The following is a 144,179-nucleotide window of genomic DNA, read 5'->3' as shown; positions in this document are numbered from 1 at the left end:
CATATAACCATGCAGCTGCAAAAGTGAGGGACAGTTCAGGAAGCCTTATCGAATTTGCTGTCTCAGTTTCCCTTCATGGGCTTTACAACTGCCAAGAAAAATATTAGGTTGATTAACAACAGAATGGGGAAAGGCAGAGGAGACAATCAAGAGACTGGTTTTAGCTGGGTGAAAATCTCTAAACGGTTATTAAAGGCTAGTGTGAATCAAGCAAATATTGATAGGAGTGAAACAGAGAGGAAACAGAAAGGCAAGAGTCACAGGACTTGTCCCAGGAGAGTGGAAATCTTTAGATGAATTTGAAGAACTGGGAGGAATAAAATGGACATCAATGAGGTCAGAACCAAGGTATTCATACAGCACTACCAAAGGTTGGAAAGGCAAAAGGGTCCCCCTGCTGGTCCACCAAGATTAAAGGGCTCCAGACAAGTCAACTAGGTGTATCCCAATTTGGAAAAAGTTTGAAAGCCTGAAGGCAGAGATTACAAGGAGAAACCTGACCGACAATCGCTTGTGTTTGTGGCAATGGTTAGGAAGATTAAACAAGTTGAAGACTGACAAAAGGGCCAGAGTCCCTTGGCTTGACTCCTCACTGGGGACCCAAAGCCTTTTGCACAAGGGTGAGTAAGATGGTCAGTGGGTGGAAAAGAGAAGTCTCCAGGAGTCCTTGATGATCAGGATTATTTTAGGCTGGTTACTGTTAAAAACTGCAGATGAGAAGGAGGCTCTGAGGAGTGGAATTTGCTTGCCCTTTGATTAGAGACATTTGCATTTGTGAAGGAAGTCTCCATCTGCAGGGGCTGTCTCCCTCTCTGCACCAGGAGGAAGGGGGGATGACCTTATCTCTAGAAACTCTTAATGGAGACGGCAAGGACTTAAGTCTTGTTTCTTGTGCTTGTCTGGTGACCTCATGTAGCTGACTCCCCCCACCACCAACATCCTCCTTTGTCTTTAGCTGAAGATAATATTTAAGGTGGTGGCTTCTGCCATGTACTCAATCCGGTTTGATTCTTATCTAAAAGTTATAGGACCACCCAATAACCAGACCCTACCGACACTGATACCATTTTAACAACTCTTTTTACATATTCTTTCCTTTGTCTTGTAAAGAGATAACTCACATACCTATGCCTTAAATTTAGCCCTACCCTCAAATCATGTTTTCTGCAACTGATCCTCCTGCCAGTGGGTCCTGTCCCCACGCAGCAGCAACTATTACTGCCCATGGGTCCTGGCCCCGTGCAGCAGCAGCTCTGACTGCCCATGGGTCCTGTCCCCATGCTATTCTCTAAATAAAGGAGCACTACTGCCAGACGGTGAGAGTCCAAGAAATCTTTCTTTCGACTCCTTGGCTCACCAACCCTGCATCACTTGATATAGTTGCCTCACGCACTGTGGTACCAAAACCCATTGGCGATGCCCTGACATGGGCTCCAATTAGACTGAGAGAACATAAAAATGTAAGAGTCAACCAGGCTATGAAAGTTGAAATGTTTAAAGAGGCTTTATATACAGAAACCGTGTCTTGTTTCCTTGGATGTCTTATAGGAATGGCTATTATGTCTGGCTGGGGAACACTTCCCCTACCTAGTATTGTGAAACCAAAACCTGTTGATGATGGCCTAAAGGAGGCTACAGTCGGGAATGTAAGGATGAATGGAAGTCAGGTAAAAGTTTGTAAGAGAAATGGTATGTTTGAAGAGGCTTTATGTGAAGTGGCTGCATCTCTTTTACCTGACCTTATTGTGGGGCTGGACATTGTATCTGACTGGGGAACGTTTCTCCCACCTAGTATTGTAAAACAGAAGGCATATGAAGCTGCCCTGCAAGCAATGCTCATTGGACAGAATGCAACGGGACTCAGTGAGATTGTCAGAGCCCACAGAGTGTGGAGGAGAGGCTGGAGTGCCGGTAAGGAAAAAATCTCTCTAACATATGGCACCACAGGCCGTGCCCTGCCCAACTCCAGGGGCTGCCATTGACCATTTGTACAAGACCCCCGATTCTCATCGCCTGGGAACCAGAGCAGGGGCAGGGGGTGACTAGAGGCCTGCCACCAGCAGCCCCACTGAAGGGCAGAGCAGCTCGTGGCAGCTAGGACTCCAGTATAGAAGTCGAGGTCTATTCATTGGTGCCCTAAAACCTCCTCCCTCAGTAGAGTCTCTGCTCCCTGTGTTGGTCCGCCTCTGTCACACTGAGCTTCTGAAGAAGGTTCCGTTGATAAATGTCAGCCTGGCTTGCCTGAATTCAGGGAAACAATTACCTAAAGAGAAAGGCGCATTCCACAACTAGACCATGAGAGCTGAGGCCCCCTGGTGGCTTGAAGTGGTAGTGACAACAGCCCTTCCAGATGGGAGTTAGAGAAACCTGATCAAGGCCCAATGAGGAAGGTGAAGTCCCAGAGCCAGGAAGCTGGGACAGACAAGGATTCTTTTCTCTCAGGGTTGTTCTATTAAAAATAGGCCTTATGAACACCTCCATATTATTCCTATTCATCTCAAGGAAACTGAGATTCAGAGGCTGTGACACTAGACCTTCAGATTTGTAGTTCAATGCCCTTTTTAGTACACTATGCTACAGGTCACTGGGAGAAAAACCTCAGAGTAGTGGCGTGACATCAGCATCATGGTGAAATGAGCCGTTACCTCTGTCTCTCCCTTCTAAGTAACAACCAGTCAGACACCCGGTGACCAAAAAAGGACTCCCCCCACAGCTCATCAGAATGCCTCAGTAATCCATGCATCTATACATCTGAACGTGGGTAGACTGGACCTCCAGGAGGCATTGGGATAGGGGAGCAGCCTCCTCCCTCTCCCCCAGTGGTGGTGATCCAAAATGTGGATCCTCACACTGTTGGGCATGCCAGTGACCACAGGCTACAAGGGCAAACATCGAACACCTGGCTTATCCCCCGCATCTCCTCAGCACTGGTGGGTGGCACACACATCCTGAGGCTCCAGGACACAGAGCTGAGCTGGCAACGTGACATCCTCCACTCCCCTGGCAGTGGTGCTGGTCTCTTCAGCAGTAGAGACAGCAAACAAGATGCAGATTTCACTGTCAGGACCGGGGGGCCCTGATCTGAGGTCTCCAAAAAGCACAGCAGCAGGCACCAGTGACCAGAGATAGCAAGGCCAGCAACAACACTTGAAGTTTAGCCCCTACTCCTCCCCCAGGAGTGGCAGGTGGCTCCTGTGGCCTGAGGCTGCAGGAACCACGGCAGGACCTGACACACCACCCACAGTGGTGGCAACACCAACAATGGCTCTGTCAGAAGCAGGAGCTGCATACTAGAACCCGAGCCACCAACAGCAACAGTGACACCTGTGAACCCAGCTATCCTAGGAGCGGTGCTGCTGGGACTCCTGGATAATCCAGGCACAGCAGCAGAGCTGGCACATGGGGTTGTGGCACTTGAGGCCGTGAAGAGGCCGTGGAGGGCAAGTGGGGGAACACGACACCCAGGCAACGCTAGAAGCAGCAGAAGTACTCAAAGCCTGGTGACCTTGGTGGCAACACCTAAGACTGCAGTGACATCAAGAGCAACAAGACACCAGCAACCTCAGAGGCGCAAGGGGCACAAGGAGGGTACCGATGATGCCTCTAGCAGAGACAGTGGAGGTTGGAAACTTCAGGCCCCCAAATACAACCAGAAGCAGCTCAGAACTAAAGTAACCAAGGTTGTACCCAAATAAGAACGGTGCTTACTACCACCAATGTGCAAGCAGAGGATCAATTCCTCAGACACCATGAAGAGTTACAGTAACACAGCAGAACAGAAGGAGAATGATAGCTTTCCAGAAACCCACCTCAAAGTCACAGAAGATAACAATCTGACTGACAGAGAATTAAAAAGAGCTGTGATAAAAAACTCAATGAGATACAAGAAAACTCACAAAGACAGTTCCAAGAGCATAGGAATAAAATTAGCGGACACAGGGAATACTTCACCAAAGAGATTGAAGCTCTAGAGAAAAAACAAACAAAAGTTCTGGATATGAAGAACACAAGGAATGAGATAAAAATGATGTCGAATGCATAAAAATAGAGAGGTCCTTATGACGGAGAGGATCAGTGAACTCAAAACTAGAAACGTAGAAATGGTCCAGGTGGAAGCAGAGAGAGAACTAAGATTTTGAAAAAATGAAACAATTCTTCAAGAAATATCTCACTCAATTAGGAAAAGTAACATAAGGATTATAGGTTTGGCTGAAGGAGAAGAGAGGGAGAAAGGAGCAGAGAGTTTACTCAAAGAAATAGTAGCTGAGAATTTCCCAAACCTGGGGAAGTAACTGGATATACAAGGACATGAAGCTAACACAACTCCGAAGTACATCAAGGCAAAAAGAGCTTTTCCAAGGCACATAATATTAAAACTGTCAAAAGTCAATGACAAAGAAAAAATTTGAGAGGCAGCAAGTGAGAAGAAAATAACCTCCAGAGGAACCCTCATCAGGCTTTCAGTGGATTTCTCAGCAGAAACCTTACAGGCTAGGAGGGAGTGGAATGACTGATTCAAAATACTGAAAGACAAAAACTATTGCCCAAGAATACTCTATACAGCAAGATTATCCTTCAGGTATGCCAGAGAAATAAAAGCTTCCACAGACAAACATAACCTGAGGGAGCTCACTGCCACTAGACCCGCCTTACAAGAAATGATGAAGTGATCCTTCCTACCTGAGACGAAAAGGCAAAGCTTAACAAATCTTTGAGCAAGGAGTTAAATAGACAGACAAAATCAGAAGACTGCAGCTCTGTATCAGAATAAGGTAGCAAACAAGTCTAAAACAAAGGATAAAGGGAAAGAAAACATGAAAAATAACCATAACCACTTCAATTTGGTCACAAAATCACAACACAAAAAAGAAAAATTTGTGACCATGACAACATAGAAGGAGAAGAGGTAAGGGATGGAACCTGCATAGGCTAATGGACGTAAGAGGCTATCCGAAATTGGACTATCTCATCTATGAGATCTTTGCTATAAGCTTCATTGTAACTACAAAACGAAAAATCAGAGTAGAGTCCCAAATCATAAATAAAGTGAAAACCGGGAAAACCACCCAAGGGAAATGAAAGAAATACAAAGGAAAGAAACAATGGAAATATAAAGTAACTGGAAAACAAAAGATAAAATGGCAACATTCAGCTCTCATATTTCAATAATCCTTCTAAATGTAAATGGATTGAATTCACCAATCAAAAGAAACAGAGGGGCTGTCTGGATTAAAAACAAGACCCAACAATATGATGCCTTCGGGAAACATAGCTCTAAAGACAAACATAAGCTCAGAGTGAAGGGATGGAATAAGATACTCCAAGCAAATGGCAAACGAAAGAAAGCTGGTGTAGCCATACTCACCTCAGACAAAGCAGACTTCAAGCAAAGAAAGATCCTGAGAGACAAAGATGGCTATTATATAAGGAAAAAAGGGAAATTCCACCAAGAAGACGTAACACTTATGAATATATATGCACCTAACACAGGAGCACCAAAATATATAAATCAAACCTTAACAGACCTAAAAGGAGAAAGTGACAGCAACACAATAGTAGGAGGGAATCTGAACACCACACTTATGTCAACAGAAAGAGAATTCAGACAGAAAGTCAACAAGGAAACATTGGCCTTAAATAAAACACTAGACGAGATGGGCTTCCCAGATGTTTATAGAACATTCCATCTAAGAACAGCAGAATACATCTTCTTCTCAAGTGCATATGGAACCTTCTCAAACTTAGACAATATGTTGGCAAACAAAGAAGCAAGCCTCAATAAATTTAAAAACGTTGAAATATTATCAAGCATCTTTTCAACCTACAGTGCTATGAAACTAGAAATCAACTACCATAAAAGCTGGGAAAGTATCAAATATGTGGAGAGTAAACAACGTGCCACTGAATAACTGTTGGATCGGCGGAGAAATCAAAAGATACCTAGAGACAAACGTAATCAAAAACACAACATACCAAAACATATGGGATCCAGCAAAAGCAGTACTAAGAGGGAAATTTATAGCAATAGAGGCCTACCTCAACAAACAAGAGAAATCGCAAATAAGTAAGCCTACCCTATACCTAAAAGAACTATAAAAAGAAGAAGAAACAAAGCCTGGATTCAGAAGAAGGAAGGAAATAATAAAAAGCAGAGTAGAAATAAATGAAACAGAGACTAGAAAAACAATAGAAAGGATCCATGAAACTAAGAACTGGTTCTTTGAGAAGATAAACAAAATTGACAAACCCCTGCCCAGACTCACAAAAAAGAAAAGAGAGAAGTCTCAACTAAATAAAAATAGAAATTAAGGAGGAGAAATTACAACAGATACCACAGAAATTCAAAGGATTATAAGAGAATACTATGAACAGCTATATGCCAACAAACTGGATAACCTGGAGGAAATAGATAAAGTCTTAGAATGATACAACCTCCCAATACATAAGCAAGAAGAAAAAGAGAATCTGAATAGAGGAATCACAAGCAAAGAGATTGAAATAGTAGTCAAAAACCTCCCCAAAAAGCAAAAGTCCAGAAGCAGATGACTTCTCTCGTGATTCCTACCAAACATTCAAAGAAGATTATTTCCTATCCCTCTCAAACTCTTCTGAGAAATTCAAGAGGACAGGATGCTTCCTAAATCATTTTATGAGGCCAACATTACCCTGATACCAAAACCAGACAAGGACAACAGAAAAACGGAAAATTATAGGCCAATATTGCTGATGAACATAGATGCAAAAGTCCTCAACCAAATGTTAGCAAATCAAATACAACAATACTTTAAAGGATCATACACCACCCTCAAGTGGGATTTATTCCAGGATGTCGGGGATGGTTCAACATTCACAAATCAATCAGTGTGATATACAACATGAACAAAGCGAATAATAAAAATGACATGATCATCTCAATAGATGTAGAGGAAGCATTTGACAATATCCAACATGCATTGATGATAAAATTTCTAAACAAAATGGGTATAGAAGGAAAGTACCTCAACATAACGAAGGCCATACGTGAAAAACCCACAGCGAACATCACACTCAACAGAGAAAATCTGAAAGCCATTTTCCGAGAACAGAAACAAGACAAGGATGACCACTCTTGCCACTCATATTCAACATAGTACTGGAAGTTTTGACAGAGCAATTAGGGGAGAAAAAGAAATAAAAGGAAACCAAATTGGAAAAGAAAAAGGGAGACTCTCACTATTTGCAGATGACATGATTCTGTATATAGAAAACGCTAAAGAATTCACAAAAAAAAGTCTTAGAAATAATCAACAACTATGGCAAAGTTGCAGGGTACAAAACCAACTTACCAAAATCAGTTGCATTTCTACACTGATCACGAACTAACAGAAAGAGCACTCAAGAATACAATCCCATTTCCAACAACAACAAATAGAATAAAATCTCTAGGAATAAATTTAACCAAGGAGGTAAAAGACTGATATAATGAAAACAATAAGACATTATTGAAAGAAATCAATGATGACATAAAGAACTGGAAAGATCGTCCATGCACATGGGTTGGAAGAAAAAACACGGTTAAAGTGTCCATACTATCTAAAGTAATCGACAGGGTCTGTGCAATCCCAAGAAGAATCCCAATGACATGCTCCATGGAAATAGAACAAAGAATCCTAAAATTTATATGAGGCAAGAAAATTCCCAGAAAGAAATCCCAAGAGAGCAAAGCTGGAGGCATCACCATTCCTGACCTCAAAATATACTACAAAGCTACAGGAATCAAAACATCATGGTACTGGTACAAACACAGAGGCACACATCAGTGGAGCAGAATGGAAAGTCCAAAAATAGAACCACACATCTGCGAATAGCTAATCTTTGATAATGGAGCTAAGTACATACAATGGAGAAAGGAAAGTCTCTCGAATAAATGGGGTTGGGACAACTGGACAGCAACAGGCAAAACAATGAGACTAGACCATTCTCTTTTGCCATACACAAAAATTAACTCAAAATGGATTAATGACTTGAAGGTAAGATGTGAAGCCATAAAACTCCAGGAAGGAAACATAGGCAGTCCACTCTTGGACGTTCGTCTTAGAAGGATCATTTGGAATACCATGTCCACTCGGGCAAGGGAAACAAAAGAAAAAATAAACTAAGGGGACTTCATCAAACTAAAGAGCTTCTGCAAGGCCAAGGAAACCATGAACAAAACAAAAAGACTACCCACCAACTGGGAGAACATATTTGCACCTCATCTACCCGACAAGGAGTTAATTTCCAAAATATTTAAAGAACTCACACAACTCAGCAACCAAAAAACAACCCGCTCAATAAATGGGCAGAGGATCTGAGCAAACATTTTTCCAAAGAAGATATACAGATGGCCAACAGGCACATGAAAAGATGTTCAGCTTCACTAATCATTAGGGAAATGCAAATCAAAACTACACTGAGATATCACCTCACGCCCACCAGAATGGCTATAATTCCCAAGACAAGAAACAAGTGTTGGAGATGGTGTGGCGAAAAGGGAACCTTCATACGCTGCTGGTGGGAACTCAAACAGGTGCAGCCACTATGCAAAACAGCATGGAGATTCTCTTAAATAAATTAAAAATAGAAATTCCATATGATCCAGCTATTCCACGACTGGCTATTTATCCAAAGAATATGAAATCAACAATTCAAAAAGATTTATGCGCCCACATGTTCATTGCAGCATTATACACAATAGCCTAGATGTGGAAGCAACCCAAGTGCCCATCAATAGTGGAATGGATAAAGAAAATGTGGTGCATATATACAGTGGAATACTACTCAGCCATAAACAAGAGGAAATCTTGCCGTTTGTGACAAGGTGGATGGGTCTTGAGGGTTTATGCTAACCGAAATAAGTCAGACAGAGAAAGACAAATAGCTATGATTTCTCTCATAGGTGGATGATAAACAAACAAGCACATAGATAAGGAGAACAGATTAGTGGTTACCAGAAGAAAAGGGGTTGGGGGAGGGCAAAAGGGGGAAAGGGGCACCTATGTATGGTGATGGACAATATGTAGACGATCAGTGGTGAACACGATGTAATCTATACAGAAACTGAAATAGAACAACGTACACCTGAAAAATAAACAAAGTTAAAAGCCAATATGACCTCCAAAATAAAATAACCTTTAAAAAGTCCTAGAGTTCATGGAGCATTTTCCCTGCTCCTGCCCTTCCCTGGTAAGAGAGGAAGATATTGCTAGAAGATGCTACGGGTGTTAAAAGACAGGTTTCAGCAGGCTTTGGGGAGAGAGCCGTGACCTACACAAATTGTGAGAGTCCAGCAAAAGCGAAGAGAAGCCATGTAAAACCAGAATGAAAAATGCAGAAATCTCTCCCTTTGTGACACTTGGTTAGAATTGTTGGTGACAGACTGCAGAGCACAAATGCTTTCTGATTGGCTTGGGGTTGGCAAGATAAGAAGGCTTTCCTGCTCTCCCAAGAACTTTTCTTGAGAAATAGTTTTCTGTGGGGGGTTGGACAGGTCCTTATGGCTACATAAGAATGTTTGATCCTCAACCTATCAATGAATGCAGGATTTTGAGCAAAACACTTGAAATTCTTCTTAGAAGACTTTATAGACAGTTGTTTTCAGGTCAGATTGGTGTCAGGAAGTGTCAGAGGTTGAGGGGACCACGGAATCTCTGCTACAACTTTCTACCTGGAGCAGGGTTTCCCCTAGTACGTTTCTGACAAGGAGCGGAATGAACAGCTCTAGCAACAAGTCAAGAGCTCACTCCCTCAAAAGATAGCCCATTGCGTGTTTAGTTCTATGACATATAAACCCGTGCGGGAATTGTATGCCAGCCAAGCATAGACAGCCCGGTGAGTAAATGTACATGGTCGAGCCTGAAGCTTGTAATAAGGCACTCTGGGAACCAAACATTGTTCACTGTATGTGTGTTTCCTTAGACACAGAGTGAAAGTTGAGCGGGGGAGATGAGTAGAAAGGAGAATTTCTACGAAGATTCACTTTTATTCTGCTTTCCTTTAGAAAGTCAGATAAAAGCACATTTCTCTATTCTTAGAGCTCAGCTGCCTTTCATTCGTGTATTAGTCAGGGATATTCAGAGAAACAGAATCAATAGAAGATCAATCTATCATCTATCTATCTATCTATCTATCTATCTATCTATCTATCTATCATCTGTCTATCTATCTATCATCTGTCTATCTGTCATAGGGATTGGCTCTCATGATTTTGGGTGCTGAGAAGTCCCATGATCTGCTGTCTAAAACCTGGAGGACTGGGAAAGCCAGTGGTGTAATTCAATCGGAGACAAAAGACCTGAGAATCAGGGGGCTGATGGTGTGAGTCTGAGTCTCAGGCTGAAAGCTGGAGAACCAGGAACACCAGTGTCTGAAGGTGGGAGAAGGTGGATGATTCAGCTGAAGCAGAGAGAGAGAATTCACCCTTCCTCCACATTTTGTTCTGTTCAGGCTCTCAATGGATTGGATGGATGATGCCCCCCTGCATTGGTGAGGGCGATCTTCTTTACCCAGTCTGTTGATTCAAATGCTAATATTTTCCAGAGACACCCTCACAGACACACCCAGAAATAATGTCCTACCAGCTACCTGGGTACCCCTTAGCCCAGTCGTGTTGACACATAAAATTAACCATCGCACTTCCTGTGGAGAATATTCACCCCTTTCATAGCCCATGAGGTGAGGGACACATACTTACAGGATGATGGTCTTCCATGTGTGACAAGGACAATTTGGAACAGCTCCTAGGTGTTGGGTTGCCCTAACAAATAGATTTGTTAACAACTGTATTCTATTGCTTAGGAATGAGACGAACAACCTCCTTATAAAATAGTCTTTCATGGTAAGTTGGAGAAAACGGCATTCTACAAGCCAGAGTCTAGAGGCCCATCCGCTTGTCTCAATCTACTCTGCTCCCGCCCAAAGTCAACACTTCCCTTCTCGAACCTGGACTGTTAACATAGCCTTCTTTCTCTCTGGTTTTCTGCACTTTCACCACGATATGTGTAAGAGTGGGTTTCTTTTTATTTATCCTGCCTAGAATTCACTGGGCTTTCAGAATCTGGGGATTACAACTTTCATCTGTTCTGGAAAATTTGGGGCTGTCATCTTCTTCCCCATTTCTCTCCTGTCCTTCTGGGATTTAAATTAAACATAAATGAGACCGTCTCACTCTGCTCATTGTGTCTCTTATCCTATCTTTTCCTTTTTTTCATATAATTAGCTTCTCCAGGCAGAATTCTAAATGATTTCCTCTGATCTATCTTCCAACTCAATAACTCTCTCCTAAATTTATTTTTCCTCATTGCACTTATGATCATCTAATGGTTGTGTTTAGCCTTCTCTCAAACACATCCAGTAAACTCTCAGTTGTTACATTTTTAGTCCTAGATGTCCTATTTGATTAGTTTTCAAACTGGCTATGTCACTTTTTATGATTTTCTGTTCCCTAAAAGTATTTTTAAGCTTATCTTTTATTTTTTGAACTGTAGTAAACCATAGTGATTACAGTCTGTGTCTCAATTCTGATATCTGAAATCTTTGTGGATTTGTTTTCATTGTCTCTTTTTCCTCTGGTTGTCCCTTTCCATGTATTCTTTCCCTGTGTGCCTACTTGTCTTTGACGATGTGCTGATATATACTTGAAAAAGTATTTGCAACACTAATTTCAGGCCCAGGAAGACAGAACCTGCCTGCGGAGAGTATTTTCACTTGCTTCTGACAAATGCCTGGGGACACTACCTGTCCAAGGCCACTTTAATCCAAGGTCAGGGCTTGAAGGTCCTTACGTCATCCCGGTGATGGCTATCTAGTCTGCCAGTGCGGGCAAGGGCTTGCTGCTTCTGCTTCACCATTATCCGGAAGAGGGAGCCACTTAGTTTCAGCTTAGAGTGGCTGGGGAGCTTGTCAGATCTACCCATTTCGGACGTGGGCTCCAACTTTTTTCCCCTTTGCCCATGAGGCCACCCAAACCACAGCTCAGTTTCACCACTCTTTCTTCTGGATTCAGCAAACGCCCTCAGGCCAAAGTGGCTTTAAGTGCAAGGCTTTCCCATCTGGGTTCTTGTCTTCTGGATTTTAGTCTCATCGTTCCTTAGCTCTTAGTGAAGATCATTCCTTTCTATATTTCATCCAGTATGTTTTGGTTTTCCTCACTGGGATGCTTTGTCTAAATGACTTAGCCTGTCGTTGCCAGAAGCAGAGGTGTGCAGCACTCTCCGACCTGCTCTCCTTGGCCCCCGTCTCTCTTCCTTGCAGTCCTTCCTTCACAAAGTAACTGAAAGTTCCTTCCTGATTGCGTCATTCCTCGGCACAAATCCTCCAAAAGCATGCTGTTGAACGGAAGATAGAAATGAAACTCCCTCGTTAGGACCATCCGACCTAAATCTCTCCATCTTGCTTCACTCATTCACCGGTCAGGTATTCACTGTGGGCTGAGTGTGTGGCCCTCACTAGGCCAGGTGCCACCTATTCTTTGGCCTCTTCCCTCTTCACCTCCTTGTTACCTCCCAATTCACCTTACACTCCAGCCAAACTGGAATCCTCACTGTCATGTGGCAGAGCTGGGTCGGAACACAGATGGGCTAACTCCCAGGTCAGTGCACTTTCCTCTATACCATGACCCCGTATTCAGGTTGAAGTCCATTCCCTCTGGATAGTGATGCATTTTCTAGTAAATTAACTAGACAAAAGCTCAACAAGTACAGATTAGACTGACTTTTTCATATTTCTTGTTGCCCTTTGGCTATTTGTCCCGTGAGTCTAGGATGTAAGCTCTGGAGGCGAATTCATTACGGCAGTCAAGGTTTTAGCAATCTCCATAGTCACAAGGATGGCTAGGAAAAAGACTTCAGACTTGCTTTCCCTGACCAACGTGGGACCCACGGTCTGTGGAACTTGATTCCAGGTGCTGGGAATGACCTGCTGCCAAGCAAATCTACTGCCACCTGCTGGCGGTTGCCTGAAATACCAGTCAAAGCCGACTTGAGGGGAAAAAACACAGGATTCTGGAAGTAGGCCAACCTGGAAAGAGGATTCTAGTTTTGGCCTCTGCCACTATGTAACCTTGGACCAATCCATCTTCCTTCTCTAGGCTTCGGTCTCCCCACTCGTACGATTCGGATGCTTGCACAAAATGATCTGAAATGGCCTTTTCAGTTTTGACAAGCAAGGGTTGTCTCTACAAGGATGCCTGCGTGACCAGGGACAAGGAGAGACCTCTACTAAGAGCAGTAGGGGTGGGCTCCACTCACCCACTCGTGTAGGTGTTGGTTAGCAATGTATGGACCCTCCCACGTTTTTTCCTTTCTAATCTTGCACCCATGTCGGAAGAAAGCATTTACTGCAAAAGTAGGAAAACAGAGGGGGGAAACGAGAGGAGAAAAAAGCTGTGAGGGTGCTCTGCCGGTTAAGAGAAGGCAGGGGAGTATGGGACACGTTTTTCAGAAGTGTCACTCTAAAATGGTAAAAAAAAAAAAAAAAAAAAGTTGGGGGCAGATTAAGGTGGAGTAAAGAGTTAAACCTTGAGCTGTGCAAAACAGCCACTCAGGGAGTTCCACGCATCTGAAGCTTTGCAATATTCTGGGCCCCCTCATTCCACCAAATGCTGGAGAAAACGGGAGGGGGAGGACGTTTCTCCTTGAATATTCTAGTTAACCAAGAGGGAACTGGAAATCCAGTTTGAGTCCACCACCGTTAAATGGCTTGCTCTGGCAGGTCCAGTGCTGGTGAACACGACCGAGTTCTGTTTGTTGATTGCCCATCTGGCTTATGTGCTCTGAAGAGGCCTCTTTCCGAACCCGCTTCATCACAGACCTGAGATGGGAAGGACGGAGGGTAGGGAGGGGAGGCATTTCCTCATTCTCTGAGCTCCTTCTGTCCCACGGGGCGATGTTGAGGGTAGTGAGAATAGACGCCCTCTAGTCAAAGTGCCAGGCTTTTCCACATGATTGGGCCCGAATGATGGAGCATTAAAGTGGCCTGTTCTCCAGGGGCCCAGTCCCTTGAAGATGCGACACTTTGAACTTTGCCATCTTTCCCCCTTCTATGGTGTCAGCCAAGAACCCTCACTTCAACTTGGCATCCCCTAGCTGTTGGGCGCCGGGACTCCTGGAGCCTAATTTCTGTCCTGATGAAGGGTCACTCCTGCTGCGGCCAGAGCCCTGAGAACAATTGGCTATTGGCTGTCCGACTCCACCCCACGGAGAGGCGAGGCACTCGGGTTCATCGAAGGCTCAAGGCTCTGGGAATGACCAGCAGCCGAGTATCTCCTGATGCCACAAAGGTGTGCAGCCCTTTCAGAGCGGAGATTCGGCCCGGGCGCTCAAATCACTGCACTCCCGTCCACAGGGAGCAAACTCTTGGGCATGCGCTGTTCCAAGAGAAAAATCGCATTTTGCCCTTTTTGCAGACGGGAGGCGCAGGGTGGGGTACCCCAAGCCGCCGACCCCCGGCCCAGCCCTCCAGCAGCCAGGGAGCCGGAGCTGGCCTGGGAATGACTAGAGACCCGACAGACCAGAGGGCTGGGTGGTGCGCAGTCTGCGGGACGAGGCAGGACCGCGCGTCTTTTTGTGCGTCTCCTGCCACCGGCCGGATTGGCTAGGCTCCCGCCGCCACCGGGTTGGGCGGAGCCAGTCGCGCGCCCGGCTCAGCGCCCATCCAGGGGCGGCCGGAAGCGCCTGCGGACCAAGCGTGCTTGGAAGCGGCTGGGTTCCTCTTGCGGGCGCTGCGTGGAGTGGAGCTGCTGGGCCGCTTGCTCTTCTCGCCGCTCCCGGGCTCCGGGCTCCTGACCGATCCCCGCCCTCTCCGCTCCCCTTGTCGTCGATGCCCTCCCCTTAGAGGCGACTCTTTGCCAAAGAGCTGGCGCCCCCTCCCTAGCTCCCTCTGGACTCTCGCTACCTGGCTCACTCCTTCCTCCGCCTTCTCCCTGGTCCGCGGCCACCTCCCCTGTTCTCCGTCCGTCGGAACTACGGTATCAGGCCATGCTGTGAGCCGCTGTGTGCCTGCTACTCGTCAGGACCTGGCTCTTGGAGCTCAGCGACCCCAATCCCGCCTCGAAATTCCACTTCAACCTCCAAGGGCACCTGTTCCCATGTTCCTGACGTCGTTCTGGATCTCTTTATTGGTAAGCGGGGTGGCCAGACTGCCATGAGCGGCGGGGAGGGTGGGGGCGAGTGGGCGACGTCTTGGAAGTAGTCAGCTGGAGGAGACGTGGACCTGGGCTTCTAAGCCCCTGCCCACGTGCCCTGCCTACCGGCTGGCTCCTACAAAGATTGGTGGTGGGAATGGGGGCGACCAGTTGAGATGGAGCCCATATGTTACTGTGGCGCCTGATAGCGTCCCGTGTGTGCTCAAATTGCTGGGGTTGGGGATGCCACCACCCCAGGGTCCACGCAGCCATCCCCAGGGACTAAGGTCCCAAGCAGTTCTCAGCCACGAGCCCTGGCCCCTGTGTTTGTGTGTGTTGGTGGAGGGGGTGTCATAGGGTGAGGGCTGAAATTAATATTTTGTCCTGCCTTGACATCTGGTAAAATCGGGAGGGCCTCGAGCGGCCTAATGGCAAGTTCCTGGCCCAGTCTGCTCCCGCAGATAGAGTCCCCTAGGCAAACAAGCCTCCCTATCACGTTGACCAGATGTATTCCTGCTTGTAATCCCTGAGTAGTGGTTCTCCATCAGCCAGCAGAGGTATTCAGACAAACCAATCGCATCCTCCCTCAGGAACCAGGAGAACCTCACCCTCTTAATACTACAAAGCCTGCCTCCCACAGACCCTTCTGGTTCCCTCTGTTCCACAATGCAACCCCCACGTGTCCTGTGTGGCATGCGACGTCCTCCTCTCCTGGGCTGTGAGCGTATGTGACTAGTAAACTGCTGCTCATCTTCTCCGTCCAGTGTTGGGTTGCTGTGCTCAGCCATCCCTATAACTCTAGGGCGGGACTCCCTCCCTCACGAGCGGGGTGAAGAGCAGGTGATTAAAACAATCGCCGTCACACACGGTGGCCCAACTGCTCCTTGGCTAACTGGTTCCCCGATACAGTGGAGGCTGCCTGGGACAGGGCCGCCAATTGCTAGTGGGCTTGTGCTTTGGCCTGGCTGACACTGTGTTGTCTCTGTAGGGTGTTGTCATCTCTTCCTACCCTAAAACGCTCTGGTCCCCAAGACAAGAGTTGTGGTTAATTGATGGCTTCCCAGTGTGACGTGCCGCCGAGTGTGGCCCGTGTGTGGCAGGTAGTCTCAGAAGTTCCTGCTGGTTAAAGTGGTGAAACACAGCACCCTAACCAGTCAGCGCTTGAGTCGTTCTTTCTGGAGGTTGGGCTAGTGACTTGTCATGCAGTGACCAGTGCCTCTCACCTGGTGACCACGACTGGTTTCTTGGGGCAGCCATATGGAGATTCTGGTTGTGCACCCCTGGGATGGCCCAGAGATGACCCTTTATTCGGTTTACTGAAAGGAAGGAGACCACTCCCACAGGCAGAATTAAGCATGGCACCCTGGTTGCCTTAATAGTCAGTGTTGTTTGGGTCAGGGTGGTGACTTTGCACCTCTCCTGTGCTGCTGCTACCCTTGCTGCTGTCCTGCACACTCTGCTGACACCCAAAGTTATTGAAGTGCACATCCATGGTGGCCTGTGGCCCAGGAGCTGATAGGAAAAGGGGATGAAGCGTTTGGTATTGAACTGCTCTCCCAATGTGAAACCCCTTTCCGGTGCGCCTTGGCTTTGGTTATCACTGCTTCTTACCAGCACGCCAAAGGGCTAATCTTGTGATCATGAGGCTTAATGCCCCTACCCAGACCGTACACAAAATGACCCTACTGGATATGAATGCCCACCGTAGAGGAGGAGGCAGCTGCCCAAGAGATGTTCAGAGGCCCAGTGGCCCCTTTCCCCATAACCACGTAGGAGGGCTGGACCACTCATGATGGGGTGGAGACAAAGCCCAAAGCTGTGAGTTTGCACAGCTAGAAATCTAAAATATTCTGAAGGAACGTGTACAGACAGAAAAGACCAAAAAAAAAAAAAAAAAAAAAGAAATCCTTTGTGGTGGTGGACATGGCAGGGCCGTAGCAGAAGATGGTTTCAGTCCATTGGCTTCTGGGCTGGGGGCCCAGCGATCTTCTGCGGAGCTACTTTGCTGCTTATGTCTCTGTTACAACCAAAATCTGATCATCGTAGTTACAGGGCAAAACACCCATGGCACCCCTGTGACAATGATGACATTAATCCAAACCCAACTTAAGCCCAGAGTCTTTAAACCCTCTAAAGCAGCCATCGCCATAGGGGAGGCCCCTAACCCTAATGATATTGATTTGAGGCTCTCTGGAGGAGGAAATGTATAAATATGAACAGAGCTAGAGAGGACCCTCCTACCCGACAAAGTATATCCAGTGACAAACAAGCAAAGTGAATCCAAGAGAGAGAAAGAAAGCCACAAGCTTGAATATAAGGGGAGGAAACAATTTAAATTGAAGCAAAAGGCCACAGTTTAATCCAATTGGAAATCCAGAATGTACTAAAAGAATTTATACCCTGATGAGAACTCTGTGCTCGGCAGAGGGGTATTTTCTCACTGTGTCCTGACCTGGTCTTTCCTTTGTACAGCTGTGGAGAGAGAGAGCTCTCTGGTGTCTCTTCCTCTCCTAATAAGGACACCAGTCCTATTGGATTAGGGCCCTACCCTTATGACCTCATTTAACCTTGATTACCTCCTTCAAGGCCATATTTCCACTACAGTCACACAGAGGGCTAGGGCCTCAACATATGAATTTTGGCGGGACACAATTCAGTCCATTACGCCTTGGTTTATATTTTGAGTCTCTGTGAGGCAATTGACTGGCAGGGTTCTTTACCTCAAAGGAAGCAACACTTAGGCAGTGGCCCCAGAGTTTATAGACATATACAGCTGGGGCCATTTGTGGGCCAGGGCGTTCAGTGCTAAGATGACTGCCTGAAGTTTGGCCAATTTGCTGACCCTTTGGTCCAGCCCTTTATCCTGGACATCCTGGTTAAGGGGTGGAACGCAGTAATATGTGTGATGGTGACAATACAGTCTGTAGTGTACAGACTCCCGGCGTTGTTCACTCAAGTGGATTCCAAGGCGCTCCCCAGGTGGCCAAGAGGTCCGGGAGAGGGGTGGCCTCTTCCTCCACCATGGCATCTGGCAGGGGACTAAGGACAAGTGAGGCCATGCCCCCCTGCGAGGGAGATAAGCTAGAGGGCTCATATTGGGCTCCATCCTGTCTCAAGGAGGCCCCAGTCACCATGCTGTGGTTGTGGGGTGCTGGTTCCATGACCCAAGGCATACTGGGCATCTGGGTACAGACGTCACAGGCTCAGGGGCTGTGAGAGCCTCTCTCTTTGAGGATAGCCCAGTATGTGGCCGGCACTTGGCACTCTAGTGGTGTGTAGTACATGGCCGAGGAGGGCAGTTTCTTGCATCAGAAGCCCATGGGCAACTTCCAGCCATCCTGGGTGGTCCAAAGACTCTAGGGGACATGAGAGGAGGTTACTAAAGCCTCTAAGACAAAGGACATTCTGGAGACACTAAGGAGAGTGCCCACTGATGTAGATTTGGACAGATTCGAGAGTCTTCTGGGAGAGGGTTTTATCCTTTTGTTGTGTAAATTCCTTTAGTAACTTCTGGATTTCCAATTGGATTAAATTGTAAATTGAAACAGAAACACACATAAAACAAGTTTATGTGTTGATGGGTTGATGAAAATGTTGTTGTGACCAGAGGCTCCCAGGAACCTAGCCCTGTATTTCCCCTAGGAGCAGTGGTTTAGCAGTCGCTAATTCAGTGCTCGTGGTGACTTTATAGAACATGACTACCACAAATCACAAGGATCGACTGTATATGTGTTTAGTCTGCTAGGGCTGCCATCACAAAATACCACAGACTGGGTGGCTTCAATGACAGACATTTATTTTCTCAAAGTTCTAAAGGCAAGAAGTTCAAGATGAAGAGGCCAGCAGATGCTGTGAGTGAATGTGACTAATATCCGGCTGTCACCTCATCTGTGCAGTGTGAGGTGGTTTGTGTTTGGCCATCCTCATAACCCTCGGGCAAGAATCCCTTCCTCACCAACAGGTGAATAGGAGGTGATCAGAACAGGCGTCCAGGGTGATGGGCAAGACACAAAGCACAGACATGAGAGACAGCTGTTTGAAGCCAGGTGTTAGGCCATTCCCAGTGTGTGTGTGTGGAGGTGTTGGGGGACCCTTTTTGATGCCACCAATAGAAATTGTCGACTCAGCTTCATTGGACCCCAGACAGTACAATGTATGGCTGTGTATTCCTGTGGCCTGGGGCGGGTGTACTTTTGTTCTCACTCATGCAAAACATTTGAAGATACAGGTTTTATTTCTATGTTTGATTTTAAATTTGTTTGCACCTGTAAATATCTGAAGAGATGTTAAGCAGTCGGCCACATGCCTGCAGATCACACAGCAGTATGTATGTGCAGTGGCCACAGATCCCGAGCACCGGACCCTGGGTAACGTGTGGTTGGAAACAGGTGGGAATGCGTTGCTTTAGTTGAGGGATCATTCATGCATACACTGTGGCATACTGCAAAATGAAATTTTTCTGATAAAGGTTATCTGGAGTAAGTTTTTAAATGGCCAACCAGAAATGAACATGGACGCGTCCAGGGGGAAAAAAAGGGTGGTTGGACCAGGTTCCAGGCAGACAGCTCTGCAGTGTCCACAGCCCCATGTATCAGACTGTGCTAGTGAACACACACACACCACATACACACACGCGCACACATGCAGGGACCGACGCTCCTTGGTCAGTGTGTGTCAGATCCTAAGGGTCACAGTGATGCCCAGGGCCTGTTCTCATTCGCAAGCCGCTTTTAGGGGAAACGGCCCTGCTGGAGGTCTCAGGTGTCTTGGGTGAGAGCATCAGAGGCCTTTAGAAAGGCCAGCCTTCTACTATGCTGGGCACTTACATGTACTCACCCAAGGTTCCTCCAGGCTGGAAGCACATGATTAGTGAGAGAAATGCCAGCTCCCAGAAGGAGTGCCTTTGAGAAGACAGCCCTGAGGCCCAAGAATCTGAAATGGCTTTGTGGGGTGAGCGTCCAAAGGTTCTCCCTGTGTGTCATATGCCATCTGCCCGGCGTTAAAAACGGAGGTGTACAAGAGCAAGGTTGACATGGATGTGACAACAAAATGCCCATTCCCAGCCCAGGTGGGGGAAATGTGACTTTGAGTTGGAGGACGGAGCATGGTTAGCTCAGCTCAGGAGGGCACTGAGGGTGGGAAATTCCTTTTCCTGGGGCACTCAGGGACCCGTGGAAGGACCCCCACTGACGTGGAGAGCTGTGTCCATGCTGATTGCGAAGTGGGGCTCTTTAGGGGTTGAAGTAATGCCTTTTTCTGAGGGCTGTCACCTGCCTGCTGCTTCCCCCGTCCACTGCCCAGAATGCCTGCCTCCACCCCCTCATCCTGCCTGGTACCACCGACCGACCCAGTCTTTGTGCCTCTGGATCGAAGCTGGGGAGGGGGAAGGAGGAGTCTGCCCGTCTGCTGTGCTTCTGGCTGACTCGCTGTGGGGCAAGAGGGGGCGGGGGAGACAGTGTGTCCACATATGACTATACATGTCTGCACGTGTGCAGGGGAAGAGAAGGCCCTGAAAACTTGACAGCTGGGGTAGTCTCTGCTGTTTGTTCTCGGAGAAACCATGTGGCATTTACCGACGACCAGTGACTTCTCTGTTTTAGCAAAAACTGTGCGAATGAAACTGTGGTGCAGAAGGTCTTGGACAGGGTGCTCATGGGCTGTGATGTCCACCTGAGTCCAATATTTGGCAGTAAGCCGCTTCCAGACATTTGCTGTCTTTGCTGAGTAGAACTGAGACATGGCAAGCCAGCCCCACCAAGGAAGCTTACGAGAGGTGCACCCCCAGGCTCGACACCTGCCTGTCCAGCTCCCACCTTCCTGGCCTGCAGAGACCTGCACCGGGGCACTCCAGGGCTCCCGAGCCCCGGCCTTTCGCTCTGACCCTAGAATTTCTGCCGCCACCCTGGCTTCATACGCAAGAGGCCTTCTGCTCTCTCCACGCTCCCTTGTGAAGGTACCACACCTGAAGCGCGCTCCCTGGTGTGGCTGGAGGAGCACTACGCACAGAACTGGGAGTGCAGGCCCAGGGCACGGTGCTTCTCAAGGTAGCATTTTCTGCTCCGTCTGTCGTGCTGTCTGGGGAGGGCCCTTGAGCACACGTTCTTGGCACCCTGGGCGCTCTCCGGATTCAGTTGGTTCAAAACTGAGCACGTGCTTGCCCCTCATCCCCCAAGCCTTCGCCTCCAGCCACGTTTTATTGGCTCCGCCTCCAGAAACATCCCCACTCTGTTCCTATCTCTCCATTGATCATCAGCACCCAGATCTGGCCTTGGGCATCTTGCTACTGAATTCCTGCAACAGCTTCCCAACCTCTGGTCTCCCCGATGCCACCGTTGGTCCCTCCAGCCCATTCAACACACTGCAGTCAGCGTGATCTTTATAAATCAAGGCTGATTACCTCAGCAACTTTGGTGGCTTTATTTAACTGTCAAACAAAATCCAAACTCTTTGGTCTAACGCTCAAATCTGTAGAGATGAGAAATAGCAAGGAAACTGGAGTAAGAACGACCAGGGAGACAATGAGTCCGTTGCTTTCTCTATTTCCTCGTTGCCTTCCCCTCGGAAAGGGCAACTAGCCTGGGCCACGCAGCTTTCAGGGACCTGACAGCTACTGCTATGCCGCAGAATAGGAATGGTGTTCTCTGGCCCAGGAGACACCCAGGAAACCTCAACCAATGACAGACAAAAGAAAGGGTACATTGTAATAGAGGTTCTACAGGAGGTTGAACTAGATACCAACTCTCAAGGGCCAATGAGTGCTAATAGTTCACATTTGTGCAAGTGAATGCAGGTCTTCTGAATAGCCAGTGCCTCCACCCTAAAGACCACACAGCTGTGAGGATTTGGCCCTTGGGGTAGACCAGGTGGGGGCACTGTGTTTGGCCTGGGAGCCACCTTGAAAACCAAGGCCATTGCCCTGGGCCCTGAGCTTTGGAGGTGAGCCACTTGACTGTTGCTTTCACTTGGCTCCCTTGCTCCCTCCAGAGTGTGAGGGGATAAGGTGTAGGGCACAGGTTCCAAGGTGAGTGTGTACCCGGGGACTGGGAAGCGGGGGTGGAGAGGGCAGAAGGCAAGCTCTTTCGATAACCTTACCCTCCAGGGACATCAGTGCCTCTTCCATCTGGGTCCCCTGGGCAGGAGACCAAGACTCATGAGGGAGAGAGGGCTGGTGTCTGGGAACTCAGGTGTTCAAGCACAGCCAGCTCCCCCTTGCAGGATACCAACATTTGGATCAATTGGGCCAAACACCAGTAGGTATCGAGGGAGTAGCTACCTCATTTCCTCCTTTCCTTTTTCTCGTGGATCTCAGCCAAGGCTAACCAACACTCATTTAAGCACACAAAGCACATTCTCTCACCGTTTTAAGCAAGATAGCCATCTCAGCAGGTATCCGGGGCCAGGGGGAGGGGGCAGGGGCAAAGGCCAAGCTCTGGGGGCTGTGAGGTGTGGATAGTCCACATTATCTCAGAGGCACTTTGCCCCGTCTCTCAAGCAGACTCTGATCTCTTTACACCTGATGCCTAAGGTGCAAGGGGGTGGGTTACATTAAGCTTTTTGGGCGTGCAGACCTGGGGCATAGGAGAGAAGGTGGGTCCCTGGATTGATTTGGCCAAACAGTAGATGGAGGGAGCAGTGCAAGAACAACTCCGGACCTTCTTCAGACAGAAGACGGCCCAGCAGTCAGGGGCTCTCAGTCTGGGGCTGTCCAGTGTGGATGTGGGGAGGGGGGCGCCAGTAGATGGGCAGCAGGGATGGGGGAAGCAGAGAACAAAGCCGAACACTGCGGCACGAGGTGACTGTCCTAGGAGGCAGCCTCCCTGCCTGGTCAGCAAGTGTGGCCCGCTCTAGAGAGGAAGCTCAGCCCAGGAGAGCAGGAGAAGAGGAAGGTGAGCACCTGCCAGTGGCCTGTAACACACTGAGGCAAGGTTGAAGGTGCTGGGGGTTGTTCTGCTCAGAGAAAAGAGGACCTGGGTAGAGGTTTACAACGTGCTTCTGGAAGAGGGTGAGACTCCAGGAATCAGGAGCGAGCGTACTAGATTACATTTTTGAGTTGCATTTAACCAAAGGAGGAAAGATGTAGCAGGAGAATGAGACCTGACACTGGAGAGAGACGAGGAGAGAAGCCGGGACAGAGAGGAACAGGGACGAGGGCAACAAAGAACAGTGAAGACAGGAAGGAAAGCGCTGCCCAGAGATAAGTCGTAGCTGACGTATCAGCAGCACTTCAAATGCGTTCGAACCATCGCCTGCTCCACAGGCAGGTTGAGCCCAAAGCCATCCCCAGGTCTGTCAGGTCACCCACGGCAAGCAGGATCCAGGCAGTGGCACCTACCCCATGAGAGTCACCTGCCCCCACACCTATTCCTCTTTGCGAGCAGGGCCTCGGGGAGATGGGCCAAGGGCTTCAGAGTTCAGGGACCCCGTGGATCTCCCTGAGAGGCCTCCCACCAGACTCAGAATCAAGTCTCTCTGTGTCTGAGCCGGAGTAGAGTTTCAGGGCTTTACTCGTCCTTCCTCCTCCCCCACAAGTGCACAAGCAGCAGCCTAGTGACTTGTGTCCTGTTCAGGTTCAAAGGGGAGCTTTATTATTTCTGTGGGAAGGAAGGGGCAGTGAGAAGAGGAGGAGAGGGAGGAGGCAGCGACACCTAGCAAAGCTGCTGCCCCCTGGGTAAGAGAACCGGGAGCCACAGTGTTGTGAAAAGCAGCTCCCTGAGGCTTCACCCAGCCCAGCACCTGGCATGCCATAGGTACCCCATATCGTGGAGTGAAGGAATGGATGAGACATTTTTATCATTCTTTCTTTCAGCACTGGACCTGTGATAGATACTAGGGAGGGAGAGATGTTGGAGCAGTGAGGTTTCAAAGAGGGAGGGAGGGAAGTGGTTACCCCGACCACTTTTCTGGCCTTCCTGAGCTCATCAGGGAGGACACTGATGGGAACTGGGGCTGCGGCCATCCCTCCAAAGAGGGGATCTACGCACCTTATCTGGAGGCTTCTTGTCTTGGTTCTGGCTACGGTAACAAATACCGTAGACTGGGTGGCGACGACAGACATTTATTTCCTATATTTCTGGTTGCTGGGAAGTCCACAGTCAAGGTGCCGGCCAATTCATTTCCTGGTGAGAGCTCTCTTCCTGACTTGCAGACAGCTGCCTTCTTGCTGTGTGCTCCAATGCTGAAGAGAGAGTTCTGGCTTCTCTTCCCCTTCCTATAAGGGCTCTATTCCCCTCATCGGCAGCCCACCCTCATGACCTCATCCAAGCCTAATTACCTCCCAAAGGCCCCACCTCCAATACCACCACATTGGAGGTTAGGCCTTCAGCGTATGGATTTGGGGGACACAATCATGCAGTCTGTAAGACTTCTCTTTCAACTACCCCTTTAGAAAGGTGGGGATATTTTAGCTAGGTTTTCATACTGATCACCGCTAGCACGTAAGGTGGCTCCTCTGGGCAGGTAGAGTAGAAAAAGTTTCCCTTCCTCCAGGCTGCAACTCTGTGCAAGGGCACATGGCTTGGTGAGGGGAATGAGGACTGCATCTCAGTTCCCACTTGCTCTGTCAGCTGGGGGCCCTTGGACAGGGCTCTGTGCTGGCCCTTTGGGGTCCCAGGATTCCACCAAAAGGGATGGGATTGCCTGAGTGGCACTGAATGGCCTAGAGTGAGAGTATGACCCTGGGATTAGTGGGAGGTCCTGGCTGCCAGGCCCCCCTGGGGTTTGTTAACTGCCTAACACAGCTTCCATTCTCTAAAGGCTTGTGAGGGGCCTGAGAGGCTGTAATAAAGAACTGTTTACAGAAACCCCTGTCAGTACATAGCAGTTGGCTGGGACTTGTTCACAATAGCCCCAAATGCTGGAGTCTAGGCTGTGCCCTAACACAGAGGCCCATTTACTTCCCAGTTGTCATTCAGTCACTTACGCCCAATGGCACTTTGCTGTCAGAAGCAGTGGGCTTGGAGTAACACATTTCCCTCACTGCAGCTCAGCTTCTGGGCAGTCAGCCTGCAGTGAAGCCAGCGGGCTGAATCACGAGGGTTGCACCTGTTTCCATAGCAGCGGTGTGATGTAATACACAGAGGATAATGTGGCCTTGCTGTAGAGCTGGTTATCGGCTGCTCTGAGCCAATGGAGAATAAAAATTGATTTCTGCCCAGTGCCGCACAGTTTACTGTCTACTTTTAAATCCGTGATCATATTTGAATCCCGCCAGTGGAAATGGGGGCCTGGACGAAAGCCCCAGGAAGAAGAAACCCACTCCAGCACTTGCTTATGCATTCAGTTGCACTTGCACATTAAAATGATAAGACACACAAGCATTCTCCTACATTCACTCACACAAACACACTCACATGCTGACACATTCACTCGTGAACACACTTGCATGTCGTCTTACATTCTCACATTAGCATACTCACACACGTACATCCTCACACATTTCTCACCCACAACCATGCTGGTCCATTCACACACAGACTCATACACTCACATTCACTCACACATGGACAGACTCGTATATTCACTGAAACAGTTGTGCTCACACACGTATACACTCAGAAATCACAGATGAATAAGCCCACACGTGAAAAAGTTCACGTATTCACACAAGTGAACATACTCACGTGTGCATGCACAGTAACTTGGTCACACACAAGCACATGCTGCCACGCTCACACAATGGCGTACACTCACAAACACACAGTCACTTACACACAAACGTGCTCACATACAGTCGTATGCTCACACATTCACTCACACACAAGAACATGTTGATCCATTTTCTCACACACAAAGACACTCACATAAAAGCACATATGTATTCTGACTTGCACATGAACATAATCGCACAAACAGACTCATAATCACTCTCACACATACTCATACATCCGATCACACATGTGAGCACATTCCCACATTCACTCACACACGAGCATGCTCACATTGATGTGCTCATATGTACAGACATGCTCACACATGTACTCACACACATAGATACACTCACATACAGTCACAGGATACTCTCCCCGATTGGTGCCAACTAAGACACTGTTTTCACTGACAAGAACATGTTCATATATTAATGCATACACTAATCCGGTCACATATTCACTCAGATACCTCAGCATGCACATTAACACACATTTTAATACACTGGCATATATAGTTACATGTTCACTCACCTCTGCACCCACGTTGACACATTTGCTTAGTGAAGACATCCACGTTATAACACGATCATACACTCAAAAACCTCACAGATTTGTTCACACAAAGGGAAATGTTTACATACATTCACACACATTCACCCCCACACACAAACCCGCTCAGACATTCATGGACACACTCAGACATTAACATGCTCACACAAACATATTAATACCTTTCTCTCAGATGAACTTGCTCAAAAATTCACTTGCACATGAGCTCACCTTTATGCAAAAACAGGAGCATGCTCACATGCACTCACATAATCACTCATACATGAACAGGTTCACACACATGAACAGGTTTACACTTTCACAGAGATATGCTCATAAACACACACACACACACGAACCCATGCCCACGCCCCAATGCACATATCAATGTGATCATGCATTCCTGTGCATACAGGATCATATTCCCTCGCACAATCACACACAAACTCACATGCACTCACACATTCACTTCCATGAACACACCTGGACACACCCACCCTATCACTGCCACACAAATGAACACACATTGAGTCACTCACAAACATGCTTACATTCACTCACACAAATTCCCATGCCCCCCACTCAAACATTTCTATATTCGATAATTCACTCACACACATGCTCCTATCGTCCCTCAAAGTTGCATTTTAATAATATGCCCACATATCAACATCCTCATGGATTTACTCAGACGTAAACATCTTTGCACATGCACTCAAACACAAATACGCAAAAACACAAATAGAAAGCCCACATTCACTCACACCCACATATCCACACACACAGATGTGATATACATTCATTCAAACACATGAACGTGCTCACATGTATACACTCACACAAATACTTGCACACAGACATGAACATGTTCACTTATACACACAATGAACCTGCTCACAAACTCACATGCACACTCATTAGCACATGGACAGATCAAAATCCACACACAGGCGTTGTCATGTACACATACACTCATGCATTCCCTCCCTGAGATATGTCCACACATTAACAGGCCCACACAAATGAACATGGTTACAAGTTCACTCACAGATGAACATGCTAACATTTATGCACATACTTACAAAGTCACTCATAAACACAGGCACACAGAAAGACAAACTCACTGTAACACTCTCACACATAAGCAGGGTCAGTTCACTCTACACAGGCGTGCTTACACACATATGTGGATGCACAGACATCTACACAGTTCCACCATCACTCACATGAACATGCTCACAGATTTACTCTCCTCCATAGACACACTCGCACTGACACATACCCATACTCATTCGTTCACTCACACACAGTTATGTACTCCAGGTAACATGCTTAGGCATTCAGTCACACACCCAGTTACGCTTCATGCACAGTATGTCGCTCACATGTTTACTCGCATGCATGGGAATACTCACCCTGAAGATGCTCACACACTCACATGCACACACATTCAATCACACACACAAACATGGTCACAAATTCCTTCACACACAATCATTTGGACACACACATTAACATGCTCACATATACAAAAATGGTCACTCTTCACTCACATTCACAAGCATATTCATCACATGAACATACACAGATTCACTGAAACACAAGAAATGCTCATATACACACACACATACTCAAAACTTCACTAACATTAAAATGTATTTACTGGCTCACACGAATGTGCTCACAAATTTCCTGACATTCATAGCCACACTCATAAACAATCACACTCACAGCTTCACTTACAGAAAAATTCTGCCACCTTTGACTCACACATGGACCTGCTTACAGATTCACTCACATATGGACACTCATATCTGCTCACAGGCATACACCTACATTCACTTACTCGTGCTTATTAACCTGCTCTCAAACAGCAGCATGCTCACACACTCACTTGAAGACAAATTTGCTGCGACTCATCACAAAGCTCACACGTTGACTCACACACTTACACTCACAGAAACTCACACACACATTCTCAAATATTCCTCCCCAAAATACACTCACAAATTAACAAGCTCACATGAGTGAATGCAGTTACACATTCACTCTCTCGTGCAAACATATACATGCATTCAATCTTGCTCACACATTCGCTCACACACACACTCATATCTGCTTACAGTTATATACTCATACATTTCCTCACTTTCACATGTTAACACACTCACAAACAGCATCATACTGACATTCTCGCAAATGATTATGCACACACTCACCATGAAGCTCACACATTTACTCACACACATAAACATGTTCACATGTACTCACAGGCTCATGCTTGCCCATTAACTCACAGAAATATACTCACACTTTAACCTGCTCAAATAAACAAACACACTTACGCATTCACTCACACATTGATTTGCTCACATTCATGCACATGCTCACAGATTCACTCATAGTTGCGAACAGTCACATTCGCTTAAAACACACAAACTTATACTTGAATGGGCTCCCATGTTCACTCTCCCACTTATACGTGCACATGGTCACATTCACTTGCACATAAATGCTCACACTCCTGCACTCACAAAAACTTGCTCACACATTCACTCCATTGAACATGCTCACAAATTCACTCACACAGTCACATTCACATATGCTTGTATGCACAGAACTCACGTTCACTTACACATGCACATTAACACACCCACAAATAGGAATGTGCTCACTCATTTATTGACAAAGATCCTCACACTCACCAAGAAGCTCACATATTCACTCACATGCATACATGCTCATACAAGTTCACTCATTCAAATATACTTTTAAAATATTGCACAAATGAATGTACAGATTCACTCACACACACAAACATGCTAATATCCGTGCACATGGTCACCTGTTCACTCATACTCATGGGCATGCACAAACCTTTACCTAGTCACATAAATATACTCTTATTAACACACTCATCCGTGAACAGGCTCACACACTCACTCTCCAATATGGACGTTGTTATGAAAGGACCCAAAGATGACCTCTGTTTGTTGGCCCTGTGTTGATTACTTCTACACAGCAGGCTGGAACCCATTAGCTCAAAAGCCCACCAGCACCAAAGTCAAACGCTTACACATTAACTTGTTTTAAATATATCCCCAATAAGCAGATTATTGGCCATTTAGAGCTTGCCTGCTATGGGTTCCATGCAAACCTGTGCTCACATCCACTAGCCATAGATCAGAGAAACCCTGTGTCTGTAAGAGACCCCAGGCCACCGCTGTTCTTCAGCACTCTCTGAGCCAGAGACTCCTCATTGTGCTGCCCGGTGGCATCGCCTAGACACATAAGTCCCCACGCCGATCCTGTTCTTCCCTGGGAATTCCCTTGCCTTCCCCTCCTTCTGAGTGGTGGCTGCCACGCAGTAGCCTCGGGAAGGTCTCTTGTTGTAGGAGATTTTCCCTGCATGCAAACCTGATAATCTTTCCCCAAATAAAGGTCATTGGGTGCTACTACCACCTTGTGGTCCTGTCTTTTCCCTTGATCTGCCCCCACATCCCTCCCGCTCGCTGCCCGTGGTAATGAGGCAAGAGGAGGATTTTGGTGATGATCACGAAATGGATTTAGGGTCCACTTATAGTCAGGAGGACAGTCAATTGGCTAACTGCTCCTGGACAGCCCGAAGTGGTCGGGACTCAAAATTTGACACGCCACCACGTCAGTTTACCGTGGCTTTTTTCTGTGCTGCATTACACTCTCTCTGTTCTTTAGGGTCTCCCCCTGTGCCTCATTAACCTGACCAAGCAGTAGCACCAGCATTTGAGGCAGCCCGTGCTATTGCAACTGGCTTTCAGGGCTGGAGGCACTGAGCTCCCTGAGGAAGGTCAGCCCACTCACCTGAGTCCCTCACTAGGCAGGCATGACACATCGGGCCTGGATAGAAAAAGGGGAGGAGTGTATGCCTCTGGACCAAAAGTGGGCTACCTCTGTATGACTCCATTCATAGGTGGAAGTTAACATACAGACAAAGAGAACTGATCGGTGGTTACCAGGGGAAAGGGGGGGTGGGGGGAGGGCACAAAGGGTGAAGGGGTGTACCTACAACATGACTAACAGTAGTGTACAACTGAAATTTCACAAGGTTGTAAACTATCATAATCTTAATAAAAAAAAAGTGGGCTACCTCTGACCCCATCACGAGCTATAGGAGGAGGAACTCACTGCAGCTGGGCTGGGGATTTGGGGTATTCTGAGATGATAGGACATCCTTGTCCCTGGGGACCACTATGGGAGGTAAATGAGTCAATAAGTCAGAGACATTAGGCCATAGCTGATCTCTTAAGACACCCTTTTTAAAAAATTTTATGGAGGTCATAATAGTATATAACTTTGTGAAATTTCTGTTGTACTTTATTATTTGTCAGTCACCATATATATGTGTCCCTTTAGCACTTATGCTCACCCCCCAACCCCCTTCTCCTCTGGTCACCGCTAATCTGATCTCTTTGTTCATGTCTTTTATCTTCCACCTATGAGTGAAATCATACAGTATTTGTCTTTCTCTGTCTGGCTTATTTCGTTTAACATAATACCCTCAAGGCCCATCCATGTTGTTGCAAATGGGACAATTTTGGGTTTTTTATGGCTGAGTAGTATTCCATTGTGTATGTAAACCATGTCTTCTTTATTCATTCATTGGTCGATGGGCACTTGGGTTGCCTCCACCTCTTGGCTATTGTGAATAATGCTGCAATGAGCATAGGGGTGAGTGAGTTGGTTTGAGATGTTAATTTCAAATTCTTTGGATAAATACCCATTAGTGGGATAACTGAGTCGGATGGTACTTCTATTTTTCATTTTTTGAGAAATCTCCATCCTCTTTTCTATAGTGGCTGCACCGGTTTGCATTCCCACCAGCAGTGTAGGAGGGTTGCCTTTTCTCCACATCTTCTCCAACATTTGTTATTTTTTGTCTTGGTAATTATAGCCATTCTGACCGGTGTAAGGTGATATCTCACTGTAGTTTTGATTTGCATTTCCCTGACGATTAGTGATGTTGAACATCTTTTCATGTGCCTATTGGCCATCTGTATATCTTCTTTGGAGAAATGTCTGTTCATACCCTCTGCCCATGTTTTGACCAGGTTGTTTGTTTCTTTGTTGTTGAGTTGTATGAGTTCTTTATATATTTTGGATATTAACCCCTTGTCAGATACATGGTTTGCAAATATTTTCTCCCAGTTGGTGGGTTGTCTTTTCATTTTGCTCATGGTTTCCTTGGCCTTCCCGAACTTCTTTGGTCTGATGAATCCCATTAGTTTATTTTTTCTTTTGTTTCCCTTGCCCGAGTAGACATGGTATTCTACAAGATCCTTCTAAGACCAATGTCAAAGAGTGTACTTCCTATATTTACTTCTAGGAGTTTTACGGTTTCACATCTTACCTTCAAGTGTTTAATCCATTTTGAGTTAATTTTTCTGTATGGTGAAAGATTCGTTCTTTTGCATGTGACCGTCCAGTTTTCCCAACACCATTTATTGAAGAGACTTTCCTTTCTCCACTGTACGTTCTTAGCTCCTTTCTTGAAGATTAGCTGTGTGTAGATGTGTGGTTTTATTTCTGGGCTTTCAATTCTGTTCCATTGATCTGTGTGTCTGTGTTTGTACCAGTACCATGCTGTTTTGATTCATATAGCTTTGTAGTATATTTTGAAGTCAGGGATGGTGATGTATCCAGCTTTGTTCTTTTTTCTCAGGATTGCTTTAGCTATTGGGGGTCTTTTGTTGCCCCATATGAATTTTAGGATTCTTTGTTCTATTTATTTCTCTCTCTCTTTTTTTTTTGGTGAGGAAGATTGGCCCTGAAGTAACGTCTGTTGCCAATCTTCCTCTTTTTGCTTGAGAGAAATTGTTCCTGAGCTACATCTGTGCCAATCTTCTTCTGTTTTATACGTGGGATGCTGCCACAGCATGGCTTGATGAGCAGTGAGTAGGTTTGCACCTGGGATCCAAACCCACAAACCCTGGGCCGCAAAAGCAGAGTGTGTGAACTTAACCGCTATGCCAACTGGCTGGCCCTGAGAATTCTTTGTTCTATTTCTCTGGAGAATGTCATTGAGCTTCTGATTGGGATTGCATTGAATCTGTAGATTGCTTTGGGTAGTATGGACATTTTAACTGTGTTTATTCTTCCAATCCATGTGCATGGAATCTCTTTCCATTTCTTTATGTCATCATCGATTTCTTTCAATAATGTCTTATGGTTTTCATTGTATAGGTCTTTCACCTCCTTAGTTAAATTTATTCCTAGAGATTTTATTCTTTTAGTTGTGATTCTAAATGGGACTGTATTCTTGACTTCTCTTTCTGTTGTGTCATTACTAGAGTGTAGAAATGCAGCTGATTTTTGTAAGTCGATATTCTACCCTGCAACTTTGAGTAGTTGTTGATTATTTCTAATAGTTTTCCGATGGATTCTTTAGGGTTTTCCATATATAAAATCATGTCATCTGCAAACAGTGAGAGTTTCACTTCTTCATTGCCAATTTTGATACCTTTTATCTCTTTTTATTCCCTAATTGCTGTGGCCCAAACCTCCAGTATTATGTTGAATAAGAGTGGTGAGAGTGGGCATCCTTGTCTTGTTCCTGTTCTCAGAGGGATGACTTTCAGTTTTTCCCTGTTGAGTATAATGTTGGCTGTGGGTTTGTCATACATGGCCTTTATTATGTTGAGGTACTTTCCTTCTAGGCCCATCTTATTGAGAGTTTTTATCATAAATGACTGTTGGATCTTGTCAAATGCTTTCTCTGCATCTATTGAGATGGTCATGTGGTTTTTATTCCTTATTTTGTTCACGTTGTGTAACACATTGATTGAATTGCGGATGTTGAACCATCCCTGCCTCCCTGCTATAAATCCCACTTGTCAGTGTGTATCATCCTTTTAATGTATTGCTGTATTTGGTTTGCCAATATTTTGTTGAGGATTTTTGCATCTATGTTCATCAGTGATATTGGCCTTAATTCTCCTTGTTTGTGTTGTCCTTGTCTGGCTTTGGGATCAGGGTGATTTTGGCCTCATAAAATGTGTTGGGAAGTGTTCAGTCTTCTTGAATTTTTTGGAATATTTTGAGAAGGATAGATATTAAATCTTCTTTGAATGTTTGGTAGAATTCTCCAGGGAAGCCATCTGATCCTGGGCTTTTATTTTTGGGGGAGGTTTTGGATTATTTTTCAATCTCTTTTCTCATGAGTGGTCTATTCAGATTCTCTATTTCTTCTTGATTCCGTTTTTTGAGGTGGTATGAGTCTAAGAACTTATCCCTTTCTTCTAGCTTGTCTAATTTGTTGGCATATAGTTTTTCATAGTATTCTCTTGAAATCCTTTGTGTTTCTGTGGTATCCACTGTAATTTCTCCTTTTTCATTTCTAATTTTGTTTATTTGAGCTTTCTCTCTCTTTTTTCTTAGTGAGTCTGGCTAAGGGTTTTTCAATTTTGTTTGTCTTCTCAAAGCAGCAGCTCTTAGTTTCATTGATCCTTTTTATTGTTTGTTTGGTTTCAATTTCATCTATTTCTGCTCTAATTTTTATTATTTCCCTCCTTCTGCTGACTTTGGGGTTTGTTTGTTCTTGTTTTTCTAGTTCTGTTAGGTGTAGTTAACGACTGCTTATTTGAGATTTTTCTTGTTTGTTATGGTGGGTGTGTATTTCTATGAATTTCCCTCTTAGGGCCACTTTTGCTGTGTCACATCTGAGTTGGTGTGGTGTATTTTCATTTTCATTTGTCTCCACATGTTTTTTCATTTCCCCTGTAATGTCTTCAAGGATCCATTGGTTGTTCAGTAGCATATTGTTCAGTCTCCACATTTATTACTATCCCAGTTTTTTTCTTGTACTTGATTTCTAGTTTCATAGCATTATTGTCAGAAAAGATGCTTGATGTGATTTCAATCTTCTTAAACTTACTGAGGCTTTCCTTGTTTCCTAACATATGGTCTATCTTTGAGAATGTTCCATGTGCACTTGAGAAGAATGAGTATTCTGCTGTGTTTGGGTGGAGTGTTCTGTATTATATCTATTAAGTGGATCTGGTCTAGTTTTTCATTTAGTTGTGCTATTTCCTTGCTGGCTTTCTGTCTGGATGATCTATCCATTGATGTAAGTAGGGTGTTAGGGTCCCCTACTTTTATTGTATTGGTGTTAATATTTCCTTTTAGCTAAGTGAATAGTTCTTTTATGTACTTGGGTGCTCCTGTGTTAGGTGCATATGTATTTATAAATGTTATGTCCTCTTGGTGGAGCGTCTTGTTTATCATTATATAGTTCCCCTCTTTGTCTCTCGTTGTCTTTTATGTTGAACTCTACTTTGTGTGATATAAGAATGGCAACACCTGCTTTCTTTTGTTTGCTGTTAGCTTAGAGTATTGTCTTCCATCCTGTTACTCTAAGCATGTGTTTGTGGTTACAGCCGAAATGTATTTCCTGGAGGCAGCATGTTGGAGGGTCTTGTTTTTTCATCCATCCCGCCACTCTCTGTCTTTTGATTGGAGAATTCGATCCCTTTACATTTAGAATGATTATTGATATATGAGGGCTTAATGTCACCATTTTATCACTTGTTTTCTGGTTATTCTGTATTTCCCTTGTTTCTCATCCCATGTATTTCAGAATCCCAATTCAGTTTGGTAGCTCTCTATGACAGTTTTCTCAGTTTTCCCTTTATTTATCGTTTGTGTGTCTGTTCTGATTTTCTGTTGAGTGGTTACCATGAGGTTTGTAAAAACGTTCTCATAGATGAGATAGCCCATTTTCTGATAGCCTCTTCTTTCCTTACTCTAAGCATGTTCCATCCCTTTCCTCTTCCCCATCTAAGTTGTTCTTGTCACAACTTATTCCATTTGTGTTGTGATTTTGTGGTTAGAATGAAGTGATTATAATTATTTTTAATGTTTTCCTTCCCTTTCTCTTTAATGTCATAAGTGTTTGCTTATCTGCTCTGATAGAGAGCTGCAATTTTCTGATTTTGTCTGCCTATTTATCTTCTTGCTCATGGGTTTTAAAACTCTTTCTTTTTTTTCAGGTATGAGGGCCTTGACCATTTCTTGCAGGAGTGTGGGGATCTTTTGGCGATGAATTCCCTCAGCTTTTGTTTGTGTGGGAAAGCATTTATTTCTCCATCATATCTGAAGAATATTTTTCCTGGCTAGAGTAGTCTTGGCTGAAGGTTTTCATCTTTCAGAATTTTGAATATATCATTCCACTCTCTACTGGCCTGTAAGGTTTCAGCTGAGAAATCTGCTGAAAGCCTGATGGGGTTCCTTTGTAGGTTATTGTCTTCTGCCTTGCTGCCCTTTATATATTTTCCTTGTCATTGGCTTTTGCCAGTTTTACTAATATATGCCTTGGAGAGGGTCCTTTTACATTGATGTAATTAAGAGTTCTATTATCTTCTTTACTTGCAATTCCAGCTCCTTCCCCCAGTTTGGGAAGTTCTCAGCTATTATTTCTTTGAACAATCTCTCTACTCCTTTCTCCCTCTCTACTTCCTCTGGAATTCCTATAGTCCTTCTGTTGCATTTCCTAATTGAGTCAGGTATTTCTTGGAGAATTTCTTCATTCCCTTTCAGTCTTAGATCTCTCTCTACCTCCAGCTGAAGCGTTTCTATATTACTGTCCTCTAAATTGCCAATTCTGTCCTCCACCATATCAAGTCTGTTATTTAAGGATTCCAGATTTTTCTTTATCTCATTCATTGTTTTTCATCTGCAAAGTTTCTGATTGGTTCTTCCATATAGTTTCAGTCTCTTTTGTGAAGAATTCCCTGTGTTCATTCACTTTATTCCTGATTTCATTGAACTGTCGTTCTGAGTTTCCTTGTAACCTTTTGAGTTTTTTTATGATAGCTATATTGAATTCCCTGTCTTTTAGATTGTAAATTTCTGTGTCTTTAGGATTGATTTCTGGGTGTTTGTCTTTTTCCTTCTGGTTTGCAGTATTAACATACCTCTTCATACTATTTGATGGGATGGATTTGTGCCTTTGCATAGTGATAATATCTGGTCGCAGATTCCACCTGTCATCACTGGTGGGGGGTGGGCAGGAGATGTGTATTTTGAACCCGACGTGATCCCTGGCAGCTGTGCCTATGCAAGCCTGGGCCACTCCTTGGGACTTCAGTGGCACTGTGGGGTCCCCCACCAAATGAGAAAGTGATCACACAAGGGTTCAGGGCTGCTGACGCCTGCTTCCACAGTCCCACCAAGACACGCTCCCCCATTGGGGGCCACAGCGGTACTATAGGCCTTCTCGGCAGCCAGGAAGCCATTCACCCTGGTGGGCAGATCCACTGCTCCCTCTTCCTATGTCACCTCGTCTGTTGTGCTTGGTGGGCAGGGCCTCCCCACTGGGTCCAAGCCTGGGCCACTCCCTGGGACTGCAGAAGCACGCTGGGCTCCCCCACCACATGGGAAAGTGATCACATGGGAGCTCAGAGTTGCCATGATCTGTTCCTGTACTCATGCCAAGGTGTGCTCCCACCCTCAGAGCCACAGTGGTAGTATCACACTCCAGCCAGGAGAACAGTTGCACACAGACACAGGGCTCCCGGGGGGCAAGAGAGAGCTCACGCATCTCCACAAGCTCCCCGGGGGTAGTGGCTCTACCTTCAGATGTACAGCTGTGCGGGTCACCAGGCGTGATGTTGTGCTGTGTGAATATCCTGTGTGCATTAATCAATGAATGTCCACTTGGTTGTAGTTTGAAGGGGGAGAGATAAAGGGAGCAGCTCACTCTGCCATGTTGCCGATGTCTCTAAATAGTTCTCTTAAGACACCCATTTAAGCAGGTAGCCCACATCTGCTGCTGTCTCATTTGGATCTGCTATTGCAGTGGCATCATTCTAGTCCCCCCCCCCCCCAAAGCATATGGAAACCCCAGTCCCTGGGGTGAGCCAGCTAAAGCATTACTTCAAGGGACTGAATGCAAGAAAGTTTATATTCCTGCCCCTCTCAGGACTCCGAAGGAGGCAGTCGTCCTGCCACATGAGTGCTCCAAACCATGAGATGCATGCTGGGCTCTGCTCACAGGTGCTTTCTGCCTGATCACCACCTGGAGAGGAGTTTGGAGCTTTAATTCCCCTGGAAGTTGAGATGGATTTGAGGACTCTGGGGAAGAGGACTGGTGCCCTCTAGAAGAAAAGACAGCACAATACCATTACAATAACGATGATGATCCTTTACATTCTGGTTTTCAGGTAACCATGCACAAAATAATGACGACAGAAAAGACAAAAAGGCGGGGGGCAAGGAGCTGAGGTCATCCTCAGTTGGAGGAGGAAATGCATTCTCTCCCTTACCCTGATACCCAGTCTGTCCTTAAGGATCTAGACCAAGAACCAAACGAAAACAGCAATGTCTGCCTGTATAGAACTTATCCAGTGAGAAGTGAGCTCTACGTAGCATGGGCTGAAATTAAACAATTGACTGCCGTCACATGGCATGGAAAAATGGTGTCCCTACTCAAAGATCCCCACGCAATTGGTGCAGAAGGTGGGAATGACCCGAGAGGAGGCTTTGGACTCCATTATATAATGTTTTTCTTTGTTTGCTCAGGGTCACTATGAGGCCTGCAGAGGGTGGGTGGCATTCCAAGAAATAAAAATCCATACCTTCTTGATGTCGATTTTCCTTGCCTAGAATGCAGCCCACCCTACGTTAGGCCTCATAGTGACCCTGGGCAAACTCTCAAAGGAAAATGTTAGCCTCCATCAGCAGAGGATATCGGAAGGGGCAATAGATGGCATGCAGCATGGTGACTGGGCAAGTCCAAGGAGGCTGAATTGAGTCCCGAGTCCAGCCAGTGGTTTCTCACAGAGGCTCCTGTATAAGTCCTCTTACAGGCAGTGATGGTTAATGCTAAGACAATTCGAGAAGACTTTACTGCCCTGGATTTAGCAGAAATTCAGGAAAGACAAACTCAGAGTCAAGTGCTGCCTGTTAATTCTACAAACAAAACTCTACCTGGCCTAAATTGAAATTAGAGTCAACAGGGAGACTGCCCCCTTCCTAGGCCAAACAAACCACTTCCAGCCAGGCCCCCTCTTAAGTGGGAACCCCGAGATGAACAAGAGAGGTTGTATTGGACCCTAAGGGACAAGAGGAGTCCCAAGATAGTTAATATGTGGTAAATCCATGGAGCAATTATGATAGTTACTAGAGTTAGATTACAATCCGGGCCCTTCATGCCTGTCCCTGATCTCTTCCTGTGGCAAGGACCCACCCCCGCATTGGGAGCCAGTGGCCTCAAGGCAGGCCCCTTCTGGCAGACCGTCACCCTTTACCACATTGACTGTAGTTTGGGCTCCAAAATATTAACAAGCCTGGCTGCCTCTGATGGACACAGGTGCCCAAATATCTTTAATCCCGGGAAGCACTCCTACTTTAAAGGGACTCCTCCCAGGAGAGGGCAGGCCTGGGAGGATTAATTAAAGGGGTAGTTATCTCCTTAACTATTAACATTGGCCCAGTTGTGCTAAAAGATGCTTCTCTCCTGGTTGTTCTTCCTGCGACCGTCTCTTTTCCCATTATTGGGATGGACATCCTCAGTCAGCAGGTAACCTCCTGAAACAAGCCTAAAAAGGCTTTGATGCTACTGGTGGGCACTGGCCAAGTGGGAACTGGTGAACCTGGCTCTACCTGTGCAAGAGGTCTACATGGCACACCACTGGCTAAGGCGAAGGCTGAAGGATTATGGCTTGTCATAGCTGCCTTGGTTAAGGAAAGGATACTGATTCCCACCTTTCATTTCCCCAGTATGGCCTGTGCTTAAAGCCACTAGTAATGAGTGGAGGCCATCAATAGACTGTAGTGAGTACAAGGCTGTTCCCTGTGTTAGAGAACCTCTACCAGAAATTGTCACCTTAATGAATGACATTCAAAATGACATTGGCAAAGAGTTCAGCATCATAGGCTGGGCTAACATGTTCTAGTCATTCAAAATTTCATAGGAGAATCAACCACAATTTGCCTTCACCTTTCAGGATCAACAGGACGCCCTCCGCAAGCTGCCTATAGGGTGTATCAATAGCCCTGGGATTCCCCATGGGACTTGCAGACAGGACCTAGATGCCTGCCCTGGCTTCTCCGCCACCCCCCCGAAATTCGGCTGTGGCTTGTGTCGATGACAACGTCCTCACTGGACCTGTCCAAGACTCGGTCTCCCAGGCCGTCACAACTGTGAGTGAACATCACACTGAGAGGGGTGGACAGTTGCCCCCCATAAGGTATAAGGCCCCTCCTCGTCTGTTAAGTTTCTGGACCATGTTTGAAACTGAGAAGGGTGAACTTTTACCAATCTGGTAAAAGACAAGTTCTTAGTGCTCGTATCGCCCACACTGGGCAAGGAGGCTTCACATTTGGTAGGACTGATGGCATTCTGGTGCCAACACATTCCTCGCCTCAGACATTTGCTGGCCCCCATCTATTGAGTCACCCGTAAGTCTTCCACTTTTCAGCGGGGACCTGATCAACAGCAGGCACTAGATAAATTAAAGGAGGCTTTCACTTCAGCTCTCCCAGCAGTGCTTTGAGAGCAGGACTTACCGTTAGAAGTTTTGGCCACCCTAAAATTCACTTCCAGGAGCCTCTGGAAGAAATGGACAGGTAAATGCCTTGCTGATGGGCTTTTGGTGTAAGTGACTCCCAGACTCCGCCCGAAGGTATTTGTCACTAGAGAGGCAACATCTGGAGGCGTACTGAGCCCTTATTGAAACTGAAGCTTTTACTGGGGCAGAGCCAGTTACCTTCCGCGCTGAGATTCCTGTTATGCCCCGGGTAATAGACAAACCTTCCCATAAATTTGGGTCAGCCACAGAGGCTTCTTTATTAAGATGGAAATGGTATCCACTGGATTGAGCTAAACCCAGCCCTACTGGATTGTCACAACTCCCTGAGAAAATAGCCACATACTTTTCCACTGAAGTTAATTTGCCAAAATCCCCAGACCTTCTGTGCAGGCCTTCTATTGGTTTACCCATGCAAGGCAGCAACCTCTGCTAGCTCATTGAGGGGTTACCAAAACAGCTTTTACAGCCTTTGGGACTGTCACAAGTTATGCAGTCAGATCAAGGTCCCACTTCACTGGAAAGCAAACACAGCAGTGGGCATTAGAAGATAACATTGTTTGGGTTTCTCACCTACCCTGTTGTCCTACAGCAGCAGGTGTTATAGAAAGACATCTTGGACTTTAAATCAAGGCCAATTGAGAGAACTTGGAGGGCAATGGTCCTTCAAGTGGTCAAACTACTGCTCCTAGTCCTGATTATATTAAATTCATGCCCCTGTGGCATGCCTACACCATATTTAAATTCCCAACAAATGATGAGACCACCAACAGAGGCATTTCTGTCTCTGCTGGTGTACACACCCCTCACACCAGACACAACCCAGTTACCAGTTCTCCCAGACACGGGAGCCCTGGCATTGCCATCCACAGAAAGGGAACATTCATCTGGTACTTTCGCCTTTCCTTTTCCCCTCGTAGAAAACCCAGAGCTTAGCCACTTTCTTCTTGATCCTGATGAGGACCTGACTTGGGCCAATGACTCTTCAACCATCTTCAGCCTGTGTTCACTCATCATCCAGCAGAAGCCAAGCAAACCGCCACCCCCAGTCTCTGGAGAGCGAGGTGCCCTCGTCTGCTGCCCATGTCCTTTGCTCCACCACAGGCACTGTGGATCCCAGGAGGTGGAATGAAACCTCTCCCAGACCAGGTAACACCGTTTGAGCAATACCCAGGGCAAAATCGGGTCCCCTACTTGCTGTCCACAGATGACCTCCAACATTAAGCCCTACCCTTTTACTGTGCCCCTTCCTTACCTGAGAAGTTCTTCCTCTTGCCAGCGTTGATTGTATATCTCTTGGCGGTTCACCCTAGCCCTGGTAATCTACACACTGCTGTTGATAAGGTCTGTGTGGAAACAACATGCCACATCTGCACCACAGGGAGACACACAACATAGGTCCGACTGGGGACAATAAGAACCAGGCTGTTGGCTCTTCAGGTTGCTCAGTCATACGACCATGACCGTAGACACCAACACTGAGGCTAGCTCTCCTTCTCCTGTCTCTACCTACTGCTGCTGACAGCACCTATTCTGGCTAAGCCAGTCTCTTAGATACTGCTTGTGGCTCAGAGCTGCCTTCTAAACCCTCCGGGCTTTCACTTCAAATCAGATGAGACCCACTCTTACTAACTGGTGCCATCAAACAAGTAGAGCAATGGGCACTACCTATCGAAGCTCATTTAAGGAATGCCCAGAGATTCTACGCCCCCAGTATTACAACCAGGATGCTTGTGATGGGTGCAATTGGATTAGAAACACTGTAATCCAGAGCTAATACCAAGAAACTCCGTAGAATTACAGAGGTAAAATTATAGCTCTTACTAATCCCTGGGATAATGACGTGTGTAAACTCTGCCAAAAATGTGTGCCTTTACAACTATTGATCTCTTGTCGTATTCATTATAGTGATCTTTTTCTCCCTCTCCAGTATAAGCCCCATTTATTGAGGCAGGAACAAAATTGCACAAAGCAGGTGGCCGAGGGCACCTTACTACCATGGATTTCCTCCCTGGCTGCTGCTAGTCAGTATATACAAGGGAGGGAATGTACACAACATAGTATTACCTGGGACAAGGCATGCCTCAAATGTCAGGGGCTGCAACCAGCTGGGGACTTCTTTCCTAACCTAACTTCACAATGCCGACCTCGAGACTTACATCACACTCAGTGAGAGCAGGCTCTTCAAGAATTGCAAGCTGACTGCCTACAGTAAATAATCGTAGCTTTTGGTGTTGCAGCAAAGAAAATTCTTATGAGAAGCAATTCTTTGATCCCATGGAGAAATCTAACCCCTCTCTACATGGGAGGTTCTCCATCCAAATTGACAGCTACTTGTTTACAGCTATTACCAAATGTGCTGGGCCGACCAAGACCAGCATGAGTAAGGACTTGGGAGAAACTGGAGGGCAACTGCCACCCAGTGTTACTCCTCTGCGGGATCCTTTAAAAATATCCACACCACACCTTACAGGAGAATAATTGTGAGAAGCCCAGGAGCAAAGCTAACCTGGGGAGAAATCTATTGGTGTAGTCACAGGACCACCTCCCAAGAGGCCACTTCTGAGGCCATTACAGCTGTCCAATTGGCTGCCCAAGTAAAATTTCCCCTAGAATGGAAGCGATGGAACAGGTCATCCCCTCTGAAACACAGCAACGTTGTTGTAAACAGGGACAGAAGTGGGCCAAGTGTGCGATACAATTGATGTCTGTTTTTGAAAGAACTTGGCCCACCTGTGAGGATCCTGTGTGTACGAGTGCTCCATTGTTCAGGATCTAATTTGGTGCATCAGTAAATTAACAGCTTTTTCCCAACTGCCGAGAGCACCTGTTGAGCTTATCCTGTGCCCATGGGAACACACCAAAGCTATTTGTTATTGCCAGTTGGCGGGAAACTCAGGCAACAGTCACAGCAATCTGAACAAGAAGGAGCATACAGTTGCCCACCAAACGAAACCTGCATATTGCATTAGTGACACAAATACATGAGACGTCAAGTTCAGCCACAGTCTGGGCTTACTTCCACCAACCGGATTTTAGTACACATAGCATATACCTCTCCCCAGCAAAGCTCCCCTATAGACCTCGTTTACCACAATAAGCCGGTTCCCCTAACCATCGATATCCAACAACAATATCTGGAGGCTAATCTCATGCAAGTTGGTGGGCACTAGTGGGCTGAGTCCATAACCAGTTTAGTGGACCCAGGTGGTGAATGCAAGGTGGAGAGGATGCCAGCTTGTTTGATGATAACATCATAAGCTTCCATGAACACCACCTGGAATTGCACTAAGCCACACAAAGTCAACTTCAGAGGAACCAAAGACAGCAGGGGGAGCCTGGTGGCCCTGTAAGGGAATCAGATGACTTCCCCTTGTCTGGCCCTGGAAAATATTTCTTATATGTGGGTTTGGCCCCAAATCCAGATTTTTTACTTAGCAACTGAACCCTCCAAGTACTTGCCCCCACAAACCATGCTAGCCACAATTCCCCAATGCCACAGACATGTTCACATACATGCCCTCTCACCCCCACTCACTAACATGCTCACACTTTCACACCCACAATTATGTTCACATTTACTCTCACACATGAACATGGTCATATAATCAATCACACGCAAACAAACTCATCCATTCACACACCCTTGTATATGCTCACATGTACACATTCACATGTTCACTTGCTATACACATTAACACACTCACATGTTCACTCACATACACTACATGCTCAGTTTCATATATTCCTCACACAAATATACTCACACATTGACAAGCTCACACAGATGACCCTACTTATATATTAACCTCTACACACAAACATGCTAATATCCATGCACACGATCATGAATCCACTCATAAACATGAACACACAAGCATTAATCAAACAAATATACTCACATTGGTGAACTCTCATATGAATTGGCATGCATATTTATTCACACACAAGGAGATGCTCAAACATTCACTGACTCATGCCAACATCTTATACTCCTAGACACACGTATTTACTCACACACATGCTCACAAATTCACAGAGCCACATATACTCAAACTTGCCTGTTCACATAAATGACAGTGCTCAATCACTCATTGCCAAATATGTTCCTGTGCACAAAGTCACCCACGCTTTCTCTCACATACAGCAGCACACTCATTCACTCGCCAATAGGAGCACATTTAATTTTAACATGGTCACACACTCACATGCTCACACCTTCACTCACATGCACAAACATGCTTCCAAATTTACTCACACACATAGGCACCCTCAAATAATTTGCACATAATCATATCTCCAGTAGGACTTGCACGATAACATGCCCTCATATATTAAAATACTCACTAGTCGTTAACACACATATATGCTGGCACACAGAAAGATGCTCACAAATTCACTCAGTCACACAAACACCCTCACAAAATGCACATATTCACACACACAAACTGACTCACATTAACAAACACATGTTCACTTGCACGAGCATTCTCACAAATTTACTCTCACACATAGACACATGCACACATATTCACATAATCACACAAATATGCTTGCACATTCATTCACTTACACAAATTTGCGCACATATTCACTCACTACAGTGAAGACGCCCACAGATTCACTCACGCATGTAATCTCACGTAGGCTCACTTGTAAAACACTCACATATTCACTCACTGGCACACATCAACACGCTCACAAACGGGCACACTCACATATTCACTTACCGTAAGACATGCTCACACTCACCACAAAGCTCACACCTTTGCCCATGCATATGGATACGCTCAGATAAATTCACATGCACTCACACATTCACTCATTTAAATATAATCACATGTTAACAAGGTCACACAATCAAACATGCTTCCAGAGTCACACTCACATGCACATGCTCACAACGCTCACTCACAGATTTACTAGCACTTGTAGACACCCTCACATACACTTACAAACACCCATTCACATATTCACTCAAACACTCAAATATGCTAGACATAACATGCTCACATACATGACAATGCTCATGAATTCCCTTGCATGCGTGAATATGATCACATACACAAGGTCACATACATTCATTCACATACATCAACTCACTGACACCTTCACTTACACAATAGCTTACTTGATGTTAATATGCTCTCACACTTACACACTCAAGCATGTTCACAAATTTATTCACACACATAGCCACTATCACATAAAATCGTTTTCACACACTCACACATCCATGAACATGCTCACATATATACAGACATGCTCACTATTCGCTCAGACACTAAAACCCTCCAGAAGTCAGACAAGCACAGGTTCACATATATGCACATGCTCTCACTTTCACTGGCTCATGAACATGCTCCATTTTATTCACATGCAACACACTCATTAACACTCACAAACCCACATGCTCACACATGTGCCCAATCACATGAGCTTGCTCACAAATTCACTTACACAATAACACACTTGTATTTGCTTACTTACATTGCGCACACTCACATTTTCACTTTTGTAGACACATTAACCCATTAAGAAACAGGAAAATACTCAGACACAAATATACTCTCACATTAGCATGCTACTCACACACAATCACTCATTCAGTCATAAATGAGTCTTTACACATTTACTCACACACAAACACACTCAATCTTTCACACATTCACCCACATATTCACACTCTCAAATAAGGACATTTGTACATTTATTCACTCTTAGCATCACACAGATTTACTCACACACATAGACACACTCACATGTACTGACATACACTCACATGCTGATGCTCAACACACTCACATATACAAACTCGATCACTTGTCCAGTCTTACTCACATCCGTAAATATACTCCCACATTAACTCACCAGAGAACCAATCCCCACATATGAACATTCACTCACACACATTCATTCACAGAAAGGATTGTCCTCACATCTTACACACTCACATGTTCACTTGCACACAAATTCACTCATTTAGTCAAATATACTCACACATTAACACTCTCACAAACAAAGTAATGCTCATATATTCACTCACGGACATGAACATACTTACACACATGTACACTCAGTGACACTCACATACAATGATGTGTTCACACATTTATTCCCTCACACAAACTGGCTCACACATTCACTCACTCACATTAACATGTTTACAATATCACTCATGCACCAGACACATTCCTGTATGTCACATGTACATGCACATTCCCTCACATGTGCACCTAAACAAACACATAAACACCATTGGGGACATGCTTACACATTCACTCGCAAATGAACACACTTCCAAACACATGCTCACACATTCACTTGAAAATAAACATTTTCACACTCATCATGAAGCTCACTCGTTCAGACACACAGAGAAGCACATGTATGCTCATAAGTACATGCTCACATGTTCACTTACACTAATTTACTAACAACCTCACGCAAGCAATAGTGCTTGCACATTAACTCACACATATGAACATGCTAACATCCATGTACACATTCACAAATTTACTCATACACTTGAACAGGTGTAAACATTTACTTAAACAGATATACTCAAACCAGCACACGTGCCCATGAACAGGTACACACATCAGTCTCACACTTGTACGTGCTTGCATACATGCACACACAGATTTATTCAGTGACGTGGTCATGCTCAGAGGTTTACTCACACTGGTGGATATGCTTATACACACACACACTCACTCATTCACTCACTCAAATAACCTAAATCAAGTTGATTACACACATGAAGTGCTCACACATTCACTCAATTGCCCAAATATGCTCATAAACACAAAGTTATTCAATATTTACTCACATGTATAAACACTTTGATACATTTACTCATGTGCATGTGCATGTACATACTTGTATTTATGCTCACTCACACTCACATAGTCACTTACAAACACAGACATGCTTTAAAATTCACTCACACACATAGACACTCTCACATATAATCACTTGCACATATTCACACACCCAGTCACAGATGCATATCAACATACAAAATATACAAATTTTGTATTTCAATATGCAAGATGTAAAACCTGGCTATTGTTGACTCACATATGTATGTATGCTCAAGCACACAAATACACGTGAATTCACTCAAACACAGAAATTGGTGATATGCACGCACATACTCACACAGTCACTTTCAATAACATGCTCACAATTCACTCACTCAAAAGAACATAGTGACAAATTAACTCACGCAGTCTACTCACATACACGTGTGCAGTCTCATGCATTCTCTCACTCCCACAAACATGCTCGGAAGTCACTCACTCACATGAGCATGATAACATTTATTCACTCACACGAACATGCTCACGAAATCACTCCCACAGCAGACTCATTTACACTTACATGTACATACTCACACTTTAACTTACACAAAATAACATGATCACAAAAAGAGCATGCTCACGTGTTCACTTGCACATGAACATGCTCATACTTACAAACACTCACATACTCATTCACATAAACACACTCACATATTAACAAGCTTAAAGATGAACCCACATTCACTCACAACATGCTGACAGATTTACTAACACACATAGACACACTCACATGAACATACCCACAAATTCATTCACACACAAGACATACTCATATATGCTCATATTCACTCACTCACACTTTCTCTCCCACATGCATAAAAACCCAGTCAGAAACAGGGACATGCTCATACATCCAATCACACACATAGGCATCTTACTCTTAATGTGATCACACACTCACATGCTAGCATGTTAAATCACACACAAACATGTTTATAAAATAATACACCTTTATAGATACACTTACCTATAATCATTTATATCAGTCACATGTCCAGTCCTACTCCCATATATACATAGACAAATATCCTTGTGTTCACTCACACACGCGTACCTGCTGTTAGCCATGAATGTGCTCACAAATTTACTAAAACACAGATTTATGCTGATATGCGTAGATTTTCACACATTCACTAACACAAACATGCTGAATTCTTGCACAGATTTAGACACACACTCACATATGCTATCACCAGCACACATATCCACTCATTCACATGAACGTGTTCACAGGTTCCTTCATACATGAGACACACTCATATTTCTCTCATGAACACACTTCTTCAGTTACACACATTAGCACACTCAAAAACAGGGACTTGCTCACACATTCACTAACTCAACGTGTGCATTCTCACAAAGTCCTGAGTACAGAAATACAGTCATAGACACTATGTGCTCACACTCACCCATTCACTTACACAGGCACATTAACACACTCACAAATGGAAATATACTTTTCTGTTCACTCTCACACAAACATGCTCACACTCATCATGAGTTCATTCACTCACACACAAAGATTCACGCATATACTCACATTTAACATGGAATACACTCATATTAGCAAGCTCACAAAAACAAATATGATAGTTTTTCACTTACCAACGCAAACTTGCTAATGCTTATGCACATGCTCACAAATTCCATATACTTGAACACACCTAAACATGTACTTCAACATTCAAATATTGTTACATAATAGACTCTAAGACATTCAAAAGTTCACAAATTCACTCTCACAAATGTACACGCTCACATATATGCACATGCTCACATATTCTCCCACTCATGGTAACATGTTTAAAATTTACTCACATACAAATTACTCATACATATAGACACACTCGTATATATTCACACTCGCTTGCTCACACAGACGTGCTCACACATTCACTCACTCACATGATCATGCTCACAAATGTACTCCGATACATAGACGTACCAGATACACCCTCACACACACTTTAATAAATTCACTCCATAGAGCCATGCTCAAACATGCATTCCCTCAGTCACATGAGCATACCCACAAATTCAATCACACAGGCACATAAATGTATAAGCTCACAGGCTCCCAGTCACACATTCACTTGCACGTACATATTAACACTCACATATTCAGGATCATGCTCATGTAATCACACACAAACATGATCACATCCACCAAAAAGTACAAACATTCACTCACAGAAGAAAATACACTCACATGAACTTACATTCAGATGCTCACATTTCACTCATGCAAGTATACTCACACATTAATGACTTTACAGTAATGAACCTGATACATATTCACTCAAACACATAAACGTGCTAACATCCATTCGTGTGACCGGATGTTCAGGCATACACTTTAATACATACAAACACACACTTCAACACTCAAATATCATTACACTAACCTATTCTCATGTGTTCAGTTTCATTTATTTATTCTGTCAAATATTCCTGCTCACATATATGCACTCACTCACACAAACACACTCATAGCTCACTCATTCACATGATCATTCTCACACATTCACTCAGAAACATACACGAGCAAAAATTCACTCACACACTAAACACAATCGTGACTTATATACGCACAATCACAGATTCACTTACACATGCAAATTATCACTGACATAAAGAGGAATGTGCTCATGTATTCACTTGCACACGAACATAGTCACACTCACCAGGAAGCACACAGATTCACTCAAACACATAAATACACTTACATTCACTGACACCCATATACTCATACATGCCTTTACACAAATATGGTCGTATGTTAAGATAACACCAGAAAACACTTATGTACTCACTATATACAAACATACTAACATATGTGTTCTTGCTCAAAAATTCATCATACAATGAGCACACAAATATTCACTGAAACACAAAATTACACACAATGGAATACTCTGAACTATGAACAGGCTCACACATACACTGTCACATTTATGCTCACATACATACACATGCTGAAACTTTCACTCACTCACATAAAAAGCTCACTCATTGGCTCACACAAACATGATAAAAATTTTACTCACACACCTACACACACTCAGCCTGTTGGTTCACAATCTGAGAAGTTCCCTGGGTGAAGCTTGAAACTGGCCCCCGTACACCAAGGGCAAGGAGGGCCCAAAGAAAAAGGCAGGCCACTCCAGATAGGTAGGTGGCAATTTTAATAAGCAGGGGAACATACATACAAGGCTTGTCTTGGGCAGCCACAAGACGAGTAGAACTCCACTCCCGCCCACTAGAATCTTAACAGTTTATATAGAGGTCTTAATGAGGTTCAGTCATGTATCCAGTCCCGATGGTCTCAGCAGCACATTCATTTCTCAGGACTGCATCCTTGCAACGGCTCCTAGTGTGACAATGGTGAGCAGAAGGTCCATTCCAAGGACAGGGCAAGCGGGGGAAGGAGGCTCCAATTGCCTGGGTCCAGCGCAGGGGTCAACCAGCAGTCACATCCTCTCGATGACTTCCTCCTGTATTCCGTCCTCCATGACTAGCTCTTACAATCTTATTCGCCCCTCTCTTCTGCAGTGTTCCCTGAGCGGTTAGCAAGGGGATTTATTGGCATGAAGATGGCGATCAGGCTGCATTGAAGGCAGATGCCAGAGCTGTAATAGAAGCATAGGCAAGAGAAAAGACAGATTAAGATAATGGTTCTCCATAAGTAATGGTTTTTCCCACCAAGAGCCCCATGATGCGAACCACTTATTAAGTCCCGTAGGCTGGGGGTAAGATCACTCAAGGCATTGACTTGTGTCCTCATGTGATTTAGTAAAGATGATACATTGACAGAGTCATCAGGAATGAACAAATAATATTCTGTTTGGATAATGGCACAGTAATAATGTCTAAGACTGTCCTAATGAGCTAGAGGGACAGCTGTCCCCATACCCAACTGTTGGATTGACTCCTTTGCCAGGCACGTGAGTGGGCCCACTGTAGAAAGGTATTTCCATCGGGCGCATCCTGTGACTGGACACTGGAGGAGAAGAAATCCAAGTTTGAAAAGACAGCTATTCAGGAGGAACTTGTATGGGAAGGTCTTCTTGTTCCATAAGAATTACACTTGTGGCCTGATCCTTAGATGTTAATGGGGCTGCAGCATTAGGAACTTGACCTGGTTGTGCATACCATGCACATTAGCCAGGGGAGGCAGCACTGTCAGGTATGAGAAGATGGACTAGGGGTGGGATATGCCAGACTAGGACTCCCACTTTTTCCCCTCTTTCAATAGTGCATGTTCCATTCCAGGTATGGTGTGTTTCCATAGGTGCAGCTTACAGCAGGACAGTGGGCTCCCGGTGGAGACTGAGTAGTTCCCCCTTACCCAGTGGTGCTAAGTAACTCACCCCTCCTGGTGGGACATCCCATTACAAATTCCAGTGGATCATGCCTTCCCCAGGTGTGATGGGGTTTTGAATCACAGTGAGAGTTGGAGCAATGGCTGTCTCCTGTGACTTCCATACCTTTATGGTATTGGGCGTGTTGCGGTAAGGGTCCCTAGTCTGGCATAATGGGCAATCGCCCTATTGGTTGATGCTTCAAATGTATTAATGCCTGGGACAGTAGTTTAGTCCACTCAGCCAAGGTGTTTTTACCTGTTAGAAATTTAATCTGCTGCTTTAATATTTCATGTTTGCATTCTATCACCCCTGCTGCTTGTGGGTTCTAGGGGAGATGAACCGCCATCCACTGTCATATTCAGCCTTGTATGTCATGCTCATAATTTCACTGACATGCACACTCAGAGATGCTCGTATAAACACTGCTTCACAAAAATAAATTGACACATTCACTCAATCACATGACCATGATTACAGATTCTCTCACAGGGGCACACAGATATGTACACTCTAATACTCCCATTTACCCAATCTCTTTGCACATGCATTAACATGCTCACAGTTGGGAACACGCTCACATATACCCTTGCACACTAAAGTGCTTATGCTCACCGCAAAGTTCAAACATTCATTAGTACATAAATAAATTCACATGCATTCAGTCACAGGCTCACATTTCACCCACACGGTATGCACAAACATTAATACGCTCACAAAGTGACTATAATACACATTCATGTGCTCACATGAACATGCCATCATCCATGCGTATGCTCACAAGTTAATGCATACACATGAACTCAAACATTTACTTCACCACTCAAGTATTCTACCCCTAGCACACTCTAATGCACGTACAAGTTCACATATTCACCTTCAAAAATGTCTAGGCTCACATATATGCCCAGGGTCACACATTGACTGACCTACATTAACATGAATATAATTTAGTCACTCCTATAAATATATCGACAAATTACTCACACCTGTAGACATACTCACATACATACACACTCACATACACACATTCTCTCACACAAACAGGCCCGCAATTCAGTGACTCACAGGAGTATTATCACACATTCACCCACACGAATATGATGAAAAATTCATCCATATACTACGCATATTAGGTCTCTAGGCCCACAATCACACATTCACTTACAAATGCAAATTATCATTGTCTCCAACAGAAACACACTTACAGCTTCACTTGCACACAAACATGCTTATAGCCCCCAACTAGTCACAAATTTCCACACCACATAAAACACTTCCATTCCCTTGCACACATACTCATACATTACCTTACTCAAATATACTTACCCATAAACAAGATAGTGAAAGAAACCCCTTACACTCTCATGACACACAAACATGGTCACCTGTCTACACATGCTCACATCCATACATACAACGAGCACACAGAAATATTCACTTAAACACAAAATTTTGCTCACAGTGAAACACCACGAGCTGGTTCACACATACACTTGCCCAGACACATACGTATATACACAAACTTACACATTCACTCACTCAAACAACGAGGTTTACGCATTTATGCATTGAAATATGCCCACAAAATCGCTTCATAGACATATTCATAGACACGTACACATTCAAACGCTCACACTGACCATTCACTCTTTTACACAAACGAAAATATTTACTGAAATATTTTAAATGCTGACTATTCACTCAATCACATGATCATGCCCACAAATTCATTCACACAAGGACTCAAATATATATACTCAAATGCTCCCACTGACGCATTCACTTACACATGCACAGTAACATTGTGAAAATCAGGAACATGTTCACGTGGATGCTCGCACAGAACGTGCTCACATCTACCATGAAGCTCAAATTTTTACTCACAGAAGAAAATACCCTCATGTGTACTCGCACTCATGTTCATTTTTCTCGCACAGAAATGCACTCAACCCATTAACTAAGTAGTGGTGATAAACTGATGCCCATTCATTAATGCACAGAAATGTGCTAACCTCCATGTACAAGGTCACAAATTGAAACATACACTTGAACACACAGACATTTATGTCAGCATACTCACACACGTACAGGTTCACATATTCACTCTAAAGAACATAAATGCTCATATATATGCACACGCTTACACTTTCACTCACTCACATTAACTCGCTGACAATTCACTATGCAAATGCATATACTGACAAATTTACCCACATGCATACACGTGCTAACATCCATTCCCAGCCAAATGGTCAAACAGTCACGAATGAAAAATTTTTTGCACCTCACTCACTCTCATGAGCTTAATTACATATTCATTCACACACATGAAGGTGATAAGTTAACGCCCACTTCAGATACATGCATAGCAGTTATTCACACACATTCACTTACCCATGCAAATTATCATTGTCCCAAACAGTAACTTATTCCTATATTCACTTGTACACAAATATGGTCACAGTCACCAAGAAGCTCACAAATTCACTCAATTACATTACATAACGACACTTACATTCCCTCACACACATGCTCACAAAATTACTTTATTCAAATATATTCACACATTAACAAGATCACTTGGAAAACAAACTTACTGGCTACTCAGATATATGGTAACATGCATTCACATGCTTATAGATTCATGTCTACAGGTGAGTGCCCATAAATGTTCACTTTAAGCATGCAAATTTACACCTGAGAAATCAGTCTTGTCCGTGAACAGTCCTACACATACACTGTGGCACTCAGACATGCTGACACTCACGCATTCCCTCACTCACAGAACACGCTCAAATATTCACACACTCAAGCTCAAAAATTCATTCACATTCAAAAACACATAGGCCTTCACATGCACACACTGACGCATTCAGTCCTTCACACAAACATGCTCAAACATTCACTCCATCCAAGTCACAACCATGCCCACGAATTCTCTCACACTGGGGTACCAATATAGATGCTCAAAGGCTCCCACTTACACCTTCACCACACGTGTCATTCACATAATCAAAAGCCAGGAGATGCTCACATGGCCGTATGCACACAGACATGCTCACATCCACCTCAGATGCCAAACGTTTACTCACAAAAGAAAATACACTCATGTGTCCTTGCATGTACATGCTCATGTTTCACTCACACAGATATGCTCACACTATGTTAACTAGCTCAAAACAGGGAACCTGATACATATTCACTTACTCACACAAACATGCTAACATCCATGCACATGGTCACAGATTCAAGGATGCACTTGAACGTGAACAAGCATTTACATCAACTCTGCAGTATTGTCCTAGTAACACACTCTCAGATGTACATGTTCACATATTCACTCTTATGATATATATATATAGTATATATAATCACGCCCATACGTGCTCACGCTGACTTAGAAGCACACCAGTTCACTCATTTGTATAAACACCGTTACATTTACTCACACATGTGGGCACGAATTACCTTATTCCCATATGGTCACATATTAATAAGATCCCAAGAAGACATACTTGCCCATCCACTATACACAAATATGCTGAATGTGATTCACATGCTTACAGATTTCTTTCTACAGATGAGCATACATCAGTTTTCACCTTAAGCACACAGATTTGCATCCAAGAGAACACTCTAACCCATGAACAGGCTCACACAGGCGTTGTCCAGACAGATGTGCTCACATACATACACTCACACAATCACTCACTCACAAAACACTCAGGCTTGCCCACTAATTCACTCCCATTCACAGACACACAGACATTCACATTTACCTACCAGCACATTCACTCCTGTACACAAACATGCTGAAACATTCACTCAGTCACACGACCATGACTGTAGATTCACTCACACAGGGACGCAAATATATACATTCGGATGCTCCCACTCACACACTCACTTGCACGTGTACCTCAACACTCTCTAATGTCAGGAACATGTTCACATAGACACTCACGTATGAACATGCTCACATCCTCCATCAAGCTCAAATATTCACCCACGGAAGAAAATACACTCCTGCGCACTTCCATTCATATATTTGTTCATATTTCACTCACACAAATATGCTCACCTGTTAACTAGCTCATGGCAACGAACCTGATAAACATTCACTCACTCACACAAACATGCTAACACCTGAGCACATGGCCACAAATTCAAGGATACACTTGGACACACAGACATCTGTAGCAATTCTCTAATATTGAAATCCTAACATACTCGCCAATGTACAAGTTCATATATTTACTCTCACAAATGGGCAAATTCACACATATGCACATGCTCATTCCCTCACTCACATTAACATGCTTACAAATCACTCACCCAGACACAGCCACTGACAGATTTACTCACACATATACACATACTGACGTACATTCGCCCTTGATGGCTCACAATTCACACAACATAGCCCCTACCTCGCTCAGGTCATCATAATCACACATTCACTTAAATGCACAAATGTGTTTATAAATTCATTCACACTCCAAACACTCATTTCACTCATTTTATTGATATATGCACACTCACACATTCACTTACCCATGTAAAATGTCACTGTCACAAACAGTAACATGCATATGTGGGAAATTGTACCCAAACATGCTCACACCGAGAAGCACACAATTTCATTCATTTACTTGAAAACCATTACATTCATTCCCACACACATGCACACAAATTACCTTATTCAAATATATTCACACATAAACAAGATCACCCAAAAAGCACATTTACCCCCTCACTGCTCACAGATATGCTAACATGCATTCACATGCTTACAGATTTATTCATACAGAACACACTTACATATTCAGAGTCCACAAATTTACACCTCAGGAAACACGCTCACCCACCAACATGCTCACACATGCAGTGTCGCACAGAGATATGCTCACAGACATTCACATCCTTGCACATTCACTCAGTCCCTTAACACAATCAAATATGCCCATGAATTCACTCACATTCAAAAACACACGTATGTTCACCCATGCACTGGGTCACCTACACGTACTAAAATATTCACTCAGTCTCATGACCATACTCACATGTTCACTCACACAGGGACTCAAATATATACACTCAGATGCTTCCAGATGATCTCACTCACACTTTCACTTACACATGCACATTCTTAAAATCAGGAACATGCTCACATAGACGCTTGTACACAAACATGCTCACAGCCACCATAAAGGCAAACATTCATTCATGGAAGAAAATACACTCAAGCACTTAAAGTGCCCTGCTCACATTGTCTCACATTAATATGTGCACACACTAACTAGCTCACAGCAAGAAACCTGATACATTCTCTCGCTCACATGAATGTGCTAACACCCATGTCAATAAAAAAGTTGCACGGTGTGGAGTTTAATAGGCCAAGAAAGCTTTATTCAAGGCTGTTGCAATAGGGGACAGAGACTGTTGTGATAGGGGAAGGAAAATAAACTCAACTCCAAATACAGCAGAGACAGGTGAGCATTCATGGCCAACAGGGAGGGTGAGGGAGTGAGTGAAGGGAAAATTACTAAGAGGAACTTGGTTAGGTATTACGTTGGTTAATTTTATGTGTCAACTTGATTGGACTAAGGGATGCCCAGATAGCTAGTAAAACATTTCTTGATGTGTCTGTGAAGGTGATTCCAGAAGAGATGAGCAATTGAACTGGTAGATTGAGGAAAGAAAATTGCCCTCACCAATGCAAGTGGGCATCATCCAACCCACTGAGGGCCTGAATAGAACAAAAAGGCAAACGCAGGACGAATTTGCTCTTTGCAATGAGCTGGGACATCCATCTTCTCCTGCTCTTAGACGTCGGTACTTCTAGTTCTTAGGCCTTTGGACTTGGACTGAGACTTACTCCATCGGCCGCCTGATTCTTGGGCTTTTGGACTCAAACTAGGACTTACTCCCCTTGTTCTCAAGTATTCAGACTCATACTGGATTCTACCACTGGCTTTCCTGGTTCTCCAGCGTGCAGACAGCAGATCATGGGACTTCCCGGCCTCCATAATTGCATGAGCCACTTGCTATAAGAAAACTCCTCATATCTATATCTAACAGAGAAACAGAACCAATATGATAGATATATAAAGACATATACATGTAATTATAGATATCTAGATATCTTACATAGAGTTATCTATATATCTACATCTAGATATATTATATAGATTAATATAGATATCTATAATATAGATAGATATAGATATCGATCTATAGAGATTGATAAATAAGATATCTATAGATCTATAGATGTCTTATTCGTTCTTTTTCTCTGGAGAACGCTGACTAACACAGGTATCAAAGGAGGCTGGGAAGGGGGTTGGAACTTGATTAGATATCAAAGGGAAGGATGAAAATCTTGGTTAGATGTGAAGGCTGAGGGGACTCTTGCTAAACTGGCTTAGAAGGAGTTTTGCTAAAACTGGGCCTGACAGGCGGAAGACAGGGTCAAGCTTGAGGCCCAGTCAAGAAGAGGGCTCAGAACAGCCTAAAGTTTGGTCAGGGAGAGAGTTCTTGTCAGTCCCCCCTCTTGTTCAAGGAAAGAAGAGACATTCTTCTTTCCTCTGAACAGTATAAGTCTATTTCTTATTCAGTCACCTCTTGTTCATTAAGGACCAGCTAAACCATCTGTTGAGACTTAGTAGTAGAGGATATTTGCTAGATGGTATGGGCAATCAGGCATTTAATGAGGGGGATTTCTATGAAAAGAATAGGAAAGATTGATGTTTGGAGTGGACTATTTAAACCGAGTTTCTGAGTCCAGAAGGACAGCCAGTTGAGAAAATTTCGAGATGTTGCGCTTGAAGCGTGTTGAGATGGCGGAGTAAAGATGGCAGTGACGATCTGATGGATTTCCTAGTTTGCAGTGGATGTTTTTGGTGGTGGTGTAGACATCAGAAAGGTTTTGGTAAGGTCATCCAGAATCGTGATTATTTCCTGGAGTAGAGCATGGAAGATGTGGGAGTTTGGTGAATTTCCTGAGTGGCCCGTACAGCAGCAGTTCCAGGGACGAAGGTTGTCCATGCATGCTCTGCCGAAGTGATGGGACCTGTGAAGTTTACATCATGTTGTCTAGCCTCGGCTCACAGGGCTTCTTTAGATCCTACGAGGAAAGCCAGTTACAAGACAACCTAGGGTTGCAGTAAGGATCTGGGCAGTCAGCTTTGAGTTCTCAGTGACGTCAAGTCAGAAGGGTTGGAGAAAAATTGGAAACATAAGTTTGAGGAGTCACAGCCAGATGTTGAAGGAAATTGGAAGAACTGAGAATTTGGTAAGGACTGATGAAATATGTGAGATAGCAGGATCTAGTCCAATTATGGGTAGGTAACAAAACATGTAGTTTACAGAGAAGTGCAAAACAGCTCAAAGACAATAAACAGGACAAGGATCTGATACCTCACAAGGGTGTATTTTCTATTTAAATATAGAATTTCTCTCAGTAGTCACCTCCTTTTTGATCAAAGATAATCAAAGAGGATTCTTGTTTATGAAATGTTTGGTCTCCTTAGATTTGGTCTGATTATTTCCATAAGGGCAGCAAGAATGGTAATTGACCACATAGGCCTTTTTGTAGTTGGCTTTGCTGGCACTTTCCATAAGGAATCTCAGATTGGACTTTTAAAAACCTCTCAGTTCTGGGGAGCCAAGCCAAGAACTCACCACCAGAATTTACCTGCAATACCTGTAGACTTGGGTGAATTACTCTCTTCTTGAAGTCCCCAAAATATCCTGTTTCCTAGGTTTGCCAGCAGGTGACCTCTCCTACTCACCTGTAAGGCTGACAAACCTGTAAGCCAGGTACCAGGCCCGTTTCTCCAAGAGAACTTTGTAAGCCTTGGCTTCATAAAGTGTCCCTTAAAACCGTCTGGTCATATCTGATTATATGCATCATTCTCAAATATGATATTCCAATCAAAGCTTTGGTTATCTAATCAATATTTAAAAATATGTTCTGTTACAAAGAGGACAGATTCTTATTGGACCTATGTACTTAGTTATATTCCCATGAAAATAAGAATATTTAATAGGAATATTCAAGTTCTGGAGTGATCAGGCAGGGGCAAAAAGATCAATATTTCATTTCTGTTTACAAAAGTATAATCTACTAAACTGTTATGAATTTCAGGTAGCAGAAGTTAGAAGAGAAAGAGGTTCTTCATATCCAGAAAATAGAACCTTAAAACATAAGCAGCAGTCCGAACAAAAGACATAATCCTCGTTAATCAGTTCACGCAGCCCTGTGTAGTTCTTGTTCTGTTTGACGTTGGGTTAGCCATCTCATGAACACATTGGCTTCTCCAATAGAGTTCTGGAAATCCGGACTCAGTCCAGCGGTATGGTCTCAAAGTTATTTCAGCAAATGCCGTTAGGGGTTCTGTGCCCAGAGTACCTGGTACGGTCCTTTCTATGGGACTTCAAGACAGTCCCATTTTGTGGAAGACAAGTACTCTGGCCTGTAGCTGACTGCAAGAGTTTTCAGGGAAGATCAAAGTAAAACAGCCATCTATGGATGACAAAAGACTTAGAACAGCCATGCTAAAAGATGTGATGAAAGTTCCTTATAAAAATAATGCAATTGACAAGGACATTTGGATGTTTCTGTGGCATACAACATTTTAAAATAATAACTGGAATTATGATGGATGACATCATGCTGATGGTGTCTAATATCAGGCAAAGCAGCACCAGGATATATCATGGACAGCAAGGGCATTGACATTTGTAGGAACTTAATACAATTTCTAAAATATTTATTTTAATAATATTTTACCCATACAAATGTAAACTAGAGAAGGTTAAGCATTTCTTCTTCTCTGACAATGCTTCCCATGCAACTCAACCTATCAGACAAACCTAATTATTTTTAACATCTCTCACTTTACAGGGGGAAAGAGTAAACTCTTTGTGATTTTCCAGGAGCCCTCTGGGAAATCCCAAAGTCACTTTGAGATCAAGAAGATTTCATTAAGGGTTTGATTTGGGGAAGGCAAAATATCAGGAGTTGTTAAAAATGTCAATAGGTTTGAACGCTTGGCTTAATAGGATTATGGGTCACTAAGAAACTGTTTGGCTACCCATTTAACCAGAGTGACAATAAAAGATTTCAAAAGTAAATGTTAGAGGTAACATGGTTGAAAACAACCTTATCTCTTTTAGAAGTGAGAAGACTCAGTTCTCTTACATAATGAAAGACATGATAAATCAACATGAAGCACAGGAAATTATGCTGATAAGACAAAGAATCTGGGCCTTTCAGGCAGCTTACCCGGAAGGTAAGGAAAAGCCTTTTACAAGGTCTTATTGAGAGCAGACCTAAGAAAATGTTTGTCTTAGCAACTTTCACATATGCAACACAGTATTAATAACTGCAGTCGCCGTGCTGTACATTCCATCCCCAGGACTTATTTATTTTATAACTGGAAGTTTGTGCCTTTTGACCCCCTTCACCCATTTCACCGCCCTACCCCTCCGCCCCACCCCTCCTCCCCACCCCCCGCCCGGCAACCACCAATCTGTTCTTCATATGTATGAGTTCAGGGTTTTGTTTGTTTGTTTAGATTCCACATGTAAATGAGATCATACAGTGTTTGTCTTTCTCTGTCTGACTTATTTCACATAGCATAATGCCGGCAAGGTCCATCCATGTTGTTGCAAGTGGCAGAGTTTCCTCCTTTTTTATGGCTGAATAATAATCCACTGTGTATATATACCACATTTTCTTTATCCATTCATACATTGAAACTAATATAATGTTGACATTTTCATAATCAGGAACGTGCTCACATAGATACTTGCACACAAACATGCTTACATCCACCATAAAGCTCAAACATTGATAAAAGAAAATACATTCACATGCACTTACACTCGCAAATATACTCACATGTTAACTAGCTTACAATAACGAACCAGATGCATATCCACGCATTCACATGAACATGCTATTGTCCATATATCTCCTCGTGGCAGTGGATCAGCAGACAAAGAAAGGAGCTTATACAGTAGTGGGGCAAGTTGACCCTGACTACCACGCACAGATGTGAGTTGTTGCTACATTATGGGGATAGGGAGAAGTATGTCTGAACGCAGAGGATTCATCAGGAATTCTTTTGGTGCTTCTTGCCCAGTAACAGTGGTAGATGGAATCAGTATAAAATAGCTGTTGATTTCTTTAAAATTTTCAGAATTGTTTACATTGAGATCTTGGCTGAGTGGGGCTGAATGCAACAAAAAGTCTTGGGCTGTTGACTCGGAAATCACTCTAGGAAGCCTGATTTTAATGTCTATGAAGCTTAGCTTGGTCTTTTAAAAGAAGGATCTCTGTGGGGCTGGCCCCGTGGCCGAGTGGTTAAGTTCGCGCGCCGCGCTGCAGGCGGCCCAGTGTTTCGTTAGTTCGAATCCTGGGTGCGGACGTGGCACTGCTCATCAGACCACGCTGAGGCAGCGTCCCACATACCACAACTAGAAGAACCCACAACTAAGAATATACAACTATGTACCGGGGGCTTTGGGGAGAAAAAGGAAAAAATAAAATCTTTAAAAAAAAAAAGAAGGATCTCTGTTTCTTTATTCATCCTTTGGAGGCTTGAGGTGAATTCAGCAGCGTTCCTGCTCCTGTTTTTAACACTTCTTGAACTCTCTGTTGTGACTGCATCCATTTCAACTTTGCATGTTGCTTTTCAAAGTAGCTTCAATAGTGGTAAAATATCCAGATTCTTTTCTCTCTCTTATGGTAGGTTTTTACTATTGCTGAAATCTGAACTAGGTAACCTTTTTATGATTCTGTCTCTATTGGCATGAGCCATCTCCAGTTGGAAATCAGGGTAGCAATTCACCCTGTGCAGCAGGATGCCTCCATATTGGAATACTGTAGTTCTGCTGGCCACGGTAGAATTAAAAGGACAGGACATGCGTGGGCCCCAAGGGCAACTCACGACCTTAAGGCCTCAAGGTAAACGGAGGAAGGACCCAAACTCTAGAAACTGATGGACTTGAAAATTCATTGGACGCCGGGCATGTCAATCCTCGCCTTTCAGCAAATGAGCTGAGAGCTCACAATGGGGAAGTGGACCTTTGTTGACCCTCGTAAGCCCCGCCTCCCGTCACACCGTCATAGAGTGTTTCTCCGCCTGCCGTCCCCACCGCTTCCCAGAAGGCCTTGCTGCCGCCAGGCTTCGGCAGCCATAGTTAGCTTGGTGGCTGCCATCTTTGCCACCGTTATCAAGCCGCCAAATCGCTTTTCCCCAGTTGAGGCTGAGTGGTGCATCTCTCCCGCCATGTCTGCCGTAGAGAAGGGAAGCCCAGACCTTGGTGGCCAGAACAGAGGCCGTGGTGGGGTGGGCCAGGACCCCGGATCCAACAAGCCTGCGGAGTCGGGGGCCGGAGTCGCGAGGGCCGCATACCCTAGGGACTTCCAGGCAATAGTGCTAGCCCATGTGGAGGAACAGGTTTGGCTGGAGATCCCCGAAGTCATCATCGAGAACTGGGATCTACGGCAGGTAGAAGAGGAGGGGGTGCCAGGAGAGGAGGAGGCAGTTGGGGAGGAGGAGGACGAGCAGGAGGAGGGAGAGGCAGAGGAAGGGGGTGAGGAGGACAAAGAAGAGGAGCAGGAAGAAAGCGACGAGCAAGAGCGTGAGAATCATGTGGACAAAGAGGAAGAGGAGGATGGTAAGGAGGCCGCAGAAGTTGTCTTGGGCTTCTGTGAGCTCCCCATGGCGCGCTCGTGGTCCCTGTTCTGGGCTCTGGTCCATTCCCTTGTACACCGCATCCATGAGAAGGACCACATCCTGGTCCCGCCCCACGCTGACTCCGTGGTGGTCAGGCCGCAATCTCAGGAGCCCGAGGACCAGGGAGAGGGTGGCACATCCCGGGAGCCCAGGTCTGGGACGGCAAGTACCTGGCAGAGGGTGCATCTGCCTGGGAGCTGGAGGAACCCGCAGACAGGGCTGCATCCCAGAAGGCAGAGGAACCGGTGGAGGTCAAGGCCTGGGAGGGTGAAGTGCTGGCTGACACTGCCATGTCCTGGGGGAGGCTGGGGCTGTGCACCCTAGGAAACTGAGGTGGTGGATGGAGGCCACATCTTCAGGCTCTCGGAGCCTCCGTGGGCGCAGCTGGCTCACTTGCAGGCCACTCTTAGCGCTTGCCTCAGGTGATTAAGCTACAGGTCCATTTTTCCCGAAACGCTTCAGGCTGAATGTACCCAATTCTGTAGAGACCTGTACAGTCTTGAGAAAAAGTACGATTTTTACGAAGCCCTGTTCAATAAGAGATCTGAGATCATCAGTGCAATTCATGAGCCCACAGAAGGTGAATGTCACTGGGAAGCAGGTGCTCAGGAGGGAGCTGGGAGGAAGTGGACAGTGAGCCTGAAGGAAAAGGGCAAACAAATGGTATACCTCGCTTTTGCTTGATGGCTTTTAAAAAGGTGAAGATTCTTGGTAAGATGATCCAAGAAAAGGATGAAATGGCCCTGGCGCCCTTTGCAGGGGTTGAGGAGCTAATGAGCTTCACCACAGAATTTGTCTTTAAATCAAACAAATCTTTCCCAGTGAAGTTCTGACAAAAACACACCAGATGCTGTCAGAACCAGATGAGCCTGCTCCCTCCTTCTCCCAAGGGCCAGAATCAGCAGCAGGGGGCTGAGATGTACTGGAAGAGGGGAAAAACGTCACCGTAAAAACTCTCAAGCAGCAGAAATGGGAGGGCCACGGAAGTGTTGTTTCAACCAGGAGGAACATGCCCAGCTGTTCTTGTTATTTTATTTTACTGTTTAAATTTATATTTTGTGGAGGTAACTGGTTGATACCATTGTGTGTGCATCATGCTATTTCGACTTCTGCATACACTACTTCATGCCAAAGATGTGGAGGGGGACATTTGTATGGTGGCAGATGGAAGCTAGACTTGTTTTTAACGTATTTCTATTCTCCAGATTCTCCTGAGGCGGGAGTTCTGGATGTCCATACTGATTTTAAATTGGAATATTTTTTCCACCCGCTTGTGATCCCAGAGTCCGTATCATTCTTCGCTAAAGAAGTGGCTGAATATAAGTATGGCAACTCTGAGGAGGAGGCCCAGGAAGCGGGAGGTGAGGAAGAGGATGAACGTGAAGAACCAGAAGAAGGACTCGAAATGGACATGGACTGCGCAGAGGGCAGCCCCGGAGAATCCAGGTATTAACGTGTAGCCTGGAACAGTAACTAATCGTTCCTGACGTATGCCTGTTACTGACAACTTTATGTTTGGAAGTTTTTCTGCAAAGTAAATAGGAAAAACCTTTTGAAATTCAGTTTTGAAAGAACAGTTTTATGTTAATCATATCCTTGTATACTAGGAAATCTAGAGGCAGTATGCTCTGAAATGTACTTCATTCTTAGCCACCAGTCCTTTGTCCTGTAGCTATAAGACTACTAGAGCCGTAAATTTATCAGACCTGGGACATTTAGAGACCAGTGTTTTTTGAGAGGATGGTCTCCAGAAGCAGCAGCTAAGGTGGCCAGGCCACGCACTGGCTGTGCCTTCATCCCTTGGCCACAGAAATGTAGTCTCTTGTAATAATGATGCCTTTGAGAAGGTGACTCCTTTCCGAGTAGTAAGACCACATTTCATGATTAATTCACAAATAGTAGTTCAATTTAGATTTTTGTGTTTCATGTGACATTCACAAGAAAAGAAAATTAGTCATAGTAAACTATTGTTTATCAATGAATTGATAATTAAGTCTTATATTTCCTCTGTCCATCCTTCTCTCTCTCCTCTCCCTCTGCTCCCTCTCTCTTCCTGAATGTTCACAGCTGTGGATATCTAATAACAGCCTCGCCACATTTTATAGATATGGAAACGGAAGGTCTGGGAGTATAAGGGATTTATGATTTGTGTAAAGAGCCCAGACTTTTGAAGTGGAAAGACTTATTTAAATCACAGAGTGGCCTCTCAAGAAAAAAATCACACATTTATAGTGGTGGGCAAGAGGGAGACGAGGTTGATGTGGTCAAATGATTGAGGCATGTGGGCCATGATATCCAAGGGTCTGGGTTACAAGAAGAAAACATTTTGTTTTCTGCTTGTTGAGAACAGATGTACATAGGGTTGACTCATATTTAAAAAGTCACTGTTGCGTGTTAATGGTGTACAAATTGTTAATTGCCTCTTATTCCATCCTACAGTCCGAAGGCGTAGAAAGAAACGGATGGTGAAAGAAAAAAATGAATTTGTTCCTCATGGATATTCTAGTTTGCAGGGGCTCAAAACACGAGTTTTGTTTCATAGTTCATCACCCAACAATGATTTTACCTGACATCTGAGGGATATAGATGACAACATTCGTTCACGTTAAAAATAAAAGCTTGTTTGAAATGAATAAGCTGCAGGTTTCTTTTTTACATAAATACCACAGATTCAAATCTATCTTTGTGTCTTTTCTGTTTGGTTTGGCCCACCTTAGTGTGATTGAAAGGAATCTCTTTAAGTTATTGCGTAAGCCTGTTTTAATTCTTTTATTGCAGCCTCAATAAATGAAAATATAAAGTTATAATCACGTCCTGTAACGATATAGATGGTGGCCTGGCCTCTGGTGCGTTTTATTGAATGCAAACGATGGATGACCTAGCTTGCCGGGAGACCAGATGGTGCTGTTGGGCTGCTGTAGACCAGCAGCATCACTAACACCTGGGAACTTGTTAGCAAGGCAAGTTCTCGGACCCCACTCCCGACCTACTGAATTGGAAATGCTGAAGGTCGGCCGCTAGCCATCAGGGTTTTGCAGGGACTCCAGTTCTTCTGAAACACGCTAAAGTTTGAGCACCACTGGTTTAGGTCAATGGGAGAAAACGTTGAACTTCACTACAGTAGGACCAGCCTTAATTCACTGACTTGATACTGTTGCAGGTAAACTAAACAGGATGGTAAGATGTGGACTGAGGAAGAGACTAGAATTCTCGGGGGCCTGACACACAAAGACGTCCTGGAGGGATGTGTTCGTTTCCTGGGGCTGCCGTAACAAATTACCACAAACCAGGTGGCTTAAAACAACAGAAATTTATTCTCTCACAATTCTGGAGGCCGGAAGTCTGAAATCACGGTGACAGCAGGGGTGATTCTTTCTGGAGACCCTGAGGGACAGTCTATTCCAGGGCCTCTCTCCTAGTTTCTGGTGGTTGCTGTCAATCCTTGGCGTCCCTTGGCTTGTAAATGAGTGACCCCAATCTCTTTCTTCATCTTCATGTAGTTTTTACCTCTGTGTGTCTGTTTCTACATTTCTTCTCTTTTAAGGACTCTAGTCATATCAGATTAGGGGCCCACCCTGATCCAGTATGACTTTATCTTACTGGAATACACCTACGAATGCCCTGTTTCCAGATGAGGTCACGTTTACAGGTTCCAGGGACTAGGACTTCAGTGCCTCTTTTTGGGGGGACACAATTCAACTTAGAACAAGGGGCAAAAATTGGGTGGTGGAAGTGACAAGTGGATAAGGGAAAATGCTAGCTCCAGAAGGATGAAAGCATTATGATTCCATGCATATATGAAGTTTAAAAACATGCAGAATCATTAGAGTGACTGTAGATACATATGTTTGTAGTACGAGGCATACATAAGTGATGCATACATATGCAGCGTGCAGAAAGCTCCGTGTGAGAATGATAAAGTCCTTATTTAGGGCATTGGTTAGATCTCGTGTAGCGAGGGAGAATCCAGCTGGGGAGGGGTACCCAGTGGGTTTCAAGTTTATTCGTAATCTTATGTTTCTTAAGTGGAGTGATGGAGTGGATGGACGTAGTATTCTCCGTACCTTGGTGTAGGTCTGAAATATTTCCTAATAAAAAATAAAGGAGGAAAAGGAGAAAAGGAGCGTAATAGCTGCAGCTTGTTTAAGGAAAAAAGGAGTGAAGTTGTACCAGACCAGAGAAAGAGAAGACCAGGGATTTGAGTGTAGAAGGCCTAGTTCCCGCATTTAGTTGAGGCTGCGGGAGTGCTTGCTAGTTAGCAGCAATGCTTTTTTCTATTTTCTTGGGTAGCACATCTCAGACCCTAGAGTACATTAACGTTACTTATTTATGTGTGTAGCTCCCCCGCTCCCTAGAGTGCGAGCTGCCGAATGGTTGGGACCTTAAAGGGCTTTAGTTGTTTGTCTCTCCTAAAGCACCTAGCGCTGTGTTTTCTTCTCAGGAGGGGCCTGATAAAGGTCCGTTGAAATGAAGCTGGTGTAATGTAGCCACAACCCTTTTCTGTCACCAGTGTTGACCTTTACAAATGTACTATCTTGTAGTGGCCCCCAGTATTTCTTATGATGAGAACGAAAAAAAGGCACAAGGACTTTTGTCACAGTAGTTTAATGAAAGATTCGTCCAAGTAGGAATTCATCCCTGGAGTGTCACTTGAAAGGCCCCTGGTTGGGTTTGGTTCATGCCATGCTCGCGGTGTTTATGTGTGTGCGTGTATGTGTGTGTGTGTACGTGTGTGCACATTTCTGAATTACTGTACTTAATCTGTTAACTATAGTTAATGGTTAATACATGTTATATTAAAGGCCCTTATGCGGTCTTAAGAATCTTATGAGGTTCACCTTAGACAACAGACACCCACGGGTCTTTGTCCATACGCCTTTCTTTGTGCGCACTCAGAGTCCATGCCCCGGCTCCTAACCATACTCCAGGTACCTGGAGCCCTGAATTTGCTTCCCAGGGGGCCGCACGTCCCAAGCCCCAAGAGGCCCACATGCTCCTCTTCACCGAGTCTGTGCTTCGTCGGGTTGAGTGGCACTGTCAGTGTTATACTCCCAGGACTGAGAGGGAACCAAATGGTGATGGCTGTATGCAGGGAACAAGGGACAAGGAGCCACATTCTCCACATATTTGCACGTGGAGCCTCTCATGGTGAGGGAGGAGCGTCAGGGTGCATGGAGAAGGGGGGCAGTCTGAGCTCTATGGCCTGGGATGTGGACCAGGGGCCTGAAGGTGGTAGGTCCGCTCTCGTCACATCACTGCAACAGAACTTTGAGGAGTCTAAGGATGGAAGCCAGACCAAGGGCTGATTCCCATAATCCCAACTTTCTGGAATTCACACTCTTATATAGTCTCCTGCCCTTGACTTGGCCAGGACCTGCGACCTCCTTCTCCACCAGGCCCAGCAGAGCGCAGTCCTGGACTCCAGGAATCCAAAAGTATGTCTTGAACCTCACCCAACCAACCATTCCAGACTTATACCTGTTACTGAGAGATGTGTGTTTTTAAATTTTCTCGATAAACTAAATAAGAAAAATATATTACTAAAATACATTCAGTATTCTAAATCTGAACCTAGTCTCTCAGGTTGTTAAGAAGGTGAACTTTTCATGTTATTAGAGATGAGATATTTTATTCAACAGTTTATTAGTTGATTTAAACCTTTCAAATATTTTTATACATGGCATGTAGGCCCCCAATTGAACTTCGCCCCAAAACCTTTAAATGTTACAAATGTTACAGGGGGTCCAGTTTGAATGTTTGGCCTATCACCCCTTCCCCTTCCTCACTCCCTGTCGCCATTTGTTACCAAAGCACAGAAACAGCGCTGCCCCTGGCTTTGGAAGTGGCCTCTGCAGCTGGATCCTGGAGCCCATCTTTTTATAGAACCTATGGACCTCGTCCCTGGGCAAGGCTGAAGAAAAACCACCAGCCTTCCTGCCCCTCTCCCCAGCGCTGACCGCAACCACCCTCTGTGCCACTCATCTCACTTTCTCCGCATGTATTGCGTGCACAAGTCCTCTTACTCAGGACCCCTTCTCCCTGGTGCACATGGCCTCCTAGAGGTTACCAGCCATCAGCTTGTGGAGGCACCCCTATGGAGCCCATTTAGGATCAGCACAATCCTTTTTTTTTACGAAGATTAGCCCTGAGCTAACATCTGCCACCAATCCTCCTCTCTTTCCCGAGGAAGACTGGCCCTGAGCTAACATCCGTGCCCATCTTCCTCTACTTTTTATGTGGGACGCCTACCACAGCATGGCTTGACAAGTGGTGCTCAGGTCCACACCCGGGATCGGAACTGGCAAACCTTGGGCCGCCGAAGTGGAACGTGTGAACTGAAGTGCTGTGCCACTGGGCTGGCCCCAGCACAATCTTTCTTAAGAACATTTTCCTGCTCTGACAATTCTCAGATCTGAACTGTCAATATCCTATTTGATTTCTCTTCCCTGTTACAAACAGACTGAGATTTGTTAGAGAATGGTTTCTCTTTTTGTAATTGTAGTTTTTCGTAGAGCAAAGACCAAAGAAGTCACAAAAAGAGCTGCAACACTGTCACAATGTGTCTCCTGGCATCCAGACCTCCTTCTCCATTAAAAAACAGGTTTATTCCTACTTTGAAAATATGGAGAGTGGGATGACCCCACCCCAGGCCACTGGTTCACATTCCAGGGCCCCGTATCCAGCCTCCTCGCATTCTCTGCTCACTCTGAGCTCCATTCCTCACCTCAGGAGACCTCACATGCATATACAAGGATATCGAAGCCCACTTGGCCCCTGTTCCCTCATACAGCAACCACCACTTTGTCGCCTCCCAGTCCTGGAGGTATAGTATTGGCAGTGCTACTCAACCCTCAGAAGCAGATCCAATGAAGAGGAGCATGTAGGCTTACCTTGGGGCCTGGGGCTACCCTGGCAGCAAATTCAGGGCCCCAGATACATGGAACATGGTTTGGGGTAGGCAGTGTGGGTTCTGAGTGTGCACATCTCCATGCTCCCACACACTGGGCCCTTAGCCATTTGCAGAGAGGTGAGGCTGGAAGAGGTTGAGAGTGGAGCCTCTAAAATGTGGGGCTCATGACAAGTCCCTCCAGCGTGGGTCTCAGAGCAGTACTATGATCAACAACTGGTTCAGCATAGGCACTGTGATAGCCAACCTCCAAGTGCATCCCAGTGATTCCTGCCTCCCAGTGTTCGTGTGCTAGCGTAGCGCCCTGCCTCATTTCAGGGAGACGACCTATGGGACAAAGCATTTGTCATGCAGCAATAGAAAACTAAAACAGATGTTGGCACCGAGAGTAGGGTGTTGTGGTAACATAAACAGGAGAGAGCTAAATAAAACCCTTTAAGATCCCAGTCATTTAGAAGCTCACATCCTAGGGGGTGGGGGAGGTAGACACATATGTAAATAATGTCAAAATACATTAGGATATGCGATGTGCTTAGAGAGAATATGAACGAAGGAGGCATTAATGAGACCTAGAGAACACCTAGGCAGCCTTACCTAAATGCAGAAAGGAGGTGTTCTATACTCAAACCCCTATCCTTTCTCCTCTGATCCTGTATTCTGGTCAACTACAACTTCATTTTTTTTCCCTAAATAGCTTCCATTTATTAGGCCCATTTTCTCATTTTAATTTTTTGTTACTTATTTTTTTTATCAGGAAATATTTCAGACCTACACCATGGTATGAAGAATACAATATTACATCCAAGTACCTACCATCCAACTTTAAGAAATACAAAATTAGAAATACAGGTGAAGCCCACTGTGTACTTGTAGTGGGTTGAATTGCGTTCTCCCGAAATTTATGCCCAAGTCCAAACTCCTGGTACCAGTAAATGTGACCTTGTTTGGAAGTCGGGTCTTTGCTGATGTAGTTAAATTAGGGATCTCTAGATGAAGTCATCCTGGATTTGGGGTGGGCTAGGAGAAAAGAGAATGAAAAGTGCTGACAAGAACAAGCCATCCCTGCCCCGAGGTTCACCTAGGCTGTTAGCTAAGGGTTCCTTCTTATAGTACTGGCTTGGGCTTAATGCAACAGAGCAGGTCACCATTATCCCTGCCTCCAGGTACCCACTCACCTGCACTTACCTAACCAAGGTCCAAAATGCTTGGAAACAGAGGCAAAACATTGCATTAAACACCATTTCATTGTTTCACTTCGATGCACAAGCATTCATTGAGTACCTGCTGATTCAATCCTAACCTTATCCCAAGAATCTATTGCATCCTAACAATGGAACTAATCATCAAAAGAGAAAGCTCAGGTTCCCACTGAGTGGTTCTGTGGATGTTCACTATGAAAGTAATCCTCTGTAAACCATGAACGTGTCTCGCAATGGTCCTTTGCATATTGCATCTTATTTTCAAAACTGTGTATTGGAGAGAAGATTCCAAGAAGAGAGTGACACACTACAGAATGGGTACAAACAGGAAGGACCAAGTTTAGGAGATTAAGGAAATAGGAAACACCTGGAAAAGTCCACAGTTTCTGGTGTGCAGAAGGTCAAGGCCAGGTATAAATTAATAACAGAAGGGGCAAGCAAGTTTCTGAGAGCAAGGGGGATAGCAAGTTCTGTGATAGAAGTAAAGATGGGAAGAAGCAGTCAATTGTGATGAGCCTTGGTCAGCAAACAGTTATCTAGCAAGAGAGAAAAGGGAAGGAGGAGGAGGCAAGTCAGCAAAGGTTGGAAAGAAGAGTTAAATCTACGAATGTAACCTGCACACATTCAAATACTCCCCCTGGCAAAGGGAGTGAAGTAGGGGAGGAGGAGGGGATTGATGCTGCTGTCAGTGAATTTATGGCCAAGGGTGAGTGTGAGCTGGAGTCATGATCCAAATGTTACTTTGTTTAGTGTCAAGCCTGAGAGCCTCTATCTTGTCAGAAGTCTATCCAAGTGATTCCAATGATTAAAAGAGTATGTAAAAAAAAAATTATTGATGTGAAATTCACAAAACCTAAAGTTAACCACTTTAAAGTGTACAATTCAGTGGCATTTTGTACATTCACAATGTTGTGCAATCATCTCCTGTGTCTAGTTCCAAAACATTTTCATCACTTTCAAAGGTGACCCCATAGCCAGTAAACATTGACCATCTTGTCCCAGTCCCCACCAGTCACTAATGTGCTTTCTGTCTCTATGGATTTGCCTATTCTGGATAATTCACATCAATGGAAGCATACAATATGCAGCCTTTTGTGTCTAGCTTCTTTTGCTTAGCATAATGGTTTCTAGATTCATCCATATTGTGGCAGGTATTAGTACTCATTCCTTTTTATGGTTGACAATATTCCATTATATGGATATGTCACCAGCCATAACTCTAACCTATTTCGCTTGTTTTGTCTGACTTACTTCTCCTATCTTGTTGAAGAGTGCAGGTGTTCCATTCTCTAACATCTTTGGTTCAGCTATGTTTTGGGAAGAAAATCTAAACACCAATCTCCCTGCACAGCCCTGAACCAGTCTGGACCGCAAACACAGGAGTGACGTCCTCACAGATGGTGGAGAAGGTATAAAAGTAACATTTACCTAATTATAATGTTAAGATCACCACCCCAGGAGGAGCTAAAGCCTTATTAGCATAACATGCAACGTATGTGAAGCCATGTTGTCAAACTGTGCATGTGCAAGCTTGTACACACCTCTATATGTGATGATGAAACCTCCATTTTTGAATATTCATTCCGACCCCAAGTAAAAGGCAACAACTTCCCTTGCTTGGGGAGCCACAGTTTTGTGAAATTATTCCCTGTGGTCTCCTTTTGTTTGCTGCCTGCTGCAAATAAAATTTGATTGCGTGACAACTACTTCTGGTGAAGGATTTGATTTCAACTCACCAAGGAGCAGACTCACTTTGGTCTGGTAACAGACATACCGGGTTCTGTCTATTTCTTCATCCATTATTGGATGTTTGGGTTGTTTCTCCCTTTTGGCTACTGTGAATTGTGCTTCTATAAACATTCATGCATAACTATTTGATTCAATGCCTGTTTTTAGTTTCTTGAGTATGTAACTAGTACTGTAATTACTGAGTCATATGAATCTAGATGTTTAACTTTTAGTGAAACAATTTTCCAAGGTGGCTGCACCACTTTGCATTCCCACCAGCAATGTATGAAGGTTTCAGTATGTCCATATCCCTGGCAATATATGTTCTTGGCTGTCTTTTTTATTATAGCCAACCTATTGTGTGTGACGTGGTATCTCATTGTGCTTTTGATTGCATTTCCCCAGTGACTAACGAGATTGACCATCTTTTCATGTTTTTAGTCTGAGGGACATTCACTGTTAATACTATTTTTTCCTGTGGATGAGCCACACTTTCTTGTTTCTTTGCATGCCTATTCCTTTTTTTAATGAAAACTGGACATTTTGAATATGATAATTTAGTAACTCTGGAAATCGGATATTTCTCCTTAGGATTTCTCATTGTTGCTTGCTGTATGTTGTAGTACTTGCTTGTTTCATGACGTTTTTAAGCTAATTTTTTAAAGAGTTTGTCATGTGTAGTCTCTAAAGTCTCTGTTCCTTTAGCTTGTGGTCAGCCAGTGGTTTGGCCAAAATTTCCTTAAATTCCTGGAGTCCATAAAAAATGATAGAAAAAAAATACCCTTCTTGTCTTTGCAGATTGGCTCTGTGTTGGAGCACTTTCTCAGTGCTTAGCCAATGCATTTATCACCCTACCTTGGCCTTCACTTTATGCTTGTGCTGAGCCTAAAATCAGCCAGAAGTGAAAGCTGAGGGCCTTGTTAAGACTTATCTGAACACCCCTCGTGCCCTGGGCATGCATGTGGGTGTTTAGATTCCCCATTACATGTGAGGGCTTTTCAAAGCCCTTGTTCCCCCAAGTAACTCTCCCCAGCTTTTCTTCCCAGGCTTCTGATGTGTTTATTATTTACTCAAACAGTAATCTTTTGCCCCAGGTACCAATAACTTGTTAATTTGCCATCTTTCCAGGAGCACCCCATGCTGAGCCATTTTTCTGCCCGAGAGAGTTTTGAGTTAGGCAAAACAAAGGCTAGTACCTTGGTCCTTCAGGGAACCCCCAGACAGATCAAAAAAGACAAACACAATTCCTGGGGAACAAGTTCCACTCTACAGCTTCTGAAACCAGGTACCCATGCAGGGAATACAGATTGCCATCTTTATGACTGCCATCACACTGGGGAGGGGAGTGGGGCAAGGCTAAATTAAAATGCCACAAAACTCTCAAACCATATTTGTACCCTTTCTCTGATCAGCATTCACTTGGTTAGTGTAATTCTTTGGCTATATTCCAGAGTAATGACATAGTTGATTCTGACAGTTTCTGGTCATTTTCTTGGTATTTTTGTGGAAGACAGGCCCTTGGAGCTCCTTAGTCTCCCATTTTTGCTGAGCAAAGATGAGTACTTTGGCAAACATTATGGCTATGGCCCCTGAACACAAGCCACAGACTTCATCTGGTGCTTGACCTGACACAGTGATCTTTTGAAGCACTGGGGGCAAGCTGATGGCAATGGACTTCACTGATGCCTGAACACCCTACTTAATGGCAGCAATCAAAGTGAGCCTTTTAAATCTGAAGTCCCATTTGCAGAAGCAACTCTGTAGCAGCTTAGTGGATGGACATTGGGGCCAGACTGCATAGTTTTGCAGTCTGGCTCTTCCATGCCTTAGCTAAGTAGCCTTGGACAACTTTCCTGACCTCCCTTGCCTGGTAACCAGGCCCAAAACCAAGCCTGAAATAAAATGGGGCCCCAGGCAGATTTTCATGAATGGTCCCATAGAGCCTGCTTTCATAAGCTACTTCCCATATGATATTTACTCAGGAACTAATCTTGGGCCATGAGTTGTTTTTCAGAAATTCCATTTTTCCTCCTTGAGCAATTTCCACCTGGTTTGAGCCAGTGAGACCACAAGATGTCCACTGAGACTCAAACTGCGACTGCATAGGTGATTGGAGGATGCCCTGGGGGACTGAGAACTCCCCTGCCCATCATGTTAAGGACACCATCTTTGAACATGGCATGTATGACAGAACGTGAAAATCTTCTGTGCTTGCACAAAATGCCTCGGACTGTCCCCAACCTTCCCTCTCCTGCTCCTTTGCTCTAGAAAATCCCCACTCAACAGCCGGCTGGGGAGACAGGTTTGAGCTTGGACTCCTGTCTTCCTGCTGGCTGACCTCACAATAAAGCCTTTTTGCTTCTACAAAAACCACTATCTTGTGTTTGGTTTACAGGGTGCATGGGGCAGTGAGCCTTGTTTGGTTACAGCCTCAGTTCACTCATGTGAACAGTGGAGATGGTAATGGCACCTACCTGCTAGGGGAATGTGGTAAGGATTAAACGCATTAACACCTATAATGTTTTCAACAGAGTCTGACACAGATAAAGTCTATTTGTGTGTTTGCTACTACTGTTGTGTCACTTCTTCACTTAAAACCCTGCAATGGTTTCGCATCTTTTTTCTCAAAGTAAAAGCCAAAATTCTTCCAATGGCCTTGTAAGGCCCTATACAACTTGGCCTCCTCATCAGCTCTTTGACTTCCTCTCATACTACCCTCCCTCTTGCTCACTCACCTCTTGTCAATCTGCGCTCCTTGATGTTCCTCAAATGTTCCACACCTACTCCAGCCCAGGGGCCTTTTCACTGGCTCGTTCCTCTTCCTGGACCATTCTTCCCAAAGATATCCTCAAGTACAAATTCCCTCACCTCCTTCCTTGGACTTCTTTAACAAGTTTACTCATCCTTTCTTCATACTAATGCTGCTTCTTGCTACATACTTATTCTGGTACCAAACATTTCATACTTGTTTGTATCTGTGTAATGTGTTGTAACATATGATAGGGAAAGAAGGCCCTCATTACACTCTAGTACATTAGTGCTTCATGTTGCCTTTACTACGACATGAAGAAAAAAATTCACCAGCACAGAAGCTTCATACCAGGCATGGCGGGATGTGTTGATATTCTCCAGCAAGTACTCTGTGATGGATAATCTCCTTTCAACGGAAATGGCGGCCACAATGTTGACATTGAGTTGGGCTTCCAGAATTCATTATTGATATTATGATCCCAGGGTGATAGGGACTAAGTGGCAATATTTAATCAACAAAGATAAGGTTGGTAAAGTTACTGTAATAATGGCCAAAGCTCAAGCAGTGATGAGAATGCCTGTACCCACAGAGATAGTTTACAACCTTGTGAAATTTCAGTTGTACACTATTGTTAGTCATGTTGTAGGTACACCCCTTCACCCTTTGTGCCCTCCCCCCACCCCTCCTTTCCCCTGGTAACCACCGATCAGTTCTCTTTGTCTGTATGTTAACTTCCACCTATGAGTGGAGTCATACAGAGGTAGCCCACTTTTGGTCCAGAGGCATACACTCCTCCCCTTTTTCTATCCAGGCCCGATGTGTCATGCCTGCCTAGTGAGGGACTCAGGTGAGTGGGCTGACCTTCCTCAGGGAGCTCAGTGCCTCCAGCCCTGAAAGCCAGTTGCAATGGCACGGGCTGCCTCAAATGCTGGTGCTACTGCTTGGTCAGGTTAATGAGGCACAGGGGGAGACCCTAAAGAACAGAGAGAGTGTAATGCAGCACAGAAAAAAGCCACGGTAAACTGACGTGGTGGCGTGTCAAATTTTGAGTCCCGACCACTTCGGGCTGTCCAGGAGCAGTTAGCCAATTGATTGTCCTCCTGACTATAAGTGGACCCTAAATCCATTTCGTGATCATCACCAAAATCCTCCTCTTGCCTCATTACCACGGGCAGCGAGCGGGAGGGATGCGGGGGCAGATCAAGGGAAAAGACAGGACCACATGGTGGTAGTAGCACCCAATGACCTTTATTTGGGGAAAGATTATCAGGTTTGCATGCAGGGAAAATCTCCTACAACAAGAGACCTTCCCGAGGCTACTGCGTGGCAGCCACCACTCAGAAGGAGGGGAAGGCAAGGGAATTCCCAGGGAAGAACAGGATCGGCGTGGGGACTTATGTGTCTAGGCGATGCCACCGGGCAGCACGATGAGGAGTCTCTGGCTCAGAGAGTGCTGAAGAACAGCGGTGGCCTGGGGTCTCTTACAGACACAGGGTTTCTCTGATCTATGGCTAGTGGATGTGAGCACAGGTTTGCATGGAACCCATAGCAGGCAAGCTCTAAATGGCCAATAATCTGCTTATTGGGGATATATTTAAAACAAGTTAATGTGTAAGCGTTTGACTTTGGTGCTGGTGGGCTTTTGAGCTAATGGGTTCCAGCCTGCTGTGTAGAAGTAATCAACACAGGGCCAACAAACAGAGGTCATCTTTGGGTCCTTTCATAACAACGTCCATATTGGAGAGTGAGTGTGTGAGCCTGTTCACGGATGAGTGTGTTAATAAGAGTATATTTATGTGACTAGGTAAAGGTTTGTGCATGCCCATGAGTATGAGTGAACAGGTGACCATGTGCATGGATATTAGCATGTTTGTGTGTGTGAGTGAATCTGTACATTCATTTGTGCAATATTTTAAAAGTATATTTGAATGAGTGAACTTGTATCAGCATGTATGCATGTGAGTGAATATGTGAGCTTCTTGGTGAGTGTGAGGATGTTTGTCTGTCAATAAATGAGTGAGCACATTCCTATTTGTGGGTGTGTTAATGTGCATGTGTAAGTGAACGTGAGTTCTGTGCATACAAGCATATGTGAATGTGACTGTGTGAGTGAATTTGTGAGCATGTTCAATGGAGTGAATGTGTGAGCAAGTTTTTGTGAGTGCAGGAGTGTGAGCATTTATGTGCAAGTGAATGTGACCATGTGCACGTATAAGTGGGAGAGTGAACATGGGAGCCCATTCAAGTATAAGTTTGTGTGTTTTAAGCGAATGTGACTGTTCGCAACTATGAGTGAATCTGTGAGCATGTGCATGAATGTGAGCAAATCGATGTGTGAGTGAATGCGTAAGTGTGTTTGTTTATTTGAGCAGGTTAAAGTGTGAGTATATTTCTGTGAGTTAATGGGCAAGCATGAGCCTGTGAGTACATGTGAACATGTTTATGTGTGTGAGTAAATGTGTGAGCTTCATGGTGAGTGTGTGCATAATCATTTGCGAGAATATGTCAGTATGATGCTGTTTGTGAGTGTGTTAACATGTGAAAGTGAGGAAATGTATGAGTATATAACTGTAAGCAGATATGAGTGTGTGTGTGAGCGAATGTGTGAGCAAGATTGAATGCATGTATATCTTTGCACGAGAGAGTGAATGTGTAACTGCATTCACTCATGTGAGCTTGTTAATTTGTGAGTGTATTTTGGGGAGGAATATTTGAGAATGTGTGTGTGAGTTTCTGTGAGTGTAAGTGTGTGAGTCAACGTGTGAGCTTTGTGATGAGTCGCAGCAAATTTGTCTTCAAGTGAGTGTGTGAGCATGCTGCTGTTTGAGAGCAGGTTAATAAGCACGAGTAAGTGAATGTAGGTGTATGCCTGTGAGCATATATGAGTGTCCATATGTGAGTGAATCTGTAAGCAGGTCCATGTGTGAGTCAACGGTGGAAGAATTTTTCTGTAAGTGAAGCTGTGAGTGTGATTGTTTATGAGTGTGGCTATGAATGTCAGGAAATTTGTGAGCACATTCGTGTGAGCCAGTAAATACATTTTAATGTTAGTGAAGTTTTGAGTATGTGTGTGTGTATATGAGCATTTCTTGTGTTTCAGTGAATCTGTGTATGTTCATGTGATGAATATGCTTGTGAATGTGAGTGAAGAGTGACCATTTTTGTATATGTGAGCATGTTAATGTGTGTGTCCAAATGATTGTGTGTGAAGGAATTTGTGACCATGTTTGTGTGTGTGATTGAATGTGTGTGCATGTGAGTGTGTGAGCATCTTCAGGGTGAGTATTCCCATGCATGCGAGTAAACGTGTGAGCGACATACTGTGCATGAAGCGTAACTGGGTGTGTGACTGAATGCCTAAGCATGTTACCTGGAGTACATAACTGTGTGTGAATGAACGAATGAGTATGGGTATGTGTCAGTGCGAGTGTGTCTATGGAGGAGAGTAAATCTGTGAGCATGTTCATGTGAGTGATGGTGGAACTGTGTAGATGTCTGTGCATCCACATATGTGTGTAAGCACGCCTGTGTAGAGTGAACTGACCCTGCTTATGTGTGAGAGTGTTACAGTGAGTTTGTCTTTCTGTGTGCCTGTGTTTATGAGTGACTTTGTAAGTATGTGCATAAATGTTAGCATGTTCATCTGTGAGTGAACTTGTAACCATGTTCATTTGTGTGGGCCTGTTAATGTGTGGACATTTTTCAGGGAGGGAATGCATGAGTGTATGTGTACATGACAATGCCTGTGTGTGGATTTTGATCTGTCCATGTGCTAATGAGTGTGCATGTGAGTTTGTGAGCAGGTTCATTGTGTGTATAAGTAAACATGTTCATGTCTGTGTGCAAGTATTTGTGTGAGTGTATACATGTGAGCACGTTCATGTGTTTGAATGAATGTATATCACATCTGTGTGTGTGGATATGTGGGTGTGAGTGAATGTGGGCTTTGTATTTGTGTTTTTGCGTATTTGTGTTTGAGTGCATGTGCAAAGATGTTTACGTCTGAGTAAATCCATGAGGATGTTGATATGTGGGCATATTATTAAAATGCAACTTTGAGGGACGATAGGAGCATGTGTGTGAGTGAATTATCGAATATAGAAATGTTTGTGTGGGGGGCATGGGAATTTGTGTGAGTGAATGTAAGCATGTTTGTGAGTGACTCAATGTGTGTTCATTTGTGTGGCAGTGATAGGGTGGGTGTGTCCAGGTGTGTTCATGGAAGTGAATGTGTGAGTGCATGTGAGTTTGTGTGTGATTGTGGGAGGGAATATGATCCTGTATGCACAGGAATGCGTGATCACATTCATATGTGCATTGGGGCGTGGGCATGGGTTCGTGTGTGTGTGTGTGTTTATGAGCATATCTCTGTGAAAGTGTAAACCTGTTCATGTGTGTGAACCTGTTCATGTATGAGTGATTATGTGAGTGCATGTGAGCATGCTCCTGTTTTTGCATAAAGGTGAGCTCATGTGCAAGTGAATTTTTGAGCAAGTTCATCTGAGAGAAAGGTATTAATATGTTTGTGTGAGCATGTTAATGTCTGAGTGTGTCCATGAATGTCTGAGCGGGTTTGTGTGTGGGGGTGAATGTGTGTGAATGTATGTAAACATTTCCCTTTGTGTGAACAAATCTGTGAGGTTTTTGAGTGTATGATCGTGTTATAACGTGGATGTCTTCACTAAGCAAATGTGTCAACGTGGGTGCAGAGGTGAGTGAACATGTAACTATATATGCCAGTGTATTAAAATGTGTGTTAATGTGCATGCTGAGGTATGTGAGTGAATATGTGACCAGATTAGTGTATGCATTAATATATGAACATGTTCTTGTCAGTGAAAACGGTGTCTTAGTTGGAACAAATCGGGGAGAGTATCCTGTGACTGTATGTGAGTGTATCTATGTGTGTGAGTAAACGTGTGAGCATGTCTGTACATATGAGCACATCAATGTGAGCATGCTCGTGTGTGAGTGAATGTGGGAATGTGCTCACATGTGTGATCGGATGTATGAGTATGTGTGAGAGTGATTATGAGTCTGTTTGTGCGATTATCTTCATGTGCAAGTCAGAATACATATGTGCTTTTATGTGAGTGTCTTTGTGTGTGAGAAAATGGATCAACATGTTCTTGTGTGTGAGTGAATGTGTGAGCATACGACTGTATGTGAGCACGTTTGTGTGCAAGTGACTGTGTTTGTGAGTGTATGCCATTGTGTGAGCGTGGCAGCATGTGCTTGTGTGTGACCAAGTTACTGTGCATGCACACGTGAGTATGTTCACTTGTGTGAATACGTGAACTTTTTCACGTGTGAGCTTATTCATCTGTGATTTCTGAGTGTATACGTGTGTGAGCACAACTGTTTCAGTGAATATACGAGTCTGTCCATGTGTGAGTGAATGTGAGTGTATGAGTGTGTGTGTGAATGGACCAGCATGGTTGTGGGTGAGAAATGTGTGAGGATGTACGTGTGTGAGTATGCTAATGTGAGAATGTAAGACGACATGCAAGTGTGTTCAGGAGTGAATGTGTCAGCATGTGAGTGTGTTTGTGTGAGTGAATGTAGGAGAATGCTTGTGTGTGTTATCACTTTAATGTGCAAGTGCAACTGAATGCATAAGCAAGTGCTGGAGTGGGTTTCTTCTTCCTGGGGCTTTCGTCCAGGCCCCCATTTCCACTGGCAGGATTCAAATATGATCACGGATTTAAAATTAGACAGTAAACTGTGCGGCACTGGGCAGAAATCAATTTTTATTCCTCATTGGCTCAGAGCAGCCGATAACCAGCTCTACAGCAAGGCCACATTATCCTCTGTGTATTACATCACACCGCTGCTATGGAAACAGGTGCGACCCTCGTGATTCAGCCCGCTGGCTTCACTGCAGGCTGACTGCCCAGAAGCTGAGCTGCAGTGAGGGAAATGTGTTACTCCAAGCCCACTGCTTCTGACAGCAAAGTGCCATTGGGCACAAGTGACTGAATGACAACTGGGAAGTAAATGGGCCTCTGTGTTAGGGCACAGCCAAGACTCCAGCATCTGGGGCTATTGTGAACAAGTCCCAGCCAACTGCAATGTACTGACAGGGGTTTCTGTAAACAGTTCTTTATTACAGCCTCTCAGGCCCCTCACAAGCATTTAGAGAATGGAAGCTGTGTTAGGCAGTTAACAAACCCCAGGGGGGCCTGGCAGCCAGGACCTCCCACTAATCCCAGGGTCATACTCTCACTCTAGGCCATTCAGTGCCACTCAGGCAATCCCATCCCTTTTGGTGGAATCCCGGGACCCCAAAGGGCCAGCACAGAGCCCTGTCCAAGGGCCCCCAGCTGACAGAGCAAGTGGGAACTGAGATGCAGTCCTCATTCCCCTCACCAAGCCATGTGCCCTTGCACAGAGCTGTAGCCTGGAGGAAGGGAAACTTTTCCTACTCTACCTGCCCAGAGGAGCCACCTTACGTGCTAGCGGTGATCAGTATGAAAACCTAGCTAAAATATCCCCACCTTTCTAAAGGGGTAATTGAAAGAGAAGTCTTACAGACTGCATGATTGTGTCCCCCAAATCCATACGCTGAAGGCCTAACCTCCAATGTGGTGGTATTGGAGGTGGGGCCTTTGGGAGGTAATTAGGCTTGGATGAGGTCATGAGGGTGGGCTGCCGATGAGGGGAATACAGCCCTTATAGGAAGGGGAAGAGAAGCCAGAACTCTCTCTTCAGCATTGGAGCACACAGCAAGAAGGCAGCTGTCTGCAAGTCAGGAAGAGAGCTCTTACCAGGAAATGAATTGGCCGGCGCCTTGACTGTGGACTTCCCAGCCACCAGAAATATAGGAAATAAATGTCTGTCGTTGCCACCCAGTCTACGGTGTTTGTTACCATAGCCAGAACCAAGACAAGAAGCCTCCAGATAAGGTGCCTAGATCCCCTCTTTGGAGGGATGGCCGCAGCCCCAGTTCCCATCAGCGTCCTCCCTGATGAGCTCAGGAAGGCCAGAAAAGTGGTCGGGGTAACCACTTCCCTCCCGCCCTCTTTGAAACCTCACTGCTCCAACATCTCTCCCTCCCTAGTATCTATCACAGGTCCAGTGCTGAAAGAAAGAATGATAAAAATGTCTCATCCATTCCTTCACTCCACGATATGGGGTACCTATGGCATGCCAGGTGCTGGGCTGGGTGAAGCCTCAGGGAGCTGCTTTTCGCAACACTGTGGCTCCCGGTTCTCTTACCCAGGGGGCAGCAGCTTTGCTAGGTGTCGCTGCCTCCTCCCTCTCCTCCTCTTCTCACTGCCCCTTCCTTCCCACAGAAATAATAAAGCTCCCCTTTGAACCTGAACAGGACACAAGTCACTAGGCCTCTGCTTGTGCACTTGTGGGGGAGGAGGAAGGACGAGTAAAGCCCTGAAACTCTACTCCGGCTCAGACACAGAGAGACTTGATTCTGAGTCTGGTGGGAGGCCTCTCAGGGAGATCCACGGGGTCCCTGAACTCTGAAGCCCTTGGCCCATCTCCCCGAGGCCCTGCTCGCAAAGAGGAATAGGTGTGGGGGCAGGTGACTCTCATGGGGTAGGTGCCACTGCCTGGATCCTGCTTGCCGTGGGTGACCTGACAGACCTGGGGATGGCTTTGGGCTCAACCTGCCTGTGGAGCAGGCGATGGTTCGAACGCATTTGAAGTGCTGCTGATACGTCAGCTACGACTTATCTCTGGGCAGCGCTTTCCTTCCTGTCTTCACTGTTCTTTGTTGCCCTCGTCCCTGTTCCTCTCTGTCCCGGCTTCTCTCCTCGTCTCTCTCCAGTGTCAGGTCTCATTCTCCTGCTACATCTTTCCTCCTTTGGTTAAATGCAACTCAAAAATGTAATCTAGTACGCTCGCTCCTGATTCCTGGAGTCTCACCCTCTTCCAGAAGCACGTTGTAAACCTCTACCCAGGTCCTCTTTTCTCTGAGCAGAACAACCCCCAGCACCTTCAACCTTGCCTCAGTGTGTTACAGGCCACTGGCAGGTGCTCACCTTCCTCTTCTCCTGCTCTCCTGGGCTGAGCTTCCTCTCTAGAGCAGGCCACACTTGCTGACCAGGCAGGGAGGCTGCCTCCTAGGACAGTCACCTCGTGCCGCAGTGTTCGGCTTTGTTCTCTGCTTCCCCCATCCCTGCTGCCCATCTACTGGCGCCCCCCTCCCCGCATCCACACTGGACAGCCCCAGACTGAGAGCCCCTGACTGCTGGGCCGTCTTCTGTCTGAAGAAGGTCCGGAGTTGTTCTTGCACTGCTCCCTCCATCTACTGTTTGGCCAAATCAATCCAGGGACCCACCTTCTCTCCTATGCCCCAGGTCTGCACGCCCAAAAAGCTTAATGTAACCCACCCCCTTGCACCTTAGGCATCAGGTGTAAAGAGATCAGAGTCTGCTTGAGAGACGGGGCAAAGTGCCTCTGAGATAATGTGGACTATCCACACCTCACAGCCCCCAGAGCTTGGCCTTTGCCCCTGCCCCCTCCCCCTGGCCCCGGATACCTGCTGAGATGGCTATCTTGCTTAAAACGGTGAGAGAATGTGCTTTGTGTGCTTAAATGAGTGTTGGTTAGCCTTGGCTGAGATCCACGAGAAAAAGGAAAGGAGGAAATGAGGTAGCTACTCCCTCGATACCTACTGGTGTTTGGCCCAATTGATCCAAATGTTGGTATCCTGCAAGGGGGAGCTGGCTGTGCTTGAACACCTGAGTTCCCAGACACCAGCCCTCTCTCCCTCATGAGTCTTGGTCTCCTGCCCAGGGGACCCAGATGGAAGAGGCACTGATGTCCCTGGAGGGTAAGGTTATCGAAAGAGCTTGCCTTCTGCCCTCTCCACCCCCGCTTCCCAGTCCCCGGGTACACACTCACCTTGGAACCTGTGCCCTACACCTTATCCCCTCACACTCTGGAGGGAGCAAGGGAGCCAAGTGAAAGCAACAGTCAAGTGGCTCACCTCCAAAGCTCAGGGCCCAGGGCAATGGCCTTGGTTTTCAAGGTGGCTCCCAGGCCAAACACAGTGCCCCCACCTGGTCTACCCCAAGGGCCAAATCCTCACAGCTGTGTGGTCTTTAGGGTGGAGGCACTGGCTATTCAGAAGACCTGCATTCACTTGCACAAATGTGAACTATTAGCACTCATTGGCCCTTGAGAGTTGGTATCTAGTTCAACCTCCTGTAGAACCTCTATTACAATGTACCCTTTCTTTTGTCTGTCATTGGTTGAGGTTTCCTGGGTGTCTCCTGGGCCAGAGAACACCATTCCTATTCTGCGGCATAGCAGTAGCTGTCAGGTCCCTGAAAGCTGCGTGGCCCAGGCTAGTTGCCCTTTCCGAGGGGAAGGCAACGAGGAAATAGAGAAAGCAACGGACTCATTGTCTCCCTGGTCGTTCTTACTCCAGTTTCCTTGCTATTTCTCATCTCTACAGATTTGAGCGTTAGACCAAAGAGTTTGGATTTTGTTTGACAGTTAAATAAAGCCACCAAAGTTGCTGAGGTAATCAGCCTTGATTTATAAAGATCACGCTGACTGCAGTGTGTTGAATGGGCTGGAGGGACCAACGGTGGCATCGGGGAGACCAGAGGTTGGGAAGCTGTTGCAGGAATTCAGTAGCAAGATGCCCAAGGCCAGATCTGGGTGCTGATGATCAATGGAGAGATAGGAACAGAGTGGGGATGTTTCTGGAGGCGGAGCCAATAAAACGTGGCTGGAGGCGAAGGCTTGGGGGATGAGGGGCAAGCACGTGCTCAGTTTTGAACCAACTGAATCCGGAGAGCGCCCAGGGTGCCAAGAACGTGTGCTCAAGGGCCCTCCCCAGACAGCACGACAGACGGAGCAGAAAATGCTACCTTGAGAAGCACCGTGCCCTGGGCCTGCACTCCCAGTTCTGTGCGTAGTGCTCCTCCAGCCACACCAGGGAGCGCGCTTCAGGTGTGGTACCTTCACAAGGGAGCGTGGAGAGAGCAGAAGGCCTCTTGCGTATGAAGCCAGGGTGGCGGCAGAAATTCTAGGGTCAGAGCGAAAGGCCGGGGCTCGGGAGCCCTGGAGTGCCCCGGTGCAGGTCTCTGCAGGCCAGGAAGGTGGGAGCTGGACAGGCAGGTGTCGAGCCTGGGGGTGCACCTCTCGTAAGCTTCCTTGGTGGGGCTGGCTTGCCATGTCTCAGTTCTACTCAGCAAAGACAGCAAATGTCTGGAAGCGGCTTACTGCCAAATATTGGACTCAGGTGGACATCACAGCCCATGAGCACCCTGTCCAAGACCTTCTGCACCACAGTTTCATTCGCACAGTTTTTGCTAAAACAGAGAAGTCACTGGTCGTCGGTAAATGCCACATGGTTTCTCCGAGAACAAACAGCAGAGACTACCCCAGCTGTCAAGTTTTCAGGGCCTTCTCTTCCCCTGCACACGTGCAGACATGTATAGTCATATGTGGACACACTGTCTCCCCCGCCCCCTCTTGCCCCACAGCGAGTCAGCCAGAAGCACAGCAGACGGGCAGACTCCTCCTTCCCCCTCCCCAGCTTCGATCCAGAGGCACAAAGACTGGGTCGGTCGGTGGTACCAGGCAGGATGAGGGGGTGGAGGCAGGCATTCTGGGCAGTGGACGGGGGAAGCAGCAGGCAGGTGACAGCCCTCAGAAAAAGGCATTACTTCAACCCCTAAAGAGCCCCACTTCGCAATCAGCATGGACACAGCTCTCCACGTCAGTGGGGGTCCTTCCAGGGGTCCCTGAGTGCCCCAGGAAAAGGAATTTCCCACCCTCAGTGCCCTCCTGAGCTGAGCTAACCATGCTCCGTCCTCCAACTCAAAGTCACATTTCCCCCACCTGGGCTGGGAATGGGCATTTTGTTGTCACATCCATGTCAACCTTGCTCTTGTACACCTCCGTTTTTAACGCCGGGCAGATGGCATATGACACACAGGGAGAACCTTTGGACGCTCACCCCACAAAGCCATTTCAGATTCTTGGGCCTCAGGGCTGTCTTCTCAAAGGCACTCCTTCTGGGAGCTGGCATTTCTCTCACTAATCATGTGCTTCCAGCCTGGAGGAACCTTGGGTGAGTACATGTAAGTGCCCAGCATAGTAGAAGGCTGGCCTTTCTAAAGGCCTCTGATGCTCTCACCCAAGACACCTGAGACCTCCAGCAGGGCCGTTTCCCCTAAAAGCGGCTTGCGAATGAGAACAGGCCCTGGGCATCACTGTGACCCTTAGGATCTGACACACACTGACCAAGGAGCGTCGGTCCCTGCATGTGTGCGCGTGTGTGTATGTGGTGTGTGTGTGTTCACTAGCACAGTCTGATACATGGGGCTGTGGACACTGCAGAGCTGTCTGCCTGGAACCTGGTCCAACCACCCTTTTTTTCCCCCTGGACGCGTCCATGTTCATTTCTGGTTGGCCATTTAAAAACTTACTCCAGATAACCTTTATCAGAAAAATTTCATTTTGCAGTATGCCACAGTGTATGCATGAATGATCCCTCAACTAAAGCAACGCATTCCCACCTGTTTCCAACCACACGTTACCCAGGGTCCGGTGCTCGGGATCTGTGGCCACTGCACATACATACTGCTGTGTGATCTGCAGGCATGTGGCCGACTGCTTAACATCTCTTCAGATATTTACAGGTGCAAACAAATTTAAAATCAAACATAGAAATAAAACCTGTATCTTCAAATGTTTTGCATGAGTGAGAACAAAAGTACACCCGCCCCAGGCCACAGGAATACACAGCCATACATTGTACTGTCTGGGGTCCAATGAAGCTGAGTCGACAATTTCTATTGGTGGCATCAAAAAGGGTCCCCCAACACCTCCACACACACACACTGGGAATGGCCTAACACCTGGCTTCAAACAGCTGTCTCTCATGTCTGTGCTTTGTGTCTTGCCCATCACCCTGGACGCCTGTTCTGATCACCTCCTATTCACCTGTTGGTGAGGAAGGGATTCTTGCCCGAGGGTTATGAGGATGGCCAAACACAAACCACCTCACACTGCACAGATGAGGTGACAGCCGGATATTAGTCACATTCACTCACAGCATCTGCTGGCCTCTTCATCTTGAACTTCTTGCCTTTAGAACTTTGAGAAAATAAATGTCTGTCATTGAAGCCACCCAGTCTGTGGTATTTTGTGATGGCAGCCCTAGCAGACTAAACACATATACAGTCGATCCTTGTGATTTGTGGTAGTCATGTTCTATAAAGTCACCACGAGCACTGAATTAGCGACTGCTAAACCACTGCTCCTAGGGGAAATACAGGGCTAGGTTCCTGGGAGCCTCTGGTCACAACAACATTTTCATCAACCCATCAACACATAAACTTGTTTTATGTGTGTTTCTGTTTCAATTTACAATTTAATCCAATTGGAAATCCAGAAGTTACTAAAGGAATTTACACAACAAAAGGATAAAACCCTCTCCCAGAAGACTCTCGAATCTGTCCAAATCTACATCAGTGGGCACTCTCCTTAGTGTCTCCAGAATGTCCTTTGTCTTAGAGGCTTTAGTAACCTCCTCTCATGTCCCCTAGAGTCTTTGGACCACCCAGGATGGCTGGAAGTTGCCCATGGGCTTCTGATGCAAGAAACTGCCCTCCTCGGCCATGTACTACACACCACTAGAGTGCCAAGTGCCGGCCACATACTGGGCTATCCTCAAAGAGAGAGGCTCTCACAGCCCCTGAGCCTGTGACGTCTGTACCCAGATGCCCAGTATGCCTTGGGTCATGGAACCAGCACCCCACAACCACAGCATGGTGACTGGGGCCTCCTTGAGACAGGATGGAGCCCAATATGAGCCCTCTAGCTTATCTCCCTCGCAGAGGGGCATGGCCTCACTTGTCCTTAGTCCCCTGCCAGATGCCATGGTGGAGGAAGAGGCCACCCCTCTCCCGGACCTCTTGGCCACCTGGGGAGCGCCTTGGAATCCACTTGAGTGAACAACGCCGGGAGTCTGTACACTACAGACTGTATTGTCACCATCACACATATTACTGCATTCCACCCCTTAACCAGGATGTCCAGGATAAAGGGCTGGACCAAAGGGTCAGCAAATTGGCCAAACTTCAGGCAGTCATCTTAGCACTGAACGCCCTGGCCCACAAATGGCCCCAGCTGTATATGTCTATAAACTCTGGGGCCACTGCCTAAGTGTTGCTTCCTTTGAGGTAAAGAACCCTGCCAGTCAATTGCCTCACAGAGACTCAAAATATAAACCAAGGCGTAATGGACTGAATTGTGTCCCGCCAAAATTCATATGTTGAGGCCCTAGCCCTCTGTGTGACTGTAGTGGAAATACGGCCTTGAAGGAGGTAATCAAGGCTAAATGAGGTCATAAGGGTAGGGCCCTAATCCAATAGGACTGGTGTCCTTATTAGGAGAGGAAGAGACACCAGAGAGCTCTCTCTCTCCACAGCTGTACAAAGGAAAGACCAGGTCAGGACACAGTGAGAAAATACCCCTCTGCCGAGCACAGAGTTCTCATCAGGGTATAAATTCTTTTAGTACATTCTGGATTTCCAATTGGATTAAACTGTGGCCTTTTGCTTCAATTTAAATTGTTTCCTCCCCTTATATTCAAGCTTGTGGCTTTCTTTCTCTCTCTTGGATTCACTTTGCTTGTTTGTCACTGGATATACTTTGTCGGGTAGGAGGGTCCTCTCTAGCTCTGTTCATATTTATACATTTCCTCCTCCAGAGAGCCTCAAATCAATATCATTAGGGTTAGGGGCCTCCCCTATGGCGATGGCTGCTTTAGAGGGTTTAAAGACTCTGGGCTTAAGTTGGGTTTGGATTAATGTCATCATTGTCACAGGGGTGCCATGGGTGTTTTGCCCTGTAACTACGATGATCAGATTTTGGTTGTAACAGAGACATAAGCAGCAAAGTAGCTCCGCAGAAGATCGCTGGGCCCCCAGCCCAGAAGCCAATGGACTGAAACCATCTTCTGCTACGGCCCTGCCATGTCCACCACCACACAGGATTTGTTTGTTTGTTTGATTGTTTTTTGGTCTTTTCTGTCTGTACACGTTCCTTCAGAACATTTTAGATTTCTAGCTGTGCAAACTCACAGCTTTGGGCTTTGTCTCCACCCCATCATGAGTGGTCCAGCCCTCCTACGTGGTTATGGGGAAAGGGGCCACTGGGCCTCTGAACATCTCTTGGGCAGCTGCCTCCTCCTCTACGGTGGGCATTCATATCCAGTAGGGTCATTTTGTGTACGGTCTGGGTAGGGGCATTAAGCCTCATGATCACAAGATTAGCCCTTTGGCGTGCTGGTAAGAAGCAGTGATAACCAAAGCCAAGGCGCACCGGAAAGGGGTTTCACATTGGGAGAGCAGTTCAATACCAAACGCTTCATCCCCTTTTCCTATCAGCTCCTGGGCCACAGGCCACCATGGATGTGCACTTCAATAACTTTGGGTGTCAGCAGAGTGTGCAGGACAGCAGCAAGGGTAGCAGCAGCACAGGAGAGGTGCAAAGTCACCACCCTGACCCAAACAACACTGACTATTAAGGCAACCAGGGTGCCATGCTTAATTCTGCCTGTGGGAGTGGTCTCCTTCCTTTCAGTAAACCGAATAAAGGGTCATCTCTGGGCCATCCCAGGGGTGCACAACCAGAATCTCCATATGGCTGCCCCAAGAAACCAGTCGTGGTCACCAGGTGAGAGGCACTGGTCACTGCATGACAAGTCACTAGCCCAACCCCCAGAAAGAACGACTCAAGCGCTGACTGGTTAGGGTGCTGTGTTTCACCACTTTAACCAGCAGGAACTTCTGAGACTACCTGCCACACACGGGCCACACTCGGCGGCACATCACACTGGGAAGCCATCAATTAACTACAACTCTTGTCTTGGGGACCAGAGCGTTTTAGGGTAGGAAGAGATGACAACACCCTACAGAGACAACACAGTGTCAGCCAGGCCAAAGCACAAGCCCACTAGCAATTGGCGGCCCTGTCCCAGGCAGCCTCCACTGTATCGGGGAACCAGTTAGCCAAGGAGCAGTTGGGCCACCGTGTGTGACGGCGATTGTTTTAATCACCTGCTCTTCACCCCGCTCGTGAGGGAGGGAGTCCCGCCCTAGAGTTATAGGGATGGCTGAGCACAGCAACCCAACACTGGACGGAGAAGATGAGCAGCAGTTTACTAGTCACATACGCTCACAGCCCAGGAGAGGAGGACGTCGCATGCCACACAGGACACGTGGGGGTTGCATTGTGGAACAGAGGGAACCAGAAGGGTCTGTAGGAGGCAGGCTTTGTAGTATTAAGAGGGTGAGGTTCTCCTGGTTCCTGAGGGACGATGCCATTGGTTTGTCTGAATACCTCTGCTGGCTGATGGAGAACCACTACTCAGGGATTACAAGCAGGAATACATCTGGTCAACGTGATAGGGAGGCTTGTTTGCCTAGGGGACTCCATCTGCGGGAGCAGACTGGGCCAGGAACTTGCCATTAGGCCGCTCGAGGCCCTCCCGATTTTACCAGATGTCAAGGCAGGACAAAATATTAATTTCAGCCCTCACCCTATGACACCCCCTCCACCAACACACACAAACACAGGGGCCAGGGCTCGTGGCTGAGAACTGCTTGGGACCTTAGTCCCTGGGGATGGCTGCGTGGACCCTGGGGTGGTGGCATCCCCAACCCCAGCAATTTGAGCACACACGGGACGCTATCAGGCGCCACAGTAACATATGGGCTCCATCTCAACTGGTCGCCCCCATTCCCACCACCAATCTTTGTAGGAGCCAGCCGGTAGGCAGGGCACGTGGGCAGGGGCTTAGAAGCCCAGGTCCACGTCTCCTCCAGCTGACTACTTCCAAGACGTCGCCCACTCGCCCCCACCCTCCCCGCCGCTCATGGCAGTCTGGCCACCCCGCTTACCAATAAAGAGATCCAGAACGACGTCAGGAACATGGGAACAGGTGCCCTTGGAGGTTGAAGTGGAATTTCGAGGCGGGATTGGGGTCGCTGAGCTCCAAGAGCCAGGTCCTGACGAGTAGCAGGCACACAGCGGCTCACAGCATGGCCTGATACCGTAGTTCCGACGGACGGAGAACAGGGGAGGTGGCCGCGGACCAGGGAGAAGGCGGAGGAAGGAGTGAGCCAGGTAGCGAGAGTCCAGAGGGAGCTAGGGAGGGGGCGCCAGCTCTTTGGCAAAGAGTCGCCTCTAAGGGGAGGGCATCGACGACAAGGGGAGCGGAGAGGGCGGGGATCGGTCAGGAGCCCGGAGCCCGGGAGCGGCGAGAAGAGCAAGCGGCCCAGCAGCTCCACTCCACGCAGCGCCCGCAGGAGGAACCCAGCCGCTTCCAAGCACGCTTGGTCCGCAGGCGCTTCCGGCCGCCCCTGGATGGGCGCTGAGCCGGGCGCGCGACTGGCTCCGCCCAACCCGGTGGCGGCGGGAGCCTAGCCAATCCGGCCGGTGGCAGGAGACGCACAAAAAGACGCGCGGTCCTGCCTCGTCCCGCAGACTGCGCACCACCCAGCCCTCTGGTCTGTCGGGTCTCTAGTCATTCCCAGGCCAGCTCCGGCTCCCTGGCTGCTGGAGGGCTGGGCCGGGGGTCGGCGGCTTGGGGTACCCCACCCTGCGCCTCCCGTCTGCAAAAAGGCAAAATGCGATTTTTCTCTTGGAACGGCGCATGCCCAAGAGTTTGCTCCCTGTGGACGGGAGTGCAGTGATTTGAGCGCCCGGGCCGAATCTCCGCTCTGAAAGGGCTGCACACCTTTGTGGCATCAGGAGATACTCGGCTGCTGGTCATTCCCAGAGCCTTGAGCCTTCGATGAACCCGAGTGCCTCGCCTCTCCGTGGGGTGGAGTCGGACAGCCAATAGCCAATTGTTCTCAGGGCTCTGGCCGCAGCAGGAGTGACCCTTCATCAGGACAGAATTAGGCTCCAGGAGTCCCGGCGCCCAACAGCTAGGGGATGCCAAGTTGAAGTGAGGGTTCTTGGCTGACACCATAGAAGGGGGAAAGATGGCAAAGTTCAAAGTGTCGCATCTTCAAGGGACTGGGCCCCTGGAGAACAAGCCACTTTAATGCTCCATCATTCGGGCCCAATCATGTGGAAAAGCCTGGCACTTTGACTAGAGGGCGTCTATTCTCACTACCCTCAACATCGCCCCGTGGGACAGAAGGAGCTCAGAGAATGAGGAAATGCCTACCCTCCCTACCCTCCGTCCTTCCCATCTCAGGTCTGTGATGAAGCGGGTTCAGAAAGAGGCCTCTTCAGAGCACATAAGCCAGATGGGCAATCAACAAACAGAACTCGGTCGTGTTCACCAGCACTGGACCTGCCAGAGCAAGCCATTTAACGGTGGTGGACTCAAACTGGATTTCCAGTTCCCTCTTGGTTAACTAGAATATTCAAGGAGAAACGTCCTCCCCCTCCCGTTTTCTCCAGGATTTGGTGGAATGAGGGGGCCCAGCATATTGCAAAGCTTCAGATGCGTGGAACTCCCTGAGTGGCTGTTTTGCACAGCTCAAGGTTTAACTCTTTACTCCACCTTAATCTGCCCCCAGCTTTTTTTTTTTTTTTTTTTTTACCATTTTAGAGTGACACTTCTGAAAAACGTGTCCCATACTCCCCTGCCTTCTCTTAACCGGCAGAGCACCCTCACAGCTTTTTTCTCCTCTCGTTTCCCCACTCTGTTTTCCTACTTTTGCAGTAAATGCTTTCTTCCGACATGGGTGCAAGATTAGAAAGGAAAAAACGTGGGAGGGTCCATACATTGCTAACCAACACCTACACGAGTGGGTGAGTGGAGCCCACCCCTACTGCTCTTAGTAGAGGTCTCTCCTTGTCCCTGGTCACGCAGGCATCCTTGTAGAGACAACCCTTGCTTGTCAAAACTGAAAAGGCCATTTCAGATCATTTTGTGCAAGCATCCGAATCGTACGAGTGGGGAGACCGAAGCCTAGAGAAGGAAGATGGATTGGTCCAAGGTTACATAGTGGCAGAGGCCAAAACTAGAATCCTCTTTCCAGGTTGGCCTACTTCCAGAATCCTGTGTTTTTTCCCCTCAAGTCGGCTTTGACTGGTATTTCAGGCAACCGCCAGCAGGTGGCAGTAGATTTGCTTGGCAGCAGGTCATTCCCAGCACCTGGAATCAAGTTCCACAGACCGTGGGTCCCACGTTGGTCAGGGAAAGCAAGTCTGAAGTCTTTTTCCTAGCCATCCTTGTGACTATGGAGATTGCTAAAACCTTGACTGCCGTAATGAATTCGCCTCCAGAGCTTACATCCTAGACTCACGGGACAAATAGCCAAGGGGCAACAAGAAATATGAAAAAGTCAGTCTAATCTGTACTTGTTGAGCTTTTGTCTAGTTAATTTACTAGAAAATGCATCACTATCCAGAGGGAATGGACTTCAACCTGAATACGGGGTCATGGTATAGAGGAAAGTGCCCTGACCTGGGAGTTAGCCCATCTGTGTTCCGACCCAGCTCTGCCACATGACAGTGAGGATTCCAGTTTGGCTGGAGTGTAAGGTGAATTGGGAGGTAACAAGGAGGTGAAGAGGGAAGAGGCCAAAGAATAGGTGGCACCTGGCCTAGTGAGGGCCACACACTCAGCCCACAGTGAATACCTGACCGGTGAATGAGTGAAGCAAGATGGAGAGATTTAGGTCGGATGGTCCTAACGAGGGAGTTTCATTTCTATCTTCCGTTCAACAGCATGCTTTTGGAGGATTTGTGCCGAGGAATGACACAATCAGGAAGGAACTTTCAGTTACTTTGTGAAGGAAGGACTGCAAGGAAGAGAGACGGGGGCCAAGGAGAGCAGGTCGGAGAGTGCTGCACACCTCTGCTTCTGGCAACGACAGGCTAAGTCATTTAGACAAAGCATCCCAGTGAGGAAAACTAAGACATACTGGATGAAATATAGAAAGGAATGATCTTCACTAAGAGCTAAGGAACGATGAGACTAAAATCCAGAAGACAAGAACCCAGGTGGGAAAGCCTTGCACTTAAAGCCACTTTGGCCTGAGGGCGTTTGCTGAATCCAGAAGAAAGAGTGGTGAAACTGAGCTGTGGTTTGGGTGGCCTCATGAGCAAAGGGGAAAAAAGTTGGAGCCCACGTCCGAAATGGGTAGATCTGACAAGCTCCCCAGCCACTCTAAGCTGAAACTAAGTGGCTCCCTCTTCCGGAAAATGGTGAACCAGAAGCAGCAAGCCCTTGCCCGCACTGGCAGACTAGATAGCCATCACCGGGATGACGTAAGGACCTTCAAGCCCTGACCTTGGATTAAAGTGGCCTTGGACAGGTAGTGTCCCCAGGCATTTGTCAGAAGCAAGTGAAAATGCTCTCCGCAGGCAGGTTCTGTCTTCCTGGGCCTGAAATTAGTGTTGCAAATACTTTTTCAAGTATATATCAGCACATCGTCAAAGACAAGTAGGCACACAGGGAAAGAATACATGGAAAGGGACAACCAGAGGAAAAAGAGACAATGAAAACAAATCCACAAAGATTTCAGATATCAGAATTGAGACACAGACTGTAATCACTATGGTTTACTACAGTTCAAAAAATAAAAGATAAGCTTAAAAATACTTTCAGGGAACAGAAAATCATAAAAAGTGACATAGCCAGTTTGAAAACTAATCAAATAGGACATCTAGGACTAAAAATGTAACAACTGAGAGTTTACTGGATGTGTTTGACAGAAGGCTGAACACAACCATTAGATGATCATAAGTGCAATGAGGAAAAATAAATTTAGGAGAGAGTTATTGAGTTGGAAGATAGATCAGAGGAAATCATTTAGAATTCTGCCTGGAGAAGCTAATTATATGAAAAAAAGGAAAAGATAGGATAAGAGACACAATGAGCAGAGTGAGACGGTCTCATTTATGTTTAATTTAAATCCCAGAAGGACAGGGGAGAAATGGGGAAGAAGATGACAGCCCCAAATTTTCCAGAACAGATGAAAGTTGTAATCCCCAGATTCTGAAAGCCCAGTGAATTCTAGGCAGGATAAATAAAAAGAAACCCACTCTTACACATATCGTGGTGAAAGTGCAGAAAACCAGAGAGAAAGAAGGCTATGTTAACAGTCCAGGTTCGAGAAGGGAAGTGTTGACTTTGGGCGGGAGCAGAGTAGATTGAGACAAGTGGATGGGCCTCTAGACTCTGGCTTGTAGAATGCCGTTTTCTCCAACTTACCATGAAAGACTATTTTATAAGGAGGTTGTTCGTCTCATTCCTAAGCAATAGAATACAGTTGTTAACAAATCTATTTGTTAGGGCAACCTAACACCTAGGAGCTGTTCCAAATTGTCCTTGTCACACATGGAAGACCATCATCCTGTAAGTATGTGTCCCTCACCTCATGGGCTATGAAAGGGGTGAATATTCTCCACAGGAAGTGCGATGGTTAATTTTATGTGTCAACACGACTGGGCTAAGGGGTACCCAGGTAGCTGGTAGGACATTATTTCTGGGTGTGTCTGTGAGGGTGTCTCTGGAAAATATTAGCATTTGAATCAACAGACTGGGTAAAGAAGATCGCCCTCACCAATGCAGGGGGGCATCATCCATCCAATCCATTGAGAGCCTGAACAGAACAAAATGTGGAGGAAGGGTGAATTCTCTCTCTCTGCTTCAGCTGAATCATCCACCTTCTCCCACCTTCAGACACTGGTGTTCCTGGTTCTCCAGCTTTCAGCCTGAGACTCAGACTCACACCATCAGCCCCCTGATTCTCAGGTCTTTTGTCTCCGATTGAATTACACCACTGGCTTTCCCAGTCCTCCAGGTTTTAGACAGCAGATCATGGGACTTCTCAGCACCCAAAATCATGAGAGCCAATCCCTATGACAGATAGACAGATGATAGATAGATAGACAGATGATAGATAGATAGATAGATAGATAGATAGATAGATAGATAGATGATAGATTGATCTTCTATTGATTCTGTTTCTCTGAAGATCCCTGACTAATACACGAATGAAAGGCAGCTGAGCTCTAAGAATAGAGAAATGTGCTTTTATCTGACTTTCTAAAGGAAAGCAGAATAAAAGTGAATCTTCGTAGAAATTCTCCTTTCTACTCATCTCCCCCGCTCAACTTTCACTCTGTGTCTAAGGAAACAGACATACAGTGAACAATGTTTGGTTCCCAGAGTGCCTTATTACAAGCTTCAGGCTCGACCATGTACATTTACTCACTGGGCTGTCTATGCTTGGCTGGCATACAATTCCCGCACGGGTTTATATGTCATAGAACTAAACACGCAATGGGCTATCTTTTGAGGGAGTGAGCTCTTGACTTGTTGCTAGAGCTGTTCATTCCGCTCCTTGTCAGAAACGTACTAGGGGAAACCCTGCTCCAGGTAGAAAGTTGTAGCAGAGATTCCGTGGTCCCCTCAACCTCTGACACTTCCTGACACCAATCTGACCTGAAAACAACTGTCTATAAAGTCTTCTAAGAAGAATTTCAAGTGTTTTGCTCAAAATCCTGCATTCATTGATAGGTTGAGGATCAAACATTCTTATGTAGCCATAAGGACCTGTCCAACCCCCCACAGAAAACTATTTCTCAAGAAAAGTTCTTGGGAGAGCAGGAAAGCCTTCTTATCTTGCCAACCCCAAGCCAATCAGAAAGCATTTGTGCTCTGCAGTCTGTCACCAACAATTCTAACCAAGTGTCACAAAGGGAGAGATTTCTGCATTTTTCGTTCTGGTTTTACATGGCTTCTCTTCGCTTTTGCTGGACTCTCACAATTTGTGTAGGTCACGGCTCTCTCCCCAAAGCCTGCTGAAACCTGTCTTTTAACACCCGTAGCATCTTCTAGCAATATCTTCCTCTCTTACCAGGGAAGTGCAGGAGCAGGGAAAATGCTCCGTGAACTCTAGGACTTTTTAAAGGTTATTTTATTTTGGAGGTCATATTGGCTTTTAACTTTGTTTATTTTTCAGGTGTACGTTGTTCTATTTCAGTTTCTGTATAGATTACATCGTGTTCACCACTGATCGTCTACATATTGTCCATCACCATACATAGGTGCCCCTTTCCCCCTTTTGCCCTCCCCCAACCCCTTTTCTTCTGGTAACCACTAATCTGTTCTCCTTATCTATGTGCTTGTTTGTTTATCATCCACCTATGAGAGAAATCATAGCTATTTGTCTTTCTCTGTCTGACTTATTTCGGTTAGCATAAACCCTCAAGACCCATCCACCTTGTCACAAACGGCAAGATTTCCTCTTGTTTATGGCTGAGTAGTATTCCACTGTATATATGCACCACATTTTCTTTATCCATTCCACTATTGATGGGCACTTGGGTTGCTTCCACATCTAGGCTATTGTGTATAATGCTGCAATGAACATGTGGGCGCATAAATCTTTTTGAATTGTTGATTTCATATTCTTTGGATAAATAGCCAGTCGTGGAATAGCTGGATCATATGGAATTTCTATTTTTAATTTATTTAAGAGAATCTCCATGCTGTTTTGCATAGTGGCTGCACCTGTTTGAGTTCCCACCAGCAGCGTATGAAGGTTCCCTTTTCGCCACACCATCTCCAACACTTGTTTCTTGTCTTGGGAATTATAGCCATTCTGGTGGGCGTGAGGTGATATCTCAGTGTAGTTTTGATTTGCATTTCCCTAATGATTAGTGAAGCTGAACATCTTTTCATGTGCCTGTTGGCCATCTGTATATCTTCTTTGGAAAAATGTTTGCTCAGATCCTCTGCCCATTTATTGAGTGGGTTGTTTTTTGGTTGCTGAGTTGTGTGAGTTCTTTAAATATTTTGGAAATTAACTCCTTGTCGGGTAGATGAGGTGCAAATATGTTCTCCCAGTTGGTGGGTAGTATTTTTGTTTTGTTCATGGTTTCCTTGGCCTTGCAGAAGCTCTTTAGTTTGATGAAGTCCCCTTAGTTTATTTTTTCTTTTGTTTCCCTTGCCCGAGTGGACATGGTATTCCAAATGATCCTTCTAAGACGAACGTCCAAGAGTGGACTGCCTATGTTTCCTCCCTGGAGTTTTATGGCTTCACATCTTACCTTCAAGTCATTAATCCATTTTGAGTTAATTTTTGTGTATGGCAAAAGAGAATGGTCTAGTCTCATTGTTTTGCCTGTTGCTGTCCAGTTGTCCCAACCCCATTTATTCGAGAGACTTTCCTTTCTCCATCGTATGTACTTAGCTCCATTATCAAAGATTAGCTATTCGCAGATGGGTGGTTCTATTTTTGGACTTTCCATTCTGCTCCACTGATGTGTGCCTCTGTGTTTGTACCAGTACCATGATGTTTTGATTCCTGTAGCTTTGTAGTATATTTTGAGGTCAGGAATGGTGATGCCTCCAGCTTTGCTCTCTTGGGATTTCTTTCTGGGAATTTTCTTGCCTCATATAAATTTTAGGATTCTTTGTTCTATTTCCATGGAGCGTGTCATTGGGATTCTTCTTGGGATTGCACAGAACCTGTCGATTACTTTAGATAGTGTGGACACTTTAACCGTGTTTTTTCTTCCAACCCATGTTCATGGACTATCTTTCCAGTTCTTTATGTCATCATTGATTTCTTTCAATAATGTCTTATTGTTTTCATTATATCAGTCCTTTACCTCCTTGGGTAAATTTATTCCTAGAGATTTTATTCTATTTGTTGTTGTTGGAAATGAGATTGTATTCTTGAGTGCTCTTTCTGTTAGTTCGTGATCAGAGTGTAGAAATGCAACTGATTTTGGTAAGTTGGTTTTGTACCCTGCAACTTTGCCATAGCTGTTGATTATTTCTAAGACTTTTTTTGTGAATTCTTTAGGGTTTTCTATATACGGAATCATGTCATCTGCAAATAGTGAGAGTCTCCCTTTTTCTTTTCCAATTTGGTTTCCTTTTATTTCTTTTTCTTCCCTGATTGCTCTGTCAAAACTTCCAGTACTGTGTTGAATATGAGTGGCAAGAGTGGTCATCCTTGTCTTGTTTCTGTTCTCGGAAAATGGCTTTCAGTTTTTCTCTGTTGAGTGTGATGTTCGCTGTGGGTTTTTCACGTATGGCCTTCGTTATGTTGAGGTACTTTCCTTCTATACCCATTTTGTTTAGAAATTTTATCATCAATGCATGTTGGATATTGTCAAATGCTTCCTCTACATCTATTGAGATGATCATGTCATTTTTATTATTCGCTTTGTTCATGTTGTATATCACACTGATTGATTTGTGAATGTTGAACCATCCCCGACATCCTGGAATAAATCCCACTTGAGGGTGGTGTATGATCCTTTAAAGTATTGTTGTATTTGATTTGCTAACATTTGGTTGAGGACTTTTGCATCTATGTTCATCAGCAATATTGGCCTATAATTTTCCGTTTTTCTGTTGTCCTTGTCTGGTTTTGGTATCAGGGTAATGTTGGCCTCATAAAATGATTTAGGAAGCATCCTGTCCTCTTGAATTTCTCAGAAGAGTTTGAGAGGGATAGGAAATAATCTTCTTTGAATGTTTGGTAGGAATCACGAGAGAAGTCATCTGCTTCTGGACTTTTGCTTTTTGGGGAGGTTTTTGACTACTATTTCAATCTCTTTGCTTGTGATTCGTCTATTCAGATTCTCTTTTTCTTCTTGCTTATGTATTGGGAGGTTGTATCATTCTAAGACTTTATCTATTTCCTCCAGGTTATCCAGTTTGTTGGCATATAGCTGTTCATAGTATTCTCTTATAATCCTTTGAATTTCTGTGGTATCTGTTGTAATTTCTCCTCCTTAATTTCTATTTTTATTTAGTTGAGACTTCTCTCTTTTCTTTTTTGTGAGTCTGGGCAGGGGTTTGTCAATTTTGTTTATCTTCTCAAAGAACCAGTTCTTAGTTTCATGGATCCTTTCTATTGTTTTTCTAGTCTCTGTTTCATTTATTTCTACTCTGCTTTTTATTATTTCCTTCCTTCTTCTGAATCCAGGCTTTGTTTCTTCTTCTTTTTATAGTTCTTTTAGGTATAGGGTAGGCTTACTTATTTGCGATTTCTCTTGTTTGTTGAGGTAGGCCTCTATTGCTATAAATTTCCCTCTTAGTACTGCTTTTGCTGGATCCCATATGTTTTGGTATGTTGTGTTTTTGATTACATTTGTCTCTAGGTATCTTTTGATTTCTCCGCCGATCCAACAGTTATTCAGTGGCACGTTGTTTACTCTCCACATATTTGATACTTTCCCAGCTTTTATGGTAGTTGATTTCTAGTTTCATAGCACTGTAGGTTGAAAAGATGCTTGATAATATTTCAACGTTTTTAAATTTATTGAGGCTTGCTTCTTTGTTTGCCAACATATTGTCTAAGTTTGAGAAGGTTCCATATGCACTTGAGAAGAAGATGTATTCTGCTGTTCTTAGATGGAATGTTCTATAAACCTCTAGGAAGCCCATCTGGTCTAGTGTTTTATTTAAGGCCAATGTTTCCTTGTTGACTTTCTGTCTGAATTCTCTTTCTGTTGACATAAGTGTGGTGTTCAGATTCCCTCCTACTATTGTGTTGCTGTCACTTTCTCCTTTTAGGTCTGTTAAGGTTTGATTTATATATTTTGGTGCTCCTGTGTTAGGTGCATATATATTCATAAGTGTTACGTCTTCTTGGTGGAATTTCCCTTTTTTCCTTATATAATAGCCATCTTTGTCTCTCAGGATCTTTCTTTGCTTGAAGTCTGCTTTGTCTGAGATGAGTATGGCTACACCAGCTTTCTTTCGTTTGCCATTTGCTTGGAGTATCTTATTCCATCCCTTCACTCTGAGCTTATGTTTGTCTTTAGAGCTGTGTTTCCCGAAGGCATCATATTGTTGGGTCTTGTTTTTAATCCAGCCAGCCCCTCTGTTTCTTTTGATTGGTGAATTCAATCCATTTACATTTAGAAGGATTATTGAAATATGAGAGCTGAATGTTGCCATTTTATCTTTTGTTTTCCAGTTACTTTATATTTCCATTGTTTCTTTCCTTTGTATTTCTTTCATTTCCCTTGGGTGGTTTTCCCGGTTTTCACTTTATTTATGATTTGGGACTCTACTCTGATTTCTCGTTTTGTAGTTACAATGAAGCTTGTAGCAAAGATCTCATAGACGAGATAGTCCAATTTCGGATAGCCTCTTACGTCCATTAGCCTATGCAGGTTCCATCCCTTACCTCTTCGCCTTCTATGTTGTCATGGTCACAAATTTTTCTTTTTTGTGTTGTGATTTTGTGACCAAATTGAAGTGGTTATAGTTATTTTTCATGCTTTCTTTCCCTTTATCCTTTGTTTTAGACTTGTTTGCTAACTTATTCTGATACAGAGCTGCAGTCTTCTGATTTTGTCTGTCTATTTAACTCCTTGCTCAAAGATTTGTTAAGCTTTGCCTTTTCGTCTCAGGTAGGAAGGATCACTTCATCATTTCTTGTAAGGCGGGTCTAGTGGCAGTGAGCTCCCTCAGGTTATGTTTGTCTGTGGAAGCTTTTATTTCTCTGGCATACCTGAAGGATAATCTTGCTGTATAGAGTATTCTTGGGCAATAGTTTTTGTCTTTCAGTATTTTGAATCAGTCATTCCACTCCCTCCTAGCCTGTAAGGTTTCTGCTGAGAAATCCACTGAAACCTGATGAGGGTTCCTCTGGAGGTTATTTTCTTCTCACTTGCTGCCTCTCCAATTTTTTCTTTGTCATTGACTTTTGACAGTTTTAATATTATGTGCCTTGGAAAAGCTCTTTTTGCCTTGATGTACTTAGGAGTTGTGTTAGCTTCATGTCCTTGTATATCCAGTTACTTCCCCAGGTTTGGGAAATTCTCAGCTATTATTTCTTCGAGTAAACTCTCTGCTCCTTTCTCCCTCTCTTCTCCTTCAGCCAAACCTATAATCCTTATGTTACTTTTCCTAATTGAGTGAGATATTTCTTGAAGAAGTGTTTCATTTTTTCAAAATCTTAGTTCTCTCTCTGCTTCCACCTGGACCATTTCTACGTTTCTAGTTTTGAGTTCACTGATCCTCTCCTTCATAAGGACCTCTCTATTTTTATGCATTCGACATCATTTTTATCTCATTCCTTGTGTTCTTCATATCCAGAACTTTTGTTTGTTTTTTTTCTAGAGCTTCAATCTCTTTGGTGAAGTATTCCCTGTGTCCGCTAATTTTATTCCTATGCTCTTGGAACTGTCTTTGTGAGTTTTCTTGTATCTCATTGAGTTTTTTATCACAGCTCTTTTTAATTCTCTGTCAGTCAGATTGTTATCTTCTGTGACTTTGAGGTGGGTTTCTGGAAAGCTATCATTCTCCTGTTCTGCTGTGTTACTGTAACTCTTCATGGTGTCTGAGGAATTGATCCTCTGCTTGCACATTGGTGGTAGTAAGCACCGTTCTTATTTGGGTACAACCTTGGTTACTTTGGTTCTGAGCTGCTTCTGGTTGTATTTGGGGGCCTGAACTTTCCAGCCTCCACTGTCTCTGCTAGAGGCATCATCGGTACCCTCCTTGTGCCCCTTGCGCCTCTGAGGTTGCTGGTGTCTTGTTGCTCTTGATGTCACTGCAGTCTTAGGTGTTGCCACCAAGGTCACCAGGCTTTGAGTACTTCTGCTGCTTCTAGTGTTGCCTGGGTGTCGTGTTCCCCCACTTGCCCTCCACGGGCTCTTCATGGCCTCAAGTGCTACAACCCCATGTGCCAGCTCTGCTGCTGTGCCTGGATTATCCAGGAGTCCTGGCAGCACCGCTCCTAGGATAGCTGGGTTCACAGGTGTCATGGTTGCTGTTGGTGGCTCGGGTTCTAGTATGCAGCTCCTGCTTCTGACAGAGCCATTGTTGGTGTTGCCACCCCGGGGGTGGTGTGTCAGGGCCTGCTGTGGTTCCTGCAGCCTCAGGCCACAGGAGCCACCTGCCACTCCTGGGGGAGGAGTAGGGGCTAAACTTCAAGTGTTGTTGCTGGCCTTGCTATCTCTGGTCACTGGTGCCTGCTGCTGTGCTTTTTGGAGACCTCAGGTCAGGGCACCCTGGTCCTCACAGTGAAATCTGCATCTTGTTTGCTGTCCCTACTGCTGAAGAGACCAGCGCCACTGCCAGGGGAGTGGAGGATGTCAGGTTGCCAGCTCGGCTCTGTGTCCTGGAGCCTCAGGATGTGTGTGCCACCCACCAGTGCTGAGGAGATGCAGGGGATAAGCCAGGTGTTCGATGTTTGCCCTTGTAGCCTGTGGTCACTGGCATGCCCAACAGTGTGAGGATCCACATTTTGGATCACCACCACTGGGGGAGAGGGAGGAGGCTGCTCCCCTATCCCAATGCCTCCTGGAGGTCCAGTCTACCCACGTTCAGATGTATAGATGCATGGATTACTGAGGCATTCTGATGAGCTGTGGGGGGAGTCCTTTTTTGGTCACCAGTTGTCTGACTGGTTGTTACTTAGAAGGGAGAGACAGAGGTAACGGCTCATTTCACCATGATGCTGATGTCACGCCACTACTCTGAGGTTTTTCTCCCAGTGACCTGTAGCATAGTGTACTAAAAATGGCATTGGACTACAAACCTGAAGGTCTAGTGTCACAGCCTCTGAATCTCAGTTTCCTTGAGGTGAGCAGGAATAATATGGAGCTGTTCATAAGGCCTATTTTTAATAGAACAACCCTGACAGAAAAGAATCCTTGTCTGTCCCAGCTTCCTGGCTCTGGGACTTCACTTTCCTCATTGGGCCTTGATCAGGTTTCTCTAACTCCCATCTGGAAGGGCTGTTGTCACTACCACTTCAAGCCACCAGGGGGCCTCAGCTCTCATGGTCTAGTTGTGGAATGCGCCTTTCTCTTTAGGTAATTGTTTCCCTGAATTCAGGCAAGCCAGGCTGACATTTATCAACCGAACCTTCTTCAGAAGCTCAGTGTGACAGAGGCGGATCAACACAGGGAGCAGAGACTCTACTGAGGGAGGAGGTTTTAGGGCACCAATGAATAGACCTCGACTTCTACACTGGAGTCCTAGCTGCCACGAGCTGCTCTGCCCTTCAGTGGGGCTGCTGGTGGCAGGCCTCTAGTCACCCCCTGCCCCTGCTCCGGTTCCCAGGGGATGAGAATCGGGGGTCTTGTACAAACAGTCAATGGCAGCCCCTGGAGTTGGGCAGGGCACGGCCTGTGGTGCCGTATGTTAGAGAGATTTTTTCCTTACCGGCACTCCAGCCTCTCCTCCACACTATGTGGGCTCTGACAATCTCACTGAGTCCCGTTGCATTCTCTCCAATGAGCATTGCTTGCAGGGCAGCTTCATATGCCTTCTGTTTTACAATGCTAGGTGGGAGAAACGTTCCCCAGTCAGATACAATGTCCAGCCCCACAATAAGGTCAGGTAAAAGAGATGCAGCCACTTCACATAAAGCCTCTTCAAACATACCATTTCTCTTACAAACTTTTACCTGACTTCCATTCATCCTTACATTCCCGACTGTAGCCTCCTTTAGGCCGTCATCAACAGGTTTTGGTTTCACAATACTAGGTAGGGGAAGTGTTCCCCAGCCAGACATAATAGCCATTCCTATAAGACATCCAAGCAAACAAGACACGGTTTCTGTATATAAAGCCTCTTTAAACATTTCAACTTTCATAGCCTGGTTGACTCTTACACTTTTATGTTCTCTCAGTCTAATTGGAGCCCATGTCAGGGCATCGCCAGTGGGTTTTGGTACCACAGTGCGTGAGGCAACTATATCAAGTGATGCAGGGTTGGTGAGCCAAGGAGTCGAAAGAAAGATTTCTTGGACTCTCACCATCTGGCAGTAGTGCTCCTTTATTTAGAGAATAGCATGGGGACAGGACCCATGGGCAGTCAGAGCTGCTGCTGCACGGGGCCAGGACCCATGGGCAAGAGGAGCTGCCACTGCTGCTGCTGCTGCTGCTGGAATGGGGACAGGACCCATAGGCAGGAGGTGCTGCTGCGTGGGGACAGGACCCAGGGGCAGTAATAGTTGCTGCTGCGTGGGGACAGGACCCATAGGCAGGAGGAGCTGCTGCTGGAATGGGGACAGGACCCATGGGCAGTAATAGTTGCTGCTGCGTGGGGACAGGACCCATGGGCAGTAATAGTTGCTGCTGCGTGGGGACAGGACCCACTGGCAGGAGGATCAGTTGCAGAAAACATGATTTGAGGGTAGGGCTAAATTTAAGGCATAGGTATGTGAGTTATCTCTTTACAAGACAAAGGAAAGAATATGTAAAAAGAGTTGTTAAAATGGTATCAGTGCCGGTAGGGTCTGGTTATTGGGTGTTCCTATAACTTTTAGATAAGAATCAAACCGGATTGAGTACATGGCAGAAGCCACCACCTTAAATATTATCTTCAGCTAAAGACAAAGGAGGATGTTGGTGGTGAGGGGAGTCAGCTACATGAGGTTACCAGACAAGCACAATAAACAAGACTTAAGTCCTTGCCGTCTCCATTAAGAGTTTCTAGAGATAAGGTCATCCCCCCTTCCTCCTGGTGCAGAGAGGGAGACAGCCCCCACAGTTGGAGACTTCCTTCACAAATGCAAATGTCTCTGGTCAAAGGGCAAGCAAATTCCACTCCTCAGAGCCTCGTCTCATCTGCAGTTTTTAACAGTAACCAGCCTAAAATAATCCTGATCATCAAGGACTCCTGGAGACTTCTCTTTTCCACCCACTGACCATCTTACTCACCCTTGTGCAAAAGGCTTTGGGTCCCCAGTGAGGAGGCAAGCCAAGGGACTCTGGCCCTTTTGTCAGTCTTCAACTTGTTTAATCTGCCTAACCATTGCCACAAACACAAGCGATTGTCGGTCAGGTTTCTCCTTGTAATCTCTGCCTTCAGGCTTTCAAACTTTTTCCAAATTGGGATACACCTAGTTGACTTGTCTGGAGCCCTTTAATCTTGGTGGACCAGCAGGGGGACCCTTTTGCCTTTCCAACCTTTGGTAGTGCTGTATGAATACCTTGGTTCTGACCTCATTGATGTCCATTTTATTCCTCCCAGTTCTTCAAATTCATCTAAAGATTTCCACTCTCCTGGGACAAGTCCTGTGACTCTTGCCTTTCTGTTTCCTCTCTGTTTCACTCCTATCAATATTTGTTTGATTCACACTAGCCTTTAATAACCGTTTAGAGATTTTCACCCAGCTAAAACCAGTCTCTTGATTGTCTCCTCTGCCTTTCCCCATTCTGTTGTTAATCAACCTAATATTTTTCTTGGCAGTTGTAAAGCCCATGAAGGGAAACTGAGACAGTAAATTCGATAAGGCTTCCTGAACTGTCCCTCACTTTTGCAGCTGCAAGGTTATATGGGGTGCCCACATGAAAGTGGTCCCCTTAACCATAGTATTTACCATGACCTGAGTAATGGGCATATTCAGCAGGTGAATATCCGGGTCATCATAAGGCCAGTCCCGCATGGCTTGCATGTGAAGCATATACGCTGCTTCATCTGGGGTGTTCCACTTGGCATTCATAGGCAGAGATGGACAGTCCCCCTTCTCAGGGTAAGCAGACCTTACCATCGCTTTTACCCAGGCCACCAGGCTGGCTGTTCCTTCGGGAATAACCTCCTGTGTGTCTGGGTCACATCTAGCCCTCTGTGGTGGTTCCATAGTGAGCTGTGGCTCTGAATCAACCCAAACACTCTCTTCCACTCCGCAGCATTCAAAAGCAAAGACACAGCCTCCAAATCAGTCACTCTCTCATTCCCTTTTAGTAAAGGTTCCTCAGGAAGCTGACAATATCCATCTATAAAATGAAACAATTCCTTCCCACTATACCTTCTGGTTTCAATAGTTTTTTGGTTTTGTGCTCCACCCATGTTGACTACCTTCTTGGTGACCAGAGGTCTTAGAGGTACTTTCCATTGTCCCGGCATAATTTTTGTTTTGCGGGGTGGCTTTGAGGCCAGTGACTGGATTCTGAGCTTAGTCTAGCATCGCAATCATACCTAGTACTTTCTTTTACTTTTATGTTAGCTATGACAGATAACAATAACAAAGAGACTGAATATTTTGCCTTTCTCTTCTTAATTTGCATTTCCCTATGCATCCAGTGAACCAACTGCCTGTGATTTGGATCCGTCTCCAAATTCCATTGGTGACGTTTACCTTTAGAGACTGAGTGTGGCACAGCTCCTGGTCCACATCATGGGTGACCACGTTGCCATGCCGGAATCAAAGGTTCATGTCCCTCCTTTTCATCCTTTCTCTTCCCAAACCATGTGATTTTATGAGTCAAGGCTGATGTGGCAAGTCCCACTTCTCTGACACCACCTGTATTCGAATTATCCCAGTTTTTCCTCCCATGTATCCTTTACTCTCATGCAGAACTCTGCTTTCACACTCACAACACTTCTGACACCAGATTTGTGTATGTGTGTGCAGGGGAAGGGGATCCCCACATGCGAGCAATTCTGCGACACCACCTGGGTGTGCTACACTGATGATTTGCATATATTTTCTCCCATTCTGTGTGTTGCCTTTTTCTTTTTTGGAAATTACAAGTTGTTTATTGAATCACAATATCATCTTATATAGTGCTAAAAAGGAAGTAAAATTAAGCCAACCTTATATCTATATTTTGATTTTACTCTGTTTTTAATACTAAATATTTTGTAAAATATATTAATATCAAAATGAAACAAAAACAATTAAAACAATGTAAAGTTGTCAATGCATAATTTAAAGGATAGAAAGCTTAATATTATAAATTTATTTAGCAAGCTAAAACATGCCTTCAAGGAAGGCTGAGGAGCTTATCTAGAAACCATCTGTAGCCTTTAGCATATGAACTAATTCACAATATAGCGTCTGCACCCGATTTATGGAAATTTCTGGCTTTTCAAATTTCTCCTATTTTTTCAAATGTTTCTGCTGCAGTACATTAAGACAATTTGCAAATGATAAAATATTTTACCGAAAACATTTCAGCAATACATCTTACAATTTATGTCTGCATAGACAGAAAGAACCTAATCTTACTGCCTTAAAAAAAAAAGTTGAGAATCTTTGGTAGACAATTACCAGCCAGGCATGACATCCGGGAACCACGTTCTTCCCAGGTATTTGGAGGCTTCAGCGTGAATTTTATCCAGGCCGTAATCCCCATCGGGGTCAGAACCTCCTCCATCACAGAGAGCTGCGCGAGCCTCCTCCCACCCAGCCTTACAAACTCAACCACGGCACTGCAGCGAACTTCACATGCACTGAGGCCCAAGGCTGTTCAGTTTTTACAGTGTTGAGCAATACAGATCAGCTCATTGTCAAGAGTCTGAAGACCGTTTGCACACACCACTAACTCAACTAGGCGTGGGCAGTTAGGACCTATCCGTCCTAGGACCGCTTTGCTTACTGACCGACCGATATAAAGATGAGTGACAGGGGATTCTTCTGTGAAGAATGTCTCAAATTCCTCTTCGTTTAAAAAGAAGTATATGACAACATTAACTCCAGGGGAGTGTTTAATAAGTGCATCTCAACTTTGTTTTTTAATGGAATGAAATTTAATTTGTCCAGGATTTTCACTCACAACATCAATTCGAAGATGTTCAAGGTTAACATGAGTCTCACTTGAAAGGGCCAGGAGAAGTTCATCATTTGGAATGTAATAATTCAATGCCAGTTCTCTAAGGCCTTGACAATGATCAGCTACACAAAGGATTCCATCAGATGAAACATAAGGACAGCTGCTCATTTTTAGGAGTGTTAGAGTATCACTATTATTGGCCACCAGAACCTTCAGTGAAGGGTCATCCACTGGTGGGTCTTCAAGTTTGATTGATGATAATGATTTTGAGTTGACAAAAGCAAGTGTAAGTGCTGACACAAAATGAGACTTTGACACGTTCGTAAAACTTGGATTGGCCCTAGAAATCAAGCCCAAGGTGTGGAGAACCATTTTCCAGCTGAGAAAGTATATCGCAGGCAGCCTCTACTGATTCAGTACTGCTATCAACCTTAAAGCTGACATACTGGAGACAGGCAACATGCCTTTTAAAGATCTGCTGAATGAGATCACGAGGAGTGCCTTGAAAAGACAAAGTTGCTGATTGGTTCAGTTCAAATTCAAACTTTCTCCAAAGGTCAGGGATATGAAAAACTTCATTCCATCTCCTACATACAGAAGATGCGCGGGCCTGATCTGGTGGGCTCTGGTGGCATCCTGGGGAGAGAGGGGACCTCCCTGGAGACCGAGACATTGCTCTGACCTGGTCCAGGCGTGCTGACACAGACCCCGGTGGGCGCCATTGAGGTTCCTCCGCTGTGTGTTGCCTTTTCAGTCTCTTGATAGTGTCCTTTAATGCCCAAGGGTTTTTAATTTTCATGTAGTCTAATCCATGCATTTTTGCTTTTGTTGCCAGCTCTTTTGGTGTCACATCCAAGAATTCATTGCCAAATCCAATGTCATGAAGTTTTTCTCTTATGATTTATTCTAAGAGGTTTATAGTTTGAGCTCTTAGGGTGGGTCTCTGATCCATTTTGAGTTAACTTTGTATATGATGTAACATAAGAAAAATTTGGTTTCTAACGTTTGACGTTTGCATTGCCTATTAGGCACATCAATGATTATGTTGAACGGGAATTTGAATATACAGTATCCCCCTTCTCTGTACAGCACATTGCTACTTTTCCTTTAAGACCCAGCCCAGCTGTTATGAAGTCTTCCGGACACTAAGAGAGGAGAACTTCCAGAGGTTGGAGGTCATAGAAGACAAAGACATGGAGGAGGCCATCAGATTTGTTGATTAGAAGGCTCATTGGTGAGCACTGAGAGAGCAGAAGGCTGAACACCATGTAAGCCAAGAGAGGGTAAGGACAGGCACTTTTTCCAAAGGCTTGGCTATGTGGCCTTCTTCGCCTTTTACTTTGATTGCCTTGTCAGCATTTCTCAAGTGTTTTCATGGTGAAAGAGATCCAGAAGGTTTGTGTCTCCAACGGTACCTTAAAGAGGCCACCCTCTTTCCGGGAAGGGATGTTATAACTCTGGTGGTGGGCGGGATTTACAGACAGACAGATTTTGGCTTAGACTAAGTTCTAATGGACGGAACATCAGAGCCAGATAGACTTAAGAGTTCAAATCCCAGCTGCACCACTCAGCAGCTGTGTGACCCTGGATAAGTCACTTTCTTGGATCCTCATTTTCCTCTGTCAATTAGGTGTTGTGAGGGTTAAATGAGATCAAGTAAGCAAAGATACCGAGTGGGTACACAGCAGAACAGAGTGGTGACACAATAATTGTTAGGGAAGGATGGATAGTGAGAAACAATATTCAGCACAGGCCCCAAATGGAATGAGGTCCCTGTCATCGGAGATGTTCAGGGACAGACTACCTGACTACTTAGTGGGAACTTTATGCAGAGGCGTCTAATGGTTTTGCCAGCTGTACGCTGAAGTCCTTTCCAATCTTCGATTTTAGACTTCTGAGAATCCCAAGCAATAGAAATGCAGACACAAAAGCTGTTACTGAGACCACCCTGCTAATAGTGGAGGCTTCACGCCCAAATGAGGTCTTTCTGGGACAATTGGGCTCTTAGGGTGAGGGTGAATACCATCCAAGGGACTGTGTGTCTATGTGTGGGGTGAGGGGTAGCGCACTACTGTCTCAGATTTGAGACCGCACTGCCAGCTGCGCTGTCTGCTGCTGCCATCTGGCATTTTGCCTCAGCACTGCATGCCATTCCAATAATCAAATAAGCCCCCGAAGTGATTGTGTGTTCATTTTACCCCTTGACTCAGTCAACTGGGGCATCCCATACTAATCTCTCATTTACTTTTTTGTGGTTTTATCATAATTGACTCCCATTTGGGGAGAACTCTGTAGGTGTTGGTAAAGTGAGAAAGAGTGTGTCCTGATTATCTAGGCCTTGGTGTGTGGCTCACAATATCTTTGTCAGCTTTGTCCTCCAAAGCTATGGCCACGATACTTCTCCCCACTGCACCCTCTTCATGCCGCTGCTGCTGGCCCCAGTGCACGCCTTCATCCCTGACCTAGGCTTTTGCAATAGCCTTTTCATTGGTTTTCCACCCCTGGTGTTCACCCCTCTTTAATCCTTTCAGCCTCCAAGCCATTTACTGACTCCAACCTACCCTTGTAGCTTGCTCCTCTCTGCCCTCCCACTCATGCACACTTGGCTCCAGCCTAATGGGGCATCTGGCCTTTCCCTGCGCAACTCTCTCTTGCAGCTATCCAGTTTTCCTTCTTCTGCCAAAATCCCACCCTTTCTTGTAAAGCCCATACCATATACCCTTCTCCCCAAAGCCAGCTGTAAGGACTCTAACTGTGTGTGCACTGTGTGGCTCTCTTTGTGCCCTGATCACACAGTACCTTCTATTTAGAGTTCTGTGTGTGCCGGTCTTATTTCCCTTGAAAGTCTGTAAGCTTCACTTCTGGCATCCGTAGCTGTGTTCTCTCCACATTCCTTCTCATTTTCAAAACAAGCTCTTTTTACCCACCATGATTTCTCCCCTGAGTCCCTACTACATTTAAGAAATAAACAAATAACCCTAATCAAGGGTTGTGCGGGTTATACTGAAAAGTAATTTCAACACCTGACATCTTAAAAGACGTATTACGGTAGTCATTTTAGGTACCTATTGACCTTGTAGAAGTCTGAGTGGGGAAAAAAACCAGGCGACAATTGATCAGTTCCACCAAATGTTGCCTGGGTGCTCCTAATCAGGAAGGAGCCACATTTGCTCTTCTGGTGCACCTTTTCCCTTTTTAGAAATGTCAAGCCCAAAGGGGAAGGTTGCTTGAACGATTTATTTGATTTATTTCTTAGCTTGTGAACCTGACTAACTTAAGCCACTGTTTTGTTCTTGGGCATCATGGAATTTTAAAGACATGAGCCAATCTCTAGTTTGTTCTTCAGGATGTGGGCATATTGCCATTTAATCCCTTGAATGTACACAGTGGGCTAACATAGACAACAGAGGTGAGTGCAACATTTACTTGGGAAGCATCAAATTCCTTAAAACAAGATGAGAAGAACCCGCCACAGCTCTTCTCACAGCTTCCATGTTCCTGATGTTGTTTATGAGAACATTCCTCATTTAATGGTGGATTGGTTCCCCCAGACTTTCTTTCTCCTGCAGGGAGTATATTGAGTTAGGTGGGGCATGAAGGGTCAATGGGCCTTAGTAGATAAACAGCCACCAAGGCTATGTTTGTTAATGCCGACATGACTCATGTAGAGCAAAGGGCATTCGGAACAGGATGCACACATATGCAAGTGCGCAAACCTGTTCCAAATGCTGTTAGGTGTGGAAAAGCTTCGCTGTGGACCTGCAGATCCTATTTAGGAGTCAGCTATGGAAATGAAGTCAGAGTGACCCTCCTTGTGTTTTATTGTAGGCCAACTTGCTACGAGAGCTTCTTTCCACCGAAATGCTTTATTATGGCAGTCTGTTTCTGCAGAGCTTCACTTTGGACTTAGTAAGTAAGTTCTTAGTAAGTACTTAACCTCTTTGGCTAAGTTTATTCCTAGGTATTTTATTCCTTTTGTTGCAATGGCAAAAAGGATTGCATTCTTAATTTCTCTTTTCCTACTCTGTTGTTAGTGTATAGACATGTAACAAATTCTTGTATGTTGATTTTGTATCCTGCAACTTTGCCATATTCATTTATTCTTTCTAAAAGTTTTTTGGTGGATTCTTCAGGGTTTTCAATATGTAAAATCATGTCATCTGCAAATAGTGGCAGTTTCACTTCTTCATTTCCAGTTTGGATCCCTTTTTTTTTTCTTTTTCTTGCCTGATTGCTCTGGCTAGGACTTCCAATACTATGTTAAATAAGAGTGACAGTGGACGTCCTTGTCTGATTCCTGTTCTTAGAGGGATAGCTTTCAGTTTTTCTCCATTGAGAATGATATTAGCTGTAAGTTTGTCAATGTGGCCTTAATTATGTTGAAATACTTTCATTCTATACCCATTTTATTAAGAGTTTTTATCATAAATGGATGCTGTATCTTGTCAAGTGCTTTGTCTGCAACTATTGAGATGACCACGTGATTTTTATTTTTCATTTTGTTAATGTGGGGTATCACATTGATAGATTTGCTGATGTTCAAACATCCCTGCATCCCTGGAATGAAACCCACTTGATCATGGTGTATGATCTTTTTAATATATTGTTGTATTTGATTTGATAGTATTTTGTTGAGGATTTTTGCATTGATGTTCATCAGTGATATTGGCCTGTAATTTTCTTTTTTTGTGTTGTCCTTGTCTAGTTTTGGTATCAGGATAATGATGGATTCGTAGAGTGAGTTAGGAAGCCTCCCCTCCTCTTCAATTTTTTGAGAAGGATAGGTATTAAGTCTTCTTTGAATGTTTGGTAGAATTCACCAGGGAAGCCATCTGTTCCTGGACTTTTATTTTTTGGGAGGTTTTTGATTGCTGTTTTGATCTCCTTACTGGTGATTGATCTATTCAAATTCGCTACTTTTTCTTAGTCTAGTTTTGGAAGGTGGTATGTTTCTAAGAATTTATCCATTTCTTCTAGACTATCCAATTTGTTGGTGTATAGCTTTTCATAGTATTCTCTTATTATCTTTTGTATTTCTGAAGTGTCTGTTGTAATTTCTCCTCTTTCATTTCTGATTTTATTTATTTGAGCCTTCCCTCTTTTTGTCTTGGTGAGTCTAGCTAAGGGTTTCTCAATTTTGTTTATCTTTTCAAAGAACCAACTCTTGGTTTCATTAATTTTTTCTATTGTTATTTTAGTCTCTATTTCATTTATTTCTGCTCTGATTTTTATTATTTCCTTCCTTCTACTGATTTGGGGCTTTGTTTGTTCTTTTTCAAGTACCTTTAGATGCGCTGTTAGATTTCTTATTTGGGATTTTTCTTCTTTCTTGAGGTAGGCCTTAATTGCTATAAATTTCCCTGTTAGAACTGCTTTTGGTGTATCGCACAGATTTTGGCATGTCACATTCTCATTTTCATTTGTCTCCAAGAATTTTTTGATTTCTCCTTTTATTTCTTCATTGACCCAATCGTTGTTCAGTAGCATTTTATTTAATCTCCACATTTTTGTGGCTTTTCTGATTTTCTTCCTGTAGTTGATTTCTTGTTCATAGCTTTGTGGTCAGAAAAGATACATGGTATTATTTTGATCTTCTTAAATTTATTGAGACTTGTTTTTTGGCCTAATGTATGATCAATCCCAGAGAATGTTCCATGTGGGTTTTGGATGAAATGTTCTATATATATCCACTTAGTCCATCTGATCAAATGTGTTGTTTAAGGCCAGTGTTTCCTTACAGATCTGCAGTTTGGATGATCTATCCATTGGTGAAAGTGGAGTGTTAAAGTCCTCTACTACTATTGTGTTACTATTTCTCACTTTGTGTCTGTTAATAATTGCTTGATATATTTATTTGCTCCTATGTTGGGTGCATAGATATTTACAAATGTTATATCCTCTTGTTGGGTTGTTCCCTTTATCATTATGTAGTGCCCTTCTTTGTCTCTTGTTACAGTTTTTGTTTTAAAGCCTATTTTGTCTGCTATAAGTATTGCTACCCCCGCTTTCTTTTCTTTGCCATATGCATGGAATATCTTTTTCCATCCTGTCACTTTCAGTTTGTGAGTGTCTTTAGGTCTGAAGTGTGTCTCTTGTATGCAGCATATATGTGGGTCTTGGTTTTTTTTTTTTTTTATCCAATTGGCCACCCTATGCCTTTTAATTGGAGCACTTAGTCCATTGACATTTAAAGTGACTATTGATAAATATGTATTTATTGACATTTTGTTACTTTTTTTTCTGGGTGTTTTAGTAGTTCCTCTCTGTTCCTTTCTTTTTCTCTTGTTCTCTTCCCTTGTGGTTTGATGGCTGTCTTTAGTAACATGTTTGATTTCTTTTGTCTTACTTATTTGCTTACTTATTATATGTTTCTCATTTGTGATTACCATGCATATCCTATATAATATTCTATGTATATAGCAGTCTATATTGAGTTGACTGACTCTTCAGCTTGACTTATTTCTAAAAGCTCTACTTTTTCACTCCCCTCCTCCCACATTTTACACTTTTGAAATCATATCTCATTTCTTGTTGTGTGTGTGTGTATCCATTACCCTCTTATGACTGACATAGGTAATTTTAGTACTTTTGTCTTTTAACCTTCACATTATCTTCACAGGTGGTTGATCTGCTATTTTTATTATATTTTGACCTTTACCAGTGATTTTATTGTCTTGTTTTTTTTGGGGGGGGGGTTCATTTCTTTTTAATTCCTATTTGTGGTCATCACTTTCCCACTTAAATAATTCCCTTCAGCATTTCTTGTAGCACTGGTTTCTTGGTGATAAACTCTTTTAATTTTTGCTTGTCAGGGAAGCTCTTTATCTCTCCTTCTATTCTGAATGACAGCCTTGATGGATAGAGTATTCTTGGCTGTAGATTTTTTCTTTTTAGCACTTTAAATATGTCATGGCATTCTCTTCTCACCTGTAGGGTTTCAGCTGAGAAGTCTGCTCATAGCCATATGGGCTTTCCTTTGTATGTCACTTGTTGCCTTTCTCTTGCCACTTGTAGGATTATCTCTGTATCTTTAATTTTGATCATTTCATTTATAATGTGTCGTGATGTGGGCCTCTTGGGGATTACCTTGTTTGGAGCTCTCTGTGCTTCCTGAACTTGGATGGCTGTTTCCTTCCTTAAGTTAGGAAAATTTTCAGCTATTATTTCTTCAAATAAATTTTCTGCCCCTTTGTCTCTCTCTTCTCTCTGAGACACCTATAATCTGAATGTTAGTGTGCTTGATATTGTCCCAGAGTTCCTTTAGACTCTTCTCATTCTGTCTAATTCTTTTTTCTTTTTTTCTGTTCAGCTTGGGTGATTTCCTCTAGTCTTTTGTCTAGCTCTCTGATCCATTCTTCTGTATCATCTACTCTCTTATTGAGTCCCTCTGGTGAATTTTTCATTTCCAGTGCTGTACTCTTCATTTCTAATTGGTTCTTTTTTTATATTTCCCAGTTCTTTGCTGATCAGCTCATTGTGTTCATCCAGTCTTCTCCCAATATCTGTGAGCATCCTTATGTGTTTTTGTTTGAACTCTTTGTGGGGTAGGTTACTAATTTCCGTTTCAATTAGTCTGGGGTTTTGTCTTGTTCCCTTGCTTGGAATGTATTCCTTTGTCTCCTCATTGTGCCTCTTTCTGTGTGCTTATATCTGTGTATTAGGTGAGTCGGTTGTGTCTCCTGAACTTGGAGAAGTGGCCTTATGTAAGAGATGCCTTTGGAGGCCTAGCAGTGTGCTTCCCTCTTGTCACCCGTCCAAATGATCCAGGAGTGACCCCTTTGTGGACTACTTTGTCCTTCTGCTGTGTCAGTGTTGCTCTTAATGCAGGTACCCAGGGAGTCTAGTCTTTCTTTCCCTGGCCAGCTGTTTGTAAATCTGGCTTGGGGAGCCTCAGCACTGTTCGGTACAATGTCTAACAGCACACTCCTGCTGCAGTTTTCCTGTTAATTGGGTTGGTACTCAGTGTAGCTGGTTGCTAGGCTCAGGTGCTTACTGTTGCTATAGGCCTCAGGCCTACAAGGGCTGTTGTCAGTTCTCTTGGGAGTGCAGCTGAGTGGGGCTGGTCCTAGGCATGGGAGCACTCAATTGTTTCAGGCTTTGGAAGGTGGGGTTGATACTTTTGACGGCTATTTGTAAAGCACAGTTCTTCTGCTGCTGATAAGCCTCACCCCCCACAGGACCACACACACTGTCAACACAGTCCTGGTCCATGCACACTTCCCAACTCCCTGAAGCATACCCCAACACCCCACTGAAAATGCCCCCACCTCTCCACCAATGCCCCTCACAGTTCACCTGGTCCTCACACAGGCCCTGCCCCACAGAGGCAGACACACTTGCCTGCCTGTAGAGGATTAAGGCACCCATTGAATGCAGGCCAACAAGTAACCTGAGGGCTTGATTTTGGGTGGGGCCAGTCCCTAGGGTGGGCTGCCTGCCCTGGCTTTACTAGATTAAATCTGTGCTCTAGTGGGTGTGGCAGACCCCTGGGCTAAAATGCCAGGGGAAGAATTTCAATGGTGTCTGCCAGGGTCTGTGTCAGCATGCCTGGACTAGGTCACAACAACGGCCCCCACCATGTCTCAGTCTCTGGAGAGGTCTCTCCTCTCACTAAGATGCACCCAGAGCCTCCAGGTGAGTCTCTTTTCACCAAAGGACTGTCAGCTTTCTCTCTGGTGATTTTAGTTTGCTGAGATGGGTGAGTTTGTGTGTGGGCCCTTTAAGACCCAGGTCTTTTTGGCCTTCGTCCTATAGTTTTTCTGGGGATATTCCCCACTGCAGTTAATAGCCAGCAACCCAGATAGTAAGACCCTTGTCTCTGCTGTGCTGACTCTGAAAGATGCTTACAGCAGTATCGGCCCCCACTCAGGACCTCACTCCTCCAGGGAGGGCTGCATACCTTAGGGTGGCTCCTGCCTGGCTGGCAGTGAAACATCACTGCTCCTGAAGGCAGATTTTTTTCTCTCCAGAAGGAATTTCTGCGTCTTCTGCCTTAGTCAGGACTGTTCCTTGTTGTGGGGGTTCTTTTTATCCAGTTTTCAGTTTCCTTTCCAGGGTAACTTTTCCAAAAATAATTGTAACCTGGTTGTGTTCATGGGAGGAGCTGAGTTCAGAGTCTGCCTATGCCGCCATCTTGATGAGATTTCTCAGAGACAATTTCTTTTAATTAGCTTTTTCCCCCTGTGAATGAGCCACATATTTTTTAATACATATTTCCATGATTCATATTTTTTGTTGAAAACTAGACATTTTGTATATTATAATGTGGTAACTTGAGATTAAACCTCCCCTCTTCTCAGAGTATGTTTTTGGTTCTTATTGTGGGTTTTTACTGTTTGTTTTTTAGTCACTTTTCTAAACTATTTTTGTAAAGGCTGTAATCTTTGTCATGTACGGTCAGGGATGTCTCTGTCTCACTAGCTTAGTGGTCACGTAGTGATTTGACAAAGATGTCTTTAAACATCAAGTGTCAAAATAAAACAAAAAGCAAAGCAACGAACAAACCAATAAAAATACTTTCCCAGTTTTTCAAAGTGTCTGAGTTGGTGTACTTTTTCAATACTGAGCCAGGCTGTTTAAAACTCAATCTTTGCCATTCCTTCCTGCTAATGCAGAAACTAAAGATACGCTGGTGGTAAAAGCTTAGGATCTTCTCAGGTATTTTTCTCAGCATATGTCTAACCCTAGGCATACTTGTGGTAATCTAGATTCCCTGGTATGTACAGGGATCATCTAAAGCTCTTATTCTCCCTTATATCTCCTACCTCAGCCTCTTTTTTACTAGCCTTTTCTACATGTCTGCTGCTTGCCCTGTGTGTTATCCCTTGCTCCAGGTAACTGCTGACAGTATATGCCATTAAATGATTTTGAAAATCATTTTTTGGTGTCCTCTCTACTACTGAGAGAGTTCCAATGGGGTGAAGAAAAATCAAGGCCCTGAGTTGATCCCTCAGGGAGCTGCAAGATAGCTCAAAATGAACAACCACCATTCTTCAAGAACAAAGTCTCTGTTTCTGCCTCTGGCACCAGCAAATCACAAGAATACAAGCTGTCCTCTTCATAGCCGCTGCCAAGTTGGGGAATGCAACACAGTAAGTGAGCAAGCAAAAATATTACAATGCTCTCTTTCCAAAACTCAGCAGCCTTTTTCTTCATCAAACATTCCACTGGTTTTTGTAAGTTTATGATTTAATTCTAGAATTCTGAGAAATTTTATTCTCACAATATTTGCCACAATAATGGTTGCCTTAGTGGAAGGATGTACTCCTTCCGTTTCCTACTCTACCATTTTCAGTGGCATCACTCTATAATTGCTTTTTGATGTATTTAATGATGGATGCATTAAAATCCTTGTCAGATAAATCCAATATCTGATTCATTTTGGTGGTGGCATCAGTTAACTGTTTTTACTAAATCACGTTGTGATTTGCTGATCTTGGTACAATGAGTTATTTTTTTAATTATCCTGGATACCTTGGATGTTATGAGACATTTACACCATTTAAACTTCTTTTTTAGTAGAAGTACCCTTGTTAAGGTGTAGCATGTGGGCTGGGTGGGAGTGTGTACTTAGCTTCTTGCTGAGCCTCATTGACACTACGCTGGCAAAAGTGGAGTGCCAATTAACAATGCTTCATTATAAACTGATGGTGCAGAAGTTCATCTCTCCTCACAATACTGCTTAATCCTTTCCAGCCAAATCGAGAGCACCCATTCTCACCACCCTGTGGCTTGTGATTTGGGTTGCAAGCTCATTTCCCCACTAGGCACAGGTAATAGATAAGAGAAAGAAAGCAGAGTGCTGACTTACACAGCTTTTATGCTGTAGGCTCAGGGCTGAAGAACAACTGTCACTGTGGTGGTCTGTCTGATGACACGAAGAGTTGAGGAGCAGACCCCACTTCACATATGTCATTCAGTTTCATTGATGCTAGGTGGGTGTGGAGGATCAGCACCCCTCTGGGTCATGGTGACATTAGAGGTTGGGGTGTTTTGAGTGTCAATTGGCTCAGCTTTGCATCGCCTTATTGAGCCTCTCTGCTGCCATGTGAGTGTGGAGGGTCAGCTTTCCATTGAGTCCCTCTGAACCTGAGGTGTGGGAGTTGAACCTGAGAGGTGCCTAGCTCTGCTCTTTACCACCTTTGAAGTTGCATTGCTGTCAGGTGGGGATATAGTCTCAGTATGTCACTGGACCCCTATCCTGGCAGGTGAATCAATGCATTGCCTGCTTTCTCCTGGGGTGTTGTGAAAGATCAGCTTCCCACTAAGTCCTGCCAACACTACCCACTGGCAAGAGAATTGAATCCCCATCACCAGCTTCCTGTGGGCAGAGAAGGAAGATCTACTCTTCATTTCTCCCATGATCACCACCTGGCCAAGAAATTTGAATGCCACCTGCTTCTGCCGGGTGGGGAATGGAAGAGTAGCTGCCTGTTTGGCCTCACTGACACCACCACTTGCTTCATGAGGCAAGGAGAAGGGGTTGACGGTCAGCTACCCAATCAGCCGTGCTAAAACCATGGAGTATATGTCATGTTTTCCTTTTTTTTGCCTTGAGTAGGGCCAGTGTTGCCAAAAAGATTTTCTATAGCTAGGCCACCCTTTGCCAGGTCCTTTATTGGCAACAGTCTTCTTGGAGATTTTTGTCAGTGTTTGTTGGTGTTTCAAGGTTAGAGGCATCTGTGGCACTCTGTCTGAGATGCATGGGAGGCAATAAGAAAACCAAAGAAAATCACTGCTGTGTTGTTTTTCATGTCCTGAGATCCTTAGCCAGTTCATCTTCTCCTTTCCACATTTCAGTTTTCTTTGCTTGTGTATTTATCCAGGGTTTTTAGCTTAAAGAGGGATGAGACAAGAGGAATGAAGTTATTCCATCTTGATTATAATGAGAAGACTTTCTTATAATATGTTTTTAACCAAATTCTTTAAACAGACAGAGGATCACAAAAATGTTTTCCCTCGAGTTCACAAACTCTAGGGTGGCCCTGAGTATAGTCATCCTGAGAATTAGTGAATTTGGGTAGTAACTGGGTCCCCCTGGGGTTTTTAACTCTCAGAATTGTTCACAATGAACCTCCCACAACTGAAGTACAGTTCAGGTCTTCCTACCCTGACACTGGCTCCCAAGGAGGTTTCTGCTCTTGAGTTTTTGCTCTGGTAGGTTGCAATTCTCTATATTCATCTGTCTGACTCTCAAATTTTCAGGCAGGGATTTGTCTATGACCTCACTTCTCTATGAATTTAAGAAGGGTTTTTAACTTTTCAGTTTGTTCAACTTTTTACTTGTTGTTAGGTTGGGTGGCAACTTCTACTCTCCTTACATGTAGAATTAGAACTGGAAGTCCACCACTGATTGATTTTTTTCCAACAGTAAACTAATCTTGAATTCTAGGGATAATCTTTGTTTTGTCATAATATACTATCTTTTTATGTAACATTTGATTTCATTTTTGTGACTGTATTCAAGAAGGATATTCAACTGTAATTTTCAGGTTTTAAAAAAATGTTCTTTTCAATTTTGATATAAAGGGACATGCTAGCCCCATAAAACAACTTGGGTAGTAATCCCTCCTCTTTAATTTTCTGAAAATTAAATTTAAATTTCTGAAGGATACATGTTATTTCTTTCTTGAACATGTGATAGAATTCACCGGTGTAAATATCTGGAGCTGGATTGACTTTTTGGGGTTGTGAAGAGTTCTTCAATATTTTTAACAAATACAAGACTATTCGGACTTTTAATTTCAGCTTTTATCAATTTTAGTTAGTTGCATTTTTCTTAGTTTTAGATTTTTTTCTCCTAAATCATCAAATTTATTATCGTTAAATGGCTCATTGTGTTGTCTCAAAACCATTTTGATAAGAATATATTGAGAAATAATTACTGTGCTGTAATACCTACCTATTTAAAGTGTACAATTCAATGGTTTCTGTATATTTACAGAGTTTTGCAACTGTCACTACTATCTACTTCTGGAACATTTTATTCACTCCAGTAAGTAACTCCTTTATCCATTAGCAGTCGCTTTCCATTTGCCCCTCCCCCAGGTCACTGGAAGCCAAATAATTTACTTTCTTTTTCTATATATTTATCCATTCTTGACTTTTTTGTTTGTTTTTTTTGAGGAAGATTAGCTCTGAGTGCACATCCACTGCCAATCCTCTTCTTTTTGCTGAGGAAGGTTTGCCCAGAGCCAACATCTGTGCCCATCTTCCTCTACTCTATATGTAGGAACCCTGCCACAGCATTGCCTGATAAGCGGTGTGATGGTCTGCACCCGGATCTGAACCTGTGAACCCCGTCTGCCAAAGCGGAGCAAGTGAAGCCAACTGCTGCACACTGGATTGGCCACTATTCTTGACTTTTAACGTAAGTGAAATCATACAATATGTGCTGTATTATGACTGACTTTTACTCAGCATAACGTTTCATCTATGTTGTAGTATGTATCAATAGTTTGTTCTTTTACTGTGACTAGGATTCCATTGTATGGTTATAACGTATTGTTTATCCATTCACCATATGATGGGCATTTGAGTTATTTCCACTTTTTAGCTTTTATTAATAATGCTGTTATGGACATACATATGCAAGTCTTTTTGTGGCTGTATGTTTTTATTTTTCTTTGATATGCATCTAGGAGTGGAATTGCTGAGTCATATGTTAAATCTGTGGGTACTGTTTTGAGGAACTGCAAAAATGTTCTCCAAAGCACCCGCACCATTTTGCATTCCCAGCTGCCGTATATGAGACTTTCAATTATTCCACATCTTCACCAATACTTGTTATTTATTGTCCATCTTTATTTAGCCGTCTTAGTGTGTCTGAAGTGGTATTTCATTGTAGTTGTGCTTTGTATTACCTAAATGACTAATGATTTGGGGCATCTTTTCACATGCTCATTGGCCATTTTTATGGGGTTTTTTGGAAAAATGTCTTTAAATTATTTTCCCATTTTAATTGGATTACCTATTCATTATTTATTTGTAAGAGTTATTTATACATTCTCGATAAAAGTACCTTATCAGATATGTGATTTGCAGATATTTTCTCCAATTCTGTGGGTTGTCTTCTGAACAACTGCACTATTAAGTATGATGTCATTGTGGGTTTTTCAAAGATGGCTTTCATTTGGTTGAAGAAGATATCTTCTCATCCTAGTTTGTTGAGAGTTTTTATCATGAAAGGGTGTTGGATTGTGGTAAAGGCTTTTTCTACATCTCTTAAGATGATCATGAGGTTTTATCTGCTATTCTATTAATATGACATATTACACTGTGATTTTTATATGGTAAAGTAACATTATATTCCTGGGATAAAACTCCTTCGGTCATGGTGTAAAATCTTTGTGTATGTCGCTGGATTGGTACAGGCAGTATGCCTGAGGAGTCTTAGTTTCTTTCAGGCAGAGTCCAAAACAGGTTCTGTCAGGCAAGAAATGCATACAATTTGGAGGACGCTCCTCCATAGTTATACAAAATCATGCATGAAGTGAGTATTTTTTTAGAATGAGAAGAAAGTGCATAATTAAAAAGATAATTACAAGATATAACATGCACACAAAATGCCACATATTGCATGAGTCCATTTATATGAAATGTCCAGATTAGGCAAGTCCATAATGACAGAAAGGAGATTAGTGGTTACCAGGGTTTAGTGATAGGAGAGAACAGGGTATAACTGCTTGTTGGGTATAGAGTTACTTTTTGAGGTGATGAAAATGTTCTGAAACTAGATAGAGGTGATGGTTGCACAACATTGTGAATGTACTCAAAGCAATGGTTTGTACATTTTAAACTGATTAAAATCATGAATTTTGTGTTATCTGATTTTCACTTTATTAAAAAATAAAGGAAACAAGTAACCCAGTCTTAAGGGAGAAGAGGCTTCTCAGGAAAGATATCTAAGTTGGGGCATAAAGAGTGATTAGGGGTTAGAAAGGCAATGGAAGCCAGAGCAGTAGATAAGATCTAGTCAAGGGAATGAAAATGAGCAAAGGTCCAGAGGAAGAGAGAGAACATAGCATGTTTGGGAGATTAAAAGATGATCTGTGCAGCTGAAGCAGTGAGCATGGAATGTGTTCATTTGGTGATGTACATCAGACATTAGTTCGCACTTATTCTGTGCCAAACCCTATGTGAAGCAGGCCCTTTATAAGTATTAACCCATTAAAGCTGCACAGTAATCCTATGAGGAAGAGATTGGTTTTTTTTACCTCATTTACTGATGGGGAAATTGAGAATGATAATATGAGCCAAGACTGGAGATATTCACTCCTGAGCCCAAGATCTCACACTCTGTAAGTGAGCTGGGATTTTTACCCAGGCAGTCTGGCTTGAGACGCTTAACTACTACACCTCCCTAAAAGCAGCAGGTCCTGCCTCTGCGGGGCCACTTATCCAGTTAAAAACCTAGGGGATTGGAAAATGCTTTGTGTATAGTTGCTGTTTATGGTTTGCCTAAAGTTAAGTCAGGATAACCTTTATACACCCCTCCAAATACGTTTATGAGTGATAGAAGGTTTCTACCTCTACACAATTTTTACACAGATTATACCTCTAGATCTCCCAACTCTTGCAAAGTCTTGAGGATATTTTTAAATCCTTCAGGTAGAAAAACTGCCCCATCTGAGAGGAATGCCCCGTCTGGGACTCAGGCAAAGGTTCTGAGTGTGCCTGAGGCTGGAATATTATTCAAATACATAGAGAAGGAAGCTTTTTATCTAAATTCTGAACTTTTATGTGGTCACGTGAGAAAGAAGAAAAGTCACCAGGTATATGTAACTTTTCTATGCAAAATTAGCCAACTATAATACATTTCCTGTCTCTATACTGCTAATTAAAATCTTTAAATGGTTCCCTATTTATTATATAAACATAAAGTACAAGCTCCTAACACAGGTTGTGGGTTTTTTCCTCGTGTTTTTGGAAGTGAATGCTGCAGTTATCTCTGTGTTTATTTTGTTTTCAAAGACATGCTGTTTGCATCCTTCATCAGGATGCTGTAGGAAGATGTAGATGTGAGGTAAAAGTTATCCACATATCTGAGCTCAATATACTGTATTCTTCTCTATGTTGCTGGGACTCCGCCAACCCCATTTTGCCTTTCCAGCTGGCTCCCTTTTAAGCTCTGTCAGTAGAGATTTCTTGAGGGACACATGAAGTCTGAAGGAAGGAGAATCCACAATTGATCTTTTGTCTCTGTTCCTGTTCCTCGCACTTTTACCCTAATAAAGGGAAGAATGATACTTTTTTAATGAATTTTTCAGAAACTTTTAAGAATAATTTTTATATAACTTCATAAAATGTGTGTTTGTTTTTGTGTGTGTATATATATATATTTCTCACATTTTCTTTATTCATTCATCTATCCATGGACACTTAGGTTGTTTCCATATCTTGGCTATTGTAAATAATGCATCAATGAACATAGGAGAGCAGAAATTACTTCATTTGGATATATTCCCAGGAGTGGAGTTGCTGGATCATATGGTAGTTCTATGTTTAATTTCTTGAGGAACCTAGATACGGTTTTCCATAGTGGCTCCACCATTTTACATTCCCACCAACAGTGCACAAGGGTTCCCTTTTTCCACACTCTTGCTTTTGCCAACACTTGTTAACTCTTGTCTTTTTGATAAGAGCCATCCTAAGAGGTGTGAAGTGATATCTTATTATGGTTTCAATTTGTATTTCCCTGATGATTAGTGATGTTGAACACCTTTTCTCATACCTATTGGCCAGTAGTATATCTTCTTTAGAAAAGTGTCTATGCAGGTGTTGTGCCCATTTATTAGTTGGGTTATTTGGTGTTTTGTTTGTTTGTTTTTTGGTATTGAGTTGATTGAGTTCTTTTTATATTTTGGATACTGAACTCTTATCAGATATGATGTTTGCAAATATTTTCTTCCACTCTGTAGGTAGGTTGACCTTTCATTTTGTTGATTGTTTCCTTTGCTGCGCAGAAGCATTTTAGTTTGATGTAGTCCCACTTGTTTATTTTTTATTTTGCTGTCAAATCCAAAAATTCATTGCCAGACTGATGTCAAGGAGCTTACCTCCTATGTTTTACCAATTTCTTAAGTCTTTAATCCGTTTCGTGTTAACTTTGAGGTATTGTATAAGATAAGGGTCAAATTTCACGCTTTTGCATATGGATATCGAATTTTCCCAGAACTATTTATTGAAGAGACTATCCTTTCCTTACTGTGTGTTCTCGGAGCCCTTGTCTAATAGTTGAGCATATATGTGTGGGTCTATTTCTGGGCTTTCTATTTTGTTCCATTGGTCTATGTATCTGTTTTTATGCTAGTACCATACTGTTGATTACTATAGCTTTGTAAGAAAATTTGAAATCAGGATGTGTGATGCCTCCAGCTTTGTTCTTCTTTGTGAAGTAGGTCATCAAAGGGTACAATTTATCAGCTAAAAGATAAATAAGTTCTAGAGATCTGATGTACAGCATGATGAGTATAATTAAAAATATTGTATAGTATACTGGAGATTTGCTAAGAGAGTAGATGTTAGTGTTCTCTCACACCTCCTTTTCCCCTAAAAACTTGTTACCTATGTCAAGTGATAAACGTATTTGTCAGCTTGACTCTGGTAATCATTTAATAATGTATACATATATCAAACTATCACGTTACACACCTCAAAATATGCAAATTTTGTTTATAAATTATACCTCAATAAAGCTGAGGGGGAAAAAAGGAGGGATGTATGTCCTGTTCACAGAAAAAAAGTTGATTAACATAAATTGTCTGAGAAAAAGCACAAGCTTTGGATTACTAGAAAAAAGACTTTAAATGCAGTCCTCAATATGCTCAATGAATGAAAGGAAACAATGATCAAAGAACTAGGAAACAATGAGAAAGATGTCTCACCAAATAGGGTATATGAGTAAGAGAAAGAAATTATAAATAGGAACAAAATAGAATTCTTCAGCTGCAAAGTACAGCAAGTGAAGTAAAAAATTTATAAAAGATGTTCAACAGCAGATTTCACCAAGATAAAAAGAATCAGCAGGGGCCAGCCCCGTGGCCAAGTGGTTAAGTTCGTGCGCTCGGCTTCAGCAGCCCAGGGTTTCACCAGTTCAGATCCTGGGCGCAGACATGGCACCGCTCATCAGGCCATGCTGAGGTAGCATCCCACATGCCACAACTAGAAGGACCCACAAGTAAAATCTACAACTATGTACCGGGGGGCTTTTGGGAGAAAAGGGAAAATTAAAATCTTTTTTAAAAAAAAGAATCAGAGAATTTTAAAATGTCAGTTGAGGAGTCCAGTCTCAGGAAAGGAAAAGAGGAGTAGAAAAAGCAAAGAATGAAGAAAAATGAGCAAAGCCTAAGAGACTTACGTCCATCATCAAGTGTATCAATGCACACATAGTGAGAGTTCCAGAGGGAAAGGAGGGGAAAAGGGACAGAAAATATTTGAAAAAGTAATGTCTGAAAGCCTCCCAAATTGGAGGAAAACCATGAGTCTACACATCTAATAAGCTCAACAAACTCCAAGCAAGATAAACTCAGAGATCCACCCCAAGACACATCATGATCAAATTGCCAAAAGACAAAGAAGAAATCTTGAAAGCAGCAGTAGAAACAACTCCTTACGTACAAGTGATCCTCAGTAAGATTTATGCCAATTTCTCTATAGAAATCATGGAGGACAGGAAGCATTGGAATGGCATATTAAAAGTGCAGAACAAACAAAAAGAAAACCTGTCAACCAAGAATTCCACATATGTGGAAAATGAAGGAGAAATAAAGACATTTCAAGATAAACAAAAACTAAGGGAATACATCACTAGTAAGCCTGCCCTACAAAAAGTACTAAATGGAGTCCTTCAGGCTGAATTGAAAGAACACTGCACACTTTTTTGAAGCAATACGAAGAAATAAACCACAACAGCAGAGGTAACTACAGAGGTAAATAAAAAAGCCAGTGTTACTGCATTTTTGTTTGTAGCTCCTCTTTTTGTTCTCATATATGATTTAAAATATGAATGTATAAAACCATAGTTATAGATCTCTGTTAATGGGCACAGAATATACAAACACTTAGTTTGTCACAATAACCAAAGAAAGGAGCAGAGCTTTTGAATACTATGGAAACTCTCTTGGTATAAATACAAACTTGATTGTTATAAAGTTAAGATGTTAATTATAACCCCCAGGGTAACCATAAAAAAACTAAAGAAAAAAATGTAAAGAAAAAGAAGTGATAAGGGAATTATAATTAGACACTAGAAAATTTCAATTAGTCAGAGAAAAAGGCAATCATTGAGAAATTAAGGAAGAAAAAAAGGATGACATATGGAAAATGAATAGCAAAATGGCAGAACAGAGTCCTTGCTTACCAGTAATTACTACAGTACCGGTGTATTATACCGTCCAATGAAAAGACAGAGATTGGCAAAAGGAATTAACAAGAAACATGATCCAACTATATGTTGCCTACAAGAGACTCACTCTAGATCCAAAGACACATGGGCTGAAAAGAAAAGGATGGAAAATGATATTCCATGCAAATGGTATCAAAGCAAGAGGTAGGGTGGCTATACTGATATCAGATGAAATAGACTTTAAGAAAAAGTTGTTACATAGTCCAACAAGGACTTTATATACTAATAAAAGAGTCAGTACATCAAGAAGATATAACAATTATGACTCTATATGGACCTAACACAGCCTTCCCAAATATATGAAGCAAAAACTGACAGAATTGAAGGGAGAAATGCATAGTTCTAAATAATAATTGAAGACCCAACTTTCAATGAGGTATAGGCACATAGACAGAAGATCGATAAGGAAATTGAGGAACTGAACAACACTATAAACAACTAGACCTAACTGATATATATAGAACACACAAGCCAACAAAATCACATGTGCTAGGGAAGCAGCAGCAAAGGAGACAGGCAAGGTTGCTACCCTTGCTTGAAAAAAAGGGAACTCTTGAGAGGCATCTGGGGAGCCATAATTTTTAATTCTTCCTTTGTGAATGGCTTGGAGCTATGCCTTTCTGCAAGCCTTTAGAAGGTCAACCTGGACCTGTCCCAGGGTGACTTCTTCCCTGGATGATGGCCATATGATCTCCACCCATGATCCATCTCCAGTCACCAGGCTAGATATGGTACTCTAGAATCTTTATGTCCAAAGGCTCTAGCCCATCCCCTAAAAGTGGGACTCAGTGTGGAGCAGTTAAGATGCTGTGTCATCACCACCCCCAGTCACTATTGGCAGAACAGCCCCCGGTCATCCTCTCTACAGGCTTATTAATAATCCCCGCCCAGCCTCAGACTGGATGGTGGGGTTCCAGAGACCACCTGCCAGACACAGGTGGCACCCCGCTGCACCTCGTGCCAGGATATAGTCGATTAACAATAATTTTCTCCTCAGCGGCTAGAACAGCAGTTTAGGGTGGGAGGAGATGGCAGAGCCCGAGAGAGACAACACGGCATTAGAAAAGGTACAATCCAGGCAGCCCTGGCAGTTCCATTCCAGGCCGCCTTCACCCTAAACTAACAAACCATTTAGTTAGCAAAGGAGCAGTTAGTTAAAGCTGTTCAAGTATTCTGGATTGTGGTTGCGCCACCCTGTTTGTGACACCAAACATTCTGTTTACCTCCTATTCACCCCATTGGTGAAGGAGGGGATTCCCCCACCCAAAATGGTGTGGGATGGCCAAGCACACGACATTGGCACTGGACAGATACGATTGACAGCTGTTTTTTAGTCACATATACTCACAGCCGAGGGGGAGGGGAGAAGAACAAGGCATGCCATGCAGGGCAACACGGGAGTTGTACTCAGGAGAAGAGTTAACTGGCAGAGACTATGGGAAGTAGATTTTGTAGTAACGGGAAGATAAGGCACACCTTGCTTCCCGAAAGAGGATATGATTGGCTTATTTGAATAATTTCATGGGCTGGCGGAGAGGTATAACCTGTTGGGTGCAGCAACAGAGGAGGCACAGCTAATCTAGTTGATAAGAGAACCAGCTGCATGAGGAACACTTCCTGGTGGGAAAGGGGCATTCTGGGTGAGAGCAAGGGAAATCACAGTTGGGCCTGCAGGGTATTATGAGGCTCAAAGGTGTCAAGGCAGCACTGGAAAATTTAGGTCTTAATATACAGATAGGAAACCTATGTAAAGAGATCTGCAGATTAAATGGAATCCCTTTCAAAAATCCAGTGACATTTTCTGCACAATGAAAAAGCTGATCCTAAAATTCATGTGGAATCACAAAGGGCCACGAATAGCTAAAACAATCTAGAAAAAGAAAAGTGGAGAAGTCCACTTCCCTGTATCAAAACTTACCACAGTTACAGCAATCAAAACAGTGTGGTAGTGGAATAATTATAGACATGTAGATCAATGGAATAGAATTGGGAGTCCACCATAAATCCATATATTTATGGTCAGCTGGTTTTCAGCAAGGAAGCCAAATCATCCCATGGGGAGAAAGAATAGTCCTTTCAAAAGACATGGTACTAGGCAAACAAGATGTCCATATGCAAAAGAACAAAGTTGGACACCTACATTGCACCCTATCCAAAGATTAACTCTAAGTGGATCAAGGACCTGGCTGTAATAGCTAAAACCATAAGACTCTTAGAAAAAGATATAGGAGTATATTATTGTGCTAGGGTTGCCATCACAAAACACCACAGACTAGGCGGCTTAAACAACATAAATTTACATCCTCACAGTTCTGGAGGCTAGAAGTCTGAGATCAAGGTGTTGGCAGCTTTAGTTTCTTCTGAGGGTCGTTTCTTTGGCTTGCGGATGGCCACCTTCTTGCTGTATCCTTACATGATCTTTCCTCCTTGTGTACACATCTCTGGTGTGTCTTTGTACATCCACATTTTCTCTTCTTTTTTAGGACACCAGTCATATCGGGTTGTGGCCCACCCATATGACCTCATTTGACCTTAATTGCCATTTTAAAGGTCCAGTCACCAAATACAGTCACATTCTGAGCTAATGGGGCTTAGAGATTCAACATATGAATTTGAAGGCACATAATTCAGCCATTTAAAAGGGGTAAGTCTTCATGACTTTTGATTTGGCAATGGATTCTCAGATATGATGGTGAAAGCAGGAGTAACAAAAGTAAAAATTGGGTAAGTGAATTTGATCAAAATTAAAAACGTTTTTGCATCAGAAGACATTAACAAGAAACCAGAAACACAGACTACTGAATGGAATAAAAATCTTGTGGCAAGCATATATCTAATAAGGATCTAGAATCCAGAATATGTAAAGAACATTTACAACTCAACAAGTAGACAAAGAATCCAATTTAAAAATGGGCATAGGGGCTGGCCCTGTCGCTGAGTGGTTAAGTTCACGCACTCCACTTCCACAGCTCAGGGTTTTGCCGCTTCGGATCCTGGGCGCCACCGACATGGCACCACTCATCAAACCATGCTGAGGCGGTGTCCCACACAGCACAACCAGAGGACTTACAACTAGAATATACAACTATGTACTGGGGGGATTTGGGGAGAAGGAGGAGGAGGAGGAGGAGGAGGGGGAGGGGGAGGAGGAGGAGGAGAAGAAGAAGGAGAAGAAGAAGAAGAAGAAAAAAGAAGATTGACAACAGATATTAGCTCAGGTGCCAATCTTTAAAAAAAAATAAAAACGGGCATAGGAAAAAAAAAAATGGGCATAGGATGCGAATACTAATTTCTCCAAAAAAGATACACAAATGTGCATTAAGGACATGAAAATCAGCTTGACATCATTAGACACTAGGGAAATGCAAAAAAAATCACCATGTAATGCCACATGGATGAGTATAATGGAATTTTTTTAATGGAAAATAAAACATATTGACCAGGATGTGGAGAAATTGGAACACTTGTACATTACTGGCGGGAATGGGAAATGATGCAGCCACTGGAAAACAGTTTCACACTTCCTCAAATAGTTAAATGTAGAATTATCATAGGACAGACTCAGCAATTCCACTCTTAGGTATATACCCAAAAGAACTGAAAGCATTTATTCAAACAAGAACTTGTATAGGAATGTTCATAGCAGCCCTATTCACAGTAACCAAAAGGAGGAAATATCCCAATGCCCGTCAGCTGATGAGTGGATAAACAAAAGTGGCATATCCACACAGTGGAACATCATTCAACCATAAAAGGGAAGGAAGTGCTGATACATGCAACACAACGGATGAGCCTCGAAATCATTATGCTAAGTGAGAGAGGCCAGACACAAAAGGTCACATATTGTATGATTTCATTTGTATCAAATATCCAGAAAAGGTACACGCATAGAAGGAGAAAGCAAATTGGTGGTTTCCAGAGCCTGGAGGCAGTGAGAGGGAAGTGGGGAGAGACTGATTAATGGATATAGGGTTTCCTTTTGGGGTGATGATTTATTTTGGAACTAGACAGTGGGGATGGCTGCTCAACATTGTGAATGTACTAAATGCCACTGACATGCACCCTTTAAAACGGAGAATTTTATGTTATGTGAATTTTACTATGATAATAATAATAATAAAAGATGCTGATTGACTCTACACCTCTACAAATAAATTGTGAATTAACTTCAACATCTGCTCAAATGCATCATTTAGGAAAACTTTATGTTCTTAATCAATGCTAGGGCTCAAATTACAGTAATACTTGGGGATCCTACTAAATTTTAAAAGGAAGCCCCTATAATCCTAAGGGAGCTACTGAATATAAAATAGAGGGCAAATAGGTTTATCGTGCTTTATGCACTGGAAGTATTGCCTTGCCTCAATTCTTCATGGTCGTAACACCCATTGCTTTAAAATAGCCTACAGTGGGCATAGGCACTCTGACACAATTAGTAATAAAGTTAAATTAAGTCTTTGCCGCTGACAAATTGGCTTAACAAAAGGGGACCTAATGGACTATCCTCGCTGAAAATACTGTTTATGGGCTAACATAAAATAAAACAGGGCCTACAAGGATTGAAATCCATTATATAAGTGCTACATAGAGAAAGGGTCATTATCTGCACTGCTTCTCCATTTAATCATCTCCAATTTGGCCTGTTTTTAAACTAGGAAAGAAAGAATGGCACCTCAGGATAGATGACCACAGCCTTAGCACCTCAGTGCCGGGTCTCCCTTGTTAAGGTCCCCTTACCCAACATTACTGAAATTACTGACTCCATCCAATCAGCAGTGCTAAAGGTTTTGCTATTACAGATTTGGCTAACGTGTCCAGTTGAGTGCCTATCTCAGTGGCCTCTCGGCTACAGCACACCTTCACTTCCGAAGGGACACAATACACATTTACCTGGCCACACATGGGGTACCTCAACAATTGCCATTGTACACAATCTTTGCAGGCAAGATTTTATCTGCATCCACATTTGTCTAGGATCACAGGTATGACATTACATGGATGACATCCTCCTCCGAGGAGATGCATTTGAAACTCTCACTCAGGACATATAAATACTCACATAGGAGCTTACAAAAAGGGGATGGGCCATTATCACACACACAGGGCAAGGCCGTGCCACCTTAGTTAAATTCCTGAAAATTATTTGGTAAACCAAGGGCCGCTGCATCACTGACACTAAGAATCAGCTATTGACTCTCAGTACCCACAATGTTAAAACAAACCCAACATCTTTTAGACCTTTGTGGGTCCAATGGGCAATTCCTCATTTGCAAATGTTACATAAGCCTATTGACACTATTTGAAAATCAGCCCACCTTGATTGAGACCCCCTGCATCAAAAGGCTCTAGAATCTGTCCAAATTGCAAAACAAGAGACACTCCCATTAGGCCTCCTGGAGAGTCCTTCACTGTAAAGGCCTTAGCAACCTTCTCTCATGCCCCTTGGACTCTCTGGACCTCCCTTGATGGCCATAAGTTGCCCATGGCCTTCTGATGCAAGAAACAGCCCTCTTTGACCACATGATTTATGACATTAGAGTGGCAATTGCTGGCCATGTACCGAACTCTCCTGGAAATAGAGGCTCTCACAGGCCTCGGGCCTGTGACACTCAGTTGCCAGGTGCCCGTTAGGCTTTAGATTATGGTAGTAGCACCCTTGCCAGTTCAGCAAAGTCACCAAGGATTCCTTGTTACAGATGGAGGCAAACCTGGACACTCTGGCATATCCCACTTGCAGGAGGGCCTGACCTTCCCAGTCATCACTCCCTTGCAATATGCCATGGTGCTGGAGGAGGCTACCCCTCTCTCAGACCCTTGGCTACGAGGGGAGCCACTTGGAATCACCTGAGTGAACAATAATGGGTGTTCCTACACTTTATGACTAGAATCATCACCACCACTCTGGTCACCTCTGATGGAGCTCTCATCCCGTAACCAGGACACCTTAACCAGCACAACTGACCAAACTTCAGGCAGTCACCTTAGCACTGAATGTCCTGGCCAACAGTCAGCCCCACTGGCACATTTTTACAGACTATGAGACCATTGGCATTGGTCTGGCTGTCTGGTCCGGCCAATGGCAGCAATAATTCCTTGTCCAAGATTGTCCCCTTTGGCATAAAGAACTCTGGGAATCTCTTGCCCCTGACTCCCAAAATATAAATCAAGATCACACGTGTCTTTACACATACTAAAGCCACAATCCAAGGCCTCACCAAGACATTCCTTATCCACTTTTGAGCTCCAGACATTATTGATAGTGACTGAGGCATTTATTTCACATCTCAGGATACACAATGCTGGGCTGTTGAAGAAGCGTTCAAGGAAACTTTCGCCTCCGTATCCAGCCTCAGGCTGCTGGGCTCATAGAGTGCTATAATGGCTTACTTCAACAAGTTCGAATTCAATTAAATGAAAATGGCACATTTCAGTCATCAGTCAGACGTCAGGGGTGAATCATAATAAAGTGACTGACTCTATTTTTTAACGTTTGACTGCTGAAGGCTTTTAAACCTTAGCCCTCCCTCTTTGCCAGTGCCCCACATCTGAGCAAGCTCATGAAAAAGACCATATGCTCTTTCCTTTGGCACCCGTGACGGGGGAGGGTCAGATTACACAAGCCCCTGTCAGCATTTGGACTCTCATTCCGGCCCCCTCAGCTAACCACAATAAAACTCCCAAACCAGTCTCCTTTCCTAACTCTTTCAAGTCTCTTTCAGAGCAGCTTGGGAGGTCTGCCCTGCTTTCCCCAAAAAGTCTCGTTATGTGAGTAATGGCTTTTTATATCCTCTTGGTGAGTCTGTGTGTATGATGTCACCAGTCTTGAAACTTGAACCAAATTTGGGGTAGGTGTCCATACTGACTCTCAGAGTGGCCACCACAGCTATTCCCACCATCATTCCCAGTAGCACACTTGCAGAATGCATGCTTCCCATCCCTGAAACATTGGAGTCTGTCAGGTTAGATGTCCTGGATTCCAAGAAGCTGTCCTTCCAGTAAGCAAGCTTATGTTCTGAATTTGAAGTTACAACTAACACCCAGCCTTGCTTCTGTGCCTAGGGACAATAGTTAATGGAATCAGCATAAAATAGCTGTTGAGTTTTCTTAATTTTAAGAATTCATTACACTTGGGGTCTTGGCTAAGTGGGGCCCAGGACAACAAAAAGTCTTGGACTGTGGACTGAGCAATCATTCTAGGCAGTCTGTCCTCTTAATTTCTGACACGCTGTATTAGTCTGATCAGGCTGCCGTAACAAAATGCCATAGACCTGGTGGCTTAAACAACAGAAATTTATTTCTCCCAGTTCTAGAGGCTTGGGAGTCCAAGGTCAGACTACTAGCAGATCAGGTTCTTGGCGGAGGCTCTCATCCTGGCATGGAGACAGCCACCTTCTTCCTGTGTCTTCACACGGGAGTTGGGTGGCGGGGGGAAAGCCGTGAAGGGCAAGCTCTCTGGTCTCTTCTTATAAGGGCACTAATCCCACCATGTGGAACCCACCCTCATGACCTCATCGAAGCCGCATTTCCTACCAAAGACCCCCATCTCCAAATGCCATCACATTGTGAGTAAGAACTTCAACATATGGATTTCGGGGGCACAAAATTCAGTCAATGGTATGTGCTTAGCCCAGGCCTTTAAAATGAATCTCTGTCTTTCTTTAGTCATTGTTTGGAGGCTTGAAGTGAATTGGGGAGCATTCAAGAAACACGTTCCAGCTCTGATTTTTAATACTTCTTCCACTCTCCACTGTCACTGAGTCAATTTGAACTTTGCATTTTTTTAAATAACTTGAAAACATTCAAATTCTCTTTCTCTCTCTTATGGGAGGTTTTAACCATTGCTGATATTTGATCTATACATCTTTTTTTCTTACCTAACTATGTCTCTACTTGTATGTATGAGCTGTCCCCAGGTGGAAACTGGGGAACAACTCGCAGTTTGCATACCGCAGGGTGCTACCAAATAGGGACCCTGTAGTTTTGCTTGCAATGGTAGAATTAAAAAGGCAAGACTTGTGGGCTTGGAGGGTAACCCAGGCTCCTAAGGCCTCAGGGAAAGTTGAAGGCCTTGATCTCTCATTGGACCCTGGACATGTCAATCCTTACCTCTCAACAAATGAGCTTAGAGCTCGCGATGACGGAAGCAGCCCTTTGTTGACCAGTCCAAGCTCCGCCCCCTGTCGCTGGCTCATCTGCTTCTTTTCTGCCCTGTCCACTGATACCTCAGGCACAGTCTTGGCGGCTCGCTCCTCCAGCCGCCCTCCCGCCCTTCCTGTCAGAGGGCCTCCACAGGCACTCTTGAAGACTGTTGTCCCCTTTGCCGCCATCTTCTCTGTCGCCCCCACTGCCCCCTGCCTGGCAGGCTCTGCTGCCCACAGGCTCCCCTCAGAGGCAGTTGCTTCAGCGGCCACCATCTTTGCCACTGCAGTCGTTGTGACAACCCGATCCCTGCTCAGGTCCAGGCGCAGCCTGGGTCGTCCTTTCTGCCATGTCAACCGCAGAGGGGCGAGATTCGGTCCAAGGCAGCCAGCACAGAGCTGATGGCTGCGTGGACTGCGACCCCGGACTCGTCAGGCTCCCTGTGATTCCTGCAGAAGGGACAAGTGTAGTTCTAAGTGCCGCAGCCTTTCTGGTTTCCCAGGTGGTCACAAAAGCCCTTCAGGAGGTGGAGAATGAGCAGCAGGGTGCCGAGCACACAGTCGAGGAGGACTGGGACGTCTGGTCATCAGAGCAGGAGGAGGACTTGGAGGAGGAACAGGAGGAGCAGGACTACGAAAGCGAGGAGGAGGAAGATGCGGATGAAGGCGCGGAGCACGTCGAGGAGGTACAGGAGGAGGGCGCCAGAGTTGTCCTAGGGGCTCGCGAGGCCCCCATGGTGGGGTTTCCGTTTCCATTCTGGGATCTGGCCCAAACCCTTCTCCACCGCATTCCTAGTGATAACCACGTCTTGGGTCGGCCTCATGCAGGCCGTGTGGTGGTGAGGCGTGGTCCCCAGGAGCCCAAATTAGGGACCCGTGCCTCGGGAGGGTGAACATCTGGCAGAGGGAGTGGAGAGCTTGTAGGCTGAGCAGCTGGCAGGGTACCTCCCCCCAGGTGCCCGAGGAAACTGCAGAGGGGCCTGCATGCCAGAAGGCAGAGGAGCCAGAGGAGGCCAAGGTCCCTGACTGATGCACGTGTCTTCTATGATGCCAGGGCCTGAGGAACTGAAGGGGACCGAAGCTGGCAAGTGGCAGCAAAGTCCTTAGGACTTGCGGCCCCTGTTGGTGCATCCTGATCAAAGGCAGGCTGTGCCCAGCGCTTGCTTTTAGCCATTAAAGGGAGGGTCAAAGCTCTCAAAATACTTCAGGCCGAACATGCAGTATTAGAAGCCCAATTCTGTAAAGACCTTTATGATCTTGACTAAAGGTATGCTGCCCTCTACCAAGCCCTGTATGATAAGAGTTCTGAGATCTTCAGTGCAATTCATGAGCCCACAGAAGGTGAGTGTCAGTGGGAGCAGGTGTTCAGGAAGGAGTTTGGGAGGAAATGGGAAAAGAGCCTGAAGGAAAAGGGCAAACAAATGGCATACCTCACTTTTGGTTGATGGCTTTTAAAAATGTGAATATTCGTGGTAGGATGATCCAAGAAAATGGTGAACTTGTACTAGAGCACTTGAAAGATGTAAAAATTAAGTTTTCGAGGGTTGAAGAACCAATGAGCTTCTCTGTAGAATTTGTCTTTAAGTCAAATGAATACTTTTCCAACAAAGTTCTGACGAAAACATGCAGAAGGCGATCAGATCCAGATGATTCTGATCCCTTCTTCTCCAAAGGGCTGGGTACAATCAGCAGCACAGGGTCTGCGATCTACTGGATAGAGGGGGAAAACGCCACCGAGAAAACTAACAAGCTGAGTTTGTTAGAAAACTATCAAGCTGCAGAAATGTGAGGGCCTTGGACGTCTTGTATCAACCACGTCCAGGTAGTCTTTCTTCACCCACTTCTATCCTCCTGATTCTCCAAGGGTAGAGTACTGGTTGTCACCACTGATTATAAATTGGGCTATTTTTCCGTAAAGTTCTGGCCCTAATGTCCATATTATTCTTCACTAATGAAGCGAGTGAATATCAATATGAAAACTGATGATGAGGCCCAAGAAGCTGGAGGTGAGGAGAAGAAAGTAGAAGGGGTCAGACATGAAGAGCCAGAAAAAGGAACTGAAAAAAATCTGGACCCAGAAAACAGCAGTCTCTGAGAATCCAGGTATCTCTGTAAAGCTTTGTGTATCATCCAATCATTCCTGACATATATCAGTTATGTTTTTAAATTTTCTCAATATAGTAAATAACAAAAAGAGTCAAAAAACTTAGTTCTACAAGCCAGTTTAATGTTAACAATGTGCTTATATACTGGTCTAGAATGCAGCATATTCTGAAGTGTACTTTATTCACAACTACAAGTCCTTTGAGCTGTAGTTGTAAGACTTCTACAGGTGGGAAATTTATCAGCTTTGGCAGCAAAAACCAATATTTGTTTTGAACACAGTTACCAGAACAAGGGGCAAAAGCGACTTAAATGAACACTAGCTGGTCCTTCATCACTTAGTTACAGTAATACAGCATCTTGTACTAAGAGAGGATTCCTTTGAGAATGTGACTACTTACAAAGCTATAATAAGAAATTCAATTAGGACTACATTTAATGATTAATACCTAACTGTTCATTCAGTTGTAAATTTTTGTATTTCATATGACAGTTAAAAGAAAAGAAAATTAGTCACAAGAAGATTACCGTTTCTCACCAAATTGACAATTAAGTCGATTTATACCTTATCTGTCCTTTCTCTTTTTCCTTTTACAGATGTGGAAACTTGGGGACTTGGAGGTTAAGAGAATGTAGTTTATGGATGGATCACAGACTTTTAAAGTGGAAATAAATGCATAAATACTAGAATGGTTTCTCAAAACAAAACAAAACAAGCATTTTCGGTGTTTAGCTAATGGGAGATGAGGTTGATGTGATTAGAGAATTGACATCAGATTATGCAAGAGTACCCTGATACCCAAGGATCTGGGTTACAAGAGGAAAACATGACTTCTCCTATTATGGCAGACATACATAGTACTGAGTATTCTTAGATTTAGAAAGTCACTGGTGCATGTTAATGATATTTAATTGTTAATTGTCTCTTGTTTTATCTACTGAAAGCTATTTAAGGAAAATGAAGTCTTAGTTCACCAGAGTAGAGGCTCAGAGAAGAGTAAAGGCTATGGGTTTGAGGCTATAAGACCTCCTTTCTGCATTTAAGTAAGGCTGCCTAGGGATTCTCTAGGTCTCATTAATGCCTCCTTTGTTCATATTCTGTGGTAGCACATCTCATATCCTAACATATTATCACATTATTTACATATGTGTCTATCTCTCCCACCCCCTAGGATGTAAGCTTCTAAATGATTGGGATCTTAAAGGGTTTTATTTAGCTCTCTCCTGTTTTTGTTACCACAACACCCTCCTCTCGGTGCCAACATCTGTTTTAGTTTTCTATCGCTGCATGACATGCTTTGTCCCATAGGTCATCTCTGTGAAATGACGTAGGGCACTACGCTAGCACACGAACACTGGGAGGCAGGAATCACTGGGGTGCACTTGGAGGTTGGCTATCACAGTGCCTATGCTGAACCAGTTGTTGATCATAGTACTGCTCTGAGACCCACGCTGGAGGGACTTGTCATGAACCCCACACTTTAGAAGCTCCACTCTCAACCTCTTCCAGTCTCACCTCTCTGCAAATGGCTAAGGGTGCAGTGTGTGGGAGGATGGGGACGTGCACGTTCAGAACCCATATCGTCTGCCCCCAACCATGTTCCATGTATCTGGGGCCCGGAATTTGCTGCCAGAGCGGCCCCAAGCCCCAAGCCCCAGTAGGCCTGCATGCTCCTCTTCATTGGATCTCTACTTCTGAGGGGTGAGTAGTACTGCCAGTACTATACTTCCAGGACTGGGAGATGACCCAAGTCATGGTGGCTGTATCAGGGAACAGGGGATAAATGGGCTTCAGTATCCTTGTATATGCACGTGAGGTCTCCTGAGGTGAGGAATGGAGCTCAGAGTGAATAGAGAAGGCGAGGTGGCTGGAGCCTGAGTCCCGGGATGACAACCAGTGGCCTGGGGTATGAGCCTCTCTTCCCCCACATCAATGGAACAGAGCTTTGAGGAGCCTAGGTATTGTACATAGTCCCCTAAGTGACCTGAACCTTTTTGTTACTCACACTCTTGTATTTTCCTTCTCTCTGTGTTTTGATGAACCTGTGACTTTCTTCTAACCATTCGAGTATGGACAAGGTAATGGGATGTCACTCGCCTGATTACCTTATGATATGTTACTGTAGTTTGATCCTTATATCATTTTTTGTGGTAATTTGGTTTTTTTTATTTATCAGTGGAAAACTAATGCACTTGGTCCTGGAGAGGACTGTTTGAATATGTCTCCGTAGGCAAGGGAAACAAAAGAAAAAATAAACAAATGGGACTATATCAAACTAAAAAGCTTCTGTACAGCAAAGGGAACGAACAAAACGAAAAGACAACCTATCAATTGGGAGAAGACATTTGCAAATCATATATCCAGTAGGTGGTTAATATCCAAAATATATAAAGAATTCACACAACTCAACAAGAATAAAGCAAACAACCTGATTTAAAAATGGGGAGAGAAGTACCTCAACATAATAAAGTCCATATATGACAAACCCACAGCCAACATCAGACTCAATGGTGAAAAACTGAAAGCCATTCCTCTGAGAACATATACATATATAATGGAATACTACTCAGCCATAAAAAAGATGAAATCTTGCCATTTTTGACAACATGGATGGACCTTGAGGGAATTACGTTAAGCAAAATGTCAGATGACAAAAGAAAAATACCATATTATTTCACTCATATTTGGAAGATAAACAGACAAACACATAGATACAGAGAACAGATTGGTGGCTACCAGAGGGGAAGGTGCTTGGAGGAGGGCAAAAAGGGTAAAAGGGCACATTTGTATGGTGACAGAAGGCAACTAGACTTTAGGTGGTGAGTATGATGTAGTCTATACAGAAGTCAAAATATAATGACCTACATCTGAAATTTATATAATGTTATACACCACCATTACCTCAATTAAAAAAAAAGGAATTCACGCGCCAGCCCGGGGGTGTAGGGGTTAAGTTTGCATGCTCTGCTTCAGCAGCCCAGGGTTCATGGGTTTGGATTCCAGGCGTGGACCTACACACCGCTTATCAAGCCATGCTGTGGCAGGCATCCCACATATGAAATAGAGAAAGACAGGCAGAGATGTTAGCTCAGGGCTACTTTCTTCAGAAAGAAAAATAATAAAATTTAAAAAACATATAAATAATAAGAAAATACTTATATATTTACCCAAGTCATTACCATTTCTGGTGCTCTTTAATTCTTTGTGTAGATCTAGATTTCCATCTGTTTTCAATGTCTTTTGGCCTGAAGAACTTCCTTTAACATTTCTTACAGTGCGGGTTTCCTGGTGAGAAATTCTCTTCCCGTTAAAAGAGTTTTTGCTGTGTATAAAATTCTTGGTTGAAATTTTCTCCCCTTAAGTGCTTTAAAAGTATTTCCATACCATTTTCTTACTTGCATTGTTTCCGATGAGAAATCTGATGTCATCTGTATCTTTGTTCCTCTGTATGTAACATGTTCCCCCTGCCCCTGGCTACTTTTAAGATACTTTTCTTTGTCACTCAAATGTGAGCAATTACGTTATTATATACCTTGTTGAAATTTTCTTTATGTTTTTTGTGCTTGGACTTTGTTGAGCTTCTTGGATCCAGGGATTTACAGTTTACATCAAATTTGGAAAAATATCAGCCATTATTTCTATTTTCTGTCCCCTCTTCAGGAACTCTAATTACATATATATTTGGCCACTTGAAGTTTTCCAACAGGTCAATGATGCTCTTTTCATATTTTTTAGATTTTTTCTTTGTATTTCATTTTGAATAGTTCTTATTTCTGTCCTCCAAGTTGCTATCTTTTCTTCTGTCAAGTCTAATCTACCATAGGTCCCATCAAGTATATTTTTTGTTTATATTTGTTTTGTTTTGGTTTTTGTGTTCTTTAAATACGCTTTATCTTTAAGAGCCATTTTAGGTTCACAGCAACATTCACCAGAACCTAGAGAGTCCTCGGTCCTCTCACACATACGGATTGTTTATTCATTCACCTACTAAAGAACATCTTGGTTACTTTCAAATGTTTTAAATTACAAAGAAAGCTGCTATAAACATCCTTGTGCAGGTTTTTATATGAACCTGAGTTTTCAGCTTCTCTGGGTAAATACCAAGGAGCAAGATTTCTGGACTGTATGGTAAGAGTGTGTTTCGTTTTCTAAGTAACTGCTAAACTGTTTTCCAAAGTGGCTGCACCATTTTGCATTGCCACAGCCAGGAAAGGAGAGCTCCTGTTGCTTCATATTCTCACCAGTGTTTGGTGGTGTTGGTGTTTTGGATTTTTGCCATTCTAATAGATGCATAGTGGTGTCACATATTGTTTTTTTAGTTTGCAATTCCCTAATAACATTGATTTTGCGAATGTTTTCTAATTTGGGTTTTTAGTTTTGATTCAGTCCAGATTATCAATTATTTCTTTCATAATTTGTGCCTTTGGTGTTCTATCTATAAACTCAACACTATATCCAAGGTCATCTAGATTTTCTCCTGTGTTATCTGTTAGGATTTTTATAGTTTTGTATTTTAAATTTATATCTATGATCTACTTTGAGTTAATTTTTGTGAAGGGTATAAAGTCTATATGGAGATTATTATTATATTTTTTTGCATCTGGACATTCAGTTGTTCCAGCACCATGTTTTGAAAAGACTATCGTTTCTCCATTGTATTGCTTTTGCTCCTTTGCCAAAGTTTAGTTCACTGTTATGTGGGTCTGTTTCTGGATTCTCTATTTTGTTCCATTGATCTGTCTATTCTTTCACCAATGCCACACTTTCTTGAGTACTGTAGCTTTATAGCAAATCTTGAAATTGGGTTGTGTTGGTCCTCTGACTTTGTTCTTCCTCAAGATTGTGGTGACTATTTTGGATCTATTGCCTCTCCTTATAAACTTTAGAATCGGTTTGATGATAGCCACAAAATAACTTGCTAAGATTTTAATTGGAAATCCATTGTATTTTTCATGTCAAACACGGTGGTTTTCATCTCCAAAACTTCAAGTTCCATCTTTTTTTATATTTTCCATATTTCCATATACCTGGACATCTGGAATATATATATTATAATTCTTCTAATGTCAATTCTGAGTCAGTTTTGGTGTATTGATTATTCTTCTCATTATGAATTGTGTCTTCCTGGTCCACTGAACACCTATTAATCATGAAATGGATGTCAGTTGTGAATTTTACCTTGGTAGGTGGTGGATATTTTTGTATTCCCATACATATCTTTGAGTTTTCTCTGAGATACATTTACTTTTTGCTTTTCTTTTGCTTTTTTGGTGAAGAAGATTGGCCCTGACCTAACATCTGTTGCCAATTTTCCTCTTTTTTTTCTCCCCAAAGCCCCAGCACATGGTTGTATATCCTAGCTGTAAGTCATTCTAGTCCTATGTGGGATGCTGCCACAACATGGCTTGACGAGCAGTGCATAGGTCCACGCCCAGTATTTGAACCAGCGAACCCTGGGCAGCAGAAGCAGAGCCCGTGAACTTAACCACTCGGCCACGGGGCCAGCCCCTGAGATACGTTTAAGTTACTTATAAACAGTTTGATTATTTCAGGTATTGCTTTTGTGACTTTGTATGGTGGATTTGCAGCTATATTTCATCTAGGGCTAATTATTTCCTGC

General features: G+C 44.2%; 2 protein-coding genes, 1 long non-coding RNA gene and 1 pseudogene across 5 annotated transcripts; 2 read left to right on the top strand and 2 right to left on the bottom strand.

Annotated features, from left to right (window-relative positions):
* Positions 1 to 49,930: 49,930 nt before the first annotated feature.
* Positions 49,931 to 92,200, bottom strand: LOC138921714 (uncharacterized). The gene is made up of 2 exons (XR_011434539.1): positions 91,353 to 92,200; positions 49,931 to 50,391 (listed from the first exon to the last, which is right to left on the bottom strand). It is a non-coding gene; the product is annotated as an uncharacterized lncRNA (long non-coding RNA).
* LOC138921713 (mitotic apparatus protein p62-like) lies at positions 62,080 to 65,512 on the top strand. The gene is made up of 3 exons (XM_070256721.1): positions 62,080 to 62,817; positions 64,160 to 64,322; positions 65,316 to 65,512. The coding sequence occupies exons 1-3, from the start codon at positions 62,208 to 62,210 to the stop codon at positions 65,326 to 65,328; spliced, it is 786 nt and encodes a 261-aa protein (XP_070112822.1). The 5' UTR covers positions 62,080 to 62,207; the 3' UTR covers positions 65,329 to 65,512.
* Positions 92,201 to 108,406: 16,206 nt separating the features above from the next.
* On the bottom strand, positions 108,407 to 109,729 carry LOC138921788 (F-box/LRR-repeat protein 21 pseudogene; annotated as a pseudogene).
* A 2,917-nt stretch (positions 109,730 to 112,646) lies between these two features.
* On the top strand, positions 112,647 to 141,611 carry LOC138921839 (glutamic acid-rich protein-like). Of its 3 annotated transcripts, none has more exons than XR_011434729.1 (5): positions 112,647 to 112,821; positions 122,144 to 122,281; positions 136,959 to 137,141; positions 138,413 to 138,558; positions 139,156 to 141,610. XR_011434729.1 is itself a non-coding variant. In XM_070257361.1 (3 exons), exons 1-2 carry the CDS (start codon positions 136,806 to 136,808, stop codon positions 138,548 to 138,550), a joined length of 474 nt encoding a protein of 157 aa, XP_070113462.1. In that variant the 5' UTR covers positions 136,494 to 136,805; the 3' UTR covers positions 138,551 to 138,558; positions 139,156 to 141,611. The 3 variants fall into 3 exon arrangements, 1 of the variants encoding a protein (XP_070113462.1); XR_011434728.1 differs by having other exon boundaries at positions 112,647 to 112,825; XM_070257361.1 differs by lacking the exons at positions 112,647 to 112,821; positions 122,144 to 122,281 and having other exon boundaries at positions 136,494 to 137,141; positions 139,156 to 141,611.
* The last annotated feature ends 2,568 nt before the right edge of the window (positions 141,612 to 144,179 follow it).

Source organism: Equus caballus, chromosome X (genome assembly GCF_041296265.1).
Source record: "Equus caballus isolate H_3958 breed thoroughbred chromosome X, TB-T2T, whole genome shotgun sequence".
NCBI lineage: Eukaryota > Metazoa > Chordata > Mammalia > Perissodactyla > Equidae > Equus > Equus caballus.
Note: the sequence above shows the minus strand (reverse complement) of the source record. Positions and strands in the feature narration are given on the sequence as shown.

Excerpts from the sequence above, each read along its gene's own strand:
- LOC138921839 (XM_070257361.1), top strand. The coding sequence starts at position 136,806 with ATGTCAACCGCAGAGGGGCGAGATTCGGTCCAAGGCAGCCAGCACAGA. Across the intron at positions 137,142-138,412 it reads GCGCGGAGCACGTCGAGGAG|CGAGTGAATATCAATATGAA; the intron begins GTACAGGAGGAG and ends TCACTAATGAAG.
- LOC138921713 (XM_070256721.1), top strand. The coding sequence starts at position 62,208 with ATGGGGAAGTGGACCTTTGTTGACCCTCGTAAGCCCCGCCTCCCGTCA. Across the intron at positions 62,818-64,159 it reads CAAAGAGGAAGAGGAGGATG|AGTCCGTATCATTCTTCGCT; the intron begins GTAAGGAGGCCG and ends TTGTGATCCCAG.